This window comes from Chiloscyllium plagiosum, unplaced genomic scaffold, assembly GCF_037043375.1.
Source record: "Chiloscyllium plagiosum isolate Xiang-an unplaced genomic scaffold, Cpla_swu_hap1 HiC_scaffold_26, whole genome shotgun sequence".
In the NCBI taxonomy this organism is placed as follows: Eukaryota; Metazoa; Chordata; class Chondrichthyes; order Orectolobiformes; family Hemiscylliidae; genus Chiloscyllium; species Chiloscyllium plagiosum.
The window spans coordinates 56246833-56391011 of record NW_028270164.1 but is presented as its reverse complement, the minus strand read 5'-3'; the positions used below and the strand labels follow the sequence as shown (position 1 = coordinate 56391011).

Sequence of the window (144179 nt, the reverse complement as noted above, 5' to 3'; positions counted from 1 at the left end):
TATTTCAGACACCTCCCCCCCACCCTCCCTTTCTTGACCTCTCCATTTCCATCTCTGGCAACACATTATGGATGGACATTTACTACAAACCCACAGACTCCCATAACTACCTCGACTACACCTCCCCCCCAACCCTGTATCCTGCAACAACTCCATCCTGGTTTCCCAATTACTCAGTCTCCACTGCAAATGCTCTGACGAGGAGACATTCCACTCCCAAGCATCCCAAATGTCCATCTATTTTAAATAACATGCTTTTACCCCCTTTGTCATCCAGGCAGCCCTCCACCATACCTCCTCTATTTCCCGCTCCACTGCTCTAAACCACCCCTCCAAACATAATAAAGACAGGGTCCCCCTTGTCCTCACTTTCCACCCTACTAATCTCTGCATCCAACGTATCATTCTCAAACACGACCACCAACTCTAACTGGACCCTACCACCAAGAACATCTTCCCCTCCCCACCTCGCTCTGCCTTCTGCAAGGACTCCTTGATTCACACCACACTCCCCACCAAACCCCCAACACATTCCCCACAACTGTAAAAGATGCAAAACCTGCGGACATCCCATCTCCCCTCACCTCCATTCAGGGCCCCAACCAGTCCTTCCAGGTGAAACTGAGGTTCAGGTGCTCTCCTCCAAACTAGTTTACTGTAGTCATGCTCCGGATGTGGCCTTCTCTACATCGGTGAGATCAAACGTAAACTAAGGGAACGTTTCACTGACCACCTCAGCCGGGCCTGCAGGGGCCAGCCTGAACTCCCAGTCACCGCCCATTTCAATTCTTCCATCCTTGTCATTGCCACAGTGAACCAGACCGCACATTGAAGGAATATCGCCTTATCTTCCGCCTGGAGGACTCAACATTGAGTTCTCTCATTTCAAACGACCTTCTCATCCTGGCACCCTTTCCAGCCTTGCCTCCTCCTTTCCATTCCACCCACCAACCCCTCCTTCCAGCTACCAAACGGATTCATTCCGCCCATCGACCAGCCAGGTGGTACCCACTATCTGTATTCACCTATCAGTACTTCACCATTCCGCCCCTCGCCCCACCCAATACCCTGGCTCCCTCCCCCTAGCCGCACCTCCATCCCTGAAGAAGGTTTATTTCTCCACCTCCTGATGCTGCCTGGCTTGCTGTGTTCCTCCAGCCTCCTGCTTGTGCACTGTCTGAAATTGCTGTCTATCTGAGTTGCTTACCTGTCTGATCTATCTGCCTGTCTGAAATTGCTGTCTATCTGAGTTGCTTACCTGTCTGATCTATCTGCCTGTCTGAAATTGCTGTCTATCTGAGTTGCTTACCTGTCTGATCTATCTGCCTGTCTGAAATTTCTGTCTGTCTGATTTGTCCGCCTGCCCGCCTGATTTATATGTCTGACTGATCTTGCCTGCCTGATTCATGGTCGCGGCATTGGAGGGGAGCCGCAGAACTCGGAGCTGAGCACCGCAGAGCACCTGTGAGTCTGGCTCCGAAAGGTTGCTGTGAAAGGTGGGTGAGTGTCCCTCTGATTGCACACTTCCCTGTTCTAGCAGCACAGCGCCTCCTGGCGTCCCGCTTACAACTTCTGGGGGAGTTCGGTCCCTTTCCTGATCGTGGTTATTGGCAGCGCTCGGGCTGGCAGTCTGGCACACACCTTCAGTGCTCATGAGCGCACCCCGCAGGCACTCCCAGGGAAAGCGTCTCAGCGAAGAACACTTTGCCAAAGAACGCTCCCTCCTTCACAGCATCTTGGAGTACCCCCACCCCATGGACTGCAGCGATTCGAGAAGGCAGCTCCCCACCACCCATTCCAGAGTAACTGGGAACGGGCTGGCCCAGACAATGACGCCCACATCCAGCGAAGGAATAAAATAGAAGAAAGTAACATGTACTTAAAGAGACAGTACAAAGTATTTGTTTTGGATTCTGATTTCCAGCATCCGCAGTTCTTTCACAGTTTTTTGTTCACTATGTTCAGGAGTATTATTACTGGGCTAGAAATCTACAAGCGTGAGTTCAAACCTGAAGAGGAACTAAAGAATGTAAATTAATTTAATTCATTCAATCTGGAAGAAGGTATAAATAGTCTCAGTAATGGATTGTGAAACTGCCGAATTATCATTAAAAAGGAATTAAAAACAGAAAATGCTGGAGAAACACAGCAGATCTGGCAGCATCTCTGTGCAGAGAAAGCAGAATTAATGTTTCAAGAGAGAGAGAGGCCAGGAGGGATGAAAGAATTAGGTAAAAGAAGGGATATGGCTTGTATATCAAGTTAAAAGAAAAGCTGAATAAGTGATACTGAGGCCTGAGGGTAGCAGCGAATGGATAGTCAGTGTTGAAAGCAAATCACGTAAGGTGAGAATATGTCTGAGAGTGAGTGGAAATTGGTGGGCCGTGTGAAAAGTGTCCCATGACAAAACAGGACCTGATGTGGGGTTGGTTAAAAAAAACCGGAAAGATGGAGTCAGGTTCTAAAGTTGAGTCTCAGAAACTGCAAGATGTCCAGATGGAAAATGAAATGTTGTCACTCAGGAATGACGAGAAACATTGGTTCCTAACTGTCCTCTGGCACAGGAAATCCCTCAGTATATCAAACCATGACAGAAAGTCTGACTTTAAACCCAATGAATTGTCATGCATGGGTTAAGCATGGGCAAATGGCCTCCTTTCAGCTGATGGATCAGTGCTCCTTCAATGTTAAATAACAGGCACAACTGGAACAGGCACTGACCATGGCAAGGGCATGGAATGCACTCTGAGGGGACTCAATGTAGAAAGAGGCAAGGTCAGTCCTCACACTAGTGAAAAACAACCTTTCCCTAACTGTCTACATGATATAACTAAGTGAGTAGGAGTGAAAATTCTTCGAGCCTCACAGGCTCAGGCAGGTTCCAGGGTTGTCATATCAACAGACATTATTGATGAGGTATCCTATTTATTAAGCATACCAGGTTTAACCAGTATCTTACAACTTGCATATACTAAACACTAGTTTATTCAATTAACAATACTAATCAGGCTGACTCTCACATTAGGAGCCAATTACTGTAGATGCCTGAATCTGTACTGAAAACAAAGCCAAGCTGGAAGTCACAACGGGTTCAGGCAGCATCTGTGGAGAGAGAGAGCAAGCTAATGTTTTGAGTCTGGATGACTCTATCAGAGCCGACGAGAAGTGTGGAGGGGGCAGCATTTATGTAATAATGGCAGGGGTCAGTCAAGTGCTGGGGGAGAAAGAATGATGCTAGTGTGGAGTAAGTGACTAGAATGGGAGAATGGTAGAGCAATAGTGTGTCTAACTGCCAAACAGGAAAGAACAGATGGTTCCATTGGAATGGGGGAAGAGGAGAGAGGATGTGGTGACAGAGAATAAAACAAGTGAAGCTAAAAGGGGAGGAATTGAAGTGGGTTCACAATCTGAAAGTGTTGAACTCAAGTCCAGAAGGTTGTAAAGTGCCTAGTCTGAAGATGAGATGTTATTCCTCCAGTTTCTACTTGTAATTTGCTAGAGCACTGCAGTGTGCTGAGAACAAACATGTGGGCATGCGAGCAGGATGCTGTGTTAAAATGACCAGCTACAGGAAGGTCAGGGTCATGCCTGCAGACAGACCGGAGGTATTATAAAGTGGTCACCCAGTTTGCGCTTGATTTCTCCAATTTAAAATAGACCACTTTGGGTGCAGCAAATGCAATACACAAGATTGTACAAGGTACAAGCAAAATGCTGCTTCACCTGGAAAGACTATTTAGGCCCTTGGATGGTGAGCAGGGAAGATGTGAAGGGGCAGGAATTGCACCTTCTGTAGTTACATGGGAAGGTGCCATAGGAAGGGTGTTAGTGTGGGTTGTCATCAAAGAATGGACTTGGTGTCCCAGAGAGAACAGTCCCTACAGTCCCTATGAAATGCAGACAGAGGTGGTGGGGCAGGGAGGGGGTGTGGGGGGGAGGGGAGGGGTGAGGAAAAGATGTGTTTGGTTATGGCATTCTGCTGGTGTTGTCTGAAATGATGGATGAATATCCTTTGAATGCTGAGGCTGGTGGGATGAAAGGTAAGGACAGGGAGGACCTGATCACACTGTTGTGTTGAGTGATGGGAAGGGGCAAGGGCAGAAGCATGGGTGATAGTTGGATGTAGTTGAGAACCCTGTCAACCAAAGTGAGCGGGAAACCACAGTTATGGAAGAAAGAAGCCATGTCAGCAGCAATTGTTTTAGAGGGTGACATCATCCAATATTATATGACATAGGTGAAGGAACTGGGAGAATGGGATGGACTCCTGAAGGACTGGAGTGTGAAGAACCGTAGTGAAGGTAGCTATGGGAGTTGGTGGCTTTGTAGTGGGCAGCAGTGGACAGTTTATTCCCCAAAATAGAGACAGAGAGGTCAAGGAAAGGAAGGGAACTGTCAGAGATGGACCATGTGAAAGTTATAGAGTTATAATGCATTTTGCAGGGACTGTTCCCTCTGGAGTACCCTAGTCCATTCCTCGATGACCACCAATACCACCATCCCCACCCCCAACTTCTCACTGCACTTGCCCATGTAACCGCAGTAGATACAAAACCTGCTTTTTCACCTGGGTGACTGCTTTCCAGAATACTTCTGATCCATGCGCAAATCTGATCTCAACCTCCCCACAGCTGGTCATTTTAACACAGCATCCTGCTCACATGCATACTTGTCTGTCCTTGGCATGTTGCAATGCTCCAGTGAATCACAGCACAAACTGGAGGTTACAACATTTCATCTTCAGATTAGACACTTTAATACTGAGTTCCACAACTTCAGATTGTGAACTCACTCCTATTTCTTTAGCTTTATTTGTCGTATTCTCTGTCATCATGTCCTCTCCTCCCTCTCCATGAATTCTAAGACCATTATTCTTTATGATTTTTTTAAAACAATGATTAATTCTAAAATAAAATAAAGAAGTGTGAATACTGGAAATCTGAAACAAAATCACAAAGTGCTGGAGAAACCCAGTAGGCCTGGCAGATTCTGTGGAGAGAAAGCAGACTTAACATTTTAAGTCCAGTGACTCTTCTGAAAAGGAGACCTGGACTTGAAACATTAACTTTGCTTTCTCTCCACAGATGCTGCCAGATCTGTTGAGCTTCTCCTGAACTTTTATTTATTTGTTGAATGATTAATATCTACTGCATTGTTCAAAAAATGTTTTTCACTTTTAAAAAATATTTTAGTTAACTTTTAAAGTAACTTTAAAAAGTATTTCAGAAGTTACAAGTCACTAGCATCTCAGTGCTACACCTGAAATATATTAAGGCAATTAATTTCAGCTTTATTATTGCACAGTGTGATTGATCAATGATACAGATTAATGGACATGACATTCATTAGTTCCCAGATAAATCATTGTTATTAGTGCACTGTCATAGATTTCAAAGTTCTGTAACTAATGCAGTGTGAATGGTGAAGGAAAGTATCACCTACAGTACATATTGGTTGTCATGAGGTGAGTCATTGATGCTATTTCTGACTTCTACTAACTTGAGGTCATCCAAAACTCTGCACCTAATTCAAAGCAAATGCCCTTCCCCAACACTGTTGTGCTCACTGACATACATTGGCTCACAGTCAAGCAATATATTGATTTAAAACTCAAATTCTTATTCATAAATTGCACCATGACTTCACCCTTCCCCTATCATTGCAATGGAGGAAAGGTCTTATTAGGTAAGGCTCAGGGACTTGAGGCTGTTTTCATTAGAGAGAATAAGTTTGAGAGTGACTTAATAGAGACATACAAGATGATCAGAGGATTAGATAGGGTGGACAGTAAGAGTCTTTTTCCTCAGATGGTGATGGCTAGCACGAGGGGATGTAGCTTTAAATTGAGGGGTGATATATATAAGATAGATGTCAGAAGTAGGTTCTTTACTCAGGGAGTAGCAGGGGTGTAGAACGCCCTGCCTGCAACAGTAGTAGACTTGCCAACTTTAAGGGCATTCAAATGGTCATTGGATAAATATATGGGTGATAATGGAATAGTGTAGGTTAGATAGGCTTCAGATTGGTTTCACGAGGCAGTGCAACATCGCGGGCCAAAGGGCCTGTACTGCACTGTAATGTTCTATGTCCTATGTCTTATTGCAATCTCCTATCATCCCACAACGCTCTTTTAATCCTGGTTTCTGGTGCACTCGCAGTTGTAAATGCTGTCTACTGGCTGTTGTGCCTGAGCTCTATCCAACCTCTTAAGATGCTCTCCCTTCATCTCTCCATGTCCCTATCTCCCCATCCTACTTGAGGTATTAATTGAAATCTACTTCTCTGCCCAGGTAGACCTAACATTTCTTTATATTTCAAGTGTCATATTCTGCTTTATAATGCTCGTATGAAGCACTTTTCGGATGTTGCAACGCATAAACGTTGCCACATGAATAGTTGCTGTAATAACTACCACTTGATTTAGGCAGGTGACGTCTTTGGTCTTTACATTAGAGACTGGATCATTTGTAATAGTGATATTTACCATCCGCATCAACCACATTTATTCATCTAAATTCTGTCTTCACATCCTACTTGTTTATATCTCGTGTGCTGTATTAGTTTCTGCATAAAAGCATCGAAAGCATCAAACATACCCTGGGGTAGTCACTTCCAGATTGAAATCTCATTTTCGTGATTTCCTTAGAGGGTATGTTATAATTTCGTTGTTGATACTTTAATGTCCACCGCGTCTCCAATATCTTTGTGCTATCGTATTTTATTACACATTTTTGCCATTTATTTTATATCACAAATTCCTCTGTCCGGATTTAAGCTGTCCTGTTGTAACGTATCTCTCAGCTCCCAGCTTCTGAACTGCAGAGAAAATCCTACCGCCACACAAACACAAGCCCAGCAGAGACAAGTTGCAAGCAATTGCCCGTAATAAAGTATGATATGAATCTAAAAGATGCAGTAACGACGTGTTTGGAACTTTGGCACCGTCTCATTTACAAGAATCTGAAAATGACGGCGACTGGAACTTTTATTGAAATATACATAATGTACAATTAGCAGTTCGTTTGCAAATAAATCGATTCATGCGCGATTTACATCGTTGTCCAAAGGTTAAATTAACAATGAATAATTTGGGATGAAAGCAGAAATTGCGAGAGATACTCAGCAAATCTGGCAGCATCTATGAAGGGAAAACAGAGTTAATATTTCAGGTCGAACGTGAGAACAGTAAGATCCTACAGTCAACAGCAAAACCAACAATTAGGAATCAAGCTGTTTTATTATAAAGCTGGATTGGACGTGGGAAAGGATTTTCTGTTTAAAGCAGCGACCAGAAAGTTCATGCTGAAATGTTGCACTCCCTCCTGGGCAGGGAAGTGCGCATGCCCAGTGCGGCCTCAGGCTCACATGCTCAGTGAGACATTCTCCCAGTGAGTCCGGCCCATCCACGCATGCTCAGTGAGGCCTTGCCGTCCAAGCATTCTCCCAGTGAGTCCGGGCCATCCACGCATGCTCAGTGAGTCGTTGCTATGCCCGTGCATCGTGAGCTCTGTTCTAATGAAGGGTCGCTAGACTCGAAACATTATCGCTGTTTCTCTCTCCAAAGATGCTGCCATACCTGCTGAGTACCCCCAGCACTTTCTGTTTCTGTCTCAGGCGAAATTTGCGGTCCGCGCATGCTCCTTGAGCGTTACGACAGGCGCATGCTGAGTGAGTCCATGCCGCCCACGCATGCCCAGAAGTGCCTTTGTTTCAGGGCTGAATGTGGACATGACCATAGTTTAACTTGTTTACCGATTTCTTCACGAATGCATTGATGGTTGTAGTTGATTTACAGCATTGTTTTAGAAACATTTTGCACAAGCACATTCCAATTCCAGTTACCTTCCATCTGAGGAAAAACTGAAAGAACTACAGATGCTGTAAATCAAAAACAAAAACAGAAGTTGCTGAAAAAGCTCAGCAGGTCTGGCAGCATTTGTGCAGAGTAATCAAAGTTAACGTTTCGGTCCAGTGACCCTTCTTCAGAACCTAACTGAATCCGAAAACGTTAACTCTAATGTCTCTTCACAGATGCTGCCAGACCTGCTGAGTTTTTTCAGCAACTTCTGTTTTTGTTACATTTCCATCTGATCATCCCTTCAATTCTGACTCCCTTCAGAATGATTTCTCATTGTTTCATCAATGAGCTTCCCTGGAAATCACCCCATCCACTTCTCCAGTCTGCTTCTACTGTTACTAATTCTTGGCTTCTGCTCCTTGCTATCTGAACATTTCAGTGAATATTTTCCAGGATTATTCATTTCGTCTGCAAATCTTCAAAACTTTGATTACAACTGCTTGGGAATCAAATGAAAACAACAAATGCTAGAGATTACAGTGGCTCAGGCAACATCCATGGAGAAATAGTAAGCAAACGTTTTGCATCTAGATGACTCTTCATCAGAGCTGAAATGAAGCGTGGAGTGATCAGTTATGCTAATGTTTGGAGGTAGTATGTGTAGGGTGCTGGTGGAAAAACAATGTTGAAAGTTCAGATAAATTGATCGGAATGTGAAAATGGCAGAATAATGGTGTGTCTAACTGCCAGATTTGAAAGGACAAGGATAAAATGAGGACTGCAGATGCTGGAGGGTCGAAAGGTGTGGCGCTGGAAAAGCACAGCAGGTCAGGCAGCATCCGAGGCCAGGACAGTCCATGTTTCAGGCAAAAGCCCTTTAGCAGAAATGTGGAAGGGGCAGGGTGCTGAGAGATGAATATGGGTGGTGGGGCTGGGGTGAAGGTAGTGATGCAGTTGTGATAGGTCGGTGGGGAGGGTGGACCAGATAGGTGGGAAGGAAGATGTACAGGTAGGACAGATTAAGAGGGCAGTGCCGAGTTACAGGGTTGGATCTGTGATGAGGTGGAGGGAGTGGAGATTTAGAAAGTGGTAAGTTTGATACCGATGCCATGTGGTTGCAGTGTCTTGAGGCAGAAAATGAGGCATTCTTCCTCCAGTTGACAGGTGGGTTTGGTTTTGCGGTGGAGAAGTTTCTGGAACTTGCATGTTCTTGGGGGAGTTGAAGTGATTGATCACAGGGTGGTGGGGTTGTTTGGTGCATGCATTCCAGGTATGGCATTGAGGGTGAGTTGGAGGTTTGGATTAGGAGTTGGCTGGCTGGAAGAAAACAGAGGGTAGTAGTTGATGGCAAAGGTTCATCTTGGAGTGCCGTCACTAGCGGTGTTCCGCAAGGATCTGTTTTGGGACCATTGCTGTTTGTCATTTTTATAAATGATCTGGAGGAGGGGTTAGAAGGTTGGGTGAGCAAGTTTGCGGATGATACGAAAGTCGGAGGAGTTGTAGACAGTGAGGAAGGATATGGCAGGTTACAGCGGGATATAGATAAGCTGCAGAACTGGGCAGAAAGGTGGCAAATGGAGTTCAATGTAGCTAAGTGTGAGATGATTCACTTTGGTAAGAGTAATAAAAAGATGGGGTACTGGGCTAACGGTCGGATACTTGGTAGTGTGGATGAGCAGAGGGATCTTGGTGTCCATGTACACAAATCTTTGAAAGTTGCCACCCAGGTAAATAGTGCGGTGAAGAAGGCATATGGCGTACTGGCTTTTATTGGTAGAGGAATTGAGTTCCGGAGTACTGAGGTCATGTTGCAGTTGTATAAGACTCTGGTGCGGCCGTATCTGGAGTATTGTGTGCAGTTTTGGTCGCCATATTATAGGAAGGATGTGGAGGCACTGGAACGGGTGCAGAGGAGGTTTACCAGGATGTTGCCTGGTATGGTGGAAAGATCGTATGAGGAAAGGCTGAGGCACTTGAGGTTGTTTTCATTAGAGAAAAGAAGGTTTAGGGGTGACTTGATAGAGGCGTACAAGATGATTAGGGGTTTAGATAGGGTCGACAGTGAGAATCTTTTTCCTCGTATGGAGTCAGCTATTACAAGGGGGCATAGCTTTAAATTAAGGCGGGGTAGGTATAGGACAGATGTTAGGGGTAGGTTCTTTACTCAGCGAGTCGTGAGTTCATGGAATGCCCTGCCAGTAGCAGTGGTGGACTCTCACTCATGGGCATTTAAACGGGCATTGGATAGGCATATGGAGGATAGTGGGCTAGTGTAGGTTAGGTGGGCTTGGATCGGCGCAACATCGAGGGCCGAAGGGCCTGTACTGCGCTGTATTCTTCTATGTTCTATGTTCTATGTACAAGTAGGCATCCTGTCTCCCTGGTGTAGAGGAGACCACATCGAGGACAACGCATGCAGTAGGAGAGGTAGGTGGATGTGCAGGAAAATCTCTGCTGGATTCGACATAATCGTTTAGGGCCTCAACGGAGAAAAGAACTGACAGTCCCACTGGAAGGGGAGGAGGGGAGAGAGGAATCAAGTAATTTTAACAGTAAAGAACACCAATCCTCATCCTCCTGAACGCTCTATACTTATTTGTTCTGCCGTTGCCCCATAGCAACAAGGTGGACTGTACTTGGCAACTAATTATAGTCCTTAGCCTATTAGACCTGACTGCATCAATTTCACCAACACCTTCCACCCTGTTCTCAAATTCATTTGGAGCATTTATGACACCTCTATCCCTTTCCTGGACCTCTACACTTCCATCTCGGGAAACTCACCACTGACATTCATTTCAAACCCACTAATTCCCACAACAACTCAACTACATTTCCTCTCAACCACCCTCCTGCAAAAATGCTCTCCCATACTCTCAAATCCTCTGCCACCACGCATCTGCTCCCAGGATGGAGCATTCTACTCCAGGACACCCCAGATATCCGCCTACTTTAAGGACCATAGCTTCCCCTCCTTAGTAATTCAGGATGCCCTCAACAGCATCTCCTCCATCTCCCACGCTTCTGACCTCAAACCTCCCCACAACAACAGTAAAAATAGAGTCCCCTGAGTGCTCATGTACCACATACCAACCTCCGAATCTAATACATCTTCCTCCAACATTTCCCCCACTTACAATTTGACCTCACCACTGAAAAAATATTTCCTTCACCAGCCCACCTGCTTTCCCCTGGGACCGTTCATTCCGCAACTCCCCCATCAACTCTACACTCCCGACCTACTTCTCCACCACACCCAGTACCTTTCCCTGCATTCGCGAGAGGTGCAACACCAGCCCCCACACTTCCCCTCTCACTTCGGTCCAAGGCCCCAAACAGTCCTTCCAGATCCGGCAGAGATTCACTTGCACTTCGTCCAACTTGATATATTGTATCCATTGCTCCCAACGTGGTCTCCTCCATGTTAGGGAGACCAAAATGCAGACTCGGAGACCAGTTTGTGGAGCATTTGCGCTCTGCATGCATCAACCAACCCAATCTATTTTAATTTGCCCTCCCACTCCCCCAGCAACATGTCCATCCTTGGTCTGCTCCACTGTCAAAGCGAGGCCAAACGTAAACTGGAAGAACAACACCTTATATTTTGCCTGGGGAGCTTAAAGCCCAATGGCCTCAACATCGACTTCACCAGCTTCAAATTCCCTCCATCTTATCCCATGCCCAGCCCTCCCACTCCCCTTCACCTTCCTGACTGTCCGAACCAGTCCATTTTCTTATTCACCTATCTGCACCACCTTTCCCACTACCAATTACAATAATCCTCTACCTGCAATCACCTATCACCAACTCATCTACCCTTCCCCCAACCCCACCCCAGCCCCCATCCCATTTACATCTGGACTCCACTTCCCCCCCTTCGTCCTCATGAAGTGTTTCAGTCTGGAATGTTGACTTTCCTGCTCCTCAGATGCTGTCTGACTTGCTGTGCTTTTCCAGTTCCACATCTATTGACTCTGGCTTCTGCAGTCCTAACTGTCTCCAAACCCTGTTAGCCCTCTTGGATAAATGAATCTGAAGCCATGGAACAAGAGTAATGGAGTCAGCCTAGTGTTTGAAAACAGCCAAAACTGATCTGTTCCTATATGTCAATAATAGAGCAGCTCTCCTGCTGGGCACATACTAGTTACCACAAATTCAGAGATGAGAGTGTCGTGCTGGAAAAGCACAGCCTGTCAGGCACCATCCAAGGAGCAGGAGAGTCAATCTTTTGAGCATAAGCTCTTCGTCAGGAATGAGGGGATGGCTCACCTTATCCCCAATCCACAAATTCATCATTACTTAATTCACTTTCTTGCACTTTTGGATGTGGTGAGATTGTGAAGATTCCTGCCTTTGCTGTGTCTTAGAATTAAAACCACTCTGCTGCTGTTTCCTGAAACATAGCTTTCAGATGGTCAATCCAATTATCTTTCAAAGGCACTTCACTTTTATACAGTTCATTTCATCTCCCAAGTGGCATTTTTGTCAATTGCTAGTGAAGTTTTGGTAAAAGTAGGACCCTTTCTTACAATGCAGAACAGAAAGGTAATTTTGTGACCAGTAGAGGAGATCACTTCCTCGTCCATGACTAGCACCTTCCCAACACCTTTCAGTATGGCTGTGCTGAATTATAAACTTGTCCTAATAACTTTTGTCAAAGGGCTTCACTGAGTGAAAACACTTGATACCAAGTCATATAAAGAAGAGATGGGAAGGGGAGTTGACAATGGATAGGTGGAGATGGAGCATAGACAGAGAAAGGGGGGGGTGGGGTGGGAACACAGGAAAGAATAAAAGCTACATGATAATGCGGACTATGAGTGGGTGAAGGTGGATTGCCTGTACTGAAAGCAACCCATGGTAAGACAGTGCCTGAGTGCGGGAGAGGCAATGTGCACAGAAGGAGGTCTTCAGACTCTAAAATTCGTACACTCAGTATTGAGTCCTGAAGGCTGCAGGGTGCCCAAGTGGAAAATGAAGTGCTGTTCTTCCAGCTTGTGCTGAGCTTCACTGGAGGACTGCAGTGCGCCTGAGACAGCGATGCTGGGTACACAGTGATGTTTTGAAATGGTGAGCAACTGGAAGCTTGGGGTCTTCTTTGCAGACAGAGCATAGGAGTCTGTAACAAAAACAGAAGTTACTAGAAAAGCCCTGCATTATAAAGGTTTATAAAATCATGAGGGTCATGGATAGGGTAAATAGACAAGGTCTTTCCCCTGATTTGGGGTTGCAAGAACCAGAGGCATGGATTTAGGATGGGGGTGGGAAGATTTAAAAGGGACCTAAGGGGCAAAGCCCCCTTTTCACACAGAGGGTAGTGCGTGTATGGAATGAGCTGCCAGGGGAAGTGATGGAGGCTGGTACAATTACAACATTGAAAAGGTATCTGGATGGGTATATGAATAGCAGCATCTGTGAAGAGAAATCAAAGTTAACGTTTCAGTCCGGTTACCCTTCCTCAGAACAAATTTTACAGAACACATATACAAACTGAACTGTTCTGAGGAAGGGTAACTGGACTGGAGATTAGATTGAGTGAAGTGCAGGTAATTCGCTGCTTCACCTGGAAGATATGTCTGGGGCCTTGGATATTGAGGAGCGAGGAAGCAGGGGAGGGTGCCATGGGGTGTGGGGATGTATTGGGAATGGAGGAAGGAGTGGACCAGGGAACAGTCCCTGCACAAAACTGACGAGGAAGGGGAGTGGAATATGTGTCTAGTGGTGACATCCCGCTGAAGGTGACAGAATGACGATCCTTTGGGGGGGGCGGATACTGATGCAATGAAAATTGAGGACGAGGGGGACACTGTCGGGCTGTTGTGGGAGGGAGGGAAGGAAGAATGAGGCGAGAAGTGCAGGAAATGGGTCCGACAGACTGAGGGCCCAGTCAATCATGCTCAACACGGTCACAAATGGAGAGTTCAGACGCGTTGCTGGTGTAGCTGGTACCTGTGTGGACCCACTGAGTAAATAATCTATTGTTTGTTTTAAACATTCCATCCAATCGAAACAGCTTTTACAAGGTTAAGAAAATTTTATATCCAGTTGGTATTTCCTGATTTTCTTGTGCGGTTCAGTTTCGTTTCCCAGCAAGCTGTCAGCACTCGCCACAGACTGGGACAACCTGGTATTTACAAACGGAAAAATGTCATACTCCAGCACCTCTGCAAGTGAACTGGTTTCTCTAAGTTCACTGGCTTACCCTTATCTGAGTTTTTATCCAGCACAGTAAGTAGTTACTTCGATTTATCAGGACACACATTGGTGGCAAACAGAAATATGCGAACGTTATTCGCAAAGCTGTAACCGACAGATTAATTGAACATTATGTTTGAAAATAACAGGAGATGCTCAAACACAGGGGAAACAAAGACCAAAAGCACACACACACTCACAATGGTAGGGAAAACACGGAGACAAAAGCACACACACAGACATGCATAGATGGACATAGGCACACAGCCACACACGCACACACACACACACAGATAGATATACACACAATCACACAAATATACACACACACGCACAACCATTGAGATTATGGCTCCTCTGCATCCCAAATCTGTTTACCTGCTTTGTTGCTTAATGGCCTTGACTACCAATATCATGGGAGAGAGACAGAATTCCAGGTCTCCAACATTCTTCATGTAAAGCAGTGTTTTGTAACATGGATTCTGAATTCCTCAGCTCCCATCATTCTGGATGCATAAGAGTCATAGAGTGAGTGATAGCGCATGGAAACAGACCCTTAGGTCCAACTAGTCCAGCCAACCATGCTCCCAAAGTAAATTAGTCCCATCTTCCTGTGTTTGGCCCATATCCCTCTAAACCTTTCCTATTCCCTACTTATCCAAACTTCTTTTAAACCTTGCAACGTACCTGCACCTACCACTTCCTCTGGCAGTTTATTCCATACACAAACCGCTCTCTATGTAAAACAAGTTGTCCCTCATGTCCTTTTTAAATCTTTCCCCCCTGACCTTTAATAAAAGTGCCCACTAGTTTTAAACTCCCCCACCTTAGGGGAAAGATCTTTGCTATTCTCCTGATCTGTGCCCCTCAAGTTTTAATAAAGGTCTATAAGGCCACCCCTCAACCTCCTGCACTCCAATGAGAAAAGTCCCAACCGATTTTCATAACTTAAACCCTCCTTTCCTGGCTAGATACTGTTAAGTACTTTCTGAACCGTCTCCAGTTTAATAATATCTTTCTATAACAGGTTGACCAGAACTGCACACAGTACTTCAGAAGAGGGTTCAGTGTTGGAGGGTTTAAGCTATAGGGAGAGGCTGAATAGGCTGGAGCTGTTTTCCCTGGAGCATTGGAGGCTGAGGGGTGACCTTACAAAGGTTTATAAAATCATGAGGGGCATGGATAGGGTAAATAGACAAAGTCTTTTCCCTGATTTGGGGGTGCAAGAACTTGAAGCATAGATTTATGATGGGGGGGGAAATATATAAAAAGGACCTAAGGGGCATAGTTACTTTTCACGGATGTTCCCTGAAATGCTCTGTGAATTGGCATTCTGTCTCCCTGAAGTAGAGGAGACCACATCAAGACAATGGACACAGTAGATGAGGTGTGTGGATGTGCAGGAATTTCTCTGCTGGATGTGAAAAGATAATTTGGGGCCTTGGATGGAGGTTTTACACCTCTTGGGGCTGTAAGGGAAGTTGCCAGATGTGAAGGGTGAGTTAGTAGGAGGCATGGACCTAACAAGGGAATCACGGAGGAAATGATCTCTGTGGAATGCCGACATGGGTAGGGAGGGAAATATGCCTTGGGTGGTGGTGTCTGATTTTAGGTGACAGCACTGGTGGAGGATGATGCGCTGTATCTGGATATTAGTGGGGTGGAAGGTGAGGACCAAGGAGATTCTATCCTTATTGTGGTTGGAGGGGTGGGGTTCAAGGCCAGGTGGGGTTCAAGAGCAGAGTGCGGGAAGTGGAGGAGATACACTGGAGGGGCAATTTGTAGTCCTTGAAATAGGAGGCCATCTGGGATGTTCTGAAGTGGAATTGCTCCTATTGGGAGCAGACACAGAAGAAGCAGAAGAATTGCAAGTAAGGAATAATGTTTTTACAGGAGGGAGGGTGGGAGGAGATGTAGTCCAGATAGCTGTGGGAGTCAATGTGTTTGAAATAGATGTCCGTGTTGAGTCAGTTGCCAGAGATGGAGATGGAGAGGTCTTTGGAAGGGGAGGGAAGTGTCTGAGATGGTGCATGTGAACTTAAGATCAGGGTGGAAGTTGTTGATGAAGTTGATGTATTGTTCAACGTCCTCATGGGAGCATGAGGTAGTGCCAGTACAGTCATTAATGTAGAGGAGGAAGAGATGGGGGATGGTGCCAGTGTAACTGCTGGCTTGATGGTGAGGTTGGGGTTGGTGCAGAGTGGGTGGAGGGCTGCGCATTGTGAGGGTGAGAGGTTGGAGTGAGTGAGATGGGTGGGCAAGTTGAGGCAGTCGATGTCACAGTGGCAGTTGGAGATGAAGAGGTCGGGGTGGATAAGAGACCAGGACGGGGTGTCCTGGGTAGCATGGTGGCTCAGTGGTTAGCACTGCTGCCTCAGAGCACCAGGGTCCCAGGTTCAATTCCAGCCTCGGGCAACTGTTTTTGTGGAGTTTGCACATTCTCCCCATGTCTCCGTGGGTTTCCACACTGTAGGGAATCTAATCTAATCGAAAAGATGGAGTATGTTGGAGGTGGGAGAAGGAGTCCTCGGAGGGTGGGTGAGAGTCATGACTGTAAAAGTAGCACAGAGGTGGAGGTGGCAGAAGTAACGTTCAATGTTGCAATGTGTATGGAATTCTTTGACCTGAGAGTGTGGTAGGATGAAGGTGAGACCTTTACTGATGACTCAAACTCACCATTAAACCAGCTGACAAGGCAGGCACATTGGTAGTTTGGCACACCAACTCCACCTTGCTGAAGCCAGGTGCCAACTCACAGATTTCTCCTCCTACAGCCCTCTTGACCATGACCTCATCATTTCCCAGACCATCCACAACCTCATCACCTCAGGGGTTCTCCCATCCACAGCCTTGAACCTCATAGTTCCACAACCCTGCACCGCCTAGTTCTACCTCTTACCCAAAATTCACAAACCTGACTTCCCTGGTTGACCCATCATCTCCACCTGCTTCTGCTCCACTGAACTCATCATCTGATATCTGAACACCATCCTTTCCCCTTGGACCAGAAACTTCCCACACACGTTTGTGTCACCATGCACGCTCTCCACCTCCTCCATGACTTTTGGTTCCCTGACCCCCAATGCCTCATCTTCATCGTGGACATCCAGTCCCTGTGCACGTCCACCCCATGGTGAAGGCCTCCAAGCCATTTGTTTCTTCCTCTCCTGTCGACCCAACCAGTATCCCTCCCCCAACACACTCATTTAATTGGCAGAACTTCTCCTTGAATCCTCCCACTTCCTTCAGATCAAGGAGGTAGCCATGCAGGACTGCATGGGCCTGCTTTTTTCGTAGGATACATGGACCAGTCCATCTTCCACAGTTACACCGGCACCATTCCCTACCTCATCCTCCTCTACAGTGATGGCTGCATCGCCACCACCTTAAGCTCTCACGTGGAGGTTGAACAATTCATCAACTGCACGAACATCTTCCACCCTGACATATGTTCACCTGAACTATCTCACACACCTCCCTTCCCTTCCTGGAAGTCTGTGTCTCCATCTCCAGTGACCAACTCAACACAGACATCTATTTCAAACCCACCAATTCCCACAGCTTCCTGGAGTACACCTCCTCCCATCCCCTCCTCCTGCAAAAACACGATTCCTTACTCCCAATTCCTCTGCCTCTGCTGTATTTGCTCCCAGGATGAGCAATATCACTCCAGGGGATTCCAGATGGCCTTCTTTGACAAGGACTGCACTTTCCCCTCCCACATGATTAACAATGCCCTCAATCGCATCTCCTCCACTGCCCGCACTCCACCCTTGAACCCCACCCCTCCAACTGCAACAAGGATAGAACCCCCATTCCTCACCTTCCACCGCATTAATATCCAGATACAGTGCATTCTCCTCTGCCATTTCCACCACCTATAATCAGACCCCACCACCAGAGATATATTTCCCTCCCTACCCCTATCTGCGTTCTACAGAGACCATTCTCTCCATGACTCCCTCATTAGGTCCACGCGCCCCACCAACCCACCCTCCATATCTGGCACTTTCCCTTGCCATCACGAGAGGCATAAAACCTGCATCCACACACCCCCTTTCACCTCCATCCAAGGCCCAAAGGATCTTGTCACATCTGGCAGAGATTTTCCTGCACATCCACACACCTCAGCTACTGTGTCCATTGTTCTCGAAGTGGTCTCGTTTACACCAGAGAGACAGGATGCCAACTTGCAGAGCATTTCAGGCAACTCTCTGGGACCCCACTGCCCTGTCGCTGACCACTACAACCCTCCCTCCCACTCCCACATTCAAGTCCTGGGTTTCCTCCGCTGCCAAATACAAGCCACCAGACCACTGGAGGAAGAACACCTCATCTTCTGCCTCCGGACCTTTCAACCACACAGTATCAACATCAACTTCACTAGTTTCCAAATCTCCCCTCCCCCCACCTCATCCCAGATCCAACCCTCCGGCTCAGCACCACCCTTTTGAACTGTCCTACCTGTCCATCTTCCTTCCCACCTACCTGCTCCATTCTTTCCAAGGACCTATCACACTCACTCCCCACCTGCATCTATCACCTTCTCACCTACTTTCCCCCCAGCTCCACCCCTACCCCCACCCTCCTATTTACCTCTCATGTCCCTTCCCCCCCTCCCCACAGTCCTAATGAAGGGCTTATGCCCGAAATGTGGACTCTCCTGCTCCTCGGATGCTGCCTGACCTGCTGTGCTTTTCCAGCACCACTCTTTTCAGCATCCCCAGCATCTGCAGTCCCCACTTCCTCCTTCTCTGTCTTTGGCTCTATCTTATCCATCATTTACTCCTTCCACCTCCCCCCCCCCCCCCCCCCCCCACCCCCCCACCACCCCCCCACCACCCAACCTTCTGCGTATAAACCAACATTTCCTAGCTATTCTCAGATTTTAAACTCTGTTACCAAAAACAAACAAAAACCTTGGGATGCTGGCAATTTCAAACAGAAACAAAAAAGTGCTGGAGAAAATTAGCATGTCTGTTATGTTCTGAAGAAGAGTCACTGGACTCGAAATGTTAACTCTACTTTCTCTCCCTAGACCTGCTGAGTTTCTGTTTTTATTTTAGCTCTGGCATCATTCAGTTGAGTCTGTGTTCCAATCCTTTTCATGTTAAGACGATCTACCTTTCCTGTACTGTGGTACCCAGGATTGAATGCAATCACCCCCAATCTGGCACTTTTCAGGGCATTGTACAGCTAGAACATCACTCTCATTCCCCTCAGTGTGTCCTCCGTCCCAGCAATTATTGCTCATAAAATAAAAACTGTATTTGGCTGTACAGCATTTTGAGACATGGTGGGCAGTATGGTGGCAGTGGGTGGCACGGTGGCACAGTGGTTAGCACTGCAGCCTCGCAGCGCCAGAGACCCGGGTTTATTTCCCACCTCAGGCGACTGACTGTGTGGAGTTTGCACATTCTCCCCGTGTCTGCGTGGGTTTCCTCCAGGTGCTCCGGTTTCCTCCCACAGTCCAAAAAATGTGTAGGTTAGGTGAATTGGCCATGCTAAATTGCCCATAGTGTTAGGGGAATGGGTCTGGGTGGGTTACTCTTTGGAGGCTCGGTGTGGACTTGTTGGGCCGAAGGGCCTGTTTCCACACTGTAAGCAATCTAATCTAATTAACCAAATGACGGGGTCATTCAATAAGCCTTTTTGTGATGTCCTGGCTGTATTTCACTGGGCCCTGGATATGTGTTTCTGACTCTGTCTAGTCTCTGCTATTCATTGTGAGGGGTAAACCTCACCAACATCTTACCGAAATGCACTGAAACATTGAGCTCAGGGGAGGCCAGTGGTTATAACCCATTCATTCAAATCTATCTCCGGCTCTGTCCCCTCTCTCAAATGTCTTCGGGAAAGCCAATGTGAGTACCCATTCTTCACCAGGTCAGTAATCTCCTAAAGCAATAAAGATGATTTACAATTTGAAAATCAATGTCTGCTCTCTCTGAACAATTCATATTCAAAGTGCTCTGTTAGCCTGGCCCCATGAACAGATTCTAGTCGCCCTGTTAACTTTCTGGTTTACATCTCCCATTCAGTAATAACTTACACTCAACTCAATAATAGGGCGAACATGGCGGCAACACACACAACACACACACAACACGCACAACACACACAGCACACACAACACACATAGCACACACAACACACACACACAGCACACACAACACACACACAACACACACACAACACACACACAGCACACACACAACACACACACAATACACACACAACACACACACACAACACACACACACAACACACACACAGCACACACAACACACACACAACACACACACAGCACACACAACACACACACACAACACACACACAGCACACACACAATACAAACACAACACACAGAATACACACACAACACACACACAACACACAGCACACACACACAACACACACACAGCACACACAACACACACACACAACACACACACAACACACACACAGCACACACAATACACAACACACACACATAACACACACAACACACACAGCACACACAACGCACACACAACACAAATAGCACACACAATACACAACACACACACATAACACACACACAACACACAAATACATGCACACACAACACACACGCAACACACACAGCACACACACACAACACACACAGCACACACACACAACACACACAGCACACACATAACACACACAGCACACACAACACACACAAACACACAATACACATAACTCTCACAACACACAGCACACACAACACACACAAATACACACACAACACACACAGCACGCACACACAACACACACAGCACACACACAACACACACACAACATACACACACAACACACACAGAGCACACACAATACACACACAACACACACAGAGCACACACAATACACACACAACACACACACAGCACACACAATACACACAACACACACACAACACACACATAACTCACACAACACACACAGCACACACAACACACACACAATACACACAATATATACACAACACACACACACAACACACACACAGCACACACAATACACACAACACACACACAACACACCCACAGCACCCACAATACACGCAGCACACACACACAACATACACACACAACACATACAGCACATGCACAACACACACACACAACACACAAACACACACAGCACACGCAACACACACAGCACACACAACATACACGCACAACACACACACAGCACACAACATACACACGTAACACACACAACACACAGCACACACAACACACACACAGCACACATAACACACACACAACATACACACACAGCACACACAACACACACACAATACACACACAATGTACACACCCAATACACACAATACACACAACACACACAACATAGCGACAGTCATGGAACGTAGTAATTCCGCTCAGAATCGTAAGCAACAGATCCCATCGTAAACAATGATCAAATCACACCTCTCTTTGCGGGGTCTCACTTTCAGTAACGTGATTTTATTTTGAATATTTCAACATGTTTTACCATGAGGCGGGTGGTATATTGCAACTTCTACCTGACTGCAACTGTTTCCTCAGACACAGCTTTTAAATCCTGTCCCAGGGGTGTGCAATAACATCTCTGATCAGAAAATAGTTTCTTGTATCATTTACAAAATGCAACAGAGACATCATTTTCGCAGCCGCTGGGAATTGAGAACGACGGGCTGTCAGTTCCGTTGCTCCGAGCTCCTGCGTGCCTTCCCTATCATTGCCAGATATTCAACATTTTCCTATCCCTTTCCGCTGTTAAACTGGAAGCTTCACACCTCCGCTAATTCGGCCGGTTTCTTTACTTGTTCCTACAAACACCGCCCATTCCCTTTCTGGGCCAATGGTTGGCGTTGACTGTCATTCCCGAACGTGTACACTTGTCCCCCTCGGAAACTGCGTGTCACTCTTCATGGGTTCTGTGGGCAGCGACTCCCAGCTCCATCCTGTTCAACAGGGCAATGTCGATTTGGCAAAACTCAATGATTCAACTCATTGAAAGCTGATTGTGCGCAGGGACTAAGTTCCCAGCCATCTGATCCCTTTGGGACCTCGCAAAGTTAAACTTGTGCCAAAGTGCCTGGTGTTAGAGAACCCATCCTGCACCCTGTCAGAACGTTTCTTTACCGCCCATCCCCAACGCTCTGGATTGACTGAAACATTTTTGAACCTCTTTGTGTTTAGCTGAAAGGGGGGGGGGGGGGGCACCAGGAACATTAACCACTTGGGTCTATCGATAGATGCCACAGGATCTGCAAAGGGTTTCCCAGCTATTTTTATTTTCTTAAATTTCAGATTCCCAACGTCTACAGAAAAAAACTGCGGATGCTGTAAATCAGAAACAAAACCAGAAATTCTTGGAAAAGCTCAGTGAAGAGAAATCACTTTGGGTCCAGTGATACCTTGATGGCTTTTCTAAAAATCACACAACACCAGGTTATAGTCCAACAGGTTTAATTGGAAGCACTCGCTTTCGGAGCGTCGCCCCTTCATCAGGTGGCTTGCGTAGATTTCCTCCCTGTGATGCTGAGGGGATCTTACCTTTTTTTTTACCAGGTACTGGTGTATCACTGACACACAACGCGAATTTGAATGCGAATTCCACTCGGTGTGGCTACCCTCTGTGAACACACCAAACGACAGCAGTTGCTTTCCCTTCCTTTTAGCTTTCCTTGTACTCTCTGTCACCATATCTTCTCTCCCCTCCGCCCATTCCAGTGGGACCCTCTGTTCTTTCTAGTTTGGCAGTTGGGTCACATCTTTGTTCTCCCGTTCTCACATTCCGAGCACATAATATGCACTATCTGCAGCTTCTCCACCCCTCCAGACTTCACGTCAGCTCCAGTCAAGAGTCCAGACTCCAAACATCAGCTTGCTCCCTCCCCGTGGATGCTGCCTGACCCGCTGTGATCTCCAGCATTTCTTGCTTTCAGGACAAGCAGTTGCTCGGTGGATTCTTGCGTCCAAGAGCCCGTTACTGAATGTTCTCTCCGCCAACAACATGTCCTTGTGGCTGTCTGGTTCTCCACCTCCTTGACCCAGGCTCTTGACTAATGGGGTAATATCTCCAATCGGACCGCACTAGAACCTGCTCTCAGTAGGGATCCTGCTTCTCGTTGTCCTGATCTTTTTATATCTCTATTTTCTAATTTATTCCAATGATTTCAAAGCCGGACATTTTATTTCTTTAGTCAAGATTAGAGTGGTCAAGAAAAGCACAACAGGTCAGGCAGCAAACCAGGAACAGGAAAATCGACCTTTCGGGCAGGAGCTCTTCATTAGGAATACAGGCAGGGAGCCTTCAGGGTGGAGAGATAAATGGGAGGGGGGTGGGGCTGGGGAGGAGGTAGCCAAGAGTACAATAGGTTGATGGGGGTGGGGATGGAGGTGATAGGTCAGAGAGGAGGGTGGAGCGGTTAGGTGGGAAGGGAGATTGGCAGGTAGGACAAGTCATGAGGACAGCACTGAGCTGGAAGGTTGGAACTGAGGTAAGGTGGGGGAAGGGGAAATGAGGAAACTGTTGAAGTCCACATTGATGCCCTGGGGTTGAAGTGTTCCGAGGTGGAAGATGAGGCGTTCTTCCTCCAGGCATCTGGTGGTGAGGGAGCGGCAGTGGAGGAGGCCCAGGACCTGCATGTCCTCGGCAGAGTGGGAGGGGGAGTTGAAATGTTGGGCCGCAGGGCAGTGGAGTTGATTGGTGTGGGTGTCCCAGAGATGTTACCTAAAGTGCTCTGTGAGGAGGCGTCCAGTCTCCCCAATGTAGAGGAGATCGCATCGGGAGCAATGGATACAATAAATGACATTGGTGGATGTGCAGGTAAAACTTTGATGGATGTGGAAAGCTCCTTTGGGGCCTTGGATGGAGGTGAGGGAGGAGGTGTGGTTGCAGGTTTTGCAGTTCCTGCGGTGGCAAGGGAAGGTGCCAGGATGGGAGGGTGGGTTATTGGGGGGGGGGGGGGGGGCGTGGACCTGACCAGGTAGTCATGGAGGGAACGGTCTTTGCAGAAAGCGGCTAGGAGTGGGCAGGGAAATATATCCCTGGTGGTGGGCCCCCTTTATACATGGCAGAAATGTCAGCGGATGATGCAGTTTATGCAGAGGTTGGTAGGGTGGAAGGTGAGGTCCGGGGGGTTCTGTCCTTATTACAGTTGGAGGGGCGAATTTGAGGACAGAGGTGTGGGACGTGGATGAGATGTGTTGGAGGGCATCCTCAACCACGTGGGGAGGGAAATTACAGTCTTTAAAGAAGGAGGCCATTTGGTGTGTTCTGTGGTGGAACTGGTCCTCTTGGGAGCAGATACGGTGGAGACGGAGGAATTTGGAAGAATGCCTCATCTTCCTCCTCAGAACACTTCAATCCCAGGGCATCAATGTGGACTTCACCAGTTTCCTCATTTCCTCTCCCCCACCTTACCCTAGTTCCAACCTGCCAGCTCAGCACCATCCTCATGACCTGTCCTACCTGCCAATCTCTTTTCCCACCTATCCGCTCCACCCTCCTCTCTGACCTATCAACTCCATCCCCACCTCCATCCACCCATTGTACTATTAGCTGTCCTCTCCCCAGGCCCACCACCCTCCCATTTATCTCTCCACTCTGGAGGGTCCCAGCCTCATTCCTGAAGAAGGGCTTTTGCCCGAAATGTCGATATTCCTGCTCCTCAGATGCTGCCTGACCTGCTGTGCTTTTCCAGTGCCACTCTAATCTTGACTCTTTACCTTTCTAATATTTTCCCGTAGAATTTGTACTGAAGACTCTGAAGCTAGGTACCTTGTTCCTAAGATGATGCCATAAGTGGCGACTTGCAAACTTTTCACTGTATTCATTTGAGTACTATATATATGGCAGGAAAGATAATTCAATTCAATTCAAAACAGAGATGGTCCACTGTACCCTTGGTAGGCTGAACACTGTTTACACCTCTCTCCTGGTGGCCATTGCCCAATCAGTGTGTGTATGAGCCATCTTCATCAGGACATGTCTGTGTGAGTGTATGTGTATGTGTGAGTGTATGTGTCTGTGTGAGTGTATGTGTTTGTGTGTGCATGAGCCACCTTCTTCATGACATGTTGGTGTTTCTGTATGTGGCTATAGGTGTGTCACTACGTATATGCATGTGTGCACGAGCCACCTTCAAAATATTTCTGTGTGTCTGTATGAGTCTGTGTGTGTCCGTGTGCATGTAACAATGTGTGTGTGTTCCTGTGGGAGTGTTTGGGGTGTCTGTGTGTTTGGATGCCTGTGTCTGGGTATAAAACAATTCTATCTTTTCCAATAATGATGTCTTCAGTCAAGATCTCTTATGCCACCAACTACAAGTTCTGGGTGTTGCTCCATCTCACAACTGGATATATTTTAATGTAGATGCAAGTACAAGATAAATTAGAGAATAAAACTCTGACAACACATTATGACTGACAGAGCTGCAAACAAGTCAAAATCTACTTTTAATGTGCAGACCAGGAGGATAAATGATATGTGATTCTGACTGTCGAGATTCCATTCTTTACTTTATCGCAGGCCCTGCAGTGTAGTGGTAGTGTCCCTACCACTGATCAGGAGGACCAGGTTCAAGACCCACCTGCTCCAAAGGTGTGCCATAACATCTCTGCACAGGTTGATCGGCGAAAAATATCCACACTTAGGAGGTTGTGATCTAGATTAGGAGTGATTACATGATTGCATGTCATATTATTTGCTATTGTAGAGCTCCTGAGGAAGTGAGCAGTATGTAAATTAGGGTCACTGCAATCAGCTGGACTGACTTCCTGTATCTGAGGTCACGATGTGGAGGAGTGGTGTTGGACTGGGGTGGACAATGTTAAAAGTCACACAACACCAGGTTATAGTCCAACAGGTTTACTTGGCAGCACTAGCTTTCGGAGCACTGCCCCTTCATCAGGTGGTTGTGGAGAAGAATCATAAGACGCAGACTTTATAGCAATAGGATTGCAGTGTCATAGAATGTAATATTAAACAGGTTTAGCTTAAGTCTTTCATCTTTCAGAATGATCATGTTAGCTTTGGTTCCTTCATATGTAAATCTCAGAAATTTTAAAGTTACATTCTCAAGATAGCTTTTAACAAGAGGTGTCATCTCAACTTAGATAACGCATTGAAGGTGTGAAGTTAAGATCTGGATGTAGGTTTGCTCACTGAGCTGGAAAGTTCATTTTTCAGATGTTTTCTCACCATACTAGGTCACATCTTCAGTGAGTCTCCGGATGAAGCATTGGTGGTGTAGCCCGCTTTTTATCTATATGTTTGGGTTTCCTTGGGTTGGTGATGTCATTTCCTGTGGTGACACCATTTCCTATGGTGATGTTGTTTCCTGCTCTTTTTCTCAGGAGGTGGTAAATGGGATCCAAGTCAATGTGTTTGGATTGACTTGCATCCCATTTACTACCCCTTGAGAAAAATAACAAAATTATGTCACCACAGGAGATGATGTCACCACGGGAAATGACATCACCAATCCAAGGAAACTCAAACGCGTAAATAGAAAGTGGGCTACACCACCAGTGCTTCAACCAGAGGTTCATTGATGATGTTACCTAGTATGGTGATGAAATGTCTGAAAATGAAGCTTCCAGCTCAGTGAGCAAACCGATATCAAGAAGCTCAACCTGAGCTACAAGTCTTCTCAAAACTCACGAAGTTAAAGTCTGTCTATGCTCCAATGTTAGGCCAGACTGATTCCATCTCTAAAGTGGGATTTACAGAACCTTACATGGATTTATACAGTTATTGAGTAAAATAAAATGCAATTCTGCAAGTACAAATTCACCCCACAATCTTATATTTGTGTGTATGTGTGTGTGTGCGAGAGAGAGAGAGAGAGAATGTATAGTGCAGTGGGTTCACCTGTAGTGTGACATGAAGCCAGGCTTCCAGTTGAGGCTATCCCCATGAATACCAAACTTGGCTATCAGCCTCTGCTTGGCCACTTTGCGTTGTTGCCTGTCCTGAAGTCTGCCTTGGAGGATGGTCACCCGAAGGTCTGAGGCCGAATGTCCTGGATCGCTGAAGTGCTCCCCAAAGGGGAGGGAACATCCCTGGCTGGTGATTGTTGTGCGGTGTCCATTCATCCATTGCTGCAGTCTCTGCTCGGTCTCGCCAATGTGCCATACCTCAGGTCATCATTGCCTGCAGTGTATGAGATAGAGTCATAGAGTCATAGAGATGTACAGCACGGAAACAGACCCTTCAGTCCAACCCGTCCATGCCGACCAGATATCCCAACCCAATCTAGTCCCACCTGCATGCACCCGACCCATATCCCTCCAAACCCTTCCTATTCATCTACCAATCCAAATGCCTCTTAAATGTTGCAATTGTACCAGCCTCCACCACATCCTCTGGCTGCTCATTCCATACACGTACCACCCTCTGCGTGAAAAAGTTGCCCCTTAGGTCTCTTTTATATCTTTCCCCTCTCATCCTAAACCTATGCCCTCTAGCTCTGGACTTCCTGACCCCAGGGAACAGACTTTGTCTATTTATCCTATCCATGCCCCTCATAATTTTGTAAACCTCCATAAGGTCACCCCTCAGCCTTCGACACTCCAGGGAAAACAGCCCCAGCCTGTTCAGCCTCTCCCTATAGCTCAAATCCTCCAACCCTGGCAACATCCTTGTAAATCTTTTCTGAACCCTTTCAGGTTTCACAACACCTTTCCGATAGGAAGGAGACCAGAATTGCACGCAATATTCCAACAGTGGCCTAACCAATGTCCTGTACAGCCGCAACATGACCTCCCAACTCCTGTACTCAATACTCTGACCAATAAAGGAAAGCATACCAAACGCCTTCTTCATTATCCTATCTACCTGCAACTCTACTTTCAAGGAGCTATGAACCTGCACTCCAAGGTCTCTTTGTTCAGCAACACTCCCTAGGACCTTACCATTAAGTGTATATGTCCTGCTAAGATTTGCTTTCCCAAAATACAGCACCTCGTATTTATCTGAATTAAGCTCCATCTGCCATTTCTCATCCCATTGGCCCATCTGGTCCAGATCCTCTTGTAATCTGAGGTAACCCTCTTCGCTGTCCACTATACCTTCAATTTTGGTATCATCTGCAAATTTACTAACTGTACCTCTTATGCTCGCATCCAAATCATTTATATAAATGACAAAAAGTGGAGGGCCCAGCACCGATCCTTGTGGCACTCCGCTGGTCACAGGCCTCCAGTCTGAAAAACAACCCTCCACCACCACCCTCTGTCTTCTACCTTTGAGCCAGTTCTGTATCCAAATGGCTAGTTCTCCCTGTATTCCATGAGATCTAACCTTGCTAATCAGTCTCCCATGGGGAACCTTGTCGAACACCTTACTGAAGTCCATATAGATCACATCTACCGCTCTGCCCTCATCAATCCTCTTTGTTACTTCTTCAAAAAACTCAATCAAGTTTGTGAGACATGATTTCCCACGCACAAAGCCATGTTGACTATCCCTAATCCGTCCTTGCCTTTCCAAAAACATGTACATCCTGTCCCTCAGGATTCCCTCCAACAACTTGCCCACCACTGAGGTCAGGCTCACCAGTCTATAGTTCCCTGGCTTGTCTTTACCGCCCTTCTTAAACAGTGGCACCACGTTTGCCAACCTCCAGTCTTCCGGAAACTCACCTGTGACTATTGATGATACAAATATCTCAGCAAGAGGCCCAGCAATCACTTCTCTAGCTTCCCACAGAATTCTCGGGTACACCTGATCAGGTCCTGGGGATTTATCCACCTTTAACCATTTCAAGATAGACAACGTCAGTTTTTTCAGCCGCAGTTGGAATGGGAAGAGCGGCAGCGAGGACCAGAGGCCAGACGGGAAGGTAAATGTAAAATAGTTAAAAGCTTACCTCGTGTATAGGCGGAGCGCACACTGAGCAATTCTCCAGTTCCCTGGCACCTCCCCCATGTTCAAGGATGCTGCAAAGATATCTGTTAAAGACCCAGCTATTTCCTCTCTTGCTTCCCTCAGTAGATAGATCCCATCTGAGGACTTGTCCACCTTAATGCCTTTTGCAATAGACTCTAGTTTCCAGCATCTGTAGTCCTTGTTTTTACATGGTACTGGGGGCAAAATACTGACTTGGATTGGAAATTGGCTGACTGACAGGAAGCAAAAAGTAGTGATAAACGGGTCCCTTTTGGAATGGCAGGCATTGACCAGTGGGGTACCACAAGGTTCGGTGCTGGGACTTCAGCTGTTTACAACATTCACTAATGATATAGATTAAGGTATTAAAAGTAATATTAGCAAATTTGCTGATGACACAAAGCTGCGTAACAGGGTGAAATGTGAGGAGGATGTTATGAGAATACAGGGTGACTAGGACAGGCTAGGTGAGTGGACGGATGCATGGCAAATGCAGTTTAATATGGATAAAGGGGAAGTACAATGAGTTCTAGGTGTTCTTGTACATCAGTCAATGAAAGCGAGCATGCAGGTCCAGCAGGCAGTGAAGAAAGCTAATGGCATGCTGGCCTTCATAACAAGAGGAATTGAGTATCGGAGCAAAGGGGTCCTTCTGCAGCTGTACAGGGCCCTAGTGAAACCACGCCTGGAATATCGCGTGCAGTTTTGGTCTCCAAATTTGAGGAAGTACATTCTGGCTTTTGAGGAAGTGCAGCGTAGGTTCATGAGGTCAATTCCTGGAATGGCGGGACTATCATATGTTGAAGGATTGAAGCGACTGGGCTTGTGTACACTTGAGTTTAGAAGGATGAGAGGGATCTGGAGGCAGGAAGCATGTTTCCGCTGATGGGTGACTCCAGAACCAGAGGACACAGTTTAAAAATAAAGGGTAGGCATTTAGAACAGAGTTGAGGAGCAACGTCTTCACCCAGAGAGCGGTGGTTATATGGAATGTTCTGTCTCAGAAGACAGTGGAGGCCAAGTCTCTGGATACTTTCAAGAAAGAGATGAATAGAGCTCTTAAAGATAGTGGAATCAAGGGTTATAGGGATAAGGCAGGAATACTGAATGTAGGTGATCAGCCATGATCATAATGAATGGTGGTGCTGGCTCGAAGGGTCGAATGGCCTACTCCTGCACCTATCGTCTGTTGTCTATTGTTCTCAGTGAATACCAATGCAAGGTACTTATTAAGAACTTCACTCATTTTCTCTGACTCCACGCGTATCTTTTCTCTTTTGTCCTTGAGAGGGCCAAACCTTTCTCTAGGTACCTTTTTGCTCCTTATATATGAATAAAAGGTTTTTGGGTTTTCCTTAACCCTGCTTGCTAAGGATATCTCATGACCCCTTTTAGCCCTCCTAATTCCTCATTTCAGCTTTTATTAGTGGAGGGATTGAGTTTTTGAACCACGAGACCATGCTGCAGCTGTACAAAACCCTGGTACGGCTGCACTTGGAGTATTGCATACAGTTCTGTCACCACATTATAGGAAGGTTGTGGAAACTTTGAAAAGGGTTCAGAGGAGATTTACTAGGATGTTGCCTGGTATGGAGGGAAGGTCTTATAAGGAAAGGCTGAGGGACTTGAGGCTGTTTTGTTGGAGAGAAGAAGCTTGAGAAGTGACTTAATTCAGACATATAAGATAATAAGAGGGCTAGATAGGTTGGATAGCGAGACCCTTTTCCCTCAGAGGGAGCATAGCTTTAAATTGAGGGGTGATGGATATAGGACAGATGTCAGAAGTAGGTTCTTTACTCAGAGAGTAGTTGGGGTGTGAAATGCACTGCCTGCAACAGTAGTAGACAACTTTAAGGGTATTTAAATGGTCATTGTATAGGCATATGGATGAGAATGAAATAGTGTAGGTTCAAAAAACTGAAACTAACATGATCATTCTAAAAGGTAAAGACTATGCTAAATTTGTTTAATATTATGTTCCATGACACTGAAATCCTGTTGCAATAAAATCTGTGTCTTATGATTCTGCTCCACAACCACCTGATGAAGGAGCAGTGCTCCGAAAGCTAGTGCTTCCAAATAAACCTGTTGGACTGTAACCTGGTGTTGTGTGATTTTTAACTTTGCTTATTCTGGATTTGTTGTTATTTGTTTGGCTGTATTGATGAAGTTCAGTTATCACATTTAGCTGGACATTGCCAATTCAGGACAATTCATGTCACTTGGATCCTAATGACACAGCATTGAGATTCAGAGAACATAGTACAGCACAGTACATGCCCTTTGGCCCTTGATGTTGTGGCAACCTTTTATCTAAGATCAAACTAATCAACATACCCTTCATTGTACTCTCATTCATGTGCCTATCCAAGAGTCGCTTAAATGTGCCTAATGTATCTGAGTCAAATTAGAATGGTGCTGGAAAAGCACAGCAGGTCAGGCAGCATCCAAGGAGCAGGAAAATCAACGTTTTGGGCAGGAATCCTTCATCAAGAATGAGGATCACCTAATGTATCTGAGTCTACTACCACTACTGGCAGTGCATTCCACGCACCTGCCACTCTCTGTGTAAAGAACCTATCTCTGACGTCTCCCCTAAACATTCCTCCAATCACCTTAAAATTATGCCCCCTCATCATAGCTATTTCTGCCCTGGGAAAAAGTCTCTGACTATCCACTCTCATCATCTTGTACACTTCTATCAAGTCACCTCTCACCCTTCTTCGCTCCAATGAGAAAAGCCCTAGCTCCCTCAACCTCTCTTCATAAGACATGCCCTCCAGTCCTGGCAGCATCCTGGTAAATCTCCTGCACCCTCTCTAAAGCTTCCATATCCTTCCTATAATGAGGCGAGCAGAACTGAACACTGTTTTGTCCTGTTTGATGCAGCAATGCATTTTAGTTCATCGATACTAATTTTGGATTACTTTACATCAAAGCCTTCTCTTCCTAACTTTCATTTACAGCATGTCTTAGGTAGATTCTGACACAGAGTACACAATGTGTTTGAGAACTGGCCAATCGGCTGCTATTTGACTGCTCATCGCCAGAGGAGAAAGTGAGGTCTGCAGATGCTGGAGATCAGAGCTGAAAATGTGTTGCTGGAAAAGCGCAGCAGGTCAGGCAGCATCCAGGGAACAGGAGAATCGACGTTTTGGGCATAAGCCCTTCTTCAGGAATCTACCTTCCCCCCCCCCCAGCCCCACCTCCTTCCCTTTTATCTCTCAGCCCCCTTGGCCCATAAGCCTCATTCCTGAAGAAGGGCTTATGCCCGAAACGTCGATTCTCCTGTTCCTTGGATGCTGCCTGACCTGCTGCGCTTTACCAGCAACACATTTTCAGCTCTGCTCATCGCCAGAGGCCAGGGTGGCAATCCAATAAGAAGGGTTCTGTGTGGAAACACATTGGCTGAGGTGGTTTAGCACCATGGGCACCTCGGGGTAAACTGCCACATAGTGGGACAAAGTTAAAAATCACACAACACCAGGTTATAGTCCAACAGGTTTATTGGGAATCACTAGCGTTTGGAGTGCTGCTCCTTCATCAGGTATGTCCAAAACTTCGATTCTCCTGCTCCTCGGATGCTGCCTGACTGGCTGTGCTTTTCCAGCACCACACTCTGGACTATAACCTGGAGCTGTGTGGTTTTTAACTTTGAGAAAGTGAGGACTGCAGATGCTGAGATCAGAGTCCAGACTGTGGTTGATGCTGGAAAAGCACAGCGGGTCAGGCAGCATCTGAGGAGCAGGAGAATCGAGGTTTCAGCCATAAGCCCTTCATCAGGAATGAGGCTTATGGGCCAAGGGGGCTGAGAGATAAATGGGAAGGAGGTGGGGCTGGGGGGGGGGGGGGGAAGGTAGCTGGGAGTGCGATAGGTAGATGAAGATGGGGTGAAGGTGATAGGTTGGAGAGAGGGTGGAGCGGATAGGTGGGAAGGAAGATGGACAGGTAGCACATTCAAGAGGGCTAGTTGGAGGTTGGATCTGGGCTAAGGTGGAGGGGGTGGGGGAGAGAAAATGAGGAAACTGGTGAAATCCACATTGATCCATGTGGTTAGGGCTTGCCCGAAAGGTCAATTCTCCTGCTCCTCCATGCTGCTTGACCGACTGTGCTTTTCCAGCACCACAGTCTGGTCTCTTGTTTGTAACTTTGTTCACCCCAGTCCAACACGGGCTCCTCCACATCAAATAGTCGGAGCAAAGGTCACTTGATAGATGAGAATTGAAATAAAGACTCCGAATTATTGCAAGGGTTCGGATAGATTTCCCGCCATTAAGATGAACTTCCACTTTCTGGAGGTGTATTATAATTATACTTATAGTAGGTAGCCCTTGGCAGAACACTCTGTTATCACACTAACTTCAAATTTTGTTATCCAATAGTGTTGAGGATTTATAGTACGTAATAACCAGCCATATTGTTACACGCAGGGTACTTGTCATGTCTTTGAGTCTTAAAGTGGCCTAAGTATCTTCAAAACAAGACAAAACCTACCCTTTCCAACGAAACGGCACAATGGGGTGAACGAGATTTAGCATCGAGCTCTGACTTCACCAATTAGCTACCTATAACATGGGAGCGATGGAGCGAGATGTTCAGTAGGATTCCCCACTTCTGTCCCCAAGCCATTCCCGTTATCCTGAGCATTCTCCATTCATGTCTTTGGAATTCCCTCCACACATCTCCCCTCGTTTAAAACGCATTTCAAAAAACGTGTTTCTCGTCACCAGCCTCAAGTGCTTCGTATCAAATGTTATTTGGTCATGTTCCCGGGGGACATCCTGGCTTAAAAAAAACAAGTCACTGGAGGAACTCAGCAGATTGACAGCATTTGCGGAGAGAGAAGCAGAGTTGACGATTCGGGTCCTCAATGACCCTTCCTCAGCTCGGAGTCGAAAAGTGTAGTGCTGGAAAAGCACAGCAGATCAGGCAGCATCCGAGCGGCAGGAGGGTCGACGTTTAAGGGATAAGCTCTTCGGGAGAGCTATCCCAAAGGGGAAGAACAGTGTACGAATTTATAATAGCGCCCACACGGGATGTCTCCCCGTGAAGAATGCAGTTCGACAGTTTCTCACGAAGGGTTCGAAAAATCTTCTATTAACTTCCGGTAAAGTGCAACCTTTGAGTGTTTTGGTGTCTTTATTTGAATGTGACCCGTCAAATCGTTCACATTATTTCAGATGTTCCGCTGCGACTTTTCAAAGTGATTACTCTAACCACGTTCTTAATTGCACATTATACATAACGCACACAGTACATACATCCTCCACGTTTCACGCGTCTAGTCTTTAACTCTTTCGTGGCAGCTTTATGATTTCCAATGGTGTTTTTGTGAGCTGAGCTGTTGGGTGACGAGTTCAATAAATTGAACCGGCAGCTGGACTGAGGTCTGTGTGCGCTGTCTCTGTGCAACTGCTACCTCGCCTGAAGTACAGAGAACACTGATCGCCTTTCCTTCGGGCACTCCTACCATTTCGTTACCCACTCAGAGGTTGTAGGAATTAAGTTTTTTGGATTTCCGGTTGGTGTGTGGAGGCAGACCACTCTCGGTCCGCTCTAGCCATGCGTACTGACTTTGGAGGTTAGAAGTCAGAGGTATCTCTACTCTAATCATGTCGGAAAACACAATACTGTTGTTAGCTCCAGAGGGGAAACCGCTCAGCTGTATCCGCGGAGGACGTTTTGATGAGGTTTTCCAGCATTAGTTCACAGATTCATACCCCGAGTATTGAACAGAGTAACCGAAAGAAAAGACGTGGATGCCGTAAATCAGAAATAAGAATAGAAATTGCTGGAAAAGCTCAGTATGGCCGGCAGCATCTGTGGAGAGAATACTCTCGCTCTGATTTCTCTCTACAGATGCCGAGCGTTTCCGGCAGAGAAACGCTTTTCTGCTTCTGCTCTTTGTTTCCGTACATCCTCCAAAGAAGAGCTTTTAATGGGAATGGTCATGACTGGAAATCTTGTAAACAAAGTCATCCCCAACAATGAACAGTTAAGTAAGGATAATAAGTGAAAAAATATCATTTCTGGACACCGTTATGTGGTGATGGGGAGTGAAAATAACATCCATGACTCAGTTAATTGCCAATTAAAAGCAAGCAGTGAATTTTATTTTTAGTGGACCTCTTACTGAAGCATTCTCTCAGTTGTGTTAGTGCTGTCAATATCGGAAACGGGCCAGCCAATGAGCACACGGCTAAGAACAACAAAGGTCTTTGTGAGGTTAACTTGGCTGATAACTATTGGCCAGGAGAACACCCTGCTGTGCACACCCAGGCCTACTTCCACTGCTGTGGACTGGGCCCCCCAACAAAACACCCTGCTGTTCTTTGGAACAGAGGCCATGGGGTATATTACGTACACCGGAGCAGGCAGCGGGTTGAAGGTCTCATCCCAGACAAGGTCAGGGGTACGCTAGTACAATGTTCTCCCAGGGCTAGACAATGCAGTTGCTGACAAGAAAGGAACATGAAGTAAATCAGTACTTATCTACGTTACTATGGATTTGTTCACGAAAGAAAACCCACAAGATTCTCATGGGGCCATAGATAAGGTGAATTGAGGAATAGATAGGTGAACAGCCAAGGTCTTTTCCACATGTAGTGGAGTCCAAAAACTAAAGGGCATAAGGTTTAAGATGAGAGGGGAAAGATTTAAAAGGAACGTGAGAGGCAACTTTTTCACAAGAGAGGGTGGTACACCAGATGAAGGGTAGAGGCGGGTACAATTACATTTAAAAGACATTACGACAGGTACAAAGATAGCAAAAGTTTAGAGTGATATGGGCCAAATTAAGACAAATGGGACAGCTCAGTCTAGGGAACCAGTCGGCATGGTTCTGTGCTGTATGAGTAATGACAATGAGGTAGGCTATTTGGTCCTTTAAACCTACCCCAATCTAATGGTCTGTGTACTGAATATTCTCATCTATTCCGGATAGTCTCTGATTCATCTCCCCAACGAGAATCTATCTCCTCATTAAAAATCTTGAGTACTTTCTGAGGCTGAGAGTTCCAGTCACAAAGCCTTCTGATAGAAAATGATATCCCCTCATCTCTGTCCTGAAAGGGTGACCTCAAATTTTGAAACAATGTCTCCTAGTTCTGGACCGACCCAGAAGAGGAAATGTCCCTCCCCACTTCCGCTTTGTCAAGACTATTCAGGATCTCATCCACTTCAACCAAGTCAGCTCCCCCATCTTTCCAGTGGAAACAAGCTCGATCTGTCCAACTTTTCCCGGTAAAACAACTTGCTCATTCCAATCTGGTAAACCTCCTCTGAACCACCACCGAAGCATGCATCCTTAGTTTTGTGTTCAATCCCTCGCAATGTTCAGAAAAATGTGCATCTAAACGTTATCCAGCGACTTCTGCAAGAATACTGAGAGAAATGAAATGCACATTCTGATTTAATGTATATTAAAACAATTGTACAGAAACGTTACAATATACTCAACAAACCAATAACGGGCTAAAACCTCCTTTGCATTATACAATATTTTAGAATGGTCAGCCTTATTATAAACAGCTAACTTCACAGCAATGTGAGATAGCAAAGATTCTATTCAATGTCACAGTGAAAACAACATTTAAAAAGATAAAACACTTCCCATATGTATTGTAACCTCGAAGGCGAGACGCAAATCATACAGAAAGGTGCACACCAGTTCTTGAAGGGTCAGGACTGTCCGTTCTCGGATGTCTAGGTGGAGGGCATGGAAACTCTCTTCCTCCGTATTGTCTCCAGCGCCGCTTCCTTTTCCTTCAGAATCTCCTTCAGCCGTTTGATTTTCTCGTCCCGTGTGCTCTTCTCGGCGCTGGGAGGAGGCAGCCCCTCATGTGGAGCGAGGGCTCTCTGGCTGGGAGCTGAGCTGACGGCCGGTGAGGTGTGTTCCTCCGCCCCCGTTGAGCTGCCCCGCTGCCCCGGTGGTTTGCTATGGCCGCCCCCCGAGAGGCAGCTGTACGCGTGCTCCGACTCCCTGTTCAACAGCCACTTCTTACACCGTGACCTCTTAGTGGTCGAGGAACGCTGGCGGTGTCTGCCTTTGCTCTTCTCTGGCGTTTTGGGCCTCATCTAAAACGAACAGAGTCATAGAGTTAGCAATCAATGTCAGCAATAATATTGTCACGCAAAGGATCACACGTTTCAACATTTGTGATATGTACAATCAATGTACTTTCTGGGAAACCAAGGTATGTGCTTTAATGGGAGAAGTCACTTCGAGTCATAGAGGATGTACAGCACAGAAACAGACCCTTCGGTCCGACCCGTCTATACTGACCAGATATGCCAACCCAATCTAGTCCCACCTGCCAGCACCCGGCCCATATCCTTCCAAACCCTTCCTATTCATATACCCATCCAAATGCCTTTTAAATGTTGCAATTGTACCAGCCTCCACCACTTCCTCTGACAGCACATTCCATACACACACCACATTCTGTGTGATAAAGTTGCCCCTTCGGTCCCTTTTATATCTTTCCCCTCTCACCCTAAACCCATGCGCTCCAGTTCTGGATTCCCCCACCCCAGGGAATAGACCTTGTCAATTTATTCTATCCATACCCCTCAGCCTCCGACGCTCCAGGGAAAACAGCCCTAGCCTATTCAACCTCTCCCTATAGCTCAAATCCTCCAACCCTAGCAACATCCTTGCAAATCTTTTCTGAACCCTTTCAAGTTTCACAACATCCTTCCAATAGGAAGGAGACCAGAATTGCATGCAATATTCCTTGTTTTGGCTTCTCCAATGATCAACCCCCTTTCTCTCCCGAAAGAGGCACTTCCTCCGAGGCCCTGAAAACAGCACTGCTTGGCTGGGAGAGGTCCCACAAACAGCAGCAGCTTTATCGTGGTAGGGCCGGCACAGGGAGCAGCTTCATGCATGACCTCTTGGCGTCAACAAATGCTACCCTGTCAGAAATAATTTGGAGGTCGTAACTTTATAGGAGAATCGTGTACACAACCCATACCATCATGGAAACCAACCTCCCATCCATGCAGTCCATCTACACTTTCAGTTGCGGGGAAAGGTGCCAACATCAAAAACCCCTCCCACCCCCCGCAATACTTGCTTCCAACCTCTTCCATCAGGCACAAGATACAGAAGCTTAATCACACACCCCAACAGGTTCAAGAACAGCTTCTTCCCTGCTGTTATTAGACTGATGAATAGACCTATCTAACTTCAAATAATGTTGATCTTGCTTTGTGCACCTCCAGTTCAGCTGTAACCCTATATGCCTCACTCTGTCTAAGCTCCCTATGATCTGCCTGTACTGCTTGCAAAATTAAACCTTTCACTGTACTTAGGTACATTTCACTACAATAAATCAAATCCAAATATTACTGATGCCCGTTGGAAGTATGTAAGCCTCCAGAGAACTGTTAGCATCTTCAGGACTAAGACTGGTACACACTTGTACAACAGGGAGGCTAGAGTATGGAGAACAGGCAGCAAACTGATAACCACATCAGTTACAGGTTTATGGATTAGAAGTGCAGGTGACTTTTTTCATTTTATTAGCACGCATGAACGTAAGGAACACCCACCACATAATCAAGCCAACAGCAACAAACATGTCCAACTCCCAAATGATTCAACTCTTCATAAGACACAGCAAGAGGCTGGAATCCAAGACCTGACTGGGGGAATGCTAAAACAATATCTGGAAGGACTAGACACAGCAACTACATCAAAGTGCCTGGGAGCCCCAGGTCAGCTTTGGAACAATTCAGATTATCAACGTGGATTGCAAACCTCAGATGTCATGCTCAGGTAATCCCAACGTGAAACAACTTTGGAACCAAGAGACAAGACAGGCAAAATAATAGAAACTAGATTATTACTGAGCTGGAAGGTTCGTTTTCAGACGTTTTGTCGTCATACAATGTAACATTATCAGTGAGCCTCCAGATGAAGCACTGGTGGCATGGCCTGCTTTCTATTTATGTGTTTAGGTTTCCTTGGGTTGGTGATGTCATTTCCCATTCTTTTTCTCAGGGGGTGGTAAATGGGGTCCAAGTCAATGTGTCTGTTGGTAGAGTTCTGGTTGGAATGCCATGCTTCTGGGAATTCTTGTGCGTGTCTCTGTTTGGCTCGTCCTAGGATAGATGTGTTGTCCCAGTCGAAGTGGTGTCCTTCCTTATCTGTATGTAAGGATACTAGTGAGAGTGGGTCATGTCGTTTTGTGGCTAGTTGATGTTCATGTATCCTGATGGCTGGTTTTCTGCCTGTTTGTCCAATGTAGTGTTTGTTACCGTTCTTGCGAGGTATTTCGTAAATATACCTTGTAAATGTAAAAAAAAATCTTGTAAGAAGTCTATCACGACGGAGCATAATTTTAGGGTAATTGGAGGAAAGTTTTGGGGAGATGTCAGAGGTAGGTTCTTTATTCAGTGTGGTGGGTGCGTGGAATGTCAGATACATTATGGACATTTAAGTGACTCTTGGATAGATACATGGAAGTTAATACAATGAAGGGTACGTAGGTTAGTCTGATCTTAGAGTAGAATAAAAGGCTGATGCAATATCAAGGGCCAAAGGGCCTGTACTGTGCTGTACTGTTCTATCTTCTAACCGTAACAAACACTACATTGGACAAACAGGCAGAAAGCTAGCCACCAGGATACATGAACATCAGCTAGCCACAAAAAGACATGACCCACTCTCACTAATATCCTTACATACAGATGAGGAAGGATACCACTTTGACTGGGACAACACTCCATCCTAGGACAAGCCAAACAGAGACATGCCCGAGAATTCCTAGAAGCATGGCATTCCAACTGGAATTCCATCAACTAACACATTGACTTCGATCCCATTTACCACCCCCGAGAAAAAGAACAGGAAATGACATCACCACGCGAAATGATGTCACCATTGGAAATGACATCACTGGCCCAAGGAAACCTAAACACATAAATAGAAAGCGGGTCATGCCACCTGTGCTTCATCCAGAGGCTCACTGATGATGTTACCTAATATGGTGACAGGACTTCTGAAAACGAACCTTCAAGCTCAGTGAACAAACCCAGAACCCCAACCTGAGCTACAAATCTTCTCAAAACTCGCTAGATTATTGCAAATGAAATTTAGCAGGATGTGTTAGTCACAACACTGATGTTAAAAGGAATAGCTAAGGATAGATGAAAGAGAATCCAAAGGGTCCAAATACCAAGTGCACCAAAGTTGAAATCAATAAGGCAACATCACAGCCAAACATATTGAAATGCAACTCAGATGGCAAGTGGTGAATTTACAATTTCTGAACACTTTAAGCCCTGAAGGCAATTGATCGGTTCAACCTAAAAGACTCTTCATAAGTTGGCTTACATAAAGGAAACCATATAGAGGGATACAACAAAGCTAAAATTGTCAGACAGTAACTCAACCAGATAATATTGTCTCAACTGATCTCACAAGAGCTGGAGTGGGTTCCAAGCAGTAGGAAAACCTTAATTCAGGCCTACACTTCCTCAGGAGGAGGCTTCTGAATTTAGGTAGTTAGCTTAACATGGAATTACTGTAGAGAGAAAAAAAGGATAATGTTGGGTTTCTCTGACTACATGAGTTAAGACAGGCTAAATGAAACTTCCACCTTTATCAAGGCGATCTTGTAAACAGTCAGGCCAGAAAATCAACTTGTGGCCAAAATAGGAGTGAAAAAGCATTGCCCAATGTGACCTTCCCTCGCTGTTAGCATGCTTTAACTTGAGCAAGGTAGTGATGGAAGAAAGTCACACTTGACGTGGATTGAGTAGTTTTAACAAACTGAGACGAATTGCAAGTAGGTGGTTTCAATTTCTCCTGACAAATAATTGCTTTCTCTTATTATCCAATACAGAGATTGTATGATACTTGGAACTCATAAATGTGTAAACCCTGTAATTTCAGCAACATGGAGGATTTGTGGCAAGTCTTAGCATTTCTCAGAGTGCTTGTGCGTATGGAACAGATAATTACAAATCAAAGCATATAACAACAGGCAGAAATACATCTTTGGCATAGGCTGTTTGACTACGTTTTGGTGGATGGACTCAAATTACATTGAAGTTGATAAATTCAAATGAGGGATCATACTGATGATCCAGAAAGAAGACAGTCTTAAATGCTTATTGTACATCTCATAACTTCAGGAGATCCCAAAGCACTTGTAGCCAGTTTAGAAAATTTGAAGTGCAGTCATTGTAGTAATGTTGCAAACAAGCTCCCATGAACACTGATATGATAGTGACCAAATCATTTGCGATAAACAGGAGGCTGGAATAACACAGCAAGCCAGGCAGCACCAGGAAGTGGGGGCAAACCATAAATACATTGAAGCAGAAATTAGGCCATTTGGTTCATTGAGTTTGCTCCACCATTCAATCATGGCTGATAGGTTTTCCAATTCCACTTTCCTGCTTTCTCTGCATAAACTTTGATGCCCTTCACAACCAAGAACCTATCTATTTCTGTTTTAAATATACTCGATGACTGACCTCCACAGCCTTCTGTGGCAATGAATTCCACAGATTCATCACTCTCTGGCTAAAGCAGTCTATCCTTATCTCCATTTTGAAGGGTCTTCCTTTTACTCTAAGGCTGTGCCCTCAGGTCTTCATCTCTCCTGCCAATGAAAATATCTTCCCAACGTCCACTCTGTCCAACCTGTTCAGTATTCTGTAAACTTCAATCAGATCGCCCCCTTATCCATTGAATATAGTCCCAGAAGCCTCAAATCTTCCTCATATGTTAAGCCTTTTATTCCTGGGATCATTCTCGTGAACCTCCTTTGGACCTGCTCCAGGACCAATATTGCTTTCCTGAGGTAAGGGGTCCAAAATTGCTCACAATACCCTAAATGTGGTCTGACCAGAACATTATAAAGCCTCAGAAGTACATCCCTGCTTTTATGTTCCAGTCCTCTTGAGATGAATGACAACATTGTATTTGCTTTCCTAACTATCGACTCAACCTGCAAGTTTACCTGAAGAGAAACCTGGACTAGGACTCCCAAGTCCCTGTACACTTTAGACTTCTGAATTTTCCTCCCCATTTAGAAAATAGTCCATGCCTCTATTCTTCCTACTAAACTGCATGAACTCACACTTTCCCTTGCTGTATTTCATCTGCCACTTCTTTGCCCATTCTCCTAACCTGTCTAAGTCTTTCTGCAGCCTCCCCACCTCCACAATACTACCCTCCATCTATCTTTATGTCATCTGTAAATTTAGCTGGAATGCACTCAGTTCCTTCATCCAGATCATTAATACATCAAGTGAAAAGTTGTGGTGCCAACACTTTACCCCTTCACATTGACTTCCATCTGGAGAAGGACCATATTATCCCCACTCTCTGCCTTCTGCCAGACAGCCAATCTTCTATCCATGCTAATACCTTGCCTCGAATACCATGGGCCCTTATTTTACTCAGTAGCCTCCTGTGCGGCATCCTATCAAACCCCCTTCTGCAAATCCAAATAGATAACATCCATCTGCTCTCCATGGTCTAACCTGCTCAATACTTCCTCTAAGAATTCTAACAGATTTGTCAGGTCAGGCATGACCTCCCGTTGATAAAACCATGCTGACTTTGCCCTATTTTACCATTCATTTCCAAGTATTCAGAGATCTCATCCTTCCCAGCAGTCTCCAAAATCATACCAACGACTGAGGTCAGGCTAATTGGCCTATCATTTCTCATTTTTTTCTTACTCCCTTCTTAAACAGGGGAGTTACATTAGCCATTTTCCAGTCTTCTGCAACCCTCCCTGACTCAATGTTTCAGGCATTAACCCTTCTTCAGGGCTGGATATAGGGGTAGGGGGAGCTACAGATAAAGAGGGAGTGAGGTGGGATGGGGTGAGGAGAGTAGCAGAATGGTGAGGTCGTGATAGGTGGACACAGGTAGTGGGTACGACCTGGCTGGTCGATGGGAGGGATGAATCAAGTTGGTAGCTGGAAGGAAGGGTCAGTATGTAGAAAGAAGGGATGTGGTAGGGCTGGAAAGGGAGGTTGGGTAGGAAGGTTATTTGAAATTCAAGAATTCAATGTTAAGTCCTCTGGGCTTTCGACTGCCCAGGTGGAAGATAAGGTGTTGTTTTTCCAATTTGTGGTCGGATTCACTGCAGCAATGGAGAGCCTGAGGATGGACATATCAAAGAGGGAGCAGGAGGGGGAATTGAAATGGACAGTGACCAAAAGGCCAGGTTGGACATTTTAGGTGAGGCAAAGATGTTGGTGAAGCAGTCACCTAGTCTATGTTTGGTCTCACCAAATGTAGAGAAGACCACATCGGGAGCACTGGATTCAGTAGACTAGGTTGGAAGAGATGTAGGTGAACCTCTGTGTCACCTGGAAGGAATGTTTGAGGCCCTGGATGGAGGTGAGGGGAGATGGTGTACAGGCAGGTGTTGCATCTTTTTCAGTTACGGGGACGTTACCAGGGAGGGTTGGAGGGGTTGGTGGGGAGTGTGCGGTGAACCAAGGAGTGGCAAAGGGAATCGTTCTTGCGGAAGGCAGGGAGGGGAAGATGTACCCCCACATATAGTCCTGAAGAAGGATTAATACCTAAAACATTGACTTTTCCACCTCCTGATGCTGCTTGGCTTGCTGTATTATTCCAGCTTCCTGTCTGTCTACTTTGGATTCCAGCATCTGCATTTTTTTGTCTCTAATTTGTTTTAACATGTTTATCAACTGATTAAAGATTGGCCAAAATAACAGGAATAGCTAGCTTCCCTATTTGTCTTCAATACAGTATCAATTGAATCTTTTTCCACACACCCTAGATTGCAAATGGGGCCTTGTGAGAATGGTCCCAATTGACCTATAGTTATCACCTAATAAAGTAACCTGTACACAAAGTTAAAGCATGTGGGACCAAATTCCTTCTATCATAGGCAGTATTGTGAAATTGTTTAGTCAGCTACAAATCCGATACTACTCCAGTTTCAAAACTGGCCTGAGCTGGTCACGAAACATGGATTTGACTAAATTGGGCAAAAATTTTCCACTGCTCCAGTTTATAGTTGACTGTATCAAATGTCAAAGGTTAAACAGAGAACAATTTCCCAATGGGGATATGTCTATTAGACAGTGTGGAAACAGGCCATTTGGCCCACACCAACCCTTTGAAGATTATCCCTCCTGGACTCATGCCCTTAATCTGTAACCCTACATTTTCCATGGCTAATGCACCTAACCTACACTGCCCTGAATAATATGCTGTATATATACATATTATGGACAATTTAACATGGTCAATTCACCTAACCTGCACATCTTTGGACTGTAGGAGGAAACTGCAGTACCTAGAGGAAACTCACACAGACACAGGGAAAACGTTCAATCTCCAGACACACTCCGCTCGAGGCTGAAATTGAACCTTGGACCCTAACGCTGTGAGGTAGCAGTGCTAATCACTGAGCCACCGTGCCGCCCTTTGTCAATAATATTTTGTCACAAAGATTAACTTTGCATCATCTCCTTTTAGGCCATGAAGGAAAGATATTGTTAAATTTGAAAGGGTTCAGAAAAGATTTACAAGGATATTGCAAGGGTTGGAGGGATTGAACTATCGGAGGCTGAATAGGCTGGGGCTATTTTCTCTGGAACCTTATAAAATAAGATGGGGCATGGATAGGGTAAATATTCAAGACCTTTTCCCCAGGTTGGGGGAGTCCAAAACTACAGGGCGTAGGTTTAAAGTGAGAGGACAAAGATTTAAAAGGGACCTAAGGGGCAACTGTTTCACCCAGAGGGTAGTGTGTGTATGGAATGAACTACCAGATGAAGTGGTGGAGTCTGGTACAATTACAGCATTTAAAAGGCATCTGGATAGGTATATAAATAGGAAGGGTTTAGAGGGATATGGGCCAAATGTTGACAAACGGGACTAGATTAATTTAGGATATCTGGTCAGCATGGATGAGTTGGACAGAAGAGTCTGTTTCCATGCTGCACATCTCTATAACTCTTAAGTAACCTTGTGCTGACATGAATGTTTAATGGTTGCAATTACATGCAGTCTAATCTTCTCTCACTCCCATTTATGTCTTCTTTACTGAGTTATACTAGAAAAGCACTTCACAGTATATAGAAAACCTATATACTACTATTCAGCATTAAGACTACAATGGAATGTTTGAGAACTACACTTGATAATTATCAAATATCTGCCATTTGCTCTAATGCTCGACAAAATCTAGATTCTGAATCTTGTATTGGACTAGATTTGAAAGACAGAAACTTATATTCCTTTCTAGCAGACGTTTAAACACACCGTATACACAATGAGACTGAATGTTTGGGTTTAGTAAATGTCCTTTACACTGTGTTAATTCATTAAAATTCAAGAATAAATAATGTAGATATCTATAGAATCTGGCCTGAAGTATGAATCTTAAGTTCTAAACCAACATAATTTAGACACGGCCATTTAATATGGTTCCAGCTCCCTCCATCCATTGTCCAATGCATCACTGTTCTATATGCTGCCAATTTCCAAAGTTGATCCTCAAGTTCCAAAAGGGCCTACCCCCCTCCATCGTGAACCAAGCTGATACTTTACAGAAACACGGTAGTTGGCCAAAACTACTTGTTTTGGATAATGATTTTATAGCTCTATTTAAAGCATGTGCTTGGTTCCAATCAATTGCTACAATTACTTCTTATGTGGAAGATTGACAAGCGGTTATTACAAGGTATTTCTAATCAGTGTTTGCCTGAAGAAGAATAGATATGACCCAAAATCCAGATAATTACTAACATATCCCTGGCCAGAAAATCAAGGCTTCATCTGAATATATTCAGCATCAATTTCATGCCACCTAATTGGAAGATTAGCTAGTTGGGTTTTGGTCACCTGTAATGTGAATGACTTACTAATAATGACTGATCTCCTTGGTACTAGGGCTCTAATGCGAATGTTCCTGTACTTATTTTTTTTACATTGGGTATAATTTGCCTTCACAGCGTTTAATGAAATTGCTACCAAGGCTTTCTCCAATGTCATCTTTCACAGCCTAGCCTTCTTTTGATCCAGGCTATAAATTATCAGAGCGGTCTTCAATATTAGGCAGATACATTTTGCTGTTATACCTCTAGCTCAGGTAAAGTGGGACATTAAGAAGGCACTTGAAATTATTCTAACCAGCTGCAAGCCATTTCATTGATGTTACATTAGAGGCCTTTAGATCTGAAAAAGCTGATGACAAAGATATCAAAATTATTCACCTTTTAAGGGAAAGTACTTGAACCAATAATGGGTATTTGTTGTAGAATGACAATCTGTTACAGTTGACCTTTCTTAGATCTTAGAATTGCACTTAAAGATTCAAATAAAGGCTCCGAAAGTATTAAGACAAATTATTGCCCAAATCCTATCCTGGTCAATGAACTATTTCATAGGTATTACATCAGATCTAAATCTAGAGAGTGGCTCATTAGCATCTTCAATTTTTTAAGCTCTAGCTTGCTGTCCATATTCACCACAGGTTTTATGAAAGATGGTCTTACTCTTCTCAACACCTGATGCAGAGATAGCTTTACATATGATTATTTAGATTAGATTCCCTACAGTCTGGAAAGAGGCCCTTCGGCCCAACAAGTCCACACCGACCCTCCGAAGAGTAACCCACCCAGACCCATTTCCCTCTGACTAATGCACCTAACACTACGGGCAATTTAGCATGGCCAATTCACCTGACCTGCACATCTTTGGACTGTGGGAGGAAACCGGAGCACCCGGAGGAAACCCACGCAGACACGGGGAGAATGTGCAAACTCCACACAGACAGTCACCTGGGATCCTGGTGCTGTGAGGCAGCAGTGCTAACCACTGAGTCACCGTGCCAGTGGCAGCTTATTAGTTCTACAGTTGTTAGTGTACAAACACAAGTTCTGCCAATCAGTTTGTTTAATGCCAGCTCAATCTGCAAGACCTCAGAAAGTTTACTGCCTATTCCACTAGTGAAGTATTTCCTCAGTAATAAGTTATCATTTGAGCCTAGTGAAAAGGAGGTAGGTGAGGACATGGATAGCAGAGTCATTCGTACATTTCATCAACTTTACATATTATTTAATTCCTGGTTAGCCTTTTGCCATAGTCTGCTGAATCTTTTAGTTTTTTTGGGGGGGGGGGGGCGGGCATTCAGCAGGCATTTACTTCTGGCTATCCACATAAAGAATTAATAATCAGAAAGAATTTCTTTAAGTTGTTTCACTATTTCTGATAGTTTCATTCTAGTTTTTATCTGCTTAAGTATAAAGAATTTTCCAAATAGCAACTTTACACTTTATATACAAAGACCTTTCCTTTTTGTAAAATTGACATTTCTACAAGATTTCGTACTTACAAGCTAACAGGCATTATTAAAATGGGCTGGAAACGTGTTGCTGGAAAAGCGCAGCAGGTCAGGCAGCATCCAGGGAACACAGGAGAATCGACGTTTCGGGCATAAGCCCTTCTTCAGGAAGGGCTTATGCCCGAAACGTCGATTCTCCTGTTCCCTGGATGCTGCCTGGCCTGCTGCGCTTTTCCAGCAACACATTTCCAGCTCTGATCTCCAGCATCTGCAGACCTCACTTTCTCCTCCATTATTAAAATGGGCATTTGCAATATGTAGTTATGGATTTGACTAAGCAAATGACTAAGCAACTCTTCACAACATTCAGTGCCATACCATCATAGATCTCCAATCTTAAACATCGTTGGTTCACCACTGACGAGTAGCTAACTGGCTGCACAATAACACATTTAATGGCAGCATATCAGAAGCTGGGTATGCTGTAGTGAATGATTCACCTACAGACCCCACAAAGCCTTTCCACTATTTACAAAGTATAATGCAGAAGGGATGAAATATCCACTAATAGCTAAGATAATCAGAGCTAGAACAACATTCAAGAAGTTAAAAATCACACAATATCAGGTTATGGTCCAACAGGTTTATTTGAAATCACTAGCTTTTGGAGCACTGCTCCTTCATGAGCTACCTGATAAAGGAGCAGCGCTCCGAAAGCTAGTGATTCCAAATAAACCTGTTGGACTATAGCCTGGTGTTGTGAGATTTTTAACTTTGTCCACCCCAGTCCAATATCGGCTCCTCCACAACATAACATTCAAGAAGATTGATACCAAATAAAACAAAACTGCCTGTTTGATTTGCACTATCACCTTAAAATATTCAGATCCTCTACCATTGGGCTCACCATGGCTATGTGATCTAGATAAGAGATATACGGCAGCAACTTGCCACAACTTAAAGGACATCTCTCGGACCCGCAAAACACACTGTCGAACGAAAGACACAAGTAGATGCACTGGCATACCAGAGTCTACAAATTCCCCTCCAAACTACTAAAATCCTAGAACTGATTCCCTTTGAACCCAGTTTGTTGGTCTGCAATTATGCAGGAGAAAGTGAGGACTGCAGATGCTGGAGATCAGAGCTGAAAAACGTGTTGCTGGAAAAGTGCAGCAGGTCAGGCAGCATCCAAGGAGCAGGAGAATTGACATTTCGGGCATTTCAGGAATCTGAAGAAGGGCTTATGCCCGAAACGTTGATTCTCCTGCTCCTTGGATGCTGCCTGACCTGCTGCACTTTTCCAGCAACACGTTTTTCAGCTCTGCAATTATGGATCACAACACAGTGGCCCTTCAGCCAGTTCTGCCTGCACCATCTCTCTAAATGAACAATACACACAACCATAAAATGCAGTTAAATTCTAAGGAATGCACAATAGGAGAACTACTCTACATTGGCTTTCCTGGTTATAAATCAAAATGCTACAATTTAAAATGACAAATTTTAAAATTCAAAAGTGGCCACTCAACTATGCAGCAAAATAAATATTTCAAAGATAAACATTTTAAATATTCCTCATCTTAAACTGATAAAGGGAGGCCAAGATCACAGAGAATGGTGATCATCCAGATTTTCAAATAAATAGCATAAAATCTTAATTTAGATCAAGAATTTTATAAAGGTGTCAAACCATTTTCTTCCGTATTGCCTCCAGCGCAGCCTCTTTCTCCTTCAGAATTGCCTTCAGCCGCTTGATCTTCTCATCGCGTGTAATTTCATCTATACTTGAGGATGGGAGAGGAGTGTAACTGCATGCTGCACTGATCTCAGTTGGAACGGTGTAATCCATTGGGAGAGATGAAGTGCTGGCCATAGGAGCAGGGATTGTGGAGACATCTAAGCAGTTGGATACACTTTCTGTCCCAGTTCCCAAAGTCATCCCAGATGGGGATACCATTCCAGTGCTCTCATTTAGCACTGAGCTAGGCTCAAGAAAGCTGGTGGTTGTCTCCTGTTCACAGTGAGAGGCAACTTGGGAGACTGCTTCTGTATCGTGAGAGGCTGCTTCTGTATCATGGGAGGCTGCTTCTGTATCATGGGAGGCTGCTTCTGTATTGTATACAGGAAGGCAGCTGTAGGCATGCTCTGATTCCCAGTTTGGAATGAATCGTTTTAGGCATCGTTTCTTAACTGCAGGTGAAGACTGGATGCTTTCTGCTTTTCTTTTCACTGGAGATTCAGGCTCAAGTTTCACCTAAAATGGGAAGCAATTTTAAAAAAACTGAAAATTACCATATACATATGAAAGATTGTTTTGCATATAAAAGATCCTGCTCACTCAATTTCACAATCATTTTATAACTTTCATATAAAAATCACAGAATTTTCTTCAAAGCATGTATTTACATCATTAGTGAAATGCTTTAAATTTTACATGCAGACACAACCAAATTTATTTTTAGCCTATGAAAAAATACATCTTTATTCCTCTGGTTTCAGCGTTGCTTCAGTTGCTAGTATACTTAGCCAGTCAGAAGGTTGACAGCTCAAGTGGCAGTCCAGTGACCTGAACACACATTCGAGGCTAACACTTTAGTATGGTAGAGTCAGTGCTACATTAGTGAATTTGCTGCCTTTCATATGAGAGGCTCTACCTTCCTTCACAAGTTGACGTATTTGACATTGTGGCATTATGGGAAGTAAAGGAGAGCCTAGCCCTCATCTCCCATCCAGTAGTAATCTCTCAATGGACGGGCATCTGGTTTTGAAACTTTGCTAGTCGTGTATGGTCTGTCATATATTTCTACATTACAATCGTGGCTACATTTCAAATTGATTCCATTAAATATAAAGCAGCTTGGGACAGCCTGACATTGTGAAAGGCTCTATATAAAGGCAAATTATTTTTTTCTAATGATTCCACTGTAAAATCTCAGGCATTTTCAGACATTTTAAAAATACACATTAAAGGGACTTTAGAGTTCTCCAGTTGGCTAAGCACATTTTAAGAAGAATAAAGAAAATGAAGGGGAAATGCACTGAATTATATTAAAAATGTAGAACTCAGTTTATTAACTGATGTATTTGAAATTAAAGACTGTACTCAACAATCACAGAACTAATTTGCAAGCATTTGCTGTAGACTCTATTCAAAATAATCCATTTAAAATCTCACACAAAACAACTTTGAGCTGTTTTCTAAAAATAATTAGTACTACTGAAATGAAGATATACCTCAATCTCCTTTGTATGGGTTGCATAATATTCTGTCTCTATAGGTGGCTCTGTTTTAATGGCTGGAGGCGTCAAAATCACTTGTGTCTGTTTACAAACTGCTTCAGTCTTTATGTTATCTATTTTCTTGGGTAATTGAGAGTATAACTCTGGTGGTTTAGAGTTTGCAGTGTAAGTGCCCTTTTCCCATTGGTCCAGCTGCTTTTGGGATATTCTGGTGAGGCAGATTCGCACAGATGTGTAAATTCCTGCTTTCTTCAACAACTGTTCATCGGTTTCTCCTCGTGTAGTCCCACAAGTCGAATTAGAATGCTGACAGAAGGTTGGGAAACAAGAGGAATAACATTTTTAATTATGACACAAATACTTCTTGACAAATTAACAAGAGAAACCTGAATTGCAGTGCTCTCAAGCAGAACTATATGCTGCTAATTTACAGTCACTTTCAAGTAAGGCACACTTTACTGTTAAAATCATGCCAATGATGATATTGATGCTACTGATTTGCAACAAAGAACAAAGAAAATTTACAGCCCAGGAACAGGCCCTTCGGCCCTCTAAGTCTGAACTGATCCAAATCCACTCTCTAAACATATCACCCAATTTCTAAGCATCGGTATCCCTCTGCTCCCCACCCACTCATGCATCTGTCCAGACGCATCTTAAATGAATCTACCATGCCTGCCTCTACTACCTCTGCTGGCAACGCGTTCCAGGCACCTACCACCCTCTGTGTAAAGTACTTGCCGCGTATATACCCCTTAAAATTTTCACCTCTCACCTTGAACGTGTGACCTCTCATGATTGAAGCCCTCACGCTGGGAAAAAAGCTTGTCTCTATCCACCCTATCTATACCCTTCATGATTTTGTCGTCCTCAGTCAGGTACCCCCTCAATTTCCTTTCTTCTAATGAAAACAATCCTAACCTACTCAACCCCTCTTCATAGTTAGCATTTCCATATCAGGCAACATCTTATAAACCTTCTCTGCACCCTCTCCAAAGCGTCCACATCCTTTTGGTAATGTGGTGACCAGAACTGTACACAGTATTCTAAATGTGGCCGAACCAATGTCTTGTACAATTTTAACTTGACCTGTCAGCTCTTAAACTCAATACCCCGTCCGATGAAGGCAAGCATACTATATGCCTTCTTGACCACTCTATCCACCTGTGCAGCAACCTTCAGAGTACAAAGGACCTGAACTCCCAGATCTCTCTGCCCATCAATGTTTCCCAAGGTTCTTCCTTTTACAGTATAGTTCGCTCTAGAATTAGACTTCCCAAAATGCATCACCTCACATTTGCCCAGATTGAACTCCATCTGCCACTTCTCCACCCATTCTCCAGTCTATCTATATTCTCCTGTATTCTTTGACAGTCCCCTATGCTTTCTGCAACTCCACCAATCTTCATGTCATCTGCAAACTTACTGATCAGAACAACAATACCCTCTTCCAGATCATTTATGTATATTACAAACAGTGGCCCCAGCAATGACCCCTGTGGAACACCACTGGTCACCTTTCTCCATTTCGAGAAACTCCCTTCAACTACTATTCTCTGTCTCCTGTTGCTCAACCAGTTCTTTATCCACCTCGCTAGAACACCGTGCACACCATGTGACTTCACTTTCTCCATTAGTTTATCATGGGGAACCTTATCAAATACCTTACTAAAGTCCATGTATATAAAATCTACAGCCTTTCCTTCAGCTATCAACTTGGTCACTTCCTCAAAGAACTCTATTAAGTTGGTAAGGCACAATCTACCCCGCACAAAACTGATAAGTCCATTCTTTTCCAAATATAAACAGATTTTATCCCTCAGTACCTTTTCCAGCAACTTTCCCACCACTTACATCAGGCTCACTGATCTGTAGTTACCTGGAATATCCCTACTACCCTTCTTGTACAGGGGGACAACAGGAGCAATCCTCCAGTTTTCTAGCACCTCACCTGTATTTAAGGATACTACAAAGATATCTGTCAGGGCCCCAGCTGTTTCCTCTCTCGCTCTCTCAGCAGCCTGGGATAGTCCACCTTAATATCCTTTAGCCTACCCAACACATCTTCCCTCCTTACTGTCAACATGATCCAGAGTAAACACCTTCTACCTCTAATCTCAGCATTCATCACCTCGCTCTCCTCAATGAACACTGAAGCAAAGTAATCACTGAGAATCTCACCCATTTTCTCAGGTTTGACACACAACCTTTTTCCTTATCCTTTAGTGGACCAACCCTTTCTCTGGTTACCCTCTTGCTTCTTATGTAAGAATAAAAGTCCTTGGGATTCTCCTTAATTCTGCTCACTAAAGTTATTTCATGAGTCCTTTAGCCCGCTTGATTCCTCGTTTAAGATTGGTCCTACTCTCCCAGTATTCCTCCAGGGCCTATTCTGTTCTTAGCTGCCTGAACCTTACGTACGCTTCCCTTTTCTTCTTGGCTAGTCCCACGTTTTCTCCTGTCATCCAGGGTTCACGAATCTTGCCTTCCCTATCCCTTGTTTTCAAAGGGATATATCTATCCTGCACTATCTTCAACCTATCTTTGAAAGCCTCCCATATATCAAATGTGGACTTTCCTTCAAATAGCTGTGTCCAACCACATTTCCCAGCTCCTGCCTAATTTTGATATAATTGGCCTTGGCCCCATTTTGTACTCGTCCCTTAGGACCACTCTCAACTTTGTCTACGGGTATTCTAAGACTTACAGAATTGTGGTCACTATTCCCAAAGAAATCCCCCACTGCAACTTCTACCATCTGTCCTGGCTCGTTCCCCAGTACCAGGTCCAATATGGTCTCTTCCCTCGTTGGACTATTGACATACTGCTCTAGAAAACTTCCCTGGATGCTCCTTACAAATTATGCCCCAGCCAGACCTCTGACACTAAGTGTATTCCAGTCACTGTTGGAAAAATTATAATCTCCCATCACCACCACGCTGTTGCCTCTACATCCTTTCATAATCTGTTTACCTATTTGTTCTTCTACCTCATGCTCACTGTTGGGAGGCCTGTAAGACAGCCCCAGCAGTGTAACTGCACCCTTCTTATTTCTCAGCTCCATCCATAATGCCCCACTGTTCAAGCCCTCCACAGTGTCCTCCTTTAGCAAAGCCATGATATCATCCCTGACCAGCAATGCAACTCCTCCCCCCCTTTTACTTCCCTACCTGTCCTGTCTGAAGCATCAAAATCCATTTAGTTGCCAATCATGCTCTTCCTTCAACCAAGTGTCTGTGGTCACAATAACGTGATTAAACAGTCTACAATTTACTAATCACTCTGTGAATGAGATACCCTACATGAAAACTAATGACAAATCAGACAGCTAGTTTTCAAGAAAAAAACAATCCAATCCTGCAGAGTGAAATTTAAAACGATTTTAACTCAACATCTTATTAAACCATAACATAATAAGCTATCATAATATTATCTGTAAACTGAAAAGGGAAGATGCAAGTCGAGAGGGTCCTTTTTGCTCAATTTAATGTTTCTGATAAAAGCAACGTCTTTAAAATAAATTGTAAGAAGAGTCAACGTCTAATATAAATGGGAAGCTTTCTATTGGGCTATAGTCAATGGCACAATGCTATAGCTGGAAGCTCAAAGGATGACTTCATCAGACTAATTGCACTGATTGACCTACTGTTGTGATCAATTGCAATATTGATGGAACCCCTCCAGGATAAAAGGGGCTGCTATTTGATGGTAGGTTTTTGTGAAGCAGAATCCTGACTGATATCACCAGGGAAAACTAAGAGAACATAAAGTAACTTTAAGTACTTCAGGCTACAGAGTGTTAGTCCTAGAGAATGGATCACTTTTCATTCCAGGGACTTATGACAAAGTAAAGCACTTTCAAATTGGATACAGCATTGCTATAGAGAGAGTAAAGCTCTTTTAACACATTCCAGCTTTCATGATAGGAGAGCTGCATCAGTGAGATATCCCTCCCTTTTCCATTCCAGCCAGTAAATCTCTTTAACAATGCCAAATTCATAGTGCTGTGTTGTGGCCCAAGCATGACAAGACCATGTTCAAGCTACAGGTGCACATTTCATAGTACTTGAAACAAGTACTTGACTTTACATTTTCTGCTTGGGAACTCTACAGCCTCCTGGACTCAATATCGAGTTCAACAAGTTTTATGGTTTGAGGCACCTTCACCCATGTCCTTGACCCAAACCCCCAAACACCAGGCTTTGTTATCACGTGGCCTGCTGTGACACACAACCCGTCGTTAGCCACTAATTGTCTCCACTAGTAGCTATTCATTCTCCTAAACTGATCATTATCCATTCCTTTGCCTGTCCAACTGTTCTCCTCTCTCCTGGGGCTCTATCTTCACCTACCATTGACTCTTTACCCCTGCATCCACCCTATCTTCCGCATAAAGCCATTTCTTTCAGACCTGCCATCAGTTCTGAGGAAGGGTCACTGGACTAAAATGGTAACTCTGATTTCTCCACAGATGCCGCCAAACCTGCTGAACTTTTCCAGCAATTTCTGTTTTCATTGCTTGACATTACTTACTATTACGACTACTATTACAAGTGAAATTGTGCGACTAGGCAAGAGGAAAGGGGAGCGCATATAAGGTTCAGGCAGCTAAGAACAGAACTGGCCATGGAGGAATATTGGGAGAGTAGGACCAGTCTTAAATGAGGAATCAAGCGGGCTAAAAGGGGTCATGAAACAGCTTTAGATTAGAATCCCAAAGCCTTTTTATTCTTATATAAGAAGCAAGCAGGTAATTTGAGAAAGGATTGGTCCACTAAAGGATAAGGAAGGAAGGCTGTGTGTCGAACCTGAGAAAATGAGTGAGCTTCTGAATGATTACTTTGCATCAGTGCTCACTGAGGAGAGGGATATGATGAATGTTGAGATTAGAGTTAGAAGTTTGATTAGTCTGGATCACGTTGACATAAGGAGGGAAGATGTGTTGTGTAGGTTAAAGGATATTAAGGTAGACAAATCCCCAGGACCAGATGGGATCTATCCCAGGTTGCTGAGAGAGGTGAGAGAGGAAATAGCTGGGGCTCTGACAGATATCTTTGTAGCATCCTTAAACACAGGTGAGGTGCCGGAGGACTGGAGCATTGCTCATGTTGTTCCCCCTGCACAAGAAGTGTAGTAGGGATATTCCAGGTAACTACAGACCAGTGAGCCTGATGTCAGTGGTGGGTAAGCTGCTGGTGAAGGTACTGTGGGATGAAATCTATTTATATTTGAAAAAGAATGAGCATATCAGTGATAGGCAACATAGTTTTGTGCGGGGTAGATTGTGCCTTACCAACTTAATAGAGTTCTTTGAGGAAGTGACCAAGTTGATAGCTGAAGGAAAGGCTGTAGATTTTATATACATGGACTTTAGTAAGATATTTGATAAGGTTCCCCATGATAAACTAATGGAGAAAGTGAAGTCACATGGTGTGCACGGTGTTCTAGCGAGGTGGATAAAGAACTGGTTGAGCAACAGGAGACAGAGAATAGTAGTTGAAGGGAGTTTCTCGAAATGGAGAAAGGTGACCAGTGGTGTTCCACAGGGGTCAGTGCTGGGGCCACTGTTTGTAATATACATAAATGATCTGGAAGAGGGTATTGTTGTTCTGATCAGTAAGTTTGCAGATGACATGAAGATTGGTGGAGTTGCAGAAAGCATAGGGGACTGTCAAAGAATACAGGAGAATATAGATAGACTGGAGAATGGGTGGAGAAGTGGCAGATGGAGTTCAATCCGGGCAAATGTGAGGTGATGCATTTTGGGAAGTCTAATTCTAGAGCGAACTATACTGTAAACAGAAGAGCCTTGGGAAAAGTTGATGAGTAGAGAGATCTGGGAGTTCAGGTCCATTGTACCCTGAAGGTTGCTGCACAGGTGGATAGAGTGGTCAAGAAGGCATATAGTATGCTTGCCTTCATCGGACTGAGTATTGAGTATAAGAGCTGGCAGGTCATGTTAAAATTGTACAAGACTTTGGTTCGGCCGCATTTAGGATACTGTATACAGTTCTGGTCACCACATTACCAAAAGAATGTGGACGCTTTGGAGAGGGTGCAGAGAAGGTTTACGAGGATGTTGCCTGGTATGGAAAGTGCTCGCTATGAAGAGAAGTTGAGTAGGTTAAGATTGTTTTCATTAGAAAAAAGGAAATTGAGGGGGCTCCTGATTGAGGTCTACAAAATCATGAAGGGTATAGACAGGATGGATAGAGATAAGCTTTTTCCCAGGGTGAGGACTTCAATCACGAGAGGTCACGTGTTCAAGGTGAGAGATGAAAATTTTAAAGGGAATATACGCGGCAAATACTTTACACAGAGGGTGGTAGGTGCCTGGAACGCGTTGCCAGCAGAGGTGGTAGAGGCAGGCACGGTAGATTCATTTAAGATGTGTTTGGACAGATGCATGAGTAGGTGTGGAGCAGAGGGATACAGATGCTTCGGAAATAGGCGATAGTTTTAGACTAAGGATTTGGATCGGCTCAGGCTTGGAGGGCCGAAGGGCCTGTTCCTGGGTTGTAAACTTTCTTTGTTCTTTACTTTTTTTTTTCTGAAGCAATGAGATTGTAGCATAGTGAAATTCAAATAACATCACACTCTAATAACTCAAGTGTGATTTCAATCATCGGTCACATGGAGTGTATGTGATTAAAACGAGGGAAAAAATAACTGCAAGTACCTTACAAGGAAGCATCAGGTTTAAGTGGCTTAGGTTAAGCTTAATCATAATGTTTGATATGATACTCAACATACATCTTCTAACCATTCATTATAAAAATACAAAGGCCTATACCTTTTGTATATATTGCTCTATGCATGGAATGGATTGTGGGATACTAAATGAAGATTAACCAGTAATGAATAGAGTCGGAGTCATAGAGACGTACAGTACAGAAAGAGACCCTTCAGTCCAAATCAACCATGCTGACCAGATATCTTAAATTAAGTTAGTCCCATTTGCGAACACTTGGCCAAATCCCTCTAAACCCTTCCTCTTCATTTATCCATCCAGATGCCCTTTAAATATTGTAATTGTACTGGTGTCCACCACTTCATCTGGCAGCTCATTCCATACATGCACCCTTTCAAGTTTCACAGCATCCTTCCTTTAGGAGTGAGACCAGAATTGCACACAATATTCCAAATATGGCCTAATTAATATCCTGTACAGCCACAACATGAGCTCCCAACTCCTATACTCAATGGTCTGACCAGTAGAGGAAAGCATACCTTGGTGCAAAGGCTTTTTTTGAAACGTTATATACACTCATTGTATACAACAAATTTAGCATTATCTGAATTGCTTGAGTCACAATATATTTTGTAAAGAAATATTTAATAGTTTCAAGTTGACTGAATCACAGAGCATCAACAGAATGCAAGGCCCCAAAGTCAGGACATTGAGGTGAAGATGGCAGTACAGTTTGTCTTGTTTCAGCAGCCTGAAGTAAAATGAGAAATCAGCAGTAATCCCCACCTCATCACTATCTGGCTTGAGCAATAAAGTAGCAAGCTCAGATCCCCTACATTCAAATAGCTGTTCCACACTCTGTGCATATCTCGAAGCAAAACAGCAGAAGGCAACAGGGGACCTGTCGCAATTATGGATCACCAAGAATCAGCATGAAAAGAACTGATTAACCATCTAGTTCATTTGGATCTTGATATCCAACACAGAAGTGTAAACAGGAATGTTTCCATACTATAGGGAATCTAATCTAATTTAATCTAAAGAATATAACAGTCACACATACACACACCTTATGTCTCTAAAGCCTGAGTCAGTCCAAAAGTAAAGTCCCAGCTACACAAGTAATTTCTTTCTCAAAACCAGTCTGCTATTCCATTTGAGCAGAACACACTTTGTACTTCAATTAATCATCAAACAGATATAGTACATAGAATTGCAAGTTTATTGTTTTGTGGACGTTGAGATTTCACTCTGGCTTGATTGGGAAATTCCATTATAAAGGCTATTGCAATATCAGATCAGACATTTGCATTTGTTTTTCATTCATGGAACGTGGGTGTCACTGGCTGGGCCATTGTGTATTGTCCATCCTTAGTTGCCCTTGAGAAGGTGGTGATGAGTTACCTTCTTAAATTACTGCAGTCCGTGTGCTGTAGTTAGACCCGCAAAATTGTCAAGAAGGGACTTCCAAGATTTTGACTGAGCAAGTAAACAAGAGACCCACACTTCCTGCATAATATTAACATTGTGAAAAACATCTGGAATATGTAAACCTAACAAGTAAAAAAAACTTCTGTTCCACAGAATACTGGGAATGTCTCATTAGAGCTCTAAGTAAAATGCAGTTGAACATTGTAACATTCAATTACTTTAACATTCAAAGCAGGACAAAATTAGCAACAGACACACAGGAGTGAATGGCCTCATTTTGTACTGTAATCTTCTTTTCCAGTTCTATTAAGAACAGACAGAGAGTGTCAATATTTCTTCACACTAACAAAAAACTTAATACCATGAGAAAGCTTACCTCATGCAGAGTGCCTGGTAAATCTTGACTCCTGTCCTGGTGACTGACTGTTGTAGTACATGAATCTATTGGTTGATTTATATATTTGTTCTCCTGTGTGGCAGTTTTAGGATCAGGATCCTCTGGTTCTTCTTTGATTTTTGTCAGTAAATTAATAGGTGATACAACAGCAGGCAATGTAGTGTCCGTTTCTGCATGGTTTGTGGAAGCTGGAGCACTTTCCGGGTGCGAGCTGGGGAATCCACCATTCTTCTGCACAACTAGGTAGACTTTACCATTGTACATAACTAGGGCATTTTCCTTGAATAGAGAAAATAAGTCGGAGTCCATTTGTGTAGATGCAGTAGCCGGTAACGGTATCAGGTTAGTGGCGTTCTCCATGTTCTGCTGATCAGCCAAGCTCTTTAAGATCTCTGAGGCCAGGTTGTTGGAAGATTTAACTGGAATAAGGCAGTGTGCTAAAGACTGTGGATTTGCTTGCACAACCCATTTCATTGGACTATCTTTAGGCAGATTTTGCTCAGCATTAGAAACAACTTCACCACAGGCAACAACAGGAGGGATATTTGTACTTATAGCAGGGCTAAAACCAGTGGTGGAAGTTGTGGGCACATTCAAAATATTCTTGGGACGAATATTTTGGAGACGCTTTTGCACTGTCTTCACTGTGTTCACTGGGCAAACGTAGATGACAGTTGGAGATGTCATTGCTGACGCAGTTGTGTTAACGAAATTGGTTGCTGTGGTAGACAAGATCTTCTGCCGGATAGCAATGGGCAGAGAAGATGCTGGAACAGATTTGACTTCTGCATTTGCAGGAATCTGAAGATGATGGCCAGCGGGCAACACTGGAGATTTTAAAAGCATGTAAGTGTTCTGGTCAATTGCCAATGTGGACGATGCTTGGTTGGTCTGTACGGCTGGACCAGGAAAGGTGGCTGTTGATAGATTATAAACCATTTGATCAGGAGCCAAAGTAGAACATGCTTGGGTCCCCTGCACTGGTAAAGCAGGCAAACTAACTGTTCTCAGATCAGAAGACTTTTGACTTGTAGTTAAACTGGGAGTAGCTTGTACCTTCTGCACAGGGAGACTAGGCAAAGTAACTGCTGTTAGGTTAGGACATTGCAAAGATGCAACTGCTGATGCTGGAAATGTATTGTTCTGGGAGGGATTGATGGGAGATGCTGCAGTTTGGGTGGTTGATCCTTCCAGTGATGTTATTAGAATCTTTCCTGTGTTGGCATGCTGTAACACAGGAAAACATGTTGGCGCATTACAAGTTGTTGTTTTAGGTGATGCTGTCATGTGAAACACGGTTGACACATTTACTTTGGAAGAGGTAGCAGTGGTAGACACCGAAATGGGAAGAGGAATGGCTGGGATGTAGTGTCCAGGCATGTTGGAAAGTGGTATTAATTTAAGGAGGTTCTTCCCATCCAGACCAGTAGTTTGCACAATCCGATACATGCATCCTGAATTGCTAGGAGAGACATTAAAAAGTTACAAGTGATATTTAAATATAAAGGATGACATACAGTAGTTACCAAGTTTGACCAAGTTAAACATATTTTGCCCATTTATTGCATGATTCTGTTTATACAAGTAGATAACTTGATCTTAGCTGAACATAACTCATATGCAACAAAAAAACCATTGCATTATTCCCATATGTGGCTTTGGACTTAAAAATTCACTCATGATCAGACCATCACTGGCTAGGGATGGGGGAGATGGGCATTTAATTTGCCCAGGTAAAGATGGCAGTTTCTTTCCATTAAGGGCATTAGTGAACCAGATGGGTTTTTCTGACAATCGACAATGGATTCATGGTCATTATTAGACTCTTAATTCCAGATTTTTATTGAATTCAAACTCCATCACCTGCCATGGTAGGATTTGAACCCAGACCCCCCCAGAGCATCTCCTGGGTCTCTGGATTAATACTGTAACAATAATGTCACAAGGCCATCATATCCCTCACCCCCATACCCTCCCAAAGTGTTTTTTTGAAAAAGTAACCGTTATAAATCACATATATAGGTTAGTGCACACTGCCTGTTCTTTCCTTCTCCTCTCCCTCAGTTATGGAAAAGGCTACTGTGCACAAAAGGATGAAATTAGTGAAAGTCAAAACAAGTTATATGAGAAAGGAATCAATCAGTGGTCAACTTTGAAATTCCACAACTTAGAGTCATAAAGATGTATAGCACAGACACAGACCCTTCAGTCCAAACTCATCCATGCTGACCAGATGTCTTAAACTAATCTAGTCCCATTTATCAGCACTTGGCCCATATCCCTCTCAATCCTTCCTATTCATAAACCCATCCAGATGCCTTTTAAATGTTGTAATTGTACCAGCCTCCACCACTTCCTCTGGCAGCTCATTCCATATATGCACCAGACTCTGTGTGAAGAAGTTTTCCCTTTAGGTCCCTTTTAATATTTTCCCCATTCACCCTAAACCTATGCCCTCTAGTTCTGGACTTCCCAACCCAGGGAATAGACTTTGTCTATTTATCCCATTCATGCTATCATAATTTTTAAAATCTCGACAAGGTCATCGCTCAGCCTCTGATGCTCTAGGGGCAATTGTCCCAACCAATTCAGCCTCTCCCCATAGCTCAAACCTTCCAACCCTGGCAAAATACTTGTTAGTTTTTCTGAACCCTTTCAAGTTTCACAACATCGTTACGATAGAAGGGAGACCAGAATTGAACACAATATTCCAAAAGTGGGAGAAAGTGAGGACTGCAGATACTGGAGATCAGAGCTGAAAAATGTGTTGCTGGAAAAGCGCAGCAGGTCAGGCAGCACCCAAGGAGCAGGAGAATCGATGTTTCAGGCTTATGCCCGAAATGTCGATTCTCCTGCTCCTTGGATGCTGCCTGACCTGCTGCACTTTTCCAGCAACACATTATTCCAAAAGTGCCCTAATCAATGTCCTGTACAGCCACAACGTGACCTCCCAGTGCCTATGCTCGATGCTGTAACCAATAAAGGAAAGTTTCTTCTTCACTATCCTGCCACTCCACTTTCAGGATCCACTATGAACCTGCACTCCAAGCTCTCTTTGTTCAGCAACACTCCCCAGGACCTTCCCATTAACTGAATTAGTCCTGCCCTGATTTGCCTTTCCAAAATGCAGCACCTCGCATTTATCTAAATTAAACTCCATCTGCCACTCCTCAGCCCAATGGCCAATCTGATAAGATCCCATTGTACTCTGAGGTAACCTTCTTCGCTGTCCACTACACCTCCAATTTTGGTGTCATCTGCAAACTTATTAACTGTACTTCCTATGTTCACATCCAGATCATTTATTTAAATGACAAAAAGTAGTGGATTTATATCTTTTTATAATTTATGTATTTAAAATGGCACAAGATTATGATGACTTCTGTACATTTTACTGTATTTTCATAAATACATGTAACAATAAATTACTATCCAATAAGAATAGGAATCTAAATGGTAAGTATTGCTGCCTCCATCCGAGTGAATTGAAAAGGTGACCTCACTGACATCTTCAAAAAAAAATCAACCAAGAAACCATCATCCAAGCCTATGGAACAATGCATTCTGACAACCACTTAAGTAATCTAGCCAGTTAGTTGTTTACTTTTACTTGGTGAAGTTAGTGTATTGTTAATAAAGGCTGAGTCTTTTGTTTAAGATACAATCCTGTGTCTGGAACTGATTACTCGCAGACGCTGGGATTGGTTATTCAAATTTGTGGTTAGGAACAATTAGGGTCAATTTTGAGAGTCTGTGAAGGTTTTCGTTTGCAAATAAAGAGGGAGAAAGTCTGATTTGGTTTGGCTGTCCAACTCTGTCTCATAGCATTATTTAAGAATAAAAGATAATTTTAGGAATTCTTGTTGCATAATGGTACTGTCCTTTCCACTGAACCAGGAGGCCTGACGTCAAAACCCACTTACTCCAGAGGTGTGTATTAACATCGGAAATACCTAAAAGGGTCATTTTTGGCTTTTGAGATTGAATTGGTGGGGTACTGCAAGGATCAGTGATTGAACCTCAAGTTACAATCAATATTATATAACCTAGACAGTGGGATCAAGCATCTGCACTCCAGTTTGGTGATGATACAAAGGACTGCAGGTTCATAGCTCCTTGAAAGTGGAGTCACAAGTATATAGGATAATGAAGAAGGCGTTTGGTATGCTTTCCTTTATTGGCCAGAGTATTGAGTACAGGAGTTGGGAGGTCATGTTGTGGCTGTACAGGACATTGGTTAGGCCACTTTAGGAACATTGCATGCAGTTCTGGTCTCCTTCCTATCGGAAAGATGTTGTGAAACTTGAAAGGGTTCAGAAAAGATTTTCAAGGATGTTGCCAGGGTTGGAGGATCTGAGATACAGGGAGAAGCTGAACAGGCTGGGGCTGTTTTCCCTGGAGTGTCGGAGACTAAGGGGTGACTTTTTGGAGGTTTACAAAATTATGAAGGGTATGAATAGGATAAATAGATAAAGTCTTTTCCCTGGGGTCGGGGAGTCCAGAACTAGAGGGCATAAGTTTAGGGTGAGAGGGGAAAGATATAAAAGAGACCGAAGGGGCAATGTTTTCACGCAGAGGGTGGTACGTATATGGAATGAGCTGCCAGAGGAAGTGGTGGAGGCTGGTACAATTGCAACATTTAAGAGGCATTTGGATGGATATATGAATAGGAAGGGTTTGGAGGGATATGGGCCAGGTGCTGGCAGGTGGGACTAGATTGGGTTGGGATATCTGGTCAGCATGGACAGGTTGGACTGAAGGGTCTGTTTCCATACTTTACATCTCTATAACTCTATGTACAAAACTAAGTTGATGCAAAGAAACTACAAAATGATTTAGATCCGAGTGAATGTAATAATACACATTATGCCTGAAGAGATAGGTATATAAGAATAAACTAGTCTTTCCACAACCTTGGTGAGACCACCAAGAGTATTGCAACTAATTTGGTTGGCCTGTTTACCCAGGGAAAATTATACTGAGAGGTTCCTGGATTGGGATTGATGAGGATGGAGGAATTGTGTTAAAGGAGAAGCAGACTAGACTGCTTACACTTTGCAGTCTTTAAATGAGGCGATCTCTTTAATACATGCTGCCTTAAAAACATTGACAGGGTAGATGGTGGCCCAGAACTAGAGGCCAGTTTCAGAACAAGGAATTAAGCAGAAATGGTCTTCACTAAAAATGTGTTAGGAATCTTTGGGATTCTCTTTTCCAGAATCAACAGGTAGGATGTTTCCCTGGCAGAAGACTCTAGAACAGGGGACATAGTCTCACAGGAGAAAGTGAGGACTGCAGATGCTGGAGATCAGAGCTGAAGAAGGGCTCATGCCCGAAACGTCAACTCTCCTGCTCCTTGGATGCTGCCTGACCTGCTGCGCTTTTCCAGCAACACATTTTCAGCACATAGTCTCACATTAAGGAATGGGCCATTTAAAGCTGAGATTTGGAGGAATCTCTTCACTCTGAAGGTGGTGAATGTTCAAGCTTCTCTATCCCAAAGACCCATCATTGACCAGGTTCAAGACAGAAAGTAATACATTTCTGGAAATTAATGACACTGAGGGCTATAGAGATAGTGTGGGAAAGTGGAATTGGAGTCAGTGATCAACTATGTATGGAATGGAAAGGCAGGCTCAATGTGCTGAATGGCCTACTCTTGTTCCTACATTCCATTCCATTGAAGGTAGAGATCAATAGATTTTTGGATACTCAGAAGAAATGGGGACAGTACAAGAATATGTGGTTAAGGATATTGAATGGTTTAGTTATGTTCTTACAACATTCATGAATAATTTTACCTCCCAAACTAATTAGGAACTAATTAAGATTACAAAACAAGGATCCAAAAGTGTTCCACAGAAGCCAACAAATTTAAATAACAAATTCATACTAGACAATCACAATCAGTGCTAATTGACAATAATAATAGTCCTCCCCTCTTTACTAATCAAGTCAAACCCATCTCAAATTCATGAATTTAAACATGCACATTGCTATCTACAGTTGTATGGGTCTAGCACTCTGGCAGGAGTATTATTAATCTAAACTGACAATTACCACACCACCTTCCAAAATTTTTAGATGCTAACAAAGCAAGTTTGAGAGTTACATAGGAACAAGAGTAAGCCATTCAGTTCCTCAGGCCTGTCCTGCCATTCAACAGTTCGTCCATGTCTTAACTCACCTCCCCTTGACCTTGCAGCTGGCAGAAAAAAACACCTTCCTCTGATCTACTCTGTTAATTACTTCCAAAATACTAAAACATCCAATAAAATAACTTCAACCTTTTATAATTGCAATACTCTCATCAATCCAAACCTTGAAGCTCAGATAATATTTGAGAGTTTAGAAGGCTGAGAGGGGATTTGATTGAGATGTATAAGATTATTAGGATTATTAAAGGATTGGACATTCTGGAGGCAGGAAGCATGTTTCCGCTGATGGGTAAGTCCCGAACCAGTTTAAAAATAAGAAGTGGGCCACTTAGAACAAAGTTGAGGAGAAACGTCTTCACCCAGAGAGTGGTGGGTGTATGGAATGCTCTGCCCCAGAAGGCTGGGGAGGCCAAGTCTCTGGATACTTTCAAGAAAGAGTTGGATAGAGCTCTTCAGGATAGTGGGTTCAAGGGTTATGGGGATAAGGCAGGAACAGGATACTGATTAAGGATGATCAGCCATGATCATAATGAATGGTGGTGCTGGCTTGAAGGGCAGAATGGCCTACTCCTGCATCTATTGTCTATTGTATTCTGGTGAACCTGCACCTCCTTCCAAGGCAATAATATGCTTGCTAAGGTGGGAATGGATCTAACCTGGGCTTTGTATCAGTGCAGCACAACTTCCTCCTCCTCACTAAATTCTATTCTTCCATTATAAAAAAATAACATTCTATTGGCCTTTTTGGATTTTTTAATCTGATAGCTATATTTTAGTGATGCATACACAGATTTCAATTTTCTTTGGTCATCACCGATCCCAGCTTTTCAGATGTGGGGGAGACTACAAGCCACCTAATTTACTGGAATTTAATCTGGCACACTTGTTGACCAATGGCTTCCTAGCACAACACTCAATCCCATCAGAACTGACAGAAGGAGAATACTAAGATGTTGTCCTTAATTTCAGCAACCTGAGATTCAGTCATCACAAAGCTACAGGGGCACTTCAAGCACCAGTTGAAGGCACACATTATTGATACAAAGGGTGCATCACAGTGGTAAAAACAATGACTGCAGATGCTGGAAACCAGATTCTGGATTAATGGTGCTGGAAAAGCACAGCAGTTCAGGCAGCATCCGAGGAACAATAAAATCGACGTTTCGGGCAAAAGCCCCTCATCAGGAAACAGTTGTCGGATGCTGCCTGAACTGCTGTGCTTTTCCAGCACCACCAATCCAGAAAAAGGGTGCATCATGTCCCAGCAAAATATCAATATGAATAACTGATTTGCAAGTTGTTGTAGTAAGAACAGGTCTCAGGCTTTACTACAAGAAGATGCTAGTGAAGTTAGACAAAGGGAAAATATCTCTCAAATAACAAAGCAAGTGAGTGTCACTTGGACAATGCCACAGTCTTCTTATGCCATGGGGATATTTATATTAAAAAAAGACTTATTATTTGCACTTCAACCAATCACTGCATGATTCAACATGTTTTACGGACAATCATATATCGCCTTTACTGTCATGTAGGAAAAGCGTCAACTACATTGCACTCAGTAAACTGCCATAAACAATGTGATAATTATTAGATAATCTATTTTTATGGTGTTGAGATAAATATTGGTCAGCACACTAGAAATTATTCCCTTTCCCTTCTTCTAAATGGTACCAAAGGATATTTTATATCCATCAGAACATCCCATTTGAAAAGACTGCATCTCCAATGCTGCAGTACTGCAATGGAGTATTCGTATACATTTGTGGATCCAATCCATGGAATGCACCCATTTTAGAGTTGAAAATGCTATCAAATGAGTTACAGCTGATAATGATATGCATCAGCAGTCTAGACTATCATGGGCCATAGGGAGGATGGTGAATGAGAGGTGATAATGCTGAATTCAAGTAACGCAATGGCCCACTGTTGGCCACCCAAATCAATACCAGTTCAAGCCAGAGGCTGCCCACAATCGGTTCTCCTAATGCGACTCAAAACATGATGGACAGCACTAAGCCGAGGCCGGAGGAGGATTTACATGGTTGGCATCTATTACAGAACAGGTGACATGGCAATCAGCCATCCATAAGCAATGAGAAGCATTGTGCAGTCCCACTAAGGAGTGGTGCCAAATAATATGAGTTTCACCCCTTTCTCTGGACAATACTAGCAATGTCAAAAGAGGTGGGGGGGGGGGGGAAGAGAAGAGGAAGGGGGTGTTGTTCTGAAGCATGAGCAACTGAGGAATCAATACTATTTAACCAGAAATGCAGACGATATAGAGGACGAAACTGTTGCCATTAAAACCTCTGGCTCTGGCTAGAGGAGATAGGGAGAAATAGTCCCTGCTTATCCAGATCAAAAACCAGAATGCACAGGCCAAAGTGTTTTGCATGTAGCCAGTAGTTACAGTCTAGAATGAACAACTTTGGAATATAGTGGAAACAAAAAACCTGCAGATGCTGGAATCTAAGGTAGACCAGCAGGAGGCTGGAAGAACGCAGCAAGCCGGGCAGCATCAGGAGGTGGAGAAGTCAATGTTTCAGTCCTGAAGAAGGTTTACACCCAAAATGTTGACTTCTCCACCTCCTGATGCAACCTGGCTTGCTGTGTTCTTCCGTTTGACAATTTTGAGGGATCTATGGACATGGACCCCAATATCCCTCTATTCCTCCACTGTCAAGAATCCTGCCCTTAACTCTGTATTCTGCATTTTAACTTGACCTTCTAAAATGAACCATTTCACACTTTTCCAGATTGAACTCCATCTGCCACTTATCAGTTCAGTTTTGCATCCTGTCACTGTCTCAGTGCAACCTACAACAGCTCTCCACAACTCCACCAAACTTCTTGTCACCTGCAAATTTACTAACCCTCCCTTCAGCTTCCTTATCCAAGTCATTTATAAAAGTCAAAGAGCAGAGGTTCCAGAACTGATTCCTGCGGAACACCACTGGTCACTGAGCTCCAGGCTGAATACTATCCATTTACCATCACCCTCTGTCTTCTATGAGCCAGCCAATTCTGTATCCAGACAGCCAGATTTCCCTGTCTACCATACCTCCTTACTTTCTGAATTAACGTACCATAGCGAACCTCATCAAATGCATTGCTAAAATCCATGTACACCACATCCACTGCTCTCTCTTTGTCAATGTGTTTGGTTACATACTCAAAGAATTTAATAAGGTTTGTGAGGCATGACCTGCCCCTTGCAAAGCCATGCTGATTATCTCTAATCAAACTATGGTTTTCCAAGTAATCATAAATCCTGTATCTGAATCCTTTCCAATACTTTGCCCATCACTGACATAAGACTGACTGGTCTGTAATTTCCAGGATTATCCCTATTCCCTTTCTTGTACAACAGAATAACATTTGCCACCCTCCAATCATCTGATACTAATCCAGTGGACATGAGGATGCAAAGGTCATCGCTAAAGGTGCAGTAATCTCTTCTCGCTTCTTGTAGTAACCTAGGATATATCTTGTCTGGCCAGGGGATTTATCTTACCTTACATTTTTCAAACTTTTCAGCACATCCTCTTTTCTAACATCAACATGTTCTCGCGTAGCTGTCCACAGAAACGTCCAGGACTCTCTCAGCAGTGAATACTGAAGCAAGATATTAATTAAGGACCTCCCCTACATCCTCCAACTCCAGGCATAAGTTCCCTCCACTATCCCTGATCGACCCTACCCTCACTCTGGCCTTCATCTTGTTCCTCATGTAAGTGTAGAATATCTTCAGGGTTTTCCTTAATCCTATCGGCTAAAGCTTTCTCATACCCGCTTTTAACTCTCCTAAGTCCATTCTTCAGTTCTTTCCTGGCTATCTTATAATTCTGTAAAGCCATGTCTGATCCTTGCCTCCTCAATCTTAAGGAGGCTTCCTTCATTCTCTTGACTAGATGTTCCACATCCCTTGTCACCCAAGGTTCTTTCAAACTACCATCCCTTCCTTGCCTCAATGGGACAAACCTGTCCAGCACTTGCAGCAGGTGCTTCTTGAACAACCTCCACATTTCTCTTGTGCATTTCCCTGAGGACATCTGTTCCCAATTTAGGCACCCCAGTTCCTTCCTAAAAGTGTTGTAAATCCCCCTTCCCCAATTAAATACTTTCCTACACCATCTGCTTCTATCCCTCTCCATGAGTATAGTAAAGGTCAGGAAGTTGAGATCACTCTCACTGAAATATGTTCCTGAGAGATCTGACATCTGGCATGGCTCATTACCTAGCACCAAATCCAATGTGACCTCTCCTCTAGTTGGCCTATCTACATATTGCATCAGAAACCCTTCCTGGACACACCTGACAAAAACTGCTCCATCCAAACTACTTGAATCAAGATGAGGGACGTTATTAAGGTCACTCATGATAACCCTATTATTTTTGCACATTTCCAAAATCTGCATCCCAATCTGCTCCTCTGTGTCTCTTTGCTACTGGGGAGGCCCGTAGAAAACTCCCATTAAAGTGACTGCTCCTTTCTGGTTTCTGACTTCCACCTATATTGACTCTGTAGACAAACCCTCCTCAATGATCTCCCTTTCTGCAGCTGTGATACTATCCCCAATTAGCAATGCCACTCCCCCACCTCTTTTACCTTCCCTCACCCCCCCCCCCCCCCCCCTCCCCCCCCCTCCCCATTCCTTTTGAACATCCAATAGCCATTCCTGCCCCTGTGACATCCAAGTCTCTGTAATGGCCACAACATCATAGTTCCAAGTATTTACTCCATGCTCTGCATTTGTCACTCTCATTCCTGATACTTCTTGCGTTATCCCTTATACTTCACCTTCTGTCACAAAACTACAGATTTCTTACAGAAACTCAGTACCCACAGACCAGTCAAACCGGGAACATTCCTTGTCACAATGGATGTGTCAGCACTCTACACTAGCATCCCCCATGATGACAGCATCAGGGCAACATCCTCAGCACTTAATACCAACAACTGCCAATCTCCGAGCACTGTCCTACAACTCATCCGCTTCGTCCTCGACCACAACATTTTCACCTTTGACAACCAGTTCTTTATCCTGACACATGGAACAGCCACGGGGACCAATTTGCACCCCAATATGCCAACATTTCATGCACAGGTTTGAACGAGACTTCGTTTCCACACAGGCCCTCCAACTAACACTATACACCAGATATACTGATGACATTTTCTTCCTCTGGACCCATAGCGAGGACTCACTGAAACAACTACAATTTTTATCCCACCATCAAACTTACCATGGACTACTCTTTAGTATCTGTTTCATTCTTGGATACATGCATCTCCATCAAGGATAAACACCTCAGCACCTCACCTCTACCGCAAACCCTTGGATAACCTCACAATGCTACACTTCTCTAGCTTCCACCCAAACTATATTAAAACAGCCATCCCTAACGGACAAGCCCTACGCATACACAGAATCTGTTCAGATGAGGGGGGAACGTGACAGACACCTGAAAGTGCTCAAGGATACCCTCATAAGAACAGGGTACAATGCTCAACTCATTGCCTGCCAGTTCCAACATGCCACAGCAAGAAACTGTAATGACCTCCTCAGGATACAGACATGGGCTGCAACCAATAGGGTAACCTTCATTATCCAGTACTTCCCGGAAGCCAAAAAACTAGGTCATGTTCTTCACGGCCTGCAACACATTATCAATGAGGATGCACACCTTGCCAAGACCTTCCTCACACCTTCACTTCTCACCTTTAAACAACCACCAAACCACAAACAGATCATTGGTCGCAGCAAACTGCACAGCCTTCAGGACAACATCAACCACGATACCATACAACACTGTCACAGCAGCTGCTGCAAGACCTGTCAGAGTATTAACATGGATACCACCATTACACATGGGGACACATGTACACAGCAGGTACTCATGCGACTTGGCCAACGTTGTCTATCACATACGCTGCAGGCAACGATGCCCTGAGGCATGGTACATTGGTGAGACAGAGCAGATGCCATGACAACAGATGAATGGACACTGCACAACAATCACTAGGCAGGAGTGTTCCCTCCCAATCGGGAAACACTTCAGCAGTATGGGACATTCGGGTGACCATCCTCTAGGGCGAACTTCAATACAAAATAGCCATGGAGAGGCTGATAGTCAAGGTCGGTACCCATGGGGATGACCTCAACTGGAACCTTGGGTTCATGTCACACTACAGGTGACCCCACTGTACCATACACTCTCATACACACACATACTCCTGCATACTCACACACTCACGCAGACCCTCTCTCATACAAACACACATGTAACCCCCTCACTCACACCCATGCACACACCCTCTCACAGGCTTATACCCCATCAAATTCACATACATACTTGACCAACCTTAACACACACACTCTTTCACACGCATTCACACTCATACGCACACACTCAAATGCACACATTCACTCTGTCTCTCCTGCACGCATGCACATATAAGTTTATGGGTGAATTTGTATTTGCAGAATTACATTTTATTTTGCTCAAAAACTGCATAAGTCCATGTAAGATTCTGTGAGACCAGCTTTAGAAATAGAACCAGTCTACTGGGACACAGACAGACTTTAATCTCCCACCTTTAATGCATTGTCTAAACTGAGATGGCACCTATTGTTAGAAAAACTGAAGCTATCTTGAGAATGTAATGTAAAAGGAGTTCTGGGATTTACATATTAAAGAACTGAAACTAGCATATCCCATTTTCAAAGAGAAAACTTCATCTAAATGTATTTAATATATCATTATAGCTCTGTGACACTGTGATCCTTTTGCTATAAATTCTGTGGCTTATGGTCCTGCTCCACAACCATCTGATAAAGAGTCAGCACCTTGAAAGCTAGTGCTTCCAAATAAACCTGTTGGACTATAACCTGGTGTTGTGTGATTTTTAACTCTGCATTAAAATAGTCACACTTCAACCCATCATACTGACTGCACCTTTGCCCTATCAAATGCCTATCCTTTCTCACAGACTCTCTGCATGTTGTATTTGGCTATTTATTGCACTCATCATACATGATGGAGTGTCCATTCCGAGTTTTAACGTCGCTCGTCGACGTATGACAAACCCCTATCTAGCGAACCACAGCTAGAGATCTAAAAAAAAGGGGACGGTAAAATCAATATAAAAATTAAAATGACATTGTCAAGCAGAATTCCAGCAAGGCAAGGACGAGCTAAGGTTCTCAACCATTCAACAGGACAACCCCTCATCCTTTATTGTGTGAAGCGTGTAAATTTATTAATTAACCCCCAAGCTACCCACCACCTTTAAACTACGTGATCTAAAATCAAACAACTTTATTAATAAAACCTAAAAAGAAATTAACTCTAGTTAAAATCTGCCTATTGAAACCAATTAAAACATATCTAAAACTCTATTCTAACTCTACTTAAAAAACTATCAATAAAAACTGTTTAAAATATTACTAAAATACTAAAATCTTACAATTACACATAAGAATAAAACCTATTACATTGCACGGAGCTCCTACGAGTCCATAAAAATTCTTAGAAGCTCGAGAGTCAAAGATAAAGTTAGGTTTGAAACGTTCTGGGCAAACGGTTTAAATCGCGTAATCCCGAGGGTCTTCATCAAGTCTGCGTTCTTTTCGAACCACTTTCCCCGGGCACCCATAACAAACCCGTAAAAAGATATGGTTCCACCTCCAGTGAGGACCCCTATCTCTTTATCTAGATGGTTATACTTTTTAATCTTCTCCTCCCAGGCATCCTCGAGAGAGTTAATCTGGAAGTCCGACCTTATTGTAACATCCACCACCACTGTTTGCAATTCCTTTTTCAAAATAAGATCTGGAATCCAAAGCTTCCCAGACTTATCCTTGATCCGCGGCTCGACGAAAATTGTCCATCCAAATTTCTTCACATAACCAACGAACGCATCTATAATTTTATTGTGCCTCTTAATCCGCATTCCTTTCACATAAGGGCACCATCCCGAAATATGCGCTACTGTCTCTGAGGCTTCATTACACCTTCTACAGTTTTTGATATTAAATGGCCTGCCATAAGCCAATGACACCCTTGTTGGATACAAGTTGGTTCGTATCAACAGCGAATTAATCACTTTGGACGATTTCATAAATTGTAATCTCTGTAGCCAACTGTTGGATATACTATCGTTTTTAAAGTAGTGAATTCCTGCTCCTTGGCAGGAAAGGGCCATCCATAGTTCAAGTTCCCACACCCCTGCCAATTTAGTTTAAACCCTCCCGAAGAGCACTAGGAAACCTCCCACCCAGAATATTGGTGCTTACCAATGTTTTGGGCAAGGTCTTTGCTCATATTGTTCAGATCAGACTGTACACTCTGGCATCTTACATTTATCCAGAATCTCAGCACACTTTCAGATCAGGCACATCGACCACTGACATGACTTTCTCACCAATTACAGGAAAACTGCTATGAATACTGCTCTAGATTATCTTCATGGACCTGACTAAGGCGTTTATGCTCATCAGCAAAGGCACGTTATCTTAAATGGGACGCCTGAGTATCATTTCTTCTTTCTTGAGAATACTCAGTTTCAGCAGTTACAGTGGAGCAACAGCAGACATTTTCAAGGTCAGCAGTGGAGTAAAGCCAACACTCTTTGGAATGTTTTTCTATGCTGGTAACGTAAACTACTGGAAACTCAAATATGGCATTTACCTGCATGCCACAGCTAACAGCAAGCTTTTCATTTTGCAAAACTGCACTCTGTGTTCTTGGTATGCTATGTCGTGACCTTTTGAGTTGCTTTTTATTGATGACAGAGCATTGGGATCCCATTACCAATGTTCACCTGCAGCAGCTCATAAATAATTCTCCTGCACCTGTAAGGTGTTTAGACTGGCAATCATTATCAAGAAGGTCAAAGTAATGGTCCTGGACGTAGAGACTCCATCTTCATTAACACAGACAAGCCTCAGTCTAGAGGTTACTGTAGCATCATGTCTCTTGCACCTATAATCTGTTCCTTGAAACCGAAATCAGCACAATGATTTCCAAAACTGAAGCAGTCGTGACAAAATCAAAATACTAACTGTGAGCAACAGCAAACTAACCAAAAATACAAAGTTTGTGTGCAGCAGACTTGTGTGTTCAACACCTTCCTCTACAGTAGTGATTTATGGACAACTTTTCCATGCCAAAGTACGTGATTGAAAACATTCACTTCAGACAAATATTGTGCATCTCCTGCCAGGATAGAGTGCCAAATATGAAAGTACAAAAGTGCGCCAGGATTCCCACCTTATCTGTTCTTGAGGCAGTGAGGACTCCATTAACTGGGTCACAGTAACCATATGGATAATGGCCGTACCTTCAAAGATCTGCTCTATGATGTGCTTGCCATCAGTTCAAGACAATTTGTGATGTAAGGATGTCTACTAGTTGGACCTCAAGTTGACTGGGACCTCAGTAGATGTGTTGGAAGTCCTTGTTGCTGACTGAGGTGTTTGAGGTGAGCAGTCAGACAGAGCATGGAGGAAGCAAAAGACAAAAGAAATAACCAAATGGTGAAAATGAGGGCCCACCAAACGGTGAAAACATCAGTTAACCTTGGCAACGCTTCTTAATGCTGCTGGAAGTACTGCCACTCACATATTGGCCAGAACATCCAGCACAGACAATATTCAATCCAGAAATGATGTACACCCTGCAGCAGTCCATCGTCCACCCCCAGAAGGATGGATGCTATTATTAGGATAGTATATTTTCCACTTACAGCTTTCAGCCATCTTGATGTGCTTCACAGTCAAGAAGAAATTTGTTTGAAGTGGAACCTCAGTCTTCCAGTATATTCGTGAGAGAGAAGATTGTTTTCAAAATAGGACTGACATTAATGGATGGGGCACAATGCAGGAAGATGGTGTTCAAGTAGATAATTAGTCATGACCTAGAATGGCAGAGCAGGTCTGATGGACTGAATTATCTACTTCTGCTCCTGTGTTCTTAAGAGTAGCGCTGAAAATGTGTTGCTGGAAAAGCGCAGGAGGTCAGGCAGCATCCAGGGAACAGGAGAATCGACGTTTCGGGCATAAGCCCTTCTTCAGGAATATTTCTTAAGAGTAGTCACTTGTTGGTCAACAAACATTGCAGCCATTTTTCTCACAGCAAAAAGCCATAATGAAATGGCAGTTACCAGAATAAGGGATAAATATATACTAGGCCCTCAAGGTAAGCTCCATTGTTTCCTCAAAATTGTACCAAAGAATCTTCTACCTGCACCTGAAAGGAGAAATAGCACTTTCAACATTACAACAATCTGTCAGAACTGCACTGGAATGAGACCTAGATTTTGAAACCATAACTTTGTGAATCAGAAATGCAAGTGGTATTTTGTTTTATTGAAACTGCAAACATGTAACATATTCAGCGTGCTACTCCAGAGGGTCAGCTAAATTATACCATTATTACAGAACGTGTTTAAACTCGAGGATGATCCCAGATTAGATTTCCTTTGAAAACAATGTCAATGAATGTCTTATCACAATGTGCATGAGTTTTCAGATCAGAGAACGTTGTTTCTACTGTGTCACAAAGATTAGTACTGAGGAGTTCTATAAAACTGCACTGCGTGTGCCTGAGGCTGTGTCACAGTAAAAAAGGTGCCCTTTCAAATGTAAGGATGGGCATAATGTTGAGAGAGAAAAAGAGACAGATAGTGGGTAGGCTGAAATCTGCCTTCATCCTGGATTAGAAGATATTTCCATTGTGACCTAATTCAGAATGGCACTGCCCTTTTCTGAGCTGCTGCAACAAACAATAAAGGCAATTAGGAAGCGACTGACTGTGCCAGTAATGCCAACATCCAGTGAAAGAATTGAAAAGAAAAGGTAAATCAGAATGCAAAGCCTAGAAAGGAAAGTAGGAGTTGAGATGCCTCTTTGGAGGAATTAGGCCCTTATGAGTTGCCAGAGGATGGCATCAGTTTAGGATCAGAGAAGGAGTGAGGAGGTTCAGGTTGGGATGCATGAGACTGTATGAAGTACAGTGCAAGTGTTGTTAAACTGAATTAAGTTGTAATTTTATACATAATGCAGCTGAAAGATATATTTAATTAGCCTGGCCAGACATATTATGGCACACCTCCACTTGAACTTGGATCCAGAAGTGGGAACACGACCAATTCCATCACTCGAGCTCTGTAGCACGAGAAGACATCGCTCCGATTACACTGAATAATGAAAATTGTCTGCCATCTGAATGATGGTGTTTTTCTAAAATTTGCTCATGCAAATTATAAGTATTTAAAATTCATGTTAAGGAAATCCTACAAAAGTACTAATCTAAAAGAATGGAGCAGTGGGTGGAGCCATGTTCCAGGGTTGAAGCAGATCCAGCATCCAATGCTTCTCCCAGAACGGAAGTGTACAAAGACTGGCAAGTTGCTGTGGGGGCAACCGGTCTCAAAGTAGTGAGTTAAGCGGTGTAAGAACAGACAAAAAAAACCTTCTCATTGAAATATACAGATTATATGGAAAAATCTCAGAAGGGGTGAAGAATAATAAAATGAAGACTAGATTCAAAGTCAGCCTGCTTTGTGACTGTTATGAAATTGATCCTGTTCTATCTGATGGTCAGTGTTACCTGAAGAGTAATAATATCACAACAGAATCATCCCTGTGTTTTTGTAATTTTTTAAAGGCAATATTCACTCAACACAATGATCATCATCCCCTTTACATTCAACAGTGTTACCATCACTGAATTCCCCCACCATCAACATCCTGGGGGTTATCAATTATCAGAAGCTGAACTGGACAAACCATATAAATACCATGTCTATAAGAGCAGGAGAGAGGCTAGGAATCCTGCAGTGTGTAACTCACCTCCTGACTCCCCAAAGAATGCAATGGAATACTCCCTACTTGCTTGGATAAGTGTAGCTCCAACAACATTCAAGAAGCTGGATAGCATTCAGGACAAAGCAGCTCATTTGATGGTAGATGAGGTACCATTCAGTTCCTCCAACATCGACACTCAGAAGCAGCAGTGTGTACTGCCTGCAGGATGCACTGCAGATATTCACCAAGGCTTCTTAGCCAGCACCTTCCAGCCTCAACTATCAGCTAGAAGGACAAGGGCAAGAGATACATGGGAACACCACCACCTGTAAGTTCCCCTCCAAGCCACTCATCACTCACCATCCTGACTTGCAAATGTATCACTGTTCAGTCAGTGTTGGTCAAAATCCTGTAACAACCTCACTAACATTGGTGAAGGTAGATGCACAAATGGACTTTAGCAGTTCAAGAAGACAGCTCACCCCCACCACCTCAAAAACAAGTGGGGATGGGAAATAAATGCTGGCTTAGCCAGAATACCTACATTCCATGAATGAACTTAAAAAAAAAGCAAATGGTTAGTTTCATCCAGTGTCATCAACCAGAAATCATATTTAAACTGTAATAAAGTGCTTCCTCATTAGCTGTACAAATTTAAACCCAGTGCTCATATTCTCCTTCCTTGATTTTTCCATGTAATTTATATCATTCAAACAAACAGCTTTTGCTGTCTGTTCCAGCTTCAATTACAACTAAAAACAAGTGGCCAGACTACACGCACACGATTTTCAGCAAAACGCATTGGATCAACTTGGGTGGTAGGACACTTGTTGAAGCTTTAAGGCAAATGGTCCAAGAGAGACAAGATATGTCACTCGGAGCTCAGTTGGTGGCATCATTATAGAGACTTGATCACAAAACAAATAATCCAGGTTGACACGAATGTGGTTCTAAGGGACTGCTGCACTGTCTCAGGTGATGTGTTTTGAATGAAATATTAAATCAGGGCCCTCTTGGTGGATACAGAAGTGCTAATGGAGATATTCTGAAAAGGAGCAGGGGATTTATTGTCGAGCCATGATCATATTGTTATTTATGGGAGTTAACTGTGTGGAAATCAGTTTCATGTTCCCTATAATGGACCAGATTTTCTATCAGGTATTTGGGACATTGGGGTCAGGAAATGCAAGACTTTTTCTTTTCAGGCAAATGGTTGTAACTTTCTATAAACAGGTGAGGTCAGACATAATTGTAACCAGATGTGCAGAGCAACAAGAGGCCTTTGAAGAGCTTATGGTAAATTATTCCAATGAGGGGAAAAGGAGGAGAAGCCAAAGCTGGAGGTCAAAAATGAAATAGTAGGCCACAACTATCACAAGATTGGAGAAGCAATAAGTACAGAGGTGATCTAACACAAAAGCATGAAGATTAACAGGAAGATTTGTAGGGTGGTGGTGGTGGAGGAAGGTGTCAGGTGGCCAAATGAAATTTAACCCTAAGTGTGAGGTGATGTTACTTCTTCCAGAGTAAAAGACAAGGGAGTACACAATAAACAACAGGACACTAGAAAGCTCTGAGGAACCTTTGAGAGGAGGCAATGGTCTCCTTATTGCTAGTCTATTAATCCAGAAACTCATCTAATGAGTTGTGAACGGGCAGAAATAGAATGCAGAGAGTCTGTCAGGAAGGATACACTGGTGATCGGCAAAGGGATTGGTTAAAGTGTGTCTGTTTCAATGCAAGGAGTGTCAGGAATAAGAGTGATGAACTTACAGTGTGGATCAGTACTTGGAACTACGACGTTGTGGCCATAATGGAGGTATAGATTTCACAGGGGGAGGAATAGTTGCTGGATTTTCCAGAGTTTAGATCTTTTAAAAAGAACAGGGAGGGGGTAAAAGAGGAGGGGGAGTAGCATTGTTAATTAGATAGTGCTTCATAGCTACAGAAAAGGAGGTGGTTGAGGAGTAAGTTTTCTGTAGACCCCCCAATAGCAGCAGAGAGATGGAAGGACAGATTGGACAGTGGATCTTGGAATGGTGCAGATGTAACAGAGTTTTCGTTAAAGGTGCCTTCAACTTCCCCAATACTGATTGGAACCTCCTTAGTGCAGTTGGTCTGGATGGAGCCGATTTTGTCAGGTGTGTCCAGGAAGGGTTCCTGACTTAATATGTAGATAGACCAACTGGGGTGAGGCCATATTGAATTTGGTGCTAGTCAACGAACCAGGCCAAGTGTTAGATCTCTTGGTGGGAGAGCATTTCAGTGACAGTGACTACAACCACTTCACCTTCATCATAGCCATGGAGAGGGATCAGAACAGACAGTATGGGAAGGTATTTAATTGGGGGAGGGGAAATGGTGCATTTCCCGTAGAACAATTGTTCCCAATTTATACTCCACAGCTCATGTCTAATAGCAGTATAATTTCTGTGGAGTATAAATTGGGAAAAATTGTTCCACAGGAAATGCACAACAGAAACATGGAGGCTGTTTAAAACCACTTGTTGCAAGTGTTGGATAACTTTGTCCCACTGAGGCAGGCAAGGAAGGGTGAGGTGAAGGAGTCTTGGTTGACTAGAGAAGAGGAGCTTCTCGTCAGGTAGAAGACAGAGGGCGGTGGTGGAAGACTGCTTCTCAGACTGGAGGCCTGTGACCAGAGGAGTGCCACAAGGATCAGTGCTGGATCCACTATTTTTCTTCAAATGATCTGGATGTAAACATAGGAGGTATAGTTAGCAAGTGTGCAGGTGACACCTAACTCGGAGGTGTAGTGGTTACAACAGGATTACAACAGGATCTTGATCAGATGGGTCAATGGGATGAGAAGTGGCAGATGGAGTTTAATTTAGATGAATGTGAGGTGCTGCATTTTGGAAAAGCAATTCAGACCAGGACTTATACACTTAATGGTAAGGCCCTAGGGAGTGTTGCTAAACAAAGAGACCTTGAAGTGCAGGTTCATAGCTCCTTGAAAGTGGAGTCGCAGGTAGATAGGATAGTGAAGAAGGCGTTTGGTATGCTTTCCTTTATTAGTCAGAGTATTGAGTACAGGAGTTGGGAGGTCATGTTGCAGCTGTACAGGACATTGGTTAGGCCACTTTTGGAATATTGCATGCAATTCTGGTCTCCTTCCTATCGGAAAGATGTTGTGAAACCCGAAAGAGTTCAGAAAAGATTTATAACAATGTTGCCAGGGTTGGAGGATTTGAACGATAGGGAGAGGATGAATAGACTGGGGATGTTTTCCCTGGAGCATCGGAGGCTGAGGGGTGACCTCATAGAGGTTTATAAAACATACTAGACAAAGTCTTTTCCCTGGGATGGGAGAGTCCAGAACTAGAGGGCATAGATTTAGGATGAGAGGGGAAAGATATAAATGGGACGTATGAGGCAACTTTTTCACACGGGTGGTGCATGTATGGAATTAGCTGCCAAAGGATGTGGTGAAGGCTAGTAAAATAGCAACATTTAAAAGGCATCTGGATGGGTATATGAATAGGGAGGGTTTAGAGAGATATGGGCCAAGTGCTGGCAAATGGGACTAGATGAGGTTGGGATATCTGGTCGGCATGAACGAGTTGGACCAAAGGATCTACTTCCATGCTGTACATCTTAAGGTTGAGGAAAAAAGGATCTGGCACAGCATGAGAGGATTGCACGGTTTTTTTGAAAAGAACTCAAAAATAGACTGAGGAGAGCGAGGAGGGGGCACGAAAAAGCCTTGGTGGGAAGGATCCTCACTCTCCACGGGAGTAGAATTGGATGATTGGAGAGAGGCGAATGTTGTTCCACTGTTCAAGAAAGGGAATAGGGAAATCCCTGGGAATTACAGACCAGTCAGTCTTACATCTGTGGTAAGCAAGGTACTGGAAAGGATTCTGAGAGATAGGATTAATGATGATTTGAAAAAACATAGTTTGATTAAAGATAGTCAGCATGGCTTTGTGAGGGGCAGGTCATGCCTCACAAGCCTTATAGAGTTCTTTGAGGATGTGACGAGACACATTGATGAAGGCTGAGCAGTGGATGTGGTGTATATGGATTTCAGTAAGGCATTTGATAAGGTTCCCCACGGTAGGCTCATTCAGAAAGTTAGGAGGTATGGGATACAGGGAAATGTGGCTGTCTGGATACAGAATTGGCTGGCTGAAAGAAGACAGCAAGGTTAAAAGGGTAGTGAAGAAGGCATATAACACACTTACCTTTATCAGTGAAGGCATAGATTATAAAAAGCATCAAGATTATGTTGGAGCTGTACAGAACTGTGGTTAAGCCACAGCTGGAATACTGTGCGCAGTTCTAGTTACTGCACTATAGTAAGGATGTGGCTGCACTGGAGGGGGTGCAATAGAGATTACCAGAATGTTTCTTGGGATGGATTGCTTTAGCTATGAAGAGAGGCAACACAAACTTAGGGTTTTTTTGGAGAAGAGACGTGTAAGTAGTGGAATATCACTTTTAAATAATAACAGCTATTTTGAGACACTGGAAGCAACTGAAGGGTATGCTGGGAAAACTGGCCAACTGAACAGGGATCAGGCCACACTAACGAGTATGCACAGCGGTTACCTTGTTTGCATAGCTGTTAATGAGACAGAAGTAATGAGATATTAAGCCAGGAAGCTTGCAATATTCACTATCAAACTGAATCAAGCCAGACAGATATACAAGCCATTCAACTTGTTTGATTAGTGGATGGATTGTTGATGAGATGCTGCTACAAGGTTTCAGGTGGAACAATACATTTGACTTTCAGGGAACTGTTTTTGAGACAGCTTGGCTCCTGTGATCAGCTCAATCAATAGGGGACATTATAATATCCAGTACTGTCTTTTGCAACACCCTTTCTGAGATAGTAACTCAGTTTAAATTATGTTACTTACTCTGTTACATCAAACTGCTGCTAAGTCACCAAACTTGGAAATGACCCAGATAACGAGTTAAAAGAAGTCACTCAACTCAGAGGTGTCTGATACAATCTCCAGAGAACATCAAGACCAAGAAGCAGGAAGTAGACAAACGGGAGGCTGGAAGAACACAACAAGCCAGGCAGCATCAGGAGGTGGAGAAGTCAAGATTTTGGGTATGACTTTACCACTAGAAGAAGGGTTAAAACTCAAGATGCCAGATTCCAGCATCTGCAACTTTTTTGTCTTTAACCAAAAGCAGGAACTTTGACAGCAGGAACTACAGCCTCAACTCCAGTTTGACCAGCTGTAATCAGGTCAGTATACACTTTCTAACATCTTGTGCTCCCAAAGCAGATTTAAAACTAGTGTGTGAGCATAGACATTTAAGAACAGTAAGGTTACTTGGAATATTACATATTATTGTAACATTGTACATATACCTATTTTGTGTTTCAACAATAATAAACCATGACTCATGGTAAAGCACATCTAATTACTAATATAAAAAGAGTCCCACTAAGTAAGCAAATAGATCAGATCATATGAAAATAAAGCTTACAAAGATTGAGGTGGGATCTGATAGAGGTGTATAAGATTATGAGGGGCATGGGCAGGGTGGATAGAAAACAGCTGTTCCCCTTTGTTGAAGGATCAATAACAAGGGGGTACACTTTTAAAGTGAAAGGCAGGAAGTTTAGTGGGGAATTAAAGAAAAATGTATCTTCACCCGGAGAGTCGTGGGGATCCAGAATGCACTGCACTGCTTGGGGAGGGTAATGGGATCAGGTTACCTCAGCCTTTAAATAGTACTTGGATGGTCACTTGAAATATCACAACATTTAGGCTATGGGCCAAGTGCTAGTTTAGATTTAGTGTCATTTCAGCAGCACAGACTCGATAGGCCAAAGGCCTGTTCTGTAATGTATGATTCTATGAAAAGCAAAGTAGGCAGATGCTGAAAATCTGAAGTAAAAACAGAAAGTGCTGAAGAAAGTCAGCATCTGTGGGAGACAGAGAGAGAAACAGAGTTAATATTTTGAGACCATAGAGTTGGAGTTCAAACGATGAGTCATATTGGATTTAATGTTAACTCTGTTTTTCTTTCTACTGGCAGAGAACAACAGAAAAGTCTGAATCTTTCACCAAACTGTAAGAAACTAATTATCTTTATTTATTTCATCTTTACTTATGCCTGGCTAAATGTGGTATTTGCCGCAACATCACTGAGGGCAACTTTCAATTCCAGATTGCAATGAATTTATGATCTGTCAGCATCCAAAGTGGGATTTGAACCAATATCTTGAGCCTAGATCATTTGCCAATATCATTAGCACAATGTCACTGTCTCCCCCTAGTGGTTTCCCTGTCTGCTAGTTCCTCAAAAACTTTCCAACTATTGTCACCTAAAAGATGACCAAATGCTGAGGAAGTGGCTTTCAAGTCTAAAAAGCATAACAGAATTGAACATGTCAACCAAAGGGACAGTAGGAATATGGCGACGAAACTAACCAAGAGACAGAAAACAGAGTAACATTGACCATTGTTTTTCAGACTGCAGGGCAGTAATGCACGGCCTATTGCAGGAGTCAGTTTGAGAATTAGCGTTATTTGTCTCATAAATTAATGTTCAGCACTTGGGCCTACTTTCAGCATTTGCACAAAATGCAGACACGAGGTAGATGAAATTTAATGTAGATAAGTATGATGATAGCTAGAAGGGGAGGAATTATGAATGAAATGCCACCAATACAAAGGGGTTGCAAGAACAGAGGCTACACATACACACTTACTCAAAAGGTGGAAGTAGAAGGGTGAAAGACTATTGTAAAACCCTATTATATCAGTTGAGGAAAGGTCACTCAACTGGAAACGTTAATTCAGATTTCTCTCCAATGGTGCTGCCAGACCTGAGCTTCTGCAGCAATTTCGGTTTTTGTTTTATATCGTAATGTGTTTTTTAAAAGTGAAACGTAAATGCAAGAAATTGACATTAACGTGTTGATAAATCACAGGTTGGGCCTCAGCAGGAGGTCTTTAGGAGGACATCTAGGCTTGCAGAGGGTCCAGAAAGGATATTGATTTAGTCCAAGGAGAGACCAGATATCTGGAGGCACTGGGATTGTTCCCTTAAAGCAGAGAAATTTTCGAGGTGTTCAAAATCATGAATGTCTCTCCTGATTTGCTGTATCAAAATCAGTTTCCAATGGCAGAGGGTCAATAAGCGGAGACAATAGGGTTCAAGAACTCCAGTGACTGAATAAAGGAGAAAGGTTTAGGCAGAAACCAAAAGAGAAAATGCTGGAAAATCTCAGCAGGTCTGGCAGCATCTGTAAGGAGAGAAAAGAGCTGACGTTTCGAGTCTGACTGACCCTTTATCAAATCTTTTGGTTTCAGATTCCAGTAATTTGCTTTTATCCAAGGTTTCGGCAGAGATGTGATGATCTAGAATTCACTGTTAAATAGGCTGATGAAAGCACTGTTGGTAGTAATTTTCCAAAGGTAACTCAATTGATACTGAAGCAGCAAATGTGTGCAGGGGAAGGCTAATTGGATAGACCTATTAGAACAACCCATGAGGCACAGTGGCAATGTGAACCAAAGTGTCCCATCCTCCACTGCTGTGTGTCATAACATTTCTGGAAAAGGTGGGTTTTTAAAAGAGGCATCAAAGGGGCAAGGCCTGAGTGTGCTACATCATACATCAAGTCTTTCAGGCCCAGTCACTAAAAGTAGTCTTCTCTATGAATTGCAAAAGATATATACAGCACAGAGTTTCCTGTTATATGATCGATTTATAAAATACTTTTCCCACATATACACCTCCAACATAGTGCACAGCAAACTAAATGATAGCAACCAAAGTGTTATACCCTGTGCACATTTGAAGACTTATCAGGCAGTCATAGGAAAGGAGCCAATTTTTTGTTTTATGCGGGGACGACACCTATTACTCAAACTCTTGGCAAAGAGTGTTTGGACAATTACCGTGGGAAAGGCAACTTGTAAACTCCTGTGTCTAAATCTGCTATGACCCAATTAACTTTTTCAAATCTGAATTAATTCAACTTCGAATGGCAAAACCATGAGTGAGACAGCAGCAACACAACTGAAACTGCCCACACAGGTGCCTGCCTTAAATATATACCAAAGTGGAAAATAAGTGTCAGCACAAAAAAAGGAAAAGGGCAGAACAAGGTCCAGGATCAAAAAGGCCTTCTTGTGGTGCAGTTGTAGTGTCCTTACCCCTAGACCAGGAAGTCTGGGTCAAATTCCATAGATTCCTGAAGAAGGGCCTGTGCCCGAAACGTCGAATCTCCTGTTCCCTGGATGCTGCCTGACCTGCTGTGCTGTTCCAGCAATAAAGTTTCAACTTTGATCTCCAGCATCTGCAAACCTCACTTTCTCCTCAAATTCCATCTGCTCCAGAGACTATAAATTAGGTTAGATTCCCTACAGTATGGAAACTGGCCCTTCGGCCCAACAAGTCCACACCGACCCTCCAAAGAGCAACCCACCCAGACCCATTCCCCTACCCTATATTTACCCCTGACTAACACTACAGGCAAGTGAGCATGGCCAAATCACCCGTGGGAGGAAACCGGAGCACCCAGAGGAAACACACAGACACGGGGAGAACCTGCAAACTCCACACAGTCAGTCGCCCGAGGCGGGAATCGAACCCGGGTCGCTAGCGCTGTGAGGCAGCAGTGCCAATCACTGAGCCATTGCGCTACCCATGTGTAATAACATCTGTGGACAGGTTGATTAGGAAAAAATAGGTCAAACAAATTTGATGAGGCATATCAGGAGCTACAGGCACTCCCTCTGTCATATTCGCTGCTCTTTCAAACTGAAAGTAAAGCTCACATCAACCGAGCTACCAGAACTCTTGAATAATATCTAGCCCAAATTCTGGATTCACGCCGGAGTTTATTTAAACCCGCTAGGTCACTACTCAAGGAACAACTAACCACGACTGCGTTCTCCAGCTTGGCGGTATCTCCTGGCAATCCCGAATCTGATTCAGCCCATGGTTTGGAATTCAGCCAGAAAACTCGTTGCAGTTATCAGCAAGACAGCTCGCCATGAAACGGGAAGTTATGGCAGGTCCGGTGGGCACTGAAGGAACTGTCAACATATGGCTCTTCCCAACACCTCAATCCAGATACTGGGAATTCGCAGCATCGACCACCCCAAAATCTCTAATAAAATTGAACGGAGCCAATCAGCACATTGTATTAATATTAAAAAAAGTCCGTTTTGAATCTATGAAATCCGAGATGGATCCTTTGATCCTCTGGGATTGAGGAGCAAAAAGGGGGGTGGTGGAAGGAAGAGGAAAGATCAGGCACTGGATCCGGAACTTCCGCCTCCATCCGGGGCAAGTCTTGGACAAGGAGGGCTGCATTCCCTTCACACGTTCTAACGTTACATCTGCACTTTACCGGTGAGATTATAAACGAATCGACAGCTCTAAAAGTTCATCAATTCGCCTCGGTTTTTAATAAGTGTTGCTTTTTTTTTACTACGGTGCGCGTTGTATCGGGAGAGGGGGCGTGCCTGATGAAATATTGGGACGTTTCGGTAGGATTTCGCATTTGTTTTAGCACAGGTAGCTGCAGTTTAGTGTAACCGTTGCCCTAGTCACGATAGGCGAGGGATCCAAATACTGCTCAGTACTGGATATAAAACCTCGGTTTCCACCTTTCCCGAAACGCCGTTGCCGAGTGGCGAGCAATGGATTCAAATGGAAGGCCTTTGTTTTCAGTGCGCAAGGCACTTACTGCTAATATTGACCTCAAACCGATGGGAGTATCACAAGTCTTACACTCACCTCTACCCTCAAAACCAACACATTCTAATAAATGATTTGGCTGATTAATTGACCTAAACTAGTGATGATAACCATTACCATAAGCGATTAAATCGCGCCTTTTCTCGTGTCAAAATACATTTCGTAGTTTGGATGTGTCTCTCAACAGGAGCCCGCAGTAAGGCAGTCAAGATTCCCCTGTTGTATATGTCTTTCTGCAGAAAATGTCTTAATGCAGTCAAACCAGAAAAAAAAGGTACAACATATGTATATCTCGTTAAGCTTAGGGTGTAAGCTGATCGATCATACCTCATTAACACTCACTAAGACACAGAGCTACAAATGCCTTGTATCCCGTAGTCCATGCGAAATATGAAACTACAAATGAAACATAGACTCCTGCTTAATTTAGTGAAACGTGAGTGAATGTTTTGATGTCTACAACAAACCTAGTTTATAAAGCCAGGTTTCATATCGTTTTTATGACTATTTTCTTGGTGATGCGTTGTTCGTAGCGGCTTATATTGAAAATAACTACTTTCTGGCCTGCTACTAGATCACAATTGGAGCGAAATGCTGCAATAATTTGTGGCCAGGTTATAGGCAATGCCCCGAGATCAAGCGGCAGCAGGCTGTAGGTAAAGAAGCCACAGAGCCGGGCTTCTCAGCAACAGGAAATCTCTCTCACCCCCACGGCAGCTCCTGTCTACTGCTTCCGCCGGGATCCATCTTCCCTGCCACCCCGAGGATCCTTTCCCCCCACCCTCAGAGCAGGAATGCTCCTTCTCCCCGGCCCACCAAAGCCGGGGGGAATCCTGCTTCACCACCCGCCCCCCACGCCTGGATCCTACCCACACCACTCCTCCCAGAGCTTCTCTCATTTCCGGGATGGTGCAGCCAGGTATCACTCCATTGGCCAGAGAGGAAAGGCCGCCAGCCAATCAGAGCCAGCCGCGAGCCGGGACATCCCGGGTGAGGTGGAGGCGTGCGCTCCGAGATCGGACCAATGGCAGTGATCTACGTCGTGACGCCAGACGTCGAGCCGCAGCGTCACAGGCGGCAGGAAGCCCCGGCTATGGGCTGACACGATCCTCCTCGAGTCTGGGGCGGAGCGACCAAAACACACTTCATCCGCCTGCTCCAGGCTGTGGGGGGCAGGGAAATGGGTGAAGAGGGGAATGTGGAGAGTAAAGGGAGGTATCAGTGGGTAGAAAGTGTGTGTGAAAAGGGGAGTGGGAAATCAGGGATTGGAGAGAGTTGGGTGGGGATGTGGAATGGGTGGGACAAGGATGGGGAAGGGAGAGAGGGGATGGTAGAATGGGAGAGGGGGAGAAGGAATCGGGGAGAGAGGGATGGTTGGGGGAGAGAGGGATGGTTGGGGGAGAGAGGGATGGTTGGGGGAGGAGGGATGGTTGGGGGAGGGGGGATGGTTGAGGATAGGGAGAGGGTAAAGGGCAGGGGGAAGTGGGGGATGATGGTGCAGGGTGGGGGGGCGGGGAAACGGGGGATGATGTTGCAGGGTGGGTGGACAGGGGAAACGGGGGATGATGGGGAAAAGCAGGAGAGGATAGGGGAAGCGGGAGAGGATGAGGAATGATGTCGGAAATCAGGAGAGGATGGGGGAATGATGGGAGAGGATGGGGGAATGATGGGGGAAGTGGGAGAGGATAGGGGAAGCGGGTGGAATGATGGGGGAAAGCAGGAGAGGATGGGGAAAGCAGGAGAGGATGGGGAAGTGGGGGGAATGATGGGGGAAAGCGGGAGAGGGTGGGGGAATGATGGGGGGAAAGCGGGAGAGGGTGGGGGAATGATGGGGGGAAAGCGGGAGAGGGTGGGGGAATGATGGGGGGAAAGCGGGAGAGGGTGGGGGAATGATGGGGGGAAAGCGGGAGAGGGTGGGGGAATGATGGGGGGAAAGCGGGAGAGGGTGGGGGAATGATGGGGGGAAAGCGGGAGAGGGTGGGGGAATGATGGGGGGAAAGCGGGAGAGGGTGGGGGAATGATGGGGGGAAAGCGGGAGAGGGTGGGGGAATGATGGGGGGAAAGCGGGAGAGGGTGGGGGAATGATGGGGGGAAAGCGGGAGAGGGTGGGGGAATGATGGGGGGAAAGCGGGAGATGGGGGGAGAAAGCTGGAGAGGGTGGGGGATAGCGGGAGAGGGTGGGGGAATGACGGGGGGAAAGCGGGAGAGGGTGGGGGAATGACGGGGGGAAAGCGGGAAAGGGTGGGGGAATGACGGGGAAAGCGGGAAAGGGTGGGGAATGACAGGGGGAAAGCGGGAGAGGGTGGGGGAATGACGGGAAAGGGTGGGGGAATGACGGGGGGAAAGCGGGAGAGGGTGGGGGAATGACGGGGGGAAAGCGGGAGAGGGTGGGGGAATGACGGGGGGAAAGCGGGAGAGGGTGGGGGAATGACGGGGGAAAGCGGGAGAGGGTGGGGGAATGACGGGAGGAAACGGGAGAGGGTGGGGGAATGACGGGGGAAAGCGGGAGAGGGCGGGGGAATGACGGGGGGAAAGCGGGAGAGGGCCGGGGAATGACGGGGGGAAAGCGGGAGAGGGCGGGGGAATGACGGGGGGAAAGCGGGAGAGGGTGGCGGAATGACGGGGGGAAACCGGGAGAGGGTGGGGGAATGACAGAGGAAAGTGGGAGAGGATGTGGGAATGACGGGGGAAAGCGAAGAGGGTGGGGGAATGATGGGGGAAAGCGGAGAGGGTGGGGGAATGATGGGGGGAAAGCGGGAGAGGGTGGGGGAATGATGGGGGGAAAGCGGGAGAGGGTGGGGGAATGATGGGGGGAAAGCGGAAGAGGGTGGCGGAATGATGGGGGGAAAGCGGGAGAGGGTGGGGGAATGAATGGGGGAAAGCGGGTGAGGGTGGGGGAATGATGGGGGAAAAGCGGATGAGGGTGGGGGAATGATGGGGGAAAAGCGGATGAGGGTGGGGGAATGATGGGGGAAAGCGGGTGAGGGTGGGGGAATGATGGGGGGAAAGCGGGTGAGGGTGGGGGAATGATGGGGGGAAAGCGGATGAGGGTGGGGGAATGATGGGGGGAAAGCGGGTGAGGTTGGGTGAATGATGGGGGGAAAGCGGGTGAGGGTGTGGGAATGATGGGGGGAAAGCGGGAGAGGGTGGGGGAATGATGGGGGGAAAGCGGGAGAGGGTGGGGGAATGACGGGAGGAAAGCGGGAGAGGGTGGGGGAATGACGGGGGGAAAGCGGGAGAGGGTGGGGGAATGACGGGGGAAAGCGGGAGAGGGTGGGGGAATGATGGGAGGAAAGCGGGAGAGGGTGGGGGAATGACGGGGGGAAAGCGGGTGGGGGAATGACAGGGGGAAAGCGGGAGAGGGTGGGGGAATGATGGGGGAAAGCGGGAGAGGGCGGGGGAATGACGGGGGGAAAGCGGGAGAGGGCGGGGGAATGACGGGGGGAAAGCGGGAGAGGGCGGGGGAATGACGGGGGGAAAGCGGGAGAGGGCGGGGGAATGACGGGGGGAAAGCGGGAGAGGGCGGGGGAATGACGGGGGGAAAGTGGGAGAGGGCGGGGGAATGACGGGGGGAAAGCGGGAGAGAGTGGCGGAATGACGGGGGGAAAGCGGGAGAGGGTGGGGGAATGACAGAGGAAAGCGGGAGAGGATGGGGGAATGATGGGGAAAAGCAGGAGAGGATAGGGGAAGCGGGAGAGGATGAGGAATGATGTCGGAAATCGGGAGAGGATGGGGGAATGATGGGGGAAGTGGGAGAGGATAGGGGAAGCGGGTGGAATGATGGGGGAAAGCAGGAGAGGATGGGGAAAGCAGGAGAGGATGGGGAAGTGGGGGGAATGATGGGGGAAAGCGGGAGAGGGTGGGGGAATGATGGGGGGAAAGCGGGAGAGGGTGGGGGAATGATGGGGGGAAAGCGGGAGAGGGTGGGGGAATGATGGGGGGAAAGCGGGAGAGGGTGGGGGAATGATGGGGGGAAAGCGGGAGAGGGTGGGGGAATGATGGGGGGAAAGCGGGAGATGGGGGGAGAAAGCTGGAGAGGGTGGGGGATAGCGGGAGAGGGTGGGGGAATGACGGGGGGAAAGCGGGAGAGGGTGGGGGAATGACGGGGGGAAAGCGGGAAAGGGTGGGGGAAAGCGGGAAAGGGTGGGGGAATGATGGGGGGAAAGCGGGAGCGGGTGGGGGAATGACGGGAGGAAAGCGGGAGAGGGAATGACGGGGGGAAAGCGGGAGACGGTGGGGGAATGACGGGGGAAAGCGGGAGAGGGTGGGGGAATGACGGGAGGAAAGCGGGAGAGGGTGGGGGAATGATGGGGGGAAAGCGGGAGAGGGTGGGGGAATGATGGGGGGAAAGCGGGAGAGGGTGGGGGAATGATGGGGGGAAAGCGGGAGAGGGTGGGGGAATGACGGGGGGAAAGCGGGAGAGGGCGGGGGAATGACGGGGGGAAAGCGGGAGAGGGTGGGGGAATGATGGGGGGAAAGCGGGAGAGGGTGGGGGAATGACGGGGGGAAAGCGGGAGAGGGTGGGGGAATGACGGGGGAAAGCGGGAGAGGGTGGGGGAATGACGGGAGGAAAGCGGGAGAGGGTGGGGGAATGATGGGGGGAAAGCGGGAGAGGGTGGGGGAATGATGGGGGGAAAGCGGGAGAGGGTGGGGAATGACGGGGGGAAAGCGGGAGAGGGCGGGGGAATGACGGGGGGAAAGCGGGAGAGGGTGGGGGAATGATGGGGGGAAAGCGGGAGAGGGTGGGGGAATGATGGGGGGAAAGCGGGAGAGGGTGGGGGAATGATGGGGGGAAAGTGGGAGAGGGTGTGGAAAGCGGGAGAGGGTGTGGAAAGCGGGAGAGGGTGGGGGAAACCGGGAGAGGGTGGGGGAAACCGGGAGAGGATGGGGGGAAAGCGGGAGTGGATGGGGGAATGATGGGGGAAACCGGGAGAGGATGGGGGGAAAGCAGGAGAGGATGGGGGAAAGTGGGAGAGGATGGGGAGGCAGATGGGGGAAAGTGGGAGAGGATGGGGCAATGATGGAGGGAGTGGGAGAGGATGGGGGAATGATGGAGGGAGTGGAGAGGATGGGGGAATGATGGAGGGAGTGGGAGAGGATGGGGGAATGATGGAGGGAGTGGGAGAGGATGGAGGGAGTGGGGGAGGGGGCAGGGAGAAAATGGAGGGGAGGATGTGAGAGAATGGGGAGGGATAGTATGTGGAATGGGTTGGGAAAGATGGCGAAAGGGCGGAGATATGATCGGGAAGGGGAGAATGGGAACGTGGCGAGGGGAAGGGGAGAGGAGAGAATGGGGGAGGGGAGGGGAGGGAGTGGCTGGGAATGGGAGAAGCAAAATGGAGTAGAGGAGGTAGAGTGAGGGTGCGCAAGAGAGCGTAGAAAGTGAGCAGGGTGCAGGTTTGGAGGGGGAGGGGGTTGAGTTAGGATGAGGGGGAGGCAGAGCTTGTGAGGGGAAGGAAGTGGAAAGGGTGGGGAGGGGAAGGAAGGCAGAGAAGGAGGGAGAGAGAGGACAGGAAAGAGAAGGAGGGAGTTGAAGGAGGGGCTGGGATGCAGGAGAGTAAGGGGCAGGAGTGGGTTGGGGGGCAAAGAGGAGTTGGTGGCAAGGAGGGGTGGGGAGGGTAATAGCAGTTGGGGGGCAGGGTGAGTGGGGAGTGAATGAGATGCAGGGAGGGAGGGGGTAGAAGGTGTGTGGTGGCGTGGGGAGGGCGGGTGAATGGGCTGTAGAGGGTAGGAGTTGTTTTGTGGAGGAGCGTGGCTGGGCAGGAGGGATAGAGGGTGTGTGGGGTGAATGTCGGTTGTGGGGTGAGGGTAAGTAGAGGGAAAGTGTGCGGGAAGAGAGAGTGGGTGGAGGGGAAGGATGGGGAGAGGGAGGTTGTGTGGGGTGAGGTGATTAGAGTGAAGGTGGGGAAGAAAGAGTGTGGGGGAAGAAAGAGTGTGGGGGGAAGGTGGGGGAAGAAAGAGTGTGGGGGGAAGGTGGGGGAAGAAAGAGTGTGGGGGGAAGGTGGGGGAAGAGTGTGGGGGGAAGGTGGGGGAAGAGTGTGGGGGGAAGGTGGGGGAAAAGTGTGGGGGAAGAGTGTGGGGGGAAGGTGGGGGAAAAGTGTGGGGGGGAAGGTGGGGGAAGAGTGTGGGGGGGAAGGTGGGGGAAGAGTGTGGGGGGGAAGGTGGGGGAAGAGTGTGGGGGGGAAGGTGGGGGAAGGGTGTGGGGGGAAGGTGGGGAAAGAGGGTGGGGGGGGAAGGTGGGGGAAGAGTGTGGGGGGGGGAAGGTGGGGGAAGAGTGTGGGGGGGGAAGGTGGGGCAAGAGTGTGGGGGGAAAGGTGGGGCAAGAGTGTGGGGGGAAAGGTGGGGCAAGAGTGTGGGGGAGAAGGTGGGGCAAGAGTGTGGGGGGGAAGGTGGGGCAAGAGTGTGGGGGAGAAGGTGGGGCAAGAGTGTGGGGGAGAAGGTGGGGCAAGAGTGTGGGGGAGAAGGTGGGGCAAGAGTGTGGGGGCGAAGGTGGGGCAAGAGTGTGGGGGGGAAGGTGGGGCAAGAGTGTGGGGGGGAAGGTGGGGCAAGAGTGTGGGGGGGAAGGTGGGGGAAGAGTGTGGAGGGGAAGGTGGGTGAAGAGTGTGGGGGGGGAAGGTGGGGAAGAGTATGGGGGGAGGGTGGGGGAAGCAGAGGGAGGGTGCAGAGGGAATGAGGAGGAAGGGTGCAGGTGAGGGGAAGTGGAGGGGGAGGGTGGTGGGGAGTAAGCGAGGGCGAAGGAAGAGGAAGAATGGGGAAGAGGTAAAATGGGGAATGGCGAGGGAGAGTGAAATGGATGGAGAGGGAAAGGGGGGAATGGTGAAGGAAAGGGGGTAATGGCAAGAGAGAGGGAAAGGTGAGATATGCGCTGGTGGAGAGGGGATGGAGGTGTGGCAGGGAAACGTGGAAGGGGGGATGGAGGGGAAAAGGGGTGATGGTAGGGTAAAGTGATGGTGAGGTATGGGGGGATGCTGGGGAAAAGGGGTGATGGTGAGGTAAAGGGGTAACTGGGGAAAAGAGGTGTTGGTTGGGGTGAATGCTGGAGTAGAGGGAAAGGAGTGGTGGCGTCAAGGGAAAGTGGGCGATGGATGGCGGGGAAGTGGGAAAGGGGGCGATGGACGGTGGGGAGTGGGAAAGGCGGCGATGGATGGTGGGGGAGTGGGAAAGGGGGCAAAGGATGGCGGGGGAGTGGGAAAGGGGGCGAAGGATGGCGGGGGAGTGGGAAAGGGGGCGATGGATGGCGGGGGAGTGGGAAAGGGGGCGAAAGATGGCGGGGGAGTGGGAAAGGGGGCGAAGGATGGCGGGGGAGTGGGAAAGGGGGCGAAGGATGGCGGGGGAGTGGGAAAGGGGGCGAAGGATGGCGGGGGAGTGGGAAAGGGGGCGATGGATGGCGGGGGAGTGGAAAGGGTGCAATGGATGGCGGGGGAGTGGGAAAGGGGGCGATGGATAGCGGGGGAGTGAGAAAGGGGCCAGTGGATGGCGGGGGAGTGGGAAAGGGGCCAGTGGATGGCGGGGGAGTGGGAAAGGGGGCAATGGATGGTGGAGGAGTGGGAAAGGGGGCAATGGATGGTGGGGGAGTGTGAGGGGGTGAAAGATGACGGGGAATGGGAACGGGGACAACGGATGTCGGTGGAAAGGGGGCGATGGATGGCAGGGAGTGGGAAAGGGGACGATGGATGGCGGGAGAGTGGGAAAGGGGGCGGTGGATGGTGGGGGGACTGAAAGATGGCGGGGAGTGGGAAAGGGGACAAGGGATGGCAGGAGGAGGGGGAAAGGGGGCGATGGATGGCAGGGGAGTGGGAAAGGGGGCAATGGATGGCGGGGGAGTGGGAAAGGGGGGATGGATTCTGGGGGAATGGGAAGGATGGCGGGGGAGTGCGAAAGAGGGCGATGGATGGCAGGGTAGTGGGAAAGGGGGCGATGGATGGCGTGGGAGTGTGAAAGGGAGCGATGGATGGTGAGGGAGTGGGAAAGGGGGCGATGGCTGGTGGCGAGTGGGAAAGAGGGCGATGGATGACAGAGACTGGGAAAGGGGGCGAAGGATGGCGGGGGACTGGGAAAGGGGGCGATGGATGGTGAGGGAGTGGGAAAGGGGGCGATGGCTGGTGGCGAGTGGGAAAGGGGGCGATGGATGGTGGGGAATGGGAAAGGGGGCAATGGATGGCGGGGGAGTGGGAAAGGGGGCGATGGATGGCGGGGGAGTGGGAAAGGGGGCGATGGATGGCAGGGTAGTGGGAAAGGGGGCGATGGATGGCAGGGTAGTGGGAAAGGGGGCAGTTGATGGCGGTGGAGTGGGAAAGGGGGCGATGGATGACAGGGAAGTGAGAAAGAGGGCGATGGATGGCGGGGGTGTGGGGAAGAGGGCGATGGATGGCGGGGAGTGGGAAAGAGGTCAATGGATGGTGGGGAGTGGGAAAGGGGGTGATGGATGGCGGGGAGTGGGAAAGGGGGCGATGGATGGTGTGGGAGTGTGAAAGGGGACGATGGATGGCGGAGACTGGGAAAGGGGGCAATGGATGGTGAGGGAGTGGGAAAGGGGGCGATGGCTGGTGGCGAGTGGGAAAGGGGGCAATGGATGACAGAGACTGGGAAAGGGGGCGATGGATGGCAGGGAATGGGAAAGGGGGCGAAGGATGGCGGGGGATTGGGAAAGGGGGCGATGGATGGTGAGGGAGTGGGAAAGGGGGCGATGGATAGTGGCGAGTGGGAAAGGGTGCAATGGATGGCAGAGACTGGGAAAGGGGGCGATGGATGGCGGGGAATGGGAAAGGGGGCGATGGAGGGCGGGGAATGGGAAAGGGCGATGGATGGTGAGGGAGGTGAAAGATGGCGGGGAGTGGGAAAGGGGACAAGGGATGGCAGGGTGAGGGGAAAGGGGGCAATGGATGGCAGGGAAGTGGGAAAGGGAGCGATGGATGGCAGGGGAGTGGGAAAGGGGGCAGTGGATGGCGGGGAGTGGGAAAGGGGGTGATGGATGGTGGGGGAGTAGGAGGGGGTGAAAGATGGCAGGGAGTGGGAAAGGGGCCAATGGATGGCAGGGGGAAAGGGGCCAATGGATGGCAGGGGAGTGGGAGGAGGGGGCGAAGGATGTAAGGGGACGGGGAAAGGAGGTGACGGATGGTAGCGGAGTGGGACATGGGACGACGGATGGCAGGGGAGGGGGAGCAACTGATGGCAGGGGAGGGGGAAAGGGAAGAGGCATGTGAGGGAAAGGGATAGAGAGGGACAATGGTGGGGTGAGGGCGGAGAGAGAAGAGGGAGGATGAGGATGGTGGTGGGGTTAGAAGATGGAGGATGGTTGGGGGTAGGAAGGTGGAGGATGGTGGGAGGGTAGGAAGATGGAGGATAGTGGTGGGGAAGATGGAGGATGGTTGGGGATAGGAAGATGGTGGGGGGGGAAGGAAGATGGTGGATGGTGGGGGGTTGGGTGGATGGTGGGGGGTTAGGTGGATGGTGGGGGGGTAGAAAGATGGTGGGGGGGGTAGGAAGATGGTGGGGGAGTAGAAAGATGGTGGTGGGTGGGGTAGGAAGATGGTGGATGGTGGGGGGGTAAGGAAGATGGTGGGTGGGGTAGGAAGATGGTGGGGGGGTAGGAAGATGGTGGATGGTGGGGGGAGTAGGAAGAGGGAGAATAGAATGAGGGCAGGGTGAGTGGTGGGGTCAGATGAGAGCAGAGGTGACAGGGCATGTAGGGGAGGAGGAGGATGGGAGAGAAAGGCGGCGTGTGGAGGCACAGAGGGGAGGTGGAGTGAAGATTGAGTGTAGTTTGGGGTTGAAAATGTGGAAGGAGAAATGGCGGGGGCGGAAGGGGAATGTGTGAGTAGGGTGGTCTGTTAGTTATCGAGGCCGAGAGGGTGGGATATTCGGTGACGGGGATGGTTGGAGGTGGGCAGCGAGAAGGAGATGGGGTGGGGGTGAGATGACAGGCACGGAAACGGGGAGTTCGGGTAAACGGACAGTCACTGCACAGGCTTGAAGGTCCGATGCTGCTGGAGTTTATCCGGGGAGTGAGGGGTGCAAGAGGGTCTCCCTCACCCCCCCCCCCCCCCCCACACTGTCCTCAGTCCCGTCACTGGTAGCAGCTCTCTGACCCTGAAATGAAATCTCCAAGCGCTGGAGCATCTCAGTGTCTCCGGGAGGGAAACAGTCAGCTCGCGAGTCCACTTAGAAACCCTTCGGAAACAGAGAGTCCCGAAGAGGGGTCGGATCGGACTCGAGGCGTTAACTAAGTTTTTTTTTAAAAAAAAATACACATTTCAGATTTCCAGCGCCCGCAGTGATTTGTTCGTAGTTCAGGATCGCTCAGAGTAAACAACTTTTCCCAGTCCCCTTCAAAGCCGGCTCAGATTGCAGCTCAGACAAGAGTCACTCTCCAATTCCACTGCTCTCCTTCAGAGAAACCCACACAATTTACACACACACACACACACAATCCTTGGCACGTCAGCCCTGAATCTCAAGGAGGGTTTGCAGCTGACTGAACTTCTCTGGGAGTTGGGAGAGACTTCCTTCGCCCTGCTCTGGGTTTGGAGTCTGTCAGGAGAAAGTGAGGTCTGCAGATGCTGGAGATCAGAGATGGAAATGTGTTGCTGGAAAAGCGCAGCAGGTCAGGCAGCATCCAGGGAACAGGAGAATCCACGTTTCGGGCATTAGCCCTTCATTCCTGAAGAAGGGCTCATGCCCGAAACGTCGATTCTCCTGTTCCCTGGATGCTGCCTGACCTGCTGCGCTTTTCCAGCAACACATTTCCATCTTTGGAGTCTGTCTGCCCAGTAGGTGGACGTACGGCGTGTTGAATCATCACCGAAACAACCCAAGTGGACGCAGGCAGAAGATTTTCTAACATTACAAAGAAAAAAGGGGGGTGGGGTTCAGTACTTACCATGGAATGGTACCCGAAATGTCGGGGCTCTGTACCACCAGGCTCTGGGGGCTGCTCATAGACAGCGCTGAGGCAGGCGCCCTGCTCAAATCCATGGGCGACTTTGATGGTCCGGAGGCGAGATTGCTCGAACTGCTCCTTTCCGCGGTCACCCTGGTCTGGCGGCAGCTGCTTCCCTCGACCCTTCCCCTCCCCTTCATCCGTTGGTGCTGGTTGTTGTTGTAGGGGTTGTTGTTGCTCCCCCCTACCCTCCCCGCCCGCACGCCCCCAAACTCCCTCCCTCAGATCGCTCGGCAGCGCCACTCCGTGGCCGCCGACGGCAATTGCAGGCGGACTCCCACAATCCTCAGGCCAGCGGGAAATGGCGCGGAGTGGACAGTCCGTCTCCTCAGCAACACCAAGAGGTGGAGGGCAGCAGATTGCAGCGTTTCACCCTGGAGAAGAAACAAAGCGCGCGGCAGGTCAATCAGGGAGTCCGGCCATGAGACTGCACCACCTGACAGCCGTCAGATAGCTGTGTCCTTGAAGAAAAACAAGAAGCGTCGTTGGTAATAACCCGATAAGGCAGTGAGAGATGAGCTTTGACTCGGTGACGGGTTTGCTCTGACAAGGGGGTAATTACACCGCCTTGTGGTAACACTGCGGTGGCCCCTGTCCCCATCCAACGGCCGGCGTCTCCACGCAAAAAGCCCCGCGGCCACGACGCACGGCCGCTCGCGTACACCGCCCGTTCCTATTGGCCGCTGGCTCAACCCTGACCTCCGGCTCCCGCCAATCAAAGGCCGCCCCACCCCCTTGGCCCGCGCCACCGCCCTCAGAGAGAACTGGCGCCGACGTGATGGCCCCTGTCAATCAAACCTGAGCCCGCCTGGCGCCTTTACCTCCCGAATCCCCCGAGAAGCAACGATTTGCATCACCCTACAGGCTCATCTATAAATGCATCATTTTTATTGCACCTTCTTATCCCACATATTATATGAATCATTAGCTGTTCTTTTTTTGTTGCTTGATTCTTGTTACAGTTTGAGCCTGTTTTAACATTCAGGCGCAACACTTCACTCAGCCAGCAGGGTGGCGAGGAAGTACAGGGCGGAGCTGTTTGGGAACCTGAGTGCCGTTGATAAAACGGTGTTACCTCAAACAGCAATCTGTAGGGTCTCGAATTCCTGCTTTGTTCTTTCCGCTTTACGCGAAGCAGCTTTCTGCGTATAGTTGCATTTCCTGACGATAGAACACGGCCTGAGTCGGCGCTATCTCTGTGGCATGTTTAGTGCACGTATCAACAATATAGAATCCTTATGGCGGTGACACGCTGACGTTTCTGTCAGGGTTATTTACCGGCTGGCTGCTCGCAAACAGCAGCCGGAAGTTTAGTTTTGTCCTTCCTGACACATGTTGCACAACACCAGTATTTCCGTAAAAGGATCGGCTGTCGCAATCTATTGGTGTGTTTTCAAAGCTGCTGATTTTAGTTAACCGAAACAGCGTCTTGACCGTCAGCGCGCCCCTCCCCCCCCCCGTCTAGTGTATGAGTGACGTGATCGCCATGATCTGGAAGGTGTGGTTCTAACTGAAAACTTCACGTCCCCTACAGCGGGCGCTCACGGTGAAGTTAGCTGCCGAGTTATCGCAGTCGATATTTCCGGAGGTTTCTAGTTGGTCGGCTGATCTGGCCGGGAGCTTAAATACCATTTATGCATCACCAGCCATTTGAGAGGCTCAGAGAACTGGAATTACAGTTTACCGTTTTCTTACCCCCTCGGTTTCGAGCCAGTGATTTGAGTTTGAGGCATCGCCACGTGTTCCTATACGTCTGCTTCCTCCATTCTCATGTACTGTATTCCACGTGATGTATGTTTTGTTTCGCCTCTATAAGTACAGTTCATGTATGGGGTCAATTTGACCCATTGTGGTTGTTCATTTTGTCCCGATTACTAAAGTGAGTGTTTTTCATCTCATGTTAGTCAGAGCGTGTTGCCCCCTGAGTCATCTGTGTTTTCCATTTGTTCAATGGGTGCGGACTTAGCTGCTTGCATCAGCATTTTCTCCCGAATTGCTCGGGAGAACTGTATGTGCGCACGTATCGATGTGTTTATCATTGTTTCGGTTGCCTTGGCCCTGTGTTTATTTGTGTATGTTAGTCCCCGCCAATGTCTTCTACCCTTGTGTATGTAGGCGAAAGTGAGTACTGCATACCTTGTGTATGTGTTTATTTTTATGAGTCCGTCCTGCTTTCTGCATTTTTGAACTTTGCCCCAATAAGAGAGTGTTTTACCCTTCTCTTTGCCTATTCTGTCTATTTGCATTTCGCTTTGTCCAATGTGTATTTTGTCTTTATGTTAACACGTGTGTATATTTCCACTATGTGCATGTATGTGTTTGACTCCTGTGTGGATATATTTTGGACCTGTGTTGTCTCTGTGGAGTCTCTCCCACCCTCAACTAAGTTATTTAACGCTATGCTCGTGTCTTCTTATTTTGGGAGAAAGTGAGGACTGCAGATGCTGGAGATCAGAGCTGAAAATGTGTTGCTGGAAAAGCGCAGCAGCTCAGGCAGCATCTAAGGGCCCTGAAGAAGGGCTCATGCCCGAAACGTCGGTTCTCCTGCTCCTTGGATGCTGCCTGACCTACTGCGCTTTTCCAGTCACACATTTTCAGCTCTTTTTATTTTGGCCAGGTTATGTTTTCTCCCATGTATATGCCTTTTGACCCTGTGTGTAAGTGAGGCTTACCCTTTTGTATGAATTTCTATTTACCAGCTCAATGTTGGTTTTCCCCCATGTGTATATGGGGGTGGGGGAAGGTGTGGTTGCCCCTGTGTATATAAAGGTCTGCTGTTTCCTATTTGAGAGTTTGATGAATGGCCTAATTGGCTCTTTTTGTGTTCCAAGGCATTTTCAGAAGTTGTGGGGAGGAAAGTTCTTTAAGAATAAATGGATCATACTATTTTGTTAAACAAACTCGATCTCTGCCTTTATTTCTGATTTTCTCCCCCCAACCTTCTTGTGAACCGCGTGTTCCCAATAAACAAACAATCGGCTTTCCTGTTCGTTTTCAGATTCTCCATGTCGGTGCCAACCCTCAACATTTCACAGTACAGTTTCACATTAATTCAAAGAGTGATTCTGCTCGGATCGATTCGGGTGCATTCCAATTCTCAGTTTGACAAGTAAAACACGTTCCGACTTGTAGGTAATGCAACCGCCTGCCCCACCCGAGAACACGGTGTGTGGGCGGCAGGAAACCCTGTGTCAGAATGAAACCACCGCCAAGCTTTCTGTTGTCGCGGCTGGAATCTCTCTCACGTTACTAACATTTCCTCTCAGTTTAATGCAGTTTCGGCCTAGTGGTGGTGTTGAGTGAGAAGTGAACCGAATGAGAACTCAGCGGGTCATTACGAGAATCGATAAGGGGAACCGATAACCCTCTTCATTGATGTTGTCAGGTCTGCTGAGTTTCTTTTGTTCCGGATTTCAGCATCCCCAGTTCCTTCGGTTTTAATTTTCTCCTGTTGCTGTTTCTCTTTCCGATAAAATCGACGAAAGCAAAGAGGCAGTGTCAGTAGAAGCGAATAGTACTGGAGCGGTCTGTAAGAGACACATACTGGCGGAGCTAATGTGAAGACCTACCCGAGTCTGACAAATATCTGAGGACTAGTTCTTTCATTTGCTGATAAACTCTGCCTTTACTTCACGTCACTCTGTGAACGCTGACTCACACACGGACAGAGCCTCTGGCGATCGGTGACTCACACTGATATTGTACTCGGCAAATACCTGCATTGATATAGCACTCAATATACACTCCCATAGCCAGGAGGACATGTTAACCTTTTACAAGATACTGGATGAAGTGTCATGTGCAGATAAGATTCACCAGATTGGTGCAGTGATGGGCAATTCTAGTTTGAGCTTAGATTTGAGAAGCTTGGGACGGTTCTGTTGGAAAAGTGAGGGCTTAGGACGAGGTTTGATGGCGGTATTAGGGGCCTAGGCAGACTGTACAAGGAACTACTTTTTTGCTCATTGGTGAAAGGAGCGAGAATGAAAGTAATCGGCAAAATGAGCAAACGAGACCTGAGAAAATAAAACACGTATTACATTAGCGTCTGGAATATACAGTCTGCCAGCCTGCTGGAGATATGGTCGATGGAGATATTCAAGTGATTATTTGAAAAAAAAAGAAAATGCGTAAGGTTACATGGAGGGAAATGTTCATTCAGAGACCCTGCGGGACATGATGGGCCGAATAGCCTCCTCCTGTACCGTGACAATGCTGTGATTCTGTAATTCACATGGCTTGGTGTTGAACCCAATGTAGTCTCCAAGCACAAGGAGTCCGTTTGATCGTGGGGATCTGAAAAGATTCTTTTATGGAACTGTCTATTGGCCTGAATGAGTGGCTTTTGAGTAATTATGCTGTTCACGTTGGAAAGCGCGTCACCATCATAGCAAGCAGCGCGTACAGCTCATCACATCTCCCTGCGGAAAAAGACAATGTTTCTTTATGTTGTTTCTGCCTGTTTACCAATCAATCCCCTTAAGCCAGAGCCCTCTTAACACCAGCTACCTCTACTCCTAAAACCAAGAGCCCACCCTCTAGCCTTTCCAACCCAAAGTGAAGGCTTTTGTTCCCGGTACCATTCTAACACATCTCTTCAGCACTCTTCTAACATCCTTTCCGAATCAGTGCTGAGTTCGCACCAGTGCATTGTAAAATCAGACAGTAATCAAGGCCTACAGCACAGCCTTTTGGCCTATCGAGTCAAACATAATCACGTAATTATTCTAATCCCGTTTTCCAACACTTGGCCCGTTGTAAGTCTTGGCATCTTAAGTGTGCATCTAAACACTACTTAACTGTACTGAAGGTCACTTCCTCCAGCGCTCTCATAGGTAGTGAGTCCCAGATTCCCACTGCCCTCTGGGTGAAAGGAAATCTACACGTAACTTCCTTGTGTCTAAGGCCTTTATTCACACGCCTAAAGATTTCATTATCTCTTTAACTGTGTTGGAGCTTAGTAATGGTTGTTATGTACTCAAATCAACAAAGTAAGGTCTCACAGACAAGTAAGTGAATTACCAAGGCACAGAAATGAAGTTAAGACCATGACCAATTGAATTGCATTAAGAATTCATGGGGCTATGTCCATATGCCCTTCCGAACGTTTGATTTGATTTTGGCCTATTTAGTTTACTGGAAGTATGTTTCCCAGGGCAACTGCTTGCACTTAAGACAATAATCTCTCCCCCAAACGTCAGCAAAGCGATAGAGCTGGTCATTACGTCAGGATGCAAGATAGAGGGCACCATCTGCCTACATCAGTGGTGCAGAGGTGGAGATGGTCGAGAGCATAAGGCCAAGACAGCACAACAACATCCTTACTTCCTCAGGAAGCCACGAAAATTCGGCATTTCGGTAAAGAATCTTACCAATTTTTATGAACTCACCACAAAAAAAAATCATTCTATCTGAGTGCATCAAGGCTTGGCATTACAAATGGTCTGCCCAGGATCGTTAGAGACTAAAGAGAGCTGTGAACACAGCCCAGTCCATGGAGTAAGCCAACTGTCCATCCATTGACTGCATCTATTCTCCTCGCTGTCTGGGGAAGGCAGCCAACATCATCAAAGGGATATGGGCCGGGTGCTGGCAGGTGGGACTAGATTGGGTTGGGATAGCTGGTCGGCATGGACAGGTTGGACCGAAGGGTCTGTTTCCCTGCTGTACGTCTCTATGACTCTATGATGCCTCCCACCCATACTTTCTTCAAACCTATTCAGTCCGGCAGAAGACTCAAAAGCTTAAACACACTTATCAACAGATTCAAGAACAGCTTCTTCCCCGCTATTATTAGACTTCTGAATGGACCTCTCAAATTTCAAATTTAATGTTGATCTCACTCTTTGTGCACCTTCTCTGCAGCCGTAACATTGTATTTTTCACTGTTCTATTATCCTCATGCACTTTGTATGGTACAATCTACCTGTACTACACACAAAACAAAACGTTTCACTGTACCCTAGGTACGTGTGACAAAAATAAATCAAATCAGCTCAAACTAAAATCAAAAACTTCATTGGCAAGTGCTTTCACTATCAAGCTACTAAGGGCTGACGATTTGGATTATAACCATAGTATTTCTAAAGAATCTAAACAGTGCAGGTCGAGCTTATCTGGAAAAAAAATCGAGATTTTATTGATTTGAATGTTCAACAAATTGTATGAATCGGTTAAATGAAAGACGGTTCTCTTAATGAGTGAGCGGAGCATGAAAGCATATTTCACTGTGAGGTACATACCTTCTAAATCGTAGGGGGTTTTTATGGCGGGTCGGGTGGGTGACGGGTCGCTCATTTCCTTGCAAGATGTATAAACATTTCTAAAGGCCCCAGGAGATCCAATTGGATTGATGTGTCTACGCCCAGCAAGAGATATGCCCGATTGGAGCTGAACTATATTTTATGGAGGGAATATAATCAGACTCTTTACAGATACCACATCCAATCAATGATGTTCAGGACTCGAAGATATTGACCATGAGCAAGAGATGGTAGGGAAAGGAGTACTTTCCAATTCGGACACACCTTGTTTCAAAGACAATAATCCGAGCTTGTTACATCACAACCAGGTTGAAGCTCCCCTGCTCTGCAACAATGAGTTCTAGTTCAACTTCAGAAGATCTGTTCCTCATTGCACCGGCGAGGCATTTCCTTCACACCTGCCTGAGCGAGAATATCTACTCTCAGTTTATACATTGTGTAATTCCGCGAGCTTCCTGTAGGCTGTTTAGTCTCGCTGTAGAGAGAGAAAGTGAGGACAGCAGATGCTGGAGATCCGAATCAAAACGTGTGGTGCTGGAAAAGCGCAGCCGGTCAGGCAGCATCCGAGGAGGAGGAAAATCGACGTTTCGAGCGTCAGGTCTCCTGCTCCTCGGATGTTGCCTGACCGGCTGTGCTTTTCCGGCACCACACTTTTAGTCTCGCTACAGAATTTGACTGACCACGCAGCAGTGTAGAGGAACCATTGAGATCCCTCTCTAACTGTCATTCACCTATTCCTTTCCTATTCCTCTTCCAACCCAGAGACAAGGACATTGTCACTGCGCCACCGGAAGCCCATCATTCCACGTGCAAATGAGTGTACTTATTCATTTAACAATGACCACTTGCTGGCGTTAGTGGCCCACAAACTTTTTTTTATAAACCTCTGCATGAACTAACCTTCAAGTTTTAAAGACAAAATCTTAATCTGGTCAGTGCAGATCAAATAGGAAACCCCCAAGCCTGTGCAATCCTTTCAGATTGTTACACGTTCTCGGTCTGATATAGTCCTTGCATTTCCTTGAACCTTCTCCAACCCCTTTGACTAACTTTCTGTTCCTATTGATATTTCTCGTCTAGACAAACACCATGTTTATGCACCTCAATTCATTAACTTTCGTTTGTCATTTCAAGGAAACGTCCATTTTAAACGAAACAGAAGATCATCTCTCTCATTCCCTCTTTGAAGCAATGCATTGGATGTTAGTGGCCTTGGCCGTAAGGTGAAAGAGGCACTGATCCACGGTGGCCGTCAGCACAGACTGGACAAGGCGATAATTATTGTACTTAGTTCTCGGACTCTGAGTTTGGATAGGAGGCACGGTTGTACTGAGAGTGCTGATGCTTTTCCCAATATGTATTCAAATACTTTTCTCAGCCCTGATTTATAACAGCACTTCTCTTTGAACAAAAGCTGGAGCCTGTTATTGTCCCATTTAAATCCCTATTAATGACAACAAATAGATTAAAATATTCCCTATTTACTCCACTAAGTACATAAGTTTCACTCAGATTCTTCTTTCGATTTTATACAACATCGATTAATTTCCTGGTTCCAAAATTTTCGAATGTTTTGTTGTCGGGAAATGCAATCAGTGTTGGGTCGGATTTAGGTATTTTGATTGATGGTTTTAATAACAAAACGGTCGTTTTACGTTCCAATTTGTCATCTTTCTAGGAACGTTGTACGAACAATGTTCAACAGAGATGTGAATTTATCTATATGTGACCCTACAGCTTTGTATTCAGTTGATTCCATTCCAGTTTTAAAAAAATAATTTCCTTTAAACAAACTCTTCCACACATGAACTATCGCACCAACTCTACATCAGAACACCTAGCAATTATATTGCCACTTTAACGTTTTAGAAGTTTTGGACTAACAAGTCCTAGAGTTCTGAATGGCTCTAAATTTGTGGGCGGCACGGTTAGCACTGCTGCCTCACAGCGTCAGAGACCCGGGTTCAATTCCCGCCTCAGGCGACTGACTGTGTGGAGTTTGCACATTCTCCCCGTGTCTGCGTGTGTTTCCTCCGGGTGCTCCGGTTTCCTCCCACAGTCCAAAGATGTGCAGGTCAGGTGAATTGGCCATGTTAGGTAAGGGATATGGGTGGGTTGCGCTTCGGCGGGTCGGTGTGGACTTGTTGGGCAGAAGGGCCTGTTTCCACACTGTAGTGTAATCTAATCTAATCTAAATTCCTAAAATAATTGGCTCGTGAGCTACTTGACCCATTGATTTTCAATTTCCGAAATTGGGGAAAGTTCCCATACAATAGCGAATGTAACTCATTTTGGCTGTTGGCTGTTAAAGGAAAGAAGTCGAGCATATGATGTGAAAACATAAAGCTGGTAGTTCGAAAGATTCATGCAATCAGCCAGAGTCAACGTGGTTTTGTGAAAGGGAAATCAGCACTCTATTTGACAAATCGAATGGAGTTCGTTGAGATGTAGCGCATACTGTGGGTAAAAGGGATGAATTGGACTTCATTCATTCATTTCTGAGGGATTTGAGCACAAGATTAGAGAGGATGTAGTCCAGTTACACAGGGCCCTGGTGAGTTCGTACCTGAAGTTCTGTATACAAACTCGGTCATATTATTTAAGGAAGGATGTATTTGCATTGGAATCAATTTAGAGAAAACCTATCATAAGAAGGTTGTCTTATAAGAAAAGATTGACAAGCTTGACTTGTATGTGCTGAGTTTTGAAGGGTAAGAGACAACTGGGGGTCTTGACAGAGTTGATATTGTAGAGGCTGTTTGCTGCTGTGGGAGAATCTAGGAATCATTAAAAAAAAGGCTACCCGCTTCAAACAGAGATTCGGCAATCTGTTTTCACTCATAGAGTCTACGTTTTTGGAACTTTTTTTCCCAAGTGAAGCAGAACCTTTCAATGTTTTTAAGGCGATGGTAGATAAATGCTAAGAGAAACAAGGGGGTGAAAGGTTATCAAAGGTAAGCGGGAATATGGAACTGAGATGGCAACCGGAGTCATAGAATCATACTGCATGGAAACAGACCCTTTGGTTCAACTAGTCCATGCCGACTATAATCTCAAACATGATAATCCCACCTGCCTGCGCACGGGCCATATCCCTCCAAACATTCCTTATTTATGTACTTATCCAAATGTCTTCTAAACGTTGTAATTGTACTTGCATCCAGCACTTCGCCTGGAATTTCAATCCACATATGAACCATTCTCAACGTAAAAAAAAGTTGCCCTCATTTCTTTTTTTTAACCTTTCTCCTCTCGCATTATAATATGCTCATTACCAGCTATAGTCTTATTTAATGGTGGAGCAGGCTCGATGGGCCAAATGGCCGAGGCTGGCTCCTAGCTTGAATGTTTGCATGTAATGTTCCAAAGAGCATCGCAGGAGTTTCTTCAAACAAAAGTTGGCATTGAGCCATCTGCGAAGGTATCCAGATGGATGACCGAATGTTCAGTCAAGGAAGTAGATTTTAAGGAGTGCGTCAAAGTACGAGCTGGCTGAAGGGTGGCGCTGTGGAGTAAGGAAGGGAGTTCCAAAGCTGAGGGCTTCAGCACCTGAAGGGATGGTCCAAAATGGCGGAGTGTTTAACCTCAGGAACTTACCAGATGCCAGGCTCTAGGAAACATCTCAGAAAGCTGAAGGGCTCGAGGCCTGAAAGATTGGTAGCGATTTAAAATCGTAGTGAGGTTTTTAATATTAAGGTGTTGATCCAAGGCGAGTCAATGTGCGTTAATGAGTACAAGTATGCTAGATGAACAGGAGTTTTTCCCAGGTAGGATATCGGGAGCAGAGCTTTCGATGGACCTAGCCATCATTTAGAGGGTGAAAGATGCAAGTTTGTGTTGGAATATTTGAGTGTAAGGTAAAAGTGTTTCAGCCGCAGATGAGTTAAAGCATGTGTAGAGTTAGCAATGTTACCTCGCCGAAAACAGGAAGATTTGGTACTGACTTGGATATTTGCTTAGACTTCATTTACAGGCCAAAGTTGTAAAAATGTGTGATTGAGCCTCAGACGATTATCTAGGAGATTAAGCGAGTCAGTGAGTTCTGATTTTCCAGTATTGAGTTGGACATTTCCACTCATTCAGTGTTGGGTTACACTGAAACAGACTTGACAATTTCGAGTCAGTGGAGAGAGATGATGAGGTAGCACCGAATGTTACCAGCGAACGCGTAGAGTGTGATATGCTGCACTGCCTGTCCATTATTTCTATGTTTCGTGTTGATGGAAACCATCTCGTATTTTTCAACATGAGCTCGCATTTGTCAGTTCTCACCTTCTTTCCTGTTCTGCGCGATGATTTTTCACGGACAACTCATGCGAAACCATTGTATCCAAAGACAACAATATCAATACATTTATAGCAATCAAATGAATAAGCTTGACAAGAAAAGTCTATCCTCACTTGTTGCATCCGTTGCTTTCGATGTGGTCTCCTCTACATCAGAGAGGCCCAGCGCAATGTAGCTGAACGGTTCCGGGAACATCAACCAACTCCACCTTCCAGTTGTCAACCATTTCAACTTCCCCGTCCGCTTCCCCGATGACATGCCCACTCTGGGCCTCTTCCACCGCCTAAACAAGGCCACCCGCAAACTGGGGGAGGAACATCTCACCTCCCTCTGGAGCCCACAACCACACAGCCTCAACATTGAATTCACCAGTTTCCAAATCTCCCCAAACCCCCACCCCATCCCAGATCAAATCCTCCTACAGGGCACCGCCCTCTTGACCTGACCGACTTGTCCATCTTCCTTCCCACCGAACTGTTTCACCCTTAATATCACAATCACCTCCAACCTGAATCCACCTATCGCCATCCCAGCTATCTTTCCCCCAATCCCACCCCCTCCCTTCGCAGCCCCCTTCCCCCTCCCCACTCCTGATGAAGCGTCCTGTCCGAAACTCTTCTGCTCCTCGGGTACATTTTCCAGCGTCACACTTTATCTACTCTGACTCTCCAGCATCTGGAGTCCTCATTATCTCTTAAGAGAAATTTACTGTCTCAGGCAAACGATTAAAATAGAATTTTGGTTTTCATTCTGTCATACAAGCCTTCAGCGCAATGTGTAGAATACATCAGTAACTTGGGAACGTAACGTTTCCAGGATGGTGACGCCCCTTGTCATCCCTTTCTGTGTCAGTGAGAGAGGTATGGGGACTTAGCTTCATTCACCCGCCTCATACCGCCCTGCCGATCCCAAGGTAACACCGGAACGCGTTTAAAAACCTTGTTGTCCTCAGGTCAGAACTTCATAATTACCAGAACACGCAATCGGATCCGCGGAAAGTAACACCCTCCCACAGTTTCACTTTAGATGAGTCAGTTTTAGCCAGATATTCTGATAGAGACACGAAGGACAGCTTTCGGCCTGGAGGCTCATGCTGAGTCAGCGAGTGGAGGATAGGGGTCTATCCAATAAGTTCCACCTATTCTATACCCGAAACCCTGCACGTTTCTCCCTCTGTCCGTACATTCTCAGAAATGATAGCAGGACGATTTATGCATCAACTCTCTAACCCTTAGATAGTTTACAAATGAAACCCCAGCAGAACGCCCGATGCATACCTTCTCAAAGTAGGACTATTAAATGTGTCTGTACACACAGCCTCAGAAGTGTCCCCAGTGTGTGCCTCCCCACAACAAACCAAAGCTTATAGTCGACGAAGTGTTTCCAGCTGATCGCCTTTAAAATTGGTTGGTTGAATTACTTTGCTGCCAATGGAGAGGGATTTTGTCCTCAGGCTTTAGAGAAAGCAAGCAGTTTTGCTTGATGAGTTCTCCTATGACTTGGATAGTACCCAGTCACGGCTGGATAATGTAATGAAGAAACTGGCCAAGGTATCCCACATGACCAGTGGTAAGTTGCAGGAGGCTGACTGTATCAGTGCAGTACTTATTTCAGACATTGATCTCCGGACATGAGTAAATTACTTTGGAAAGTTTGTTGCTGCTATGACCTGAGATTGGACCCGTGGAATGGGCAGGAATTGAAACGTTTTTAAAAAATCAAGAAGTTATGTCAGAGAACAACATTATAGATAATTACAAATTTATTTTTTTCCGCTTTGAGCTAGGGCTGGGATGTGTGAGCTAGAAATCTGTAGTTTTCCTTATTTCTCATCGACCATTACCCTCTGTCTTCTTTCGGCTGGCCAGTTTCTAGTCCGGGCCGCTGAACCACCCTCAACCCCCGCACAAAATGCAGAGGCACTGGATTGGGGCTGATTCGGTGGCTCGCTGAAGGAGGACAGAGGGTGGTGTTTGGAGGCAAATGTTCATCCTGGTGTTCAGCTACTCGTGGCGTACCGCAAAGATCTGTTTTGGGTCCACTGGTGTTTGTCAATTTTATCAACGACCTAGATAAGGACTTAGAAGGACGGGTGAGTAAATTTGCGATATCACTAAAGTCATTGGAGTTGTGGATAGTGCAGAAGGATGTTGTAGGTTACGGAGGGACATAGATAAGCTACAGATCTGGGCTGAGAGATAGCAAATGGAGTTTAATGCAGAAAAGTGTGAGGTGATTCACGTTGGAAGAAGCAACAAGAGGGCAGAGTACTGGTAGTGTAGATGAGCAGAGGGATCTTGGTGTCCATGAGGTCATGCTGCAGCTGTACAAAACTCTGGTGTGGCCGCACTTGGAGTATTGTGTACAGTTCTGGTCACCGCATTATAGGAAGGATGTGGAAGCTTTGGACAGGATTCAGAGGAGATTTACCAGCATGTTGCCTGGTATGGAGGGAAGGTCTTATGAGGAAAGGCTGAAGGACTTGAGACTGTTTTTGTTCGAGGAAAGAAGGTTGGGAGGTGACTTAATTGAGACATATAAGATAATCAGAGAGTTAGATAGGGTGGACAGTGAGAGCCTTTTCCCTCAAATGGTGATGGCGAGCACGAAGGGACATAGCTTTAATTTGAGGAGTGATAGATATAGGACAGATGTCAGAGGTAGTTTCTTTACTCAGAGAGTAGTAGAGACGTCGAACGCATTGCCTGCCACAGGAGTAGATCCGTCAACTTTAAGGGTATTTAAATAGTCAGTAAATAAGTGGAATAGTGTAGGTTAGAATGGGCTTCAGATTGGTTTCATAGGTCGGCGCAACATCGAGGGCCGAAGGGCCTGTACTGCGCTGGAATGTTCCATGTTCTAAAAGGTAAAACAAAGGTAACAACATCAGAAATTGCTGGAGAAATTCAGCAGATCTCGCACTTCCTGTGGACAGAGAAAAAACAGAGTTGATGCATCGAGTCCAGTTCTGAAGAAGCATCGCCAGATTCGAAACGCTGATTCTTTGTTTCTCTCTCCGCCCCTGCCCAGCCTCTCCAGCACTTTCTGTTTCCGTTTGCTTCATATCTCTAGCATCTGCGGTTTTGTGCTTTATGTTAGGTTGTTGCCGTTAGAGTTATTAAAGCGGAAAAAAATACACTGCCGGTGACACGATAAACAGGAAATGCTGCGACTTGGTAAACAAGGAGGACACGGAGAGACCGGTAAAACGGGTTAGACACACAACAGATGATAACTTGATGAAGCGGGAAGCGATATATCAAAAGTTTTGAAAGCGGCAATGTGTCCTGTGATTGATATGATAGCTGTTTCGCTCACCATGTACAGGAGCGTCCATCAGTGAGAAGTTGAAAGCAACATCCCGGTCTCAGAACATTGAGACAGCTCGCTGGCAGGACGGGGGCACCTGCCGCACTGCTGCCAGGTAACACATTCTTGGAGCTCTCGGGGTAAACGTGAACATCAACCAAATAGCCCAAAGACATTCTCTTCAAGCTCACCGTTTCCATTCTCATGGAGCGCCGGGTATTTGCCATGGTTTGGAGATGCCGGTGTTGGACTGGGGTTTACAAAGTTAAAGGTCACACACACCAGGTTATAGTGCAACAGATGCTTCCAATTAAGCCTGTTGGACAATAACCTGGTGTTGTGTGATGTTTAACCCGGTTATTTGCGGCTTTCTGATTGTGATTGGAAGACATGGTGCGCGGCGAGAGCAGGTTTATCTTTCCTTTTGGAAATTTGGTTCGTGATTGGACACATTTTCTTTGAAGGCTAGCTCTGATTGAGGGATCTTGTGCTGTGGAAACCCGATCTGCTCCAGAGGTGCATCAATACATCAATTGGGCGGCACGGTGGCACAGTGGTTAGCACTGCTGCCTCGCAGCGCCAGAGACCCGGGTTCAATTCCCGACTCAGGCGACTGACTGTGTGGAGTTTGCACGTTCTCCCCGTGTCTGCGTGGGTTTCCTCCGGGTGCTCCGGTTTCCTCCCACAGTCCAAAAGATGTGCAGGTCAGGTGAATTGGCCATGCTAAATTGCCCGTAGTGTTAGGTAAAGGGGTAAATGTAGGGGTATGGGTGGGTTACGCTTCGGCGGGTCGGTGTGGACTTGTTGGGCCGAAGGACCTGTTTCCACACTGTAAGTAATCTAATCTAATCTAATCCCTGATCAAGCGTTTTTTTTCGATTTCAAAAAAGGATCAACTCTGAAATGATTTCAGACTTGACTACCACTGAACAGCCAAACTCTGTCCCATTAGACATCTTTATACTGTCAGTGGATCTCAAAGAGTTTAGTGTGAGTAAACGCCTACGGTTAAGGTAAATTATCGAAAGCAGGACCGCAGAGAGGCGCTTTGATGTTATTTAATCTAAGATAAGCCAACCTGAAGACAACGTTGGCGCAGGTGAAAGGATACTCCTCTCTTCAGTAAATATTACTTTCATCCTAAAAGCATTCAGTGATACTCCCAAGGCAGGGACCTCATAGCATGCGGGCGTTGTCTGATTTTGTTACAAAGTAAATTTTGTTCTATTGGGTCAAAAAATACTCCATCATTCCCTTCACAAAGACTGTTCTCGAAGCTTCGAGGAAAGTGCAGGAGCAGACAGGAACGAAAGGAAACTGAGCGGACTAGAAAGTTTTGCTCATTTGCTCTGGACTCTGGCACCAGAGTGAAGAACTTCTGTTCATTAATCTGTCCACTCTTATTAAACCCTGCATTTATATCTATATTCAAAGAAACACGAACCCAGACACTACAAGCTGTTAATTAAACTTTTCTTTAAAATCAGCCTTCGTATTATCCTAGCGAATTTGCAATGCATGTTTTCTCAGTTCCGTTGTACTCTGCACTATGGGTAGGATTGACATGGGAGCAAACTTTAGGGTGAGATAAAAGCCAACATCCCTTCACCCTTTTAACATGTCTAATGTTATGCACCAGGCCAGGCCCCTCAACACATTTCAAGAGTGTAGCCCAGACCCTAAACTTTCTAATTGCTTGAAGTAGGTGCAGAGTGGACATTCCAGGAGTGATGCAGCTGGCCCAACCACTTAGTCTTAAACAAAACAGAATTTATGTGCAAGATTACCAAATAAAACACAAATAAAATGAACAGAATATAGAATAACTTAACTGTTTAAAAACCCAATCAACTCTATTGCAACCTAATGATGTTTTTCCAAATACTTGGCTAAAAGGTAAAATCAGGCACAGGTTCTTAAAGGAGAGAGACCAGCAGCCTAAACAAATACACTGACCAGCTGCTCTGAACGGCCAGACTACTAAAAACCAAACAAACCAGAGAAAAGCTGAGCTGGGAGAACTGGCCACCCCCCTTTCATTGTAAAAGTGCTGTTTTAAAACTTGAAAGCCCTCTTCCTGAGGCAGTATCTGTTAGCCAGAATCATATTGACCCTAAAACCTATCCAAACCAGACACATCAGAACTTCTGTGTTTAAGACCCCTCTCAAAAAAAACAAGGACAATCTAACCTGTCAAAGGGGCAGCATCGTCACACTAACACCTGTTCAATGGTTTATGGTGAGTTTGTAATTGCTTAACTCTAAGCTCATCCACAGCAGCTTCTCTCAATGTGAATATTAACACTCTGGCAATCACGTATGCCCACTTTGAAATTCACAGTCGCAAGCACTCAAATTGGTCACTCAATTATTCTACCAATGTGGATTAATATTGCAACCAAGGGGAATGTAGAAGGAATTACAATACAGAAGTAAAACACTACTTCCTTATAGCAAGTTTAGAGGACATTTGTAGCTCAGGTTGAGGTTCTGGATGAAGGTTTGCTCACTGAGCTGCAAGGTTCATTTTCAGACGTTTCATCGCCATACTAGGTAGCATCATCAGTGAGCTTCCTGTTGAAGCACTGGTGGCATGGCCCACTTTTTATTGATGTGGTTGAATATCATTGGGTTGGTGATATCATTTCCGGTAGTAATGGCATCTCCTATGGTGATGTCATTTCCAGTTCCTTTTCTCAGGGGGTGGTAAATGGGATCCAAGTCAATGTGTTTGTTGATAGACTCCTGGTTGGAATGCCATGCTTCTAGGAATTCTCAAATGAGTCTCTGTTTGGCTTGTCCTAGGATAGATGTGTAGTCCCAGTCGAAGTGATGTCCTTCCTTGGCTGTATGTAAAGTTACTAGTGAGAGTGGGCCATGTTTTTTGTGGATAGTTGATGTTCATGTGACCCGGTGGCTCATTTTTTTGTCATCGCCACGGGAAATGACGTCACTAACCCAAGGAAACCTAACACATAAATAAAAAGTGGGCCATATCATCAATGCTTCATCCGGAGGCTCACTGATGATGTTACATGGTATGGCGATGAAGCGCCTGAAACCGAACCTTCCAGCTCAGCAATCAAACCTATATTCACAACTTCCTGTCATCTGTTTTAGTGTCATTAAGAAACCTAGCCACGTGATGATATATTACTTCATTCAAGTCAATTTTAAATCCAATGAAACCTTTGGAGAACACAGGCATTTCTCCAGCCAATTCGAGCACACACTCGTTACATCTGCTCTTCCTCCTGCCTTTTCACTGGTTTCACTCGAGCCAATAGGTTACCTCCAACTCCTCACAATGATGCTGCTGCGTTCAGAAATGCTGATTTGATTTGGATACGAAAAGAACTCGCAAGGACTTTGCACGTGTAGAGGTATGATTAGATCAGTTGGCTGGACATCTTATTTGCAATACCGAGCGAAGCTAACAGCACGGGTTAATTTCCACACCGGCTCTGGTTACGCTGAAACACTCCCCTACCCGACTTCCCCCTCACCAGAGGCCTGGTGAAAGGTTAAACCACCACTAATCGTCTATCTGTCTGTCTCTAATGAGAGGGCAGTCCAATGGTCCGGTAGGACTATGACAACTTTACCTTCAATTTATTAGTGGCAGGAAGGCATAAGCAGACAAAGATTTTTTTCAAAATCTAAAACAAGTGAGGAAGAAAATAGCTTAATTACCAAGAAATATCCTTTGCAGGCACTCTAGGTAAATTGAAACTTGGGAAATACATAATATTCGAGAAGAACACACCTCATTTTCTGCTTGGGAACTCCACAGCCTTCTGGACTCAATACCAAGTTCTACAAGTTGAGGGCTTGAGGCACCTTCCCATATCCTTATTTCAACTTCCACACATTAGGCCTTGTTATCACATGGTCTGCCATTACGCACAGCCCATTGTTAACCATTAATTGTCATTACGAGTAGCTAGTCATTCTCCTAGGCTGATCGTTATTCACTCCTTTGTCGGTCCAACCGTCCTTGTTTCGCTTTGGGTTATGTGTCCACTTATCGTTTACTCCACACCCCCACTCCTCACCTACCTTCTGCATTAAAAACAAACAGCTTTTTCCGAGCTAACATCAGTTCTGAGGAAGGATAAGTGATCCCGAAACGTTAACTCTAATTTTCTCCACAGATGCTGCCAAACCTGAAGAGCAATTTCAGCAAATTCCAGGCAATTGCTGTTTTTGTTAGGGAACAGGGGTTCGATTCCGCATGGAGCAACAATATAAAGGAGTAGTCGATACTTTTCCTTCACGTGACCACAGCACATTTGTTTTGGAAATCAGTTTACTTATTTATTCGATCTCGACCCGCTTTCCAAAATATCAGTGATTGTTCTACAATGCGGAAAGGGTTTTCTGAGAGACAGCATGAAGGTCCAATTGCAGGTAACATTGTATTTGTAGGATCGCTGTAAGATTATTATAGTTCGCTGCACGGAAGGAGGTCACTCGATTCATTATGCTGCCCTAGCTGAAAATATCCAGTCTAGCACCACCTCCCAAAATTCTTGATCTAATGTATCCTTTTTTAAAAAAAATGACATGAGGGTTTCTTCCTTTCAATAAACGAACCCCAAAACTTCACAACCCCCCACCCCCCCTTAATTCCACGCTAATCGTGCGACCATTTATCGGATCTCTGTCTCCGTCCCCAGTGCCCTACTGATCTTTCTGCTAACGGAACCATTTGCTTCCTATCCAGATCACCAGCCCCTAATGTCATTCGCTGCACCTCAATGAAAACCCACCCGCCCTCATTCGGTCTCATCTCTTCCAAATAATACAGCCCCAGTCTGTCCAACCTTTCTTCACGTTGTTTTCATTCTTGGTAATATCCCAATAAGTTTCGTCTCTATCAACTCTAATGTAATCACATCCTTCCAGAGCTGAAAATGTGTTGCTGGAAAAGCGCAGCAGGTCAGGCAGCATCCAAGGAACAGGAGAATCGGCGTTTCGGGCGTGAGCCCTTCTTCAGGAATGAGGAAGGTGTGCCAAGCAGGCTAAGATAAAAGGTAGGGAGGAGGGACTTGGGGGAGGGGCGTTGGAAATGCGATAGGTGGAAGGAGGTTAAGGTGAGGGTGTTAGGCCGGAGTGGGGGTGGGGGTAGGGTTGGGGGCGGAGAGGTCAGGAAGAAGATTGCAGGTTAGGAAGGCGGTGCTGAGTTCGAGGATTGGAACTGAGATTTCTCCAGTTTCCCCATTTCCCCTCCCCCCACCTTGTCTCAGTCCCAACCCTCGAACTCAGCACCACCTTCCTAACCTGCAATCTTCTTCCTGACCTCTCCGCCCCCACCCCCACTCCGGTCTATCACCCTCACCTTAACTTCCTTCCACCTATCGCATTTCCAACGCCCCTCCCCCAAGTCCCTCCTCCCTACCTTTTATCTTAGCCTGCTTGGCGCACTCTCCTCATTCCTGAAGAAGGGCTCACGCCCAAAACGTCGATTCTCCTGTTCCTTGGATGCTGCCTGACCTGCTGCGCTTTTCCAGCAACACATTTTCAGCTCTGATCTCCAGCATCTGCAGTCCTCAATTTCACATCCTTCCTGTGGCGTATACTAGCTGTGACCTAAGCAGCTCTTACACAGTCTAACCTCCCTGCTGTCATATTGTAGATCTTGGCCGAAAAGAGAATTATCAGATGTCTCATTTTAACAATCTTATCTACTTATCTTGCTACTGTCATATATCTGAGGGTGTATACTCCAAGATTCTTCTTTTCTTGTATATTTCTCAGTATCTTACCACTTACTGTGTATTCCATCAGCTTGTTCAGCCTCCAGTTCTCCAGATTGAATTCCATTTGCCATTGCTCTGCCTAACTGACCAGTCCACTGTTACTTTTCTGTCGTTTACAGTTTTCTTCCTCATGACCAAACACAGAGTCAATTTTTGCATCATTTAAAATGTGAAAACATGTACCCATTTAAGTCTCACTCATTGATGTATATCACAAAATGTAAGCAACTAGTGAAGACTTTTGAACTCCATTGGAAACAGAGTTACAGTCACAAGAGCATCTCTTAACTGTTACAGTTTGATTTCTGAGGTTGAACCAACTTTACGTTCAATTCACAACTTTCCCTTGGTCCTTTCAATTTTTGCCTAGTTTACCATGTGAGACTTTGTCAAAAGCGTTGTTAAAATCTCAAATCTTAAGTGGTATTGTCGCTAAACTTATTAATCTAGAAACCAGCTAATATTCTGGGGACCTGGATTCCATCATAGCAAATGAAACTTAATTCAAGTTTTAAGAATCTGGAATCGAGGATCCACTGATGATAATGGAACCAATGCAGATTTCCGGAAAAACCCATCTAGCTCACAAACGTCCTCTGGGAGGGAAACTTGGTCTGTACAGAGCCACAGCAATATGCTTGCCTACGGTGATTGTTGGTATGTTCACCGAGTTGGGAAGTTGATTTGCAGACGTTTCATCCCCTGTCTGGGCGACATCTTCAGTGCTTTGGAGACTCCTGTGAAGTGCTGCTGCACTGTATCTTCTGGAATATATCTGGTTCTGTTCCCGCTGCTTCCGGTTGACGGTTCCAGTTGTTCGTTGAAGTGACTGTTACATTGGGTCTAGGTCAATGTGCTTGTTGATGAATACCATGTTTCAAGAAAATCTCTGGCTGCCCTCTGTATGGGTTGTCCGATGATTGTTGCGTTATCCCAGTCGAATTTGTGGTCCTTGTCATCTGTGTGTATGGCTACTATGGACAGCTGGTCGTGTTGTTTAGTGGTGAGTTGGTGTTCATGGATGCAAATTGCTAGCTGTATATAGTGTTACATGCAGTCTTCACATGGAATCTTGTAAATTATGTTAATCTTGCACATGATGGGTATAGAGCCTTTTGTTCTGGTGAGTCGTTGCCTGAGGAAGCTGTTGGTTTATGGGCTGTCATATGGTCGGAGAAGTCTTACTATCAGTTCTGAGATGTCCTGAGACACTCCACACAATCATCACAGGAATTCTTAGACAATAGCAAGAGCATAAACACAGACAAAGGCGAAGCAATGGTCTTATGTGATGTAACAGCACTGTTCACTTCAATTGACAAAACTCTAGCCCGAGAGACAACAGCCGACCTCCTGAACAGGCAGAACTGATGACAGAATAGAGGACAGTACTGTTTGCCCAAGAGGTTGACTGTTGTCTGTCTGGCTAGAACCTATCAATAAGGACCGCATACTCAAACTACTAGACCTGTGCTTGACGACACACTTCACATTCAACAACCAAATATATGAACAGACTAATGGGACTCCTATGGTCTCATCCATCTCCAGGTTGGCTTCCTTCTCTCTAGTAAATCTGATTGCTCTGAGCATTGTGTTGATAATCTGGTATGTTTTCTTGATTTCTGTTCTTTTATAATTACAAAAGTGTTGTTCACGTATCTGATGAAGAGTTTGGGTTGGATTTGCAGGTGGGCTATTGTTCCAGCCCAGGAGATCAACTATGTTTCAATAAAGAGCCAGGAGCAGTACCAGACTGGTAAAGCTAACAAACGGGATTACCTACATGTCAAACAGTATAAGCCGCAAGTGATAGACAGAGCTGAGTGATCGCATAACCAATAGATCCGATGTAAGCTCAGCAGTCCTTACACATACAGTTATGAATGGACAGTAAAACAACTCGCTGGAGGAGGAAGTTCCACAAATATCACCATCCTCAATGATGGAAGAGCACATCATTGCAAAAGATAAGGCTGAAGCATTCACAGCAATCTTTAACCAGTGGCTTCCTCCAGTGGACCTCAGAATCATAGATATCAATCTTCAACCAATTTAATTCACTGCACACAACACCAACAATAGGTTATAGGTACTGGATGCTGCAGAGGCTATGGTCGCTGACAAATTTGTGATAACCATACTGAAGACTTCTGCTCCAGAACTTTCATCCCCCCTGGCCAAGCTGTTCCAGTACAATTACAAAACTGGCATCTACCGAACAACGTGGAGAATTTCCCGGGTATGTCTTTCACGCAAAAAGCAAGACAAATCCAACCTGGCCAATGAATCTGCCATCAGTCTTGGTAAAGTGATGGAAGCTGTCATCAGCAGTGCTATTAAGCAGCATCTGCTCAGAAATAACCTGATCAGTGTTGCCCAGTTTGGGTTCTACCAGAACCACTTAGCTCCTGACCTCATTACAGGCTTGGTGCAAACATGGACAAAAGAGCTGAATTCCAGAAGTGAGATAAGAGGGATAGCTCTTGACATCAAGTCCATATTTGCTATGCATGTGTGATCCTAATATCATGGGTCCAATTCCCGCACTGTCTGAGATGTTACCGTGAAGCAGGCACATTCTGAAAGTCTCCCCCTCTTTCAAAGGGTCCTTCTTTTGATTCTTATAACAGTCTGAAAGACATTCCATCTGGACCTGATGACTTATCAACTTTCTGTTACCATACCTTATGCGAGAGGAGAGATATTGAGAAGGTGGGACCCACATGGCAATCTCAGCCAGTGCAGGAATTGAACCCACGGTATTAGCGTAACATATACATTACAAACCGAACACCCAAGCAATCCTTAACTTCACATTATCGCTGAGGGATTCAGTCAGTCGGCTGCATCAATCTTTAACACACTTCAGCAACTGGACATCTGGTCATATTGGACTCGTCCTTATTCCACTGTTTTCAGAACATGTTAGAACAGAGGTCTAGAATCTGACCAGGCTAACTATATTTCACCAGGTGTCACTGGCATATATCCCCAAACCACAAAGAGAAAATGCTGGAGAAACGAATGTAATGTTGCTCCCCCCTCGCTCCCCGATCAGTCTTAATGCTCAGACTTTCAATTAAGTAGATTCCTTTGTAACCCATATTGATCCCACTGGCATTGATTCCTGAAATATTTGCAGCATTCCACTTTCTTACACAAACGCCGCTTTCATTCTCATGTGATCCTCAACTTATCTCTGGATAGTGCAGACTCTATAACGATGTCTCCTCCCTCCATCCTCGTCAGACTGAAATCGGAATTATATGGATCAAGTCTAAATCTTCTCGGCTCTAGAATGGAGACACCAACCTCACCAGGTGTTTTACTTTATATTGAAGATTTCTAACAGGCTGACTTCTGGCCCTCTTGTAGCGAAGTGATAGTGTCCTTACCCCTGAACTGAGAGACCTGGGTTCAATTCTCACCTGCTCCAGAAGAGTGTAATAACATCGCTGAACATGTTGATTGGAAAAGCAGGTTTAAAGCAAATTAGAAAACCTAACTTTGCCATTACGTTTGTATCGTTAAAAGTGGGGTATTTATAACTGGAAACTCTTTGTACAAGTTTCATGTTATCTCCTTGTTGTTACTCTAGATCAGCGGGCAAAAGACCGTTTGCATAGTAAGAAAAGACACACCATGGAACTACCATTGAAACTTAGGCAAAGTAGGATATGGTACAAGCTAATAGTGAAATCAAGTTGGTATATTCTCTAAAGCATGTAAAAACAGGAGAGAGACTCCAGAGGCAGACAAATACGATTGAATTCATCTTAATTAAATAAAACGAACAAGGTCAAATGTTGGGAATTTGAAATAAAAACTGAAATTGCTGATGAAACTCAGCAGGTCCGGCAATATCTGTGGAGAGAAAGCAGAGTTAATGTTTCGGGTCCAGTGACAATTTCTGTCTACAGATGCTGCTAAACAAGATTAAATCTATACTCTCTCTATGCACAGTCTCGCAGCTCGGATTTCCAGTACATTGTTCAAATCCTATTCACTGTAATTTCAATCTTCCAGCACTTAGGGCTCATTCTCTGCACAAGATGAAACAGCTCGTCATTTCTAAAAATCATTTTGACCAATCCATGACATGTCTCCCGGGGTAGATGATACATGACTCCGGGCCTCCTGGTCCAGCGGGAGGAACACTACAACATATATAACATTATAAACTCTGTAAAAGTCACCATGGTAGGATTTGACCCCACGCTCCGGCTGTCTACAAAACACGCATGGCAGCTTCGATGTTATCTAATAAAAGCCAAGTAAGCGAGTAAGAAAGTGAAATGAAAAACAGAAAGTGCTGGGGAAACTCAGCAGCTCTTGACTATCCGAGAGAAATTAAGAGTTACATTTTCGAGTCAATATGACTCTTTCAGAATCCTGAAAACACTCACCAGCCTAGTGAGGACATACCCAATTTATACAATCACTGCTCAAAATCCAATCCCACTGTGCCCTCGATGAAAAGCCAAAAACGGAAATGAAACCGGAAGTGGCCTGATGGGAATGTGACTGGACTGGGAATACAAAAAAAAACACTTCAACTTTATCCAACAAGTCTGGAACTGAATAATGAAACTATCACTAATTGTCCTAAAAAAATCTGGTCCCCTTTAGGGAAGGAAATCTACCGTCGTCACCTGGGCTGACCGACATAGCACGTCCACTCTGCATTTGAGAGGGTATTGCTTTTGTTCAAGCCCTTTCTCGAAAGAGCTCTCGAAAAGCTCTTTTCAAGGGTGAAGAGTCATAAAGCGCGGATCAGGCCCTTCGGCCCAAGCGGTCCATGCCGTCCAGGGGTTTCCTGAAACCGATCTAGTCCCATTTTGCCCACACCCTTCTTAACATTTCCCTGACAGGTACCTGTCCAAATACCTTTCAAGTGTTGTAATTGTACCTGCCACTTCATCTGACAGCTCATTCCATGTGCGCACCACCCTCTACGTGAAAGAGTTGCTCTTCAGGTCCCTTTTAAATCTTTGCCCTTTCACCTTAAACCTATGCCCTCTAATTTTGGACTCCCCTACCCTGGCGAAAAGACTTTGGCTATTCACTTTATCTATGCCTGTCGTGATTTTATAAACATCTATAAGGTCACCCCTACCCATCTCAGAGGCTGAGATGGACACTAACAGTTTCACTACACAGTTCCATGTGGTGGAGTCATAAAGTCACACAGCACGGGAACACACCCTTCGGTCCAACTCGACCATGCCGACCATGTTCCCAAACTAACTAGTCCCACTTATCCCTCTAAACCATTCATATTCATATACCTACCTAAATGTATTTTAAACGTTGTAACTGTACCGCAGTTCCTCTGGCAGTTCATTCTATTTAGGAGCCATCCTCTGGATGAAAAAGTTGCCCCTCAGGTCCCTTTTAAATTTTGCTCCTCTCACCTTAAAAATCTGCCCCCTAGTTTTAAACTCCCCCACCCGAGGGAAAAGACCTTTACTATTCACCTTATCCACGGCCCTCGTGATTTTATAAACCTCAATAAAGTCAATCCTCAGCCTCCGACGCTCCAGTGAAAAAAGTCGCAGTCTACCCAGCCCTTCTTTAACACTCAAGCTTTCTATTCCAGGCAACATTTCCGTAAATCTTTTCTGATCCTCTCCAAATCAATAACATCCTTCCAATGACTGGGCGACCAGAACGCTATACTTCTAACACACAGTGTGTCGCCTTCCCTCAGTAGCACAATGTGATTGCTATGGGTGGTAGCTACAACCACAAATGTATCGAATCCCACTCAAACCGTTTACTTGTTATGGAAAAAAAAGGAATTCAGATCTGCTTCTCCTCCTATCCCATGATGTCTGAAGATAAGCCAACTTAGACAGCCGAAATGCGTGTCCATTTTAACGGGAGGGGGTAGAGTTATCATTGTGATTTAGGGGAGTTCGGGCTTTTTTTTGTAGAATGTGTGTATCACTGAGAAAGCCCACTCCTAATTGCCCTAGAAATGAAAGGCCTGCTTCAGCCATTTCAGGGGGCTTGGACTTTTGATCATTAAATTGACATGTATCCATCAATTGAACCATGCCTTGAGTTTGGATTTCTTCCTTTGGGTAATGAAGCAGTGAACCACCCGGAAGCAATAAACCCACTTGCTTGGAAAACACGAAACCGCTTAACCTTCCTTTAGATAGGGTGAGGCCGACGGTCAGGAAGGAATAGAGTGGAAAGTCTGTACATGACTGAAGGACAGAATTTGGAAAACTGTGCTTTCTAAAACTGTGCTTTAGAATGTCTGAGGGGTGATGAGCGCCATTATCAGTACAAAACACGCATTTCAATTGAGTTCTAAATATATCTTCTTTTCTTTCTCTTTGAGTAAGTCCCCCACGTTACAGAGAAATATTTCATATCCCGTTAAATTCAGACGGCAAGCTTTAATCAAATCTGGTCAAGAAGCAGCGAGTGCAATTACCTCAGTACTGAGAAATTGGTATATGAATAGGAAGGATTTGGAGGGATATGGGCCGGGTGCTGGCAGGTGGGACTAGATTGCGTTGGGATATCTGGGCGGCATGGACAGGTTGGACTGAAGGGTCTGTTTCCGTGCTGTACATCTCTATGACTCTAATATTACTGGATATGATTAACATTCACTGGGGCAAGTGTGGATTAAGGAAGCCAGCACGGAATCACTAAGAGAAATCACGTTCGATTCAACTGCTGGAGATTTTTTTAATGGGGTAACAGATAACTGGAGAGGGTACTGCGGTTGAAGTGATTATGACAGACTTCAGAAAGGCAAAGTGCCACACAACCAGGCTTGCAGCAAAAGCTGACGACTATGGGATAATAATGATACTGACACTGTTTCGTGTCCTGAGTGATTGGCCACAGACATTGATGAACAGTCGTTTTTCAGATTGCAGACATATCTACAGCAAGATTTCCCAGCGTTTGTTATCAGTGCTTTCCTAGATAAACATCAATCGCATAGACTAGGTTGGACAGGCCGTAATTTCAAAAGTTACTGACGGCAAAGAACGTATTGTGCACCGAGAGGAGGCTAGTGGTATACTAGTACCCACCTTAGACTGATACGTGGGCCAGCACCTAAATGGAGAGATGTACGGGGTGATACAGGCTGGAAGAACAAACAAGCAACAATAAACATATATGTTAATTCTCAAGCGTGGATGTTACGTTAACTACTTGTAAATCTTTGGTCTTCCTGTCTTATTTTACAAGATGGCACGTGATTTTTTAAAGCGATGCTTCATGAATTGAAAGGTTGTCCGAGTATTGTAGTCAGAGCATCTGTAAAGTAGACATCTGCTTCCTTTAAACTATTGCCTGCTGGCCTGGCCTTAGGGAAATAGTCTTCACGACTATTCATAGAATGATAGAATCCCTACAGTGTGGAATTACTTCATTAATTATAATTTTAATAATTTTTGGCGTTTACTGTTACTTTCTCGAATGTCCGCTATACAACCATCTTCCTCTGTTGTAAACACTGGCAAGAGTAATTCTTCAGCATTTCCATTTCCTCATTTTCCTAACAATAGCAGCATTATTAATTTCAACCAGTGCACACTCCGCATCTCTCTCCAATCAGTGTAAGATATATTTGCATTGTATTTAAGTATTCCTTGCTGTTTTTCTTCCATGTTGCCTCTTTGAACTTCTGCCTTGTAAATTGTTATTGTTTTTTGTATCTTTGTCGGTAGCCAAGATCTGTATTAGTTTGTGTTTTTCCTTTTCATATTTATGGACCCTGTACTTTAGTGCCATCCATGGCCTACTTTTGACAAGTAGATTTCGTGCCCAATTAGGGATAAAATTAGGTTCTTTATCACATCAAATAGTTTTATTTTTTAAAAACACGTCCTCTTGATCTGTCATTTAGTGTGTATTTTGGATTTGTAGTTGTAAGTTAAAGTTCATTGCAGACAATTTAAGATTTATTCCTTACCCAAATCTCCAAGCATTGGATTTAAACGGGTCCTGTTATATCAGATGAATGTTGACACACTGCGAGACTGTTAGTAAGTTTAGTTAATTATTCATGACTAAATCTAAGATGGCATTCCCCCTTTGCGGTTCCGGAAAACGGCCCTTAACACATTCAAGAATCCCATTGCCTTTCCAAGATAACTCGTCTCTATCCCAATCAACATGGAAGTGCCCCCAATCAGTTTTAAACCTTTTACTGCATCTTAATTCTACCCATAACGTCATCATTAGCTCGTTACCTTCTCATCATGTGATCTCATCACAGTAGCGATTTCACCCATTGCTCACTATAATCTGATAAATTGGTTTGCCGACCTGGCGCTCTTGCTGTTGTATCTCTGTAATTGGCTCCCATGTTGTAAATTCTTGGTTGAATTGCGACTATGATTTCTTTAAAGTATTCCTTATACTTGGCGCGTTTGTTTGTCGAATGCTTATTCGGGGTTGTTCTTCAGCTGAAACATTCATCTCACATGTTCTTTCTTTCCCCGATCTAAATCCATCTTCGACTTCTCACTTCGCCGGGAGTATCATCGCATTAGTTTTGCAATAATTGTCATTGCCTTTCCCAGTGAACCCGCACCCTGCAGTTCTTTCGGAGCACTGAATTAACATATTAGCAGCCAGCGTGTGTGTACGGCCTTGTGGTGTAGTGGCAGCGTTCCTAAACGCTCAGTCAGCCAACCCGCGTCCAGTTCCTCCCTGCTCTCGGTCTTTGTTAGAGTACATTGGTTAAAGTAGCTGCAGGTGATTGTTGAACTAGCTGACAGCTGAACTATTTGGACCTTTTTCACTTACAACCTACGTGATCCGATACAACGCCTCCTGTAACATTGCACTCGCGCACTGCTGCAACACACCGATACATCTTAGCACCGTACGCCAATTGCTCACGAATTGCGAGCTATCACCATCTTTTCTGTGTGAACAGTCTTCCAAATGACAGGGGCGGGGTTGGGAGGGCAGTAGGCTGCGGGGTCTCCGCCCGTAAAGTAATCTACCCAATCTGAAGCCGTCCTGAAATCTAACCTTTCAGTTTCAATTCAGATAGAGCCCAACTGGTGACATAGACAGGCGAATACTTTCAAGGCCAGTTTCTAAAGGTCGAGCAACCTGTGGCAAAGTGTGTATGTGTATGTGTGTTGGTGTAAGTGTGGGATAGTGGGGCAGGGATGTGGAGTGGTGGTGTGGGTTGTAGGTTTTTTTAAAAATGCAATCGTGGGATGTGGACTGGGCTGGCATTTATTGCCCGTCCCTAGTTGCCCTTGAGAATGTGGTGGTGAGCTGCCTTCTTGAACTGCTGCAGTCCACCTCCTGTAGGTAGACCCACAACTCCCTCAGAGAGGGAATTCCAGGCTTTTGAACCAGTGACAGTGAAGTCAGGATGGTGAGTGGCTTGAAGATGCTGCCCTTGTCCTTCTGGATGGAAATGGTCGTGGTTTAGGAAGGTGTTGTCTGAGGATCTTTGGTGAATTTCTGCGGTGCATCTTATTGATAGTACACACTGCTGTTACTGAGCATCAGTGGCTGAGGGAGTGGATGTTTGTGAATGTGGTACCAATCAAGCGGGCTGCTTTACCTTGGATGGTGTCAAATTTCTTGACTGTTGTTGAAGTAGTGCCCATCCAGGCAAATCGACAGTATTCCATCACACTCCTGACTATGTCTGGTAGATGATGGACAGGCTTTGAGGAGTCAGGAGGTGAGTTTATACCGTAGCAGTCTGAGCCTCTGACCTGTTTTTGTAGCCACTATGGTGGGTTCAATCAGTTTCTGGTCAATGGTAACCTCAAGGATGTTGATAGTGCGGCTTTCAGTGATGGTAACAGCATTGAATGAAAGGTTGACAGTGGTTAGATTGTTTCTTATTGCAGATGGTCATTGCCTGGTATTTGTGTGGCATGAATGTTACCTGCTATTTGTCAGCCTAAGCCTGGATATTGTGCAGATCTTGTTGCTTTTGAACAGGGACTGCTTCATATCTGAGGAGTCACGAATGATGCAGAAAATTATTCAATCATCAGCGAACATCTCCACTTCTAACCTTATGATGCAGGGCAAGTTGTTGAAGCAGCTGATGATGGGTGGGCCTACGACATGAGGAATTCCTACAGAGATGTCCTGAGATGACTGACCTCCAACAACCACAACCATCTTTCTATGTGCCAGGTATGACTCCAAGCAGTGGAGAGTTTGCCCAATAATACCCATTAATTCCAGTTTTGCTAGTGATCCTTGATGCTGCATGTGAAGGCAGCCTTCATGTCAAGGACTTTCACTCTCACCTCATCTCTGGATTCAGCTCTTTAGTCCATGTTTGAACTAAGGTTGTGATGAAGTCAGGAGTTGAGTGGCCCTGGCAGAACCCAAACCAGATGTCACTGAGCAGGTTATTGCTGAGTAGCTGCTGCTTGGTAGCATTACTGATGATACCTTCCATCATTTTCCTTATGATTGAAAGAAGACTGATGGGGCAGTAATTGTCTGGGTTGGATTTGTCCTGCTTTTTATGTACAGGACATACCTGGGCAATTTTCCACATTGTTTGGTAGATTCCTGCGTTGGAACAGTTTGGATAGGTGAGCAGCACGTTCTGAGGCATAATGTTTCAGTACTATTGCTGAATGTAGTCAGGCCCATGGCCTTTACAGTATTCAGTGTCTCCAACCATTTCTTGATATCACATGGAGTGAAGCTAATTGGGTGAAGACTGGTATCTGTGTTGTTGAGGACCACTGGAGGAGGCCACATTGGGTCATCCACCCAGCACTTCTCGCTAAAGATCGCTGTGAAAGCATATGTCTTATGCAGTGTCTTATCTTTTGCATGGTTGTGTTGGGCTCTTCCATTATTGAGGATGATGATATTTGTGGAGCATCCTCCTCGAGTGAGTTGTTTAATTGTCCACCACCATTCATGACTGGAATGTGGCAGGTTTACAGAGGTTAGATCTAACTCATTGGCTCCAAATATCACTTGCTGGTTATGCTGTTTGGCATGCAAGTAGTCCTGTTTGGTGGCTTCACCAGACAGACACTTCATTTTCAGTTATGCCTGGTGCTGTTCCTGGCATGCCCTCCTGCACTTTCCATTGAACCAGAGTTGATCCCTTGGCTTGATGGTAATAGTTGGGGGAAGGTGCAGGGTGGGGATATACTGGGCCATGAGGTTGCAGATTGTGCTGAAGTGAAGTTCTGCTGCTGTTGATGGCCTGCAGTGCTTATGGATGCCCAGTCTTGACTTGCAATATCTCTTTGAACTCTGTCCCATTTAGCCACACAAGTCATTGGAGGCTATTCCCAATGTGAAGATGGTACTTCGTTTCCACAAGGACTGTGCAGTGGTTATTCTTACTGATACTGTCATGGACCGATGCATTATAGATGGCAGATTGGTAAGGATGAGGTCGAGTATGTTTTCCCTTTTTGTTGGTTCCTTCAACACATGCTGCAGACCTAGTCTAGCAGTTATGTCCTTTAGACCCTAACCAGCTTGAGCAGTATTGTTGCTGCCAAACTGCTCTCAGTGGTGGACACTGAAATCCCTCACCCAGTGTACAATTTACATCCCTTGCCACTCCCTGCTACCTGCAAGTGTTCTACACGGAGGAGTTTTTATTCATTAGCTAAGGGAGGACAGTGCATAATAATTAGCGGGTGGTTTGTTTGCCAAGGTTTAATCTGAAGGCATGAGATTCATGGGATCCAGAGTCAATGTTGAGGACTCTTAGGGCAATCCCCTACAAATATACACTACTGTGCCATCACCTCTGCTGGGTCGATTCTGCTTGTAGGACAAGATGTATCTAGAGATGGTGATTGCAGTGTCTGGGACGCTGCAAGGTACTATTCTATGAGTATGGCTGATCTTGACCAAGTTGTGAGACAGCTGTCCCAATTTTGGGACTGGGCCCCAGATATTAGTGAGGAGGGCTTTGCAGATAACAGTGTTCGTTGTGGGGTGGTGGAGTGGGGATGTGAATTGTGGGGAGGGAATGTGGGCTGTATGTGTGGAGTGTGGGTGTGATGAGGAGTGCAGGGGTGGGGCGGTTGTACTGGGAGTGGGGTGTCACGTGTGAGGTGTGCAGGTGTGAGAATGGTGATGTGGGATTGACAGGTGGGGGCTTTGGGGTGTGTGTGAGAGAAACCTGTTGGGCGGGCGGGGAATGGGAATGCACAAATACGGCTGTATTGTCCGTGCTGCCTGATGAACTGCTTCCGTTCTGTTTTGACGACTTTGTATCAGGATCGTCATGTATGAATGAGTCAAAATGGTTAAAGTTTGAGTAGCCATCAGGCTGGTGTAAGGCAGCTGAGAATTGATAGGAGGGTTTCTTAATGGGAAAATAGCAAAGGAGTAGTCAGTATATATTGGCTAGAGACTTGAACTGGTTCCTGATGCAGTTAAAATCCAACCAGATGTCTTCCTCTACTACATTCGCTACATCTCCAAACAATGTCGGCCAACAAAAGACAAGCTTTAAATGATTCGTTCAATGATGACTCCAGTGTCTTAATTTGCAGGAGCACTGGCCCAATGCTGTAGGTTGTGTCACGTTTCTCAACTGGGGACGATTCGATGGGCCCTGCAGTCTATCTTTGTCACATACATTTTCCACGCTTTCGGATTAGAGTCCACTCAGTAATCTGACGCACTTTGACATCCATGGAGCCCAGAGCTCTGTTTAACGATGGACGAGAATCCAATTGCTTCCTATGGGAAGGCTGGCCGGAAATCTCGCCCTCTCTTACTGCCTGCCATGGGCCTCTGCTGCTCGGGTTTACGAGGTGAAAGCCAGCAAGTTTAGCTGAGTCATGAACACAGCTTCCTTCGTTGGAACCCCGAGCTTCCAGCTCAGAGATGAGGACGTTGCCCATTCCACCATCAGACCTTGTTATAATTAAATATCATTTCGTGCAAGCGTCAGGAGCTCTGGTCAAGATGGCGCGTTGATCTCTGTGTCTAATCTGAAGGATTGCTCGAGAAACTACTTGAGGTGAAGGGGAGTTGGCTTCTTTACCCGCTGCAGACCCAGAATGCTGGTTGTGTTGTGTGTTGAGTTTCCCGGGGTGAGGCAGTAGAAAATCTCCCTCAGTGAAGAGTTAGCTGAGATGGGGAGTCAGTGAGGGTCAATCTCGCCCTCCGCGTCCTCAAAGATCACTGGAGTTGGGCTGTAATAGACAAGGGGAATTGGAGGTGCGGGAGTTGGGTCTCCCTCCATGGGGTCGGACAGTCCAGCTTCAAGCCCCACCGGGCCCGGAGTCTGTCACCACATGCCCACACCGGTTGATTGGAAGTGTCAAAGAAACCACGGAACTCGATTCTGGAGGTTTGCGCAGTGCTGGCCAACTCCAAACCCCCTGGAAAATGCAGAAGAAGCTCCTGAGGAAGGATTGCACCCGAAACGTCGCCTTCTCCACCTCCCGGTGCTGCCTGCCTTGCTGTGTTCTGCCAGCCTCCTGCCTGTCTATTGTAAAATGCAGTCAGCCAGAGTGACAGAAAGCTGGGGCTGGAAGTCGAAGCTCTTCCACTCCTGAATTATCAAGGGGAGCTTCCTTCACTGCAGCTCACCTTCTAACGGGGATTCAGTTCTGAAATACAAAACAATTACAGGTGCTCGGGAACATGAGCAGGTCTGGCAGCATCTGTGGGGAAAATCAGTGAATAGAAGCAGGGCATTCGGCCCAGCAAGGTCACACCAACCCTCCGAAGAGCATCCCACCAAACCCATTTCCTACCCGATAATGCTGCATTTCTTATGGCTATCCCATCTAGTTTTCAAACAATGGGTAATTTAGCATGGCCAATACATCTAATCTGCACACCTTTGGACTGTGAGTGGAAACCTACACAGACACTCACCCAAAGGTGGGTTGAACCTGGCTCTGTGAGGTAGCACTGCTAACCATTGAGCAAAGTATGGCACCTGTTGAGAACATCAGTTAACAATACTGTTGGAGAAGCTGACTCCCTTGGGGAGTGCAGGCAGAGTGAATTGTATGACCCCTTGGGTGGTTCACTTGGACAGGGTGGAGAAGGGTCTGAGAGATAGGGTTGTAGGAGAAGCCATAGGATTCAATAGTTAGGAGCATAGTCAATTCTTTCTGCACTAAAGGATAGGATTGCATGACGGTGTGTTGCCTCTCTGGTGTCAAATCAAGCATGTCACTAAGTGGCTCTAGGCCACTCTGCAAAGGGAGGGTGATCATGCAGAGGCCCAGCTCGAAATGGCATCAACAACTTAAATTGAAAGAGTGCTTCCAGACAGATTTTAGGAGCTAGGAGGGAGATTAGCAAGCAAGGCCTGAAAGGTAGTAATTTCTAGATTGCCTCGAGAGTCATGCACTATTAGTATTCATGCCAGATAAATGCCAGGCAATGACCATCATCAACAACAAGTTGATCCACCCCCTCCCCCACCCCCCACCCCCTTGACATTCAATAACTTTATGATTACTCAATCTCCACTATCAACATCCTGGGGGTTACCAATGACCAAAAAATATCAATCAGAATAAGAATATAATGGCTACCAGAGCAGACCAGATGCTAGGGATCCCACAGTAATTACATGACCTCCTGACTCACCAAAACATGTCTGTCATCTACAAGGCACAAGTCAAGAGTGTGATGGAATTATCCCAACCTTACCTGGATGGTGAAACTCCGACAACACTCAAGAAACTTAACACCATCCATGGCAAAGCAGCTCGCTTAATTGATACCACATCCACAAACATCCATTCCCTCTACCACCACCAGTGTGGTACCATCTACAAGACACACATCAGAAATTCACCAAAGATCCTTAGATAGCACTTCCCAAAAGAAATATATCACCATTTCTTCACTGTCACTGGGTCAAAATCTTGGAACTCCCTCCCTAAATAGCATTACAGGTCTGCTTGCACTCAATGGATTGTAGCAGTTCTAGAAGACAGGGTACTCCTACCTTGTCCAGGGTGACTAGGGATGGACAAGTAGCATTAGCTCAGCTGGCAACATCCACATCCTATGAATGAATAAATGTGAAAAAAAAGCAACAGCTGATACGTTGGAATATTAGGGCCAGCTCAAAAGGACCTGTCACCTGCACTGCACCTCAACAGAACTAGAACCAAGATGTTCATTGAGAGGTTTGCTGAATCAAGAGCAGGTATAGGCCAGTCACCTCCTCGCACCTGTTCCATTGTTCAATAAGGTCATGGCACCTTATTTGTGCTGCCGATAACCTCTCAGCCCCTATTTAACAAAAATCAATCGATCTCTGCCTTCAGAATATTCAAGAACTCTGCTTACACCACCATTGGAGGAAGAGAATTCCAAAGATACATGACCCTCTGAAATTAATAATATCACCTCACCTTTCTTTTAAATGGGTGAACCCTGATGTTTAAGCAGTGACTCTGAGTTCTACATTCTCCCAGAGGTGGTAACATCCTGTTCGTAGCTACATTTTCAAGATCACGCTTGTATGTTTCAATCAAGGCACTTCATTATAGGGAGTTGGTTAACTCAGTTGACTGGACAGCTGGTTTGCACTCTGGAGTGGTGCCAACAATGTGAGTTCAATTCCTATTCTGAGTTTGCTATGAAGGCTCCTCGATGTCACCTGTTACATGAGGCACTTTAGTTAAGATGCCACCATCTGTTACTGATAAAAGTGCTGCCCAATGTTCCAGTAAGGCTTGATTCTTCTAACCTATTAGTCTAGCAAACATTTTCTGAATGCTTCCAATGGATTTACATTCTTCTTTAAATAAAGAGTGCAATATTGTGCACAATACTCCAGATGTGGTCTCACCACTGCCCTATAACAGCACCTAACCTTTCTAATTTTGTATTCACTTCACCCTGCGATAAATGATTACATTTTTGACACTTTTCCTAACTACTTGTTGTGCCTGCATGCTTACTTGATGTAATTCATGCATAAAAACAGCCAGATCCCTTTGCATCTCAGACTTAGAACATAGAACATAGAACATAGAACATAGAACATAGAACAATACAGCACAGAACAGGCCCTTCAGCCCACAATGTTGTGCCGAACATTTGTCCTAGCTTAAGCACCCATCCATGTACCTATCTAATTGCCGCTTAAAGATCGCCAATGATTCTGACTCTGCCACTCCCACAGGCAGTGCATTCCATGCCCCCACCACTCTCTGGGTAAAGAACCTACCCCTGACATCCCCCCTATACCTTCCATCCTTCACCTTAAATTTATGTCCCCTTGTAACACTGTTGTACCTGGCGAAAAAGTTTCTGACTGTCTATTCTATCTATTCCTCTGATCATCTTATAAACCTCTATAAAGTCACCCCTCATCCTTCGCTGTTCCAATGAGAAAAGGCCTAGCACTCTCAACCTATCCGTGTAGGTAGCACGGTGGCACAGTGGTTAGCGCTGCTGCCTCACAGCGCCAGAGACCCGGGTTCAATTTCCCGCCTCAGGCAACTGACTGTGTGGAGTTTGCACATTCTCCCCGTGTCTGCGTGGGTTTCCTCTGGGTGCTCCGGTTTCCTCCCACAGTCCAAAGATGTGCAGGTCAGGTGAATTGGCCATGCTAAATTGTCTGTGGTGTTAGGTAAGGGGTAAATGTAGGCGTATGGGTGGGTTGTGGGTCGGTGTGGACTTGTTAGGCCGAAGGGCCTGTTTCCACACTGTAAAGTAATCTAATCTAATCTATAATCTAATCTAATCTATCCTCATACGACCTATTCTCCATTCCAGGCAACATCCTGGTAAATCTTCTCTGCACCCTCTCCAAAGCTTCCACATCTTTCCTAAAGTGAGGCAACCAGAACTGCACACTGTACTCCAAATGTGGCCTAACCAAGGTCCTGTACAGCTGCAACATCACTTCACGACTCTTGAATTCAATCCCTCTGCTAATGAACGCTAATACACCATAGGCCTTCTTACAAGCTCTATCCACCTGAGTGGCAACTTTCAAAGATCTATGAACATAGACCCCAAGATCCCTCTGCTCCTCCACCTTACTAAGAACCCTACCGTTAACCCTGTATTCCGCATTCTTATTTGTCCTTCCAAAATGCACAACCTCACAATTGACAGGGTTGAACTCTATCTGCCACTTCTCAGCCTAGCTCTGCATCATATCTAAATCCCTTTGCAGCCGACAACAGCCCTCCTCACTATCCACAACTCCACCAATCTTCGTATCATCTGCAAATTTACTGACCCACCCTTCGACTCCCTCTTCCAAGTCATTAATAAAAATTACAAACAGCAGAGGACCCAGAACTGATCCCTGCGGAACTCCACTTGTAACTGGGCTCTAGCCTGAATATTTACCATCTACCACCACTCTCTGACTTCGACCGGTTAGCCAGTTTTCTATCAAACTGGCCAAATTTCCCTCTATCCCATGCCTCCTGACTTTCCACATAAGCCTACCATGGGGAACCTTATCAAATACCTTGCTAAAATCCACTGCTCTACCCTCATCCACATGCTTGGTCACCTCCTCAAAGAATTCAATAAGACTTGTAAGGCAAGACCTACTCTTCACAAATCCGTGCTGGCTGTCCCTAATCAAGCAGTGTCTTTCCAGATACTCATAAATCCTATCCCTCAGTACCCTTTCCATTACTTTGCCTACCATTGAAGTAAGACTAACTGGCCTGTAATTCCTGGGGTTATCCCTATTCCCTTTTTTGAACAGGGACACAACATTCGCCACTCTCCAGTCCCCTGGTACCACCCCCGTTGACAGTGAAGACGAAAAGATCATTGCCAACAGTTCTGCAATTTCCTCTCTTGCTTCCCACATAATCCTAGGATATATACTTCTGAATGGGAAGCAAAATGACAAAAGAAAAAAAATGTAAAAGATGGGGAAAGACAACTAATAATTGAATATAGTATTGAGTAGGGTGATATGTAAAGTTGAAACTTTATTGCTGGAACAGCACAGCAGGTCAGGCAGCATCCAGGGAACAGGAGATTCGACGTTTCGGGCACAGGCCCTTCTTCAGGAATGAGCAGAGAGTGTTCAGCAGGAGAAGATAAAAGGTAGGGAGGAGGAACTTGGAGGAGGGGCGTTGGAAATGTGATAGGTGGAAAGAGGTCAAGGTGAGGGTGATAGGTCGGAGTAGGATGGAGGCGGAGAGGTCAAGAAGAAGACTGCAGGTCAGGAAGGCGGTGCCGGGCTGGAGGGATTCGGCTGAGACAAGGTGGGGGGAGGGGGGATGAAGAAACTGGTGAAGTCCAAGTTCATCCCCTGCGGTTGGAGGGTTCCCAGTCGGAAGATAAGACGCTCCTCCTCCGACCGTCGGGTTGTTGTGGTTTGGCGGTGGATGAGTCCAATGACCTGCATATCCTCGGTGGAGTGGGAGGGGGAGTTGAAATGCTGTGCTACAGGTTGGTTGGGTTGGTTCGTCCAGGTGGCCCAGAGGTGCTCTCTGAATCGCTCCGCAAGTAGGCGGCCTGTTTCCCCAATGATATGTAGAATAATACAATAGGTTTTGAATTAGGTTTGCTGGCATGTCTATAATGCATAATGTGTAGTAAATGCCAGTGATGAGCCGCAGGAACATATAACATCATGGGAGTATTAGATTACTTACAGTGTAGAAACAGGCCCTTCGGCCCAACAAGTCCACACCGACCCGCTGAAGCGCAACCCACCCATTCCCCTACATTTACCCCTTTAACCTAACACTATGGGCAATTTAGCATGGCCAATTCACCTGACCTGCACATCTTTGGACTGTGGGAGGAAACCGGAGCACCTGGAGGAAACCCACGCAGACACGGGGAGAATGTACAAACTCCACACAGTCAGTCGCCTAAGTCGGGAATTGAACCCGGGTCTCTGGCGCTGTGAGGCAGCAGTGCTAACCACCGTGCCACCGTGTTGTCATTGAGATACCAGGGGCACAATTCAAAAGAAGGTAGGACTGATGATGATGATGTCATTGGGCTAGTAATCTGGAGGCCCAGGCTTGTATGCTAGGATTACTGGTTCAAATCTCACCATGGCAGCTGGTGGAATTCAAAGTCCGTTTATATGATTTGGAACTTTGAGCCTGTAATCATTGAAATTTAAAATAATGAGAGGAGACCTTTTTGAAATATATAAGCTTTTTAGGGGGCTTGACAGGGTAGACTTGGAGATGTTGTTTCCTTTTGTGAGGCAGTCTTGGAACAGCAGGCATAGTCTCAGAGTGGTCCAGTTAGGATAGAGATAAGAAGGAATATCTTCTCTCAGAGTGTAGTGGATTTGTAGATTTTGTTTTTTATCACACACAATTGTCGATGTTACATCATTAAGTATATTTAAGGCTGAGATAGACAGATCTCTGTTGAAATTCATACTCAAAGTTTTTGGTGCTAGAAAAGCACGGCAGGTCAGGCAGAATCCGAGGATCAGGAGAGTCGACATTTTGGGCATAAGCCCTTCATCAGGAATGTGGGGGCACATCCAAAGGGGCTGAGAGACAAATGGGAAGGGGGCTGGGGGGAGGGAGCTTGGAGAGTCCCAAGGCAGAAGATGAGATATTCCTCTTCCAAGCTGTGGGTGGCTTGGATTTGGTGGTGGAGAAGGCCAGGACTTGCATGTCCTTGGTGGAATGGGAGGGGGAGTTGAAGTGGTTGGCCACAGGATGGTGGGGTTGTTGGGTGCGTGTATCCTGGAGATGTTCCCTGAATCATTCCGCAAGTTGGAGTCCTGTCTCCTCAATCTAGAGGAAACCACATTGAAAGCAACAGACACAGTAGATGACATGTGTGGAGGTGCAGGAAAATCTTTGTGGGATGTGGAAGCATCCTTTGGGATTTTGGATGAAGGTGAGGGGTGAGGTGAGAGCACAGGTTTTACACCTCTTGCAGTGGCAAGGGAAGGTGTTGGGAGTGGACGGTGGGTTGGTGGGGGGGTGGGGGGGGTTAGGGCGTGAACCTAACAAGGGAGTTGCAGAAGGAATGGTCTCTGCACAATGCTGGTAGGGGTGGGGGAGGAAATCTATCTCTGGTGTTGGGATCTGAGTATAGGTGACGTAAAAGGTGGATGATGATGATGCATTGTATTTAGAGCCACCTGGAGGAGGAACACTTTATCTCCCACCTTGGGACCCTCCAATTGCACGGCATCAATATTGATTTCACCAGTTTCCTCAACTCCCCTCACTCCACCTTACCTCAGAGCGAACCCTCCAACTCAGCATCACTCTGCCCTATCAGTCCATCTTCATTCCCATCTATCCACTCCACCCTCTGCTCTGACCTCTCACCATCATCCTCCACCATCATCTACCTATTGCCTTCCAAGCTACCTTCCCTCTAGCCCCATACTTCCTCCCATTTATCTCTCAGATCCCTTGACTCCCCCCACATTCTTGATGAAGGGCTTATGCCCAAATCATAGACTGTTCTGCTCCTCGGATGCTTCCTGACCTGCTGTGCTTTTCCAGCATCCTACTTTTTGACTCTGATCTCCAGCATCTGCAGGCCTCAATTTCTCCTCTGAAATTATTACTCTAGTCTACCAGCTCTGTCACGGTTACAACTCAGGGTCTGCAATGTCAGTTAGATCTCAACACTGCAATAGCTACAGTCTCAATGGCCCCCTCGACCCCAATCTCTGCTCCATTTGTAATCCCTGTCCCATATACAACCCCTGCTCTATTTAACCTTGCCCCATATTCAACCCCTGCTCCATTTACAATCTCAGCTCCATATATAATCCCTGCTGCACATTTAACCCCCTGCCCCAGATACAGTCACTCAGTCGCTACTCCATTCAATCCCTGCCACGTACACAGCCCCTGCTCCATTTATAACCCCTGTCCCATATACGACCTCTGCTTCATTATGCAACCACTGTCCCGTATATAATCCCAGTCCTTTATACAATCCCTTTCCCGTATACAACCCCTGCCCCGAATATACTCCCTCCCTAAGGTATAAACTCGGCCGGATACCAACGCTGCAGCGTCAACCCTGTTCTTCCCCACTCTCCAGGGATACCCGGTGCTGAAACCTCTCCAGCTTGGCGCTGCTCTGTGAAACCCTTGTGCACCTGAACAGACGTTAAAAGTTGTTAACAACCTGAACGGTCAGATGGCGCTGTTTGAAGACCAGGGGCAATCCCCCCGGGGAACCTGGTCAATGTTTATCGCTTAACCAACACCATCAGAGCAAGGGATCGGCTCATTGTAAACAGGAGATGATAGCGGAATGCCCTGCCCAGCATCGACAGGAGCTTACTGACTGGGCGGTGCGCTGACCCCTGCCTCCTAGTCAGTGAGCTCCTTTAGGTGCTGCAATATTTGCTTATGAATGCAGTCTCACATTTTCCTAGTTAGCACGAATGAAGGAACATTAAGGGAGGGAGGTGATATAATTGAGGGACAAGTCAATGGGACAGGATGAGGAGTTATCCTGAATACATTACAGACTCAAAGTTTGTGCGAAGATTTGTAGCTCGGGTGCTCGTTGTTGTGGTTCTGTTCGCCGAGCTGGAAGTTTTTGTTGCAAACGTTTCGTCCCCTGGCTAGGCGACATCATCAGTGCTTGGGAGCCTCCTGTGAAGCGCTTCTGTGGTGTTTCCTCCGGCATTTATAGTGGCCTGTCCCTGCCGCTTCCGGTTGTCAGTTTCAGCTGTCCGCTGTAGTATATTGGGTCCAAAACACTATATAGGACAAACAGGAAGACAGCTAACAATCCGCATACATGAACATCAACTAGCCACGAAACGACACGACCAGCTATCCTTAGTAGCCACACACGCAGACGACAAGCAACATGAATTCGACTGGGACAACACTACTATCATAGGGCAAGCCAGACAGAGAACAGCCAGGGAATTCCTAGAGGCATGGCATTCATCCACAAACTCCATCAACAAACACATCGACCTGGACCCAATATACCAACCACTACAGCGGACAGCTGAAACTGACAACCGGAAGCGGCAGGGACAGGCCACTATAAATGCCGGAGGAAACACCACAGAAGCGCTTCACAGGAGGCTCCCAAGCACTGAGGATGTCGCCTAGCCAGGGGACGAAACGTTTGCAACAAAAACTTCCAGCTCGGCGAACAGAACCACAACAACATTACAGACTGCGGAGAAAATATGGGTCAACGAAAGAATGATGGCGAGCAGGATTCAGTGTCGCACTGACGAAGGATGGTGCATGCTCGCGTCTTACTGGAGATAACTCCGTTTGACTTTAATAGGGAGAGCGCAGCGTATTCCTTGGAGGCAGCGGGTTCTGTCCGCAGTTATACATCTAACTAACTCAAACAGAAAGAGAGAGCTCCTTCACAGCAGCCGGCGGGATTGAGGTGGATCCTGAAATTGCTCTCCCTTATTCCAACTCGAAAACATCAGGATCTAAATCGTGCCCGGCAGTTGCTCTTCTCAAGAGGCGCCGCTAGGGGCGGTGGAGGCACCGAGCAGTGCAACTTTCTCACTAGAAAGCCACAAGGGTCCAAGCGGCGCCAAACAGACGAAATTGAAGCCAGTTGTCTTTGAGTCAGTGTATGATTGAACACAGAACCATCCCATTCGGCCCCTTGTGTCTGTTTCGACTCTTTGAATGAGCTTTCAGAATAGTGCCATTTTCCACCCTTTTCCTAAACCCTGTAATTATTTATCTTATACTCTGTAAATATTTTATCATGTGCTCTGTATTTATCCCATACACCGTAGCCTTTTCCCCTGTATACATTTATTCTATACCCTGTTAATATTTTCCCCACACCCTGCAAATATTTCTCCTATACACTGTAAACATTTCTGCCATACCCTGCAGCCTGTAAATATTTATCTTGTACCCTGTAAATATTTCTCCTACTCTCTGTAAATATTTCTATTATAACCTGTAACGATTTCCCCTTGAAGTAAGTAACCACTTTCCTTTTGGAAGTTACTTTCGAATGTTCCAGGCAGCTCCTTCCAGATGGCACCATTTATCACAGCTTGGTAGACAATGTGGTTCAGTGATGGTGACTGTGAAACTACAGAATAGTCCGGAAAGCCCATGTGGATCAGAGGAGGAAACCTGCTGTGATTTCCAGACTAACATTAGAATGTAGTGCAATCTCTCATTGAACACAGAGTCCTCGTGTCGTACGGCATTGAAATTGAGCCTTTGGTCCAACTCGTCTATACCGGAATACTGTGTACAATTCCAATCTGACCAACTCCCATTTCCCAGCATTTGACTCAAAGCACTTTAAACCCTTCCTATTCATACACCCATCCAGATGCCTATTAATTTTTGGAATTGTACCAGTCTCCACCACTTTTTCTGACAGCTGGTTCCATATACGCGGCACTTTCGATGTGAAAATATTACCCCTCAGGTCGTTTCTAAATCTTTCTGCTCACACCTTAAACATATGCCCTCTAGTTTTGGATTCCCCCACCATAGGACAAGCCCTTGTCAATTTACCCTATCCATGCCCCTCATGATTTTATAAAACTCTATAAGGTCACTTTTCAGCCCCCTATGCTCCAGAAAGAAAAAGCTTATTCAGCTTCACCCTACAACTCAAATCCTTCTAAATCCTTGTAAATCTTTTCTGTACCCTCCCAAGATTAACAACCTCCTTCCTATAGAAGGGTGACTAGAATTGTACACAGTATTCCGAAAGTGGCCGAACCAATGCCCTGAACAGCCGCAACATGACCTCCCAACTCCCATACTCAACACACTGACTCATGAAGACAAGCGTGCCAAACGCCTGACACCACTCTGTCTATCCGCGACTCCACTTTCAAGGAGCTGTGCAGCTGTGCCTTTGTTCAGTAACACTCCCCAGGCCCTACATTAACTGTATACGTCCTGCCCTGGTTTGCCTTACCAAATTGCAACATCTCACATTCATCTAAATTAAACTTCACCCACCACTCATCAGCCCATTGGCCCATGTAATCAAGGTCCCGTTGTACTCTGAGATAATCCTCTTCACTGTCCACTAATCCACCAATTTTGGTGTCATCTGCAAAGTTACTAACCATTCCTCCTATATTTATATTCAATACATTTATATAAATGACGAAAAGATGGGATGGAATTACTGCTCTGGGAGGGTCTTTGGAATTCTCTTCCTCAGAGAGGTGGGACCTGGGTTACTGGATATATTCAAGGTTGAGTTAAACAGATTTCTGATGGACAGTGGAGCTAAGATCATGCATGGAGAGCTGGTTGGGAAGCGAAGTTAAAACTACCACCAGGTTGGCCATTGAATGATGAAGCAGCGTCGAGGAGTGAAACGGCCCATGTTTGCTCCCATTTCTTTTCATCTTATTGAAACCCCAAACCTGTTTACGACAGGTTTAACCAGCTGAATTAACTCTGCCATCCAGTACTCCATAATCCAACCCTGGCATTCCATATCCTCTACAACCTCCCCCCTTCTGCTCATTGTCCATTTCCTCTGAACAAGCATTGTCATGCCTATAGACATGTCCCATGCACAGTCCATGTCCTATGTACAGTCCATGCCCTTTGTACAGTCCATGTTCCATGCACAGTCCATGTCCCATACACAGTGCATGTTCTATGTACAGTCCATGCCCTTCGTACAGTCCATGTTCCATGCACAGTCCATGTCCCATACACAGTGCATGTTCTATGTACAGTCCATGCCCTTCGTACAGTCCATGTCCCATGCACAGTCCATGTTCTATGTACAGTCCATGTCCCATGCACAGTCCATGTCCTATGTACAATCCATGTCCCATGCACAGTCCATGTTCTATGTACAGTCCATGTCCCATGTACAGTCCATGTCCTATGTATAGTTCATTTCCCATGTACAGTCCATGTCCTTGTACAGTTCATGTCCCATGCACAGTCCATGTCCTATGTACAGTTCATGTCCCATGCACAGTCCATGTCCTATGTACAGTCCATGTCCCATGCACAGTCCATGTTCTATGTACAGTCCATGTCCCATGCACAGTCCATGTTCTATGTACAGTCCATGCTCTATGTACAGTACATGTCCCATGCACAGTCCATTTCCTATGTACAGTCCATGTCCCATGCACAGTCCATGTTCTATGTACAGTCCATGTCCCATGTACAGTCCATGTCCTATGTATAGTTCATTTCCCATGTACAGTCCATGTCCTTGTACAGTTCATGTCCCATGCACAGTCCGTGTTCTATGTACAGTCCATGCTCTATGTACAGTACATGTCCCATGCACAGTCCATGCCCTATGTACAGTCCATGTCCTATGTACAGCTCCACGCCCCGTGTCCAGCCTCAAAATTCGGACAGGATGGGAAACGATTGTTCAGTGACCCATGAGTGGCAGTCGCTTCTGATTTATTGGCAGATGACCGTTCTTGTTAAAACAGACTTTCAAAAGCATCTTACAGATGAAATAGAATCTAACAGTTAACCTGAAGGAAAGTTTGGGGAAAATAGGCTTACCAGAGATATCCCACTTGACCTACATTCCATAATGAACACTTGGACCCTATTGCACTCGGCAGCGATGTCCTGCAAAATACCTTTGGGAGGTTTAGTGCGGACTTTTGCCTTTACCTGAGATGGCAGAGGGCACCAGAAAATCCCAGCCTCGTTAACATGTTGCAGGTGCATGTTTTGATTGAAGGAGGCCTTTTCGACAGAATTACCAATCAGAGATTCCCGTCGAAATAGTACCCCGTGCAACTTGAAAATTCGGCAGAATTTGTTTCATAAAATAGCAGCCCTCCTCAGTCAGTCGCTCTGTGCACACCCAGCTCCTGCCAAGCCCAACGGTGGGGCCCATGTATGTTGCAGACTCCCTGGTAAGTATCTATAGAGTTTTAGGAGACCGAGCTCATTTTGAGAAGCATTGCAATGAGCGAGCCCGGAGTCCGGAGCCCTGGAGGGAACAGTGTTAGCTCTGAACTGGCGCTAAGTGCTGAGCTCGATGGCTTTGCGCTGTCCCGGAGCAGTCACCCCCAGCACCGCTGAATCCACCCTGAAGCCTCCTGAGCACAGAATTGTTACCTCCCAGAAGGAGACCATTTGGCTCACTGAACTTTCACTTATTCAATTTTATATTGTCAAATCGCTCCCCATTCCCCGTTTCCTTGCGCACTATTTCGATCCAAATTTCCGCAATCAATCGATTATATGAAATAATTAACCGATGCTCTCCTGAACAGCTAGATTAAATCTGCCTCCACCACTCCATACCCCAACCCTAGCATTCCGTACCCTCACTACTTGCTGTGTGAGAAAAGTTTTGTTTTATTTGAAGCAAATCTTGCTTTATTTGCAGATCACTTCAAATCAATGCCATTTCATTCCTTTTTATTTATTCTTTTACTAGCGGGAACACTTTTCCCCATCTACTTTGTTCACCCCTTTATGATTTTGAAAATCTCGGTTAAATCTCTTCTTTAAATTTCCTCTCTCCAAGGAGCACAGTCCTAACGTCTTCAATTTATCCTCATAGCTGAAGTTTCTCAATCCTGGGCCCACGCTTGTAAAGTATGTACCAAAACAGAAGTTGCTGGAAAAGCTCAGCAGGTCTGGCAGCATTTGTGGAGAGAAATCAGAATTGATGGCTCGGGTGCCATCAATTGATGGCTTCCTCTGGAAGTCTGTGAATGCTAGGATTTGCCTCGGCAACTGTACCCTGGATATGGGAATGAGAAAGTGAAATATTACAATGTGAAGAAATGGCTATTCACGTGTTCATCTCAGGAATCTCCCCAAGCGTTCTGTCTCTAGGGAGAATTTTAATCTCCACTTGACCAGTCGCTGTTCCGGGAGAGATTTCACAACTTCCGGGATTTCTCTCTCCATCGCAATTTTCAACCAAATGATTCATTGGCCCTCCCCTCTATCTTGAACATCAACAATGAGCTCTGTAGTGAACCCAGTAACGGTGAACTCCCACAATGAAGAGAAATGGATGTTTCTGGCGTGATGTGAGCCCGTGGACTAAGGAGCGGTGTCTTCCTGACTAGATCTGGTTCTCATCCCCATTGG

General features: G+C 45.6%; 1 protein-coding gene across 2 annotated transcripts; it reads right to left on the bottom strand.

Annotated features, from left to right (window-relative positions):
* Positions 1–36301: 36301 nt before the first annotated feature.
* Positions 36302–97732, bottom strand: LOC122563333 (uncharacterized). 2 transcript variants are annotated; one of them, XM_043717073.2, is made up of 5 exons: positions 97526–97732; positions 58944–60426; positions 50440–50751; positions 48896–49459; positions 36302–36982 (listed from the first exon to the last, which is right to left on the bottom strand). In XM_043717073.2, exons 1-5 carry the CDS (start codon positions 97723–97725, stop codon positions 36611–36613), a joined length of 2931 nt encoding a protein of 976 aa, XP_043573008.2. In that variant the 5' UTR covers positions 97726–97732; the 3' UTR covers positions 36302–36610. The 2 variants fall into 2 exon arrangements, with proteins under 2 accessions (XP_043573008.2, XP_043573007.2); XM_043717072.2 differs by lacking the exon at positions 97526–97732 and adding an exon at positions 85823–86181.
* Positions 97733–144179: the final 46447 nt, after the last annotated feature.

What these genes read in the sequence shown, in the direction of transcription:
- LOC122563333 (XM_043717073.2), bottom strand. Translation starts at nt 97,725, where the DNA reads ATGAAGGGGAGGGGAAGGGTCGAGGGAAGCAGCTGCCGCCAGACCAGG. An exon ending in TACCAGGCACTCTGCATGAG is followed by an intron (nt 50,752 to 58,943) that starts GTAAGCTTTCTC and finishes ACCTTCTGTCAG; the next exon opens with CATTCTAATTCGACTTGTGG. An exon ending in CCCATACAAAGGAGATTGAG is followed by an intron (nt 49,460 to 50,439) that starts GTATATCTTCAT and finishes TTCCCATTTTAG; the next exon opens with GTGAAACTTGAGCCTGAATC.